This window comes from Prunus avium, chromosome 2 (genome assembly GCF_965620075.1).
Source record: "Prunus avium chromosome 2, drPruAviu1.hap1.1, whole genome shotgun sequence".
Taxonomy (NCBI): Eukaryota; Viridiplantae; Streptophyta; class Magnoliopsida; order Rosales; family Rosaceae; genus Prunus; species Prunus avium.
Genome location: NC_142285.1, coordinates 27256369 through 27397685, shown reverse-complemented (window position 1 = coordinate 27397685; position 141317 = coordinate 27256369). Strand labels below are relative to the sequence as shown.

The following is a 141317-nucleotide window of genomic DNA, read 5'->3' as shown; positions in this document are numbered from 1 at the left end:
CATGGCTTAATCATACTTTAGCTAGAATCAATCCATTAATCTAAATTGAACTTGGGAACTTATTTGCTTGAGTTACTTATTTCTTTCTTCCTTGTTTTATGTTCTTTGTTTTTGTTTCTATTTTGTGTAGGGAAACTAAATTGGATCATTCAATCACCAATCCCTGTGGAATCGACCTCGCACTTACATATGCTATACTACCAACGGTTCGTGCACTTGCGAGTATCACAAGTTGAGGATGCAGCTAAATCCATTTTAGTGGAGCTGTATCTACACAACAAGTTTTTGGCGCCGTTGCCGGGGATTGGCAACATAGTTTGGTTCTATTTCTTTTCCCTACTTGTTTTATTTTTATTTTTCATTTTCATGTTCTTCTAAACAATTTCAAGTTTTAAAGTTAATGATGTTAATGGACCAGTTGTGTTTGTAGTCCAACAGAAAAGGACAATTGCCCAACAAGCAAGAGAACTGGGTTTAAGTCCCAGCTTACACAACCCATTGATGCTTGTTGCTTTGAAGCATGGAATTGGATGTGTGTTGATATTCCTTTTCAATTTAGTTTTTATTTCCTAATCCTTTTAATTCCATTTCAAGTTTGTGTGTTTGTTTTAGAAATTTATGACAGGTTAATAAAGAGGGAGAAAGAAGGCAATTTCAAAGAATGGGGAGTGTGGAGCAGTGGGAGAAGTCGCGACCTCCAAATGCATCATGCTCGACCTAATCGCTTCAAGGGGGAGTATTCCAATCCTTTCTCTTTAGTTGTTTTGTTATTACTTCAGTAATTTTAATTTTCTATTTCTTTTATTAAAAAAAATTAAAAAAGATTTTTTATATTAGCTGACTCGTGGTAACTCCAGTGAGCGTCTCCGTCAATACAGTGTCTAGGAGTTCTTTAGGCGACACCTTCGGTGTCTAAGAAGTTTGGGTTTTAAGTGGGACCTTTGTGACCCCTCCAACCTTCCCGGATCCCCTGGCTGTGTTTTCTGAGGCCCTTAACTGGTCATCCATGAGTTGCTTGTATATTTGTGTGTTTTTTTTCAAAAAAACAAAACAAAACAAAACAAAAAAAAAAAAAATTAAAAAAAAAAAAAATTAAAAAATTAAAAAGTTTAAAAAAAAATTGAAATTTGAGTTTTTATTTAATTTTCCTTGTAAATTGCAATTTGGAACTTCTTTGTTGTTTTTTTTTTCTTTGTGTGGTTAGTTAGTTGTAAATAATAATAAATTAAAAAAAAAAAATCAATTTGGAAGTTCTTTGTTTTCTTTTATGTTCTTTTTTTTGTTTTGTTAGGTTAGTTTATTTATTTACATGGTGTGGTTAGTTAGTTTATTTCTGAGTGTTAAAAACACATTTTTATTTCATTTCAAACATTACAAACAAAGAAAAACAAAAGTAAAACAAACAAAAAACAAAAAAAACAAAAAAACAAAAAAAACATTCAAGTAAATTAAAAATAAAAACAACTTCTTCATCTTCATCTTCATCTTCATGGCATGCCTCTATTGTCTCTTACTTGCAGAATCTGCAGCAGCTCCACATGGTCCTCATTTTTTCTCTGCAGTGCTTCCACGTGCTGATTGGCACAGTAGAGCCGCTTCTGCAAGTCCGCCACCATAGCCTTCAAGGAAGTTATTTCCTCGCTCATCGCGGCACACTCCCGTGTTCTCGCCAGCAATCGCATACCCAAATTGGTAGCCGAGACCGCATGGAGAACAGTTAAATTATTGGACTCCTCCACCGCTGCTTTGTCAGACCTCTGTGCCACATGCAGATGATCTGTCGGTGTGAGCTTGCTGCCAATCATGCCTCCAAGCAGCGCTGCTCTGTTCGGCATTGCCTCAGAAAAGTTCGGTATTACCTCAGCAAAGTTTGAGGCCGTACTGTGATGATATGTGGAGTTTGGGAAGACATGGTTTTGAGGAGCCCTTATCTGCGCATTCGGTGGTGCAAGGGACAGTTCAAGGCTAAGATCATCAAGGTGAGTGCATGAGGATGCCATTGTTTTGTTTTTGGATTTTTTGATGTTTTCTCTAAATTTGCAGGAAGAAATGCGGGGTGCTCTTCTACTTCACCGAGATGAGTTTAAATAGACTTATGCAGATGAGGGAGCCGAAAGCACTTCGGATCTCGAGGGTGCTATCCTGTGCTCTTTTCTCTCGGATCCCTTCATTTCTGGCGCAAATTGCGAGCACGTTTTTTTTTAAAAGGGAGCATGTCTACACTTTCACTTACTTTTGCCTCCCTGTTTTCTGATGTTTTTGTTTTTGTTTTTTCAGTTTTTATTTTATTTTATTTTATTTTATTTTATTTTCAATTATTTTCTTCTTGTTTGACAGGTTTCTTAATAATGTAGTTGGAAGAAGAGACAAAATTAAAGATGCGTCTTGGACACCTGGTGCAAGAATCCCAACTCTTCTTTTAAATTCTTGTTTGAATTGCGTGTTTATTTCAGTTTATTTATTTATTTATTTATTTTGTTTTTTATTTAATTAGGTAGTATAATTTAAAACTCATAGGATATTCTTTGAAGGAGCTAAATTTTTGGTAACTCCAGTGAGCAACCGCAGTCTATACAGTGTCTAGGAGTTCTTTAAGGCGACACCTTCGGTGTCTAAGAAGTTAGGGTTTTAAGCGGGACCATTGTGACCCCTCCAACCTTCCCGGAACCCCTGGCTGTGTTTTCTGAGGCCCTTAACTGGTCATCCTTAAGTTTTTCTCTTAAAAGAAGAAGCAGTTATTTGTGTATTTACTTAACTAAAAATAAAAAATAAAAATAAAAAAAAATCTTGTTTGGGTCTTCGTGTTTTTGTTTGATTGTCGTTCTTTACATTTAGGGTCAATCGTTTCTTTGAGATAGCTAACATTTTTATTTCCCAATTAAAGAAAAAAAAACACACATACACTTTAAAATTAAATAATAAATAAAAACTGAAATCATTTCTTCTTGGCGCTCGGTGTCTCGACCATAGGAGCTTTGAGTTTGGCCCTCTGGCTGTCCTCTTCCGGGGCTTCACGCACAGCCTCTTGGGGCTCATCACTTGAGCTCCCAAAGATCGCAATCTTAGCTTGAGCGTAACTACTCTCGCGATCCGCTTGCTTGCGTTTACCCGGTCGGTCTAGGTCCTCCAGTTGCTTTCTCATGTCGCGAGAGTACAACTCTACCATCTTTGATAGATTTTTATTCTCGTCTCGCAATACTTCTAGCTGGTGTCGATTCACCTCCACAATCCTTGACCTCTCCCTTTTCAAGCTTTTTATAGCACTCTGACAATCTTCAACCAAACTTCGCTCCGCCGCCAACTGAGCTTTAAGCACCTCTACCTCATGGGACTTCGCAAGTAGGCGATGACCCAAACTTGCGACACATGCTGTACTCTGCACGCTCAGTGCCAGGGCATCACTCGTGACCCGGTTGTCATCCCTTGTCCCGAACACACGTATATCTTTGGGAGTCACTAAATTTCTGCAAACTCCAATGGCAACATCGTTGTCCAGGAGTATTGAGTCATTGACAGTCACAGGCCCCCGTGCGGAGGCAAAGTAGGGCATCCATACTGGTGCTACTGCTTGGCCTCGTGTCTGAGTCGGTGGAGCTAGGTTGAGATCTAACGAAAAGGGGTAGGAAGAAGCCATTTGATTTCTCACTTTTTTTTTCTTTTTCTTGCTTCTTTTCTCTTTTGTGTTTCTGAGTTTGTGTGTTTTTTGTTTTTTTGTTTTTTTCCCTTCTTTTTCCTTCTTATAGATGTAGTCTTTGACAAACAAACCCTAGCCGTTGCAGCGTCTAAGCGTTTTCTGAATATCCAGCGTTCCTCGAGTCCCACAACCTTCTCACTTTCCAACCGTTTCCAACACATTTGTCACGACTTGCTTTGTCTGAACGGACGCGTTCAGCAAAGTTGTCGCGCCTTTCCATGAGCCCGTAATTTTCGCTTGTGGATCTGCGGCGCCTCTATGCGTCGACACGTGGCTCCTGCTTTCTGCCCGTGACTATCCATGAAACGACATCAGGGACCACATTCCCTCTTTTTAGAAATCCCGCTTTGCGCTCATAATTCACGTTTTATCTTTTTAAGAAAAAAATTAAATTTAAACGTGTGGGCTTCAGATTTCATGTTGGGTCGGGTTTTACCGTTGTTGGGTTAATTTCATTTTGGGTTGGGCTTTCAATTGTTTGGGTTTCAGTTTGTGTAAGACTATCTGTTAGGGCTTATTGTTTTGAGTGTTTTACTGTTTCGTGTTTTTTTATTTATTTATTTTATTTTATTGTTTGTTTTGTAATTTTTATTTTGTAATTGTTTTATTTTATTTTTGTATGTTTTGTGATTTTTATTTTCTTTAATACCCTTCATTTGTTGTTATGACATTGGTTGTGGCTAATTTTTAAACATTGAGGACAATGTTCATTTCTAGGTTTGGGGGTATTGGAGTTTAGCAAGTAAATTTGGTTTTTCTTAAAATTAAAAAAAATAATAATTGAAAAGAAAAAAAAATTATTTATTTTTTTGCTTGTTTTTATTTTAAGTATTGTTTTGTTTTGTTTTTGTTTTGAGTCACTTTCCGAACACTTATGATGAGATAGTGATAAATGTTTGCATGACTTAAATAAAAATTGGATTTCATTTTATTTTAGTGTTTTTTTTTCTTTATTAAAAAATAAAAAAAAATTTGGCATTGTTCTAGCATGATATGTTTGAAACCTTCTTTACACTTGCCATTTGTTTCATAATTTTCCAATTAAAGGATTTGCATGACCCAAAGAATTGTATCAAGCACAAATTAGACTTATATAACCATATAAAGTGAGCTTTTGAGCCTTGTACTTCAATTCATGAGTGTTATATACATACTCTTATTTTCTTGTCATCAAAGTTGTTGTTTGATCTCATTATTTATTGATTTGGTTGAACACTTAAAAGTCATTCATTCTTATGCAATTTGACTTCACGACATTTAAGAAGTGATATTAAGGCCCTCTTTGGATCGTTTGTGCCTTTCAAGCTAACCTTATGCATGCTTAAGCATGATTTTCCATTGTTAACCATTTTGAGCCTACATGTAAACCTTTTCTTTCATTTAACCAATTATATTTCCTCGCCTTAGCCTGAAAAACAAATATTTACCTTTCTAAAGAACTCATGAGCTTTAATTGGGATGTGTTTTTCATACTAAGTTTGGGAATTTCGAAGAAAAAAAAAATCACACAATTGGTGAAAGAAAAGAGAAAAGTTGTGATTAAGTGGTGGTTGAATGAAATTTCATTTTTGGGCCTTCAAAATAAATTGGTGGTTGTTCAGGAAAGGAGTGAATCAATGTAAATGAAGGGTATAAGGAGTTTTGATCAGGTAAAAGAAAAAAATCTAATCGTGATGATTCGAAGTCTTGTAAACAATTATTTTATGCTCTTGCATTGCGAGTTCCTTGGACTTTGTATTATCCATACCTTTCATTTCTCACTCACCTTACACCCTTGGCCCCATTACAACCTATAATAAAGACCTAAATTGATCTTAAAATGTCATGTGGTTGAATTGCATTCATTTTTCTACTTTTAAGTGTTTGTCCTCCTTCTTGAGATCATATTAATGCAAGTTCTTCATCTTCCTATTTTTGAGTTAAGTACCTTATGATTTAACTCTAATCCCATGTCTATAACTGAGTGTTGCATTGTACCCCTCTTCTGAATGATTCATTTGTGAGAGGACAACTTTGGTGAGATTTGAAGTTGCATTTGTGCTTGGTATGATTTTTGAAATTGTGTGGAAACTAAGATTGGGGAATTTGTTGCATTTGGCTATCACACTACTACACTTTGAGCATATTATGTTTTGAACTTTGCCGCTTTGTGAATAATGTCTAAAATTGAGCTTTTATTGTCAAAACGTTTAAGTCATGTGCATGAGTCATTTCTCTTCACAAAATGTTCGGAAAGATTGTTTTGAGTTTTTATTTTGATTTTGTTTTTTTTTGTGTTTTGTGTTTTGTTTTTATTTTTATATTTGTTTTTGGTTTTGGTTTTGCTTAAGAACTAACAAATCTAATAAGTTTTCTAACCATTTTGTTTTGTAGAGTTAAAAAAACGTTTGTGGGTATCGTAACTGTTAAACCCTCAGGAGACACAACTCCTCCTACTAGGGATGCCTAGAGGTTTAAAGGCTTGTTGCATTCGCTCAATGCAATCGAGTTACCTACGAAAGTGGTCTAGTTAACTTCTTGTTTTGTTTTTAACTTTGTTTTGTGTTGTTTTGCTCGAGGACTAGCAAAATCTAGGTTTGGGGGTATTTGATCGGTTCATAATTGTATATCATTTTGTACCCTTCTAGCTTATGATTTGGTTATGTTTTTTAGTTAAACTTGTGCTTTTAATCCTTTTTGTGTTTATCTTTCAGTTCATTGAGCTTTAGGTAATAATGAGGGCTTTGGATAGTAAATGATGCAATCCATGCATGTTAGGGCCTAATTTGGATGAATGGATGAAGAGCTTAAAGACAAACTCAATTTTGGCTACAGTCCCCTGCCAGCCCAGTTTCGTAGGTCATATTGCAAGCTTTGTTTCAGCAACCTACATAGCTCGGATGAGGCCACATTATTCATGAATGTTGTTCCAATGGGTGTATACTATAACATATCCGAAATTCAGCCCCATTGGATAATTGTGGAGTCTGTTACCTAGCAAACACAGAGCCATGCTCAGGATGGATTTTATCAGCGCGCAAAATGAGTTAGCAATTTGTTTTGGCCTTAACTTCCTCCTCCGACCTTGGATTGGCCCAAATGATATATGGCTGGAAAGAAGACATTCTGAACTTCAAGTTCGAGTGCTTAAAGTCTTAATTTGCTTAAGGGAAGCCCAATTCGTAAGCCCTTGAAGTTGCTGGTCATGCTGACCTCAGGATGAGCTATTATTTCTGGTTGGAAGCTTGGTCATGGTGACATGAAGATGAGCTAGGGCTGCTGGTGGGATTTATTAGTGAAGTGCATCAACCATTTCAGATTTTATAATGGAAGTGTTGTATGCATTAGTGAAGTGCATCAACCATTTCAGATTTTATAAAACAAGTGTTGTATGCATTAGCCATACTTAATTCAGATTTTCAGCTTCCTTAGGCCTATATATAGTGAGGTTTCCCAAGCTTGTAAAAACACCCCAAGGGGGGGAGCTCTCAAGCACTTCTCTAGAGCTCCCTTCCCTTCTCTCCCTCAAATTCTCTTAGTTTCCCTTTGTAGTTCTCAATTGTTGTAATAAGATCATTCTATTAAATTTTCTTTGTACTAAATATCAAACACTTTTCCTTTCTCTTCTTCTAATTCTCTAAAGCTTTCAAACACATGTTCTTCCAAAATCCTCAAAGTTCTCAAACATCTCTCTACTTCCCTTCTCTTCCAAAAGTCTCCATGTCTCAAACACTTCACAAACACATTTCTCTTCCTTCCCTAAGTTCTCAAATTCTCCAAGTTCACAAACATCCTCCAAGTTCTCAACCACTCTCTTCCAAATTCTCAAAGTTCCTAAACACTCTCTTCCAAAATCCACAAAGCTCTCAAAACACATGTTCTTCCAAAATTCTCTAAAGTTCCCAAACACTTTCTTCTCCCTCCTCAAAGTTCTCAAACACTTCCTTTCTTCCTCAAAGTTCTCTTAGTTTCCTTAATGTTTTCTTAGTTGTAATTTATTTTTCTTTGTTATGTAAATTCTTTTCTTAAGTTTTCAAGTTGAATTAGTTTCCAAGTTTCAATTATGGTTTTTGTTCTTATTCATTATGCTTATAAGTTAATATGCTAGTTTGAATGATTGATCACCATTTAGGCTTGCATGTTAGCTATCTTGGTTTGAATTAAGAGTATACACCATGCTTTAATTCGAATTGAACTATGAATAGGAAGAGTATGTATGGACATTCGACAACAGGGATTAGATACATACTTGGTTGTTTAAAATGTTCTTCTATGCTTAATGGGTTCCTAATGCTTAATTTTAGGTTAGACAACAAATGATCAAATTAGGGAATTAGGAACACAAGGTTATGACCACACACCATGGCTTAATCATACTTTAGCTAGAATCAATCCATTAATCTAAATTGAACTTGGGAACTTATTTGCTTGAGTTACTTATTTCTTTCTTCCTTGTTTTATGTTCTTTGTTTTTGTTTCTATTTTGTGTAGGGAAACTAAATTGGATCATTCAATCACCAATCCCTGTGGAATGGACCTCGCACTTACATATGCTATACTACCAACGGTTCGTGCACTTGCGAGTATCACAAGTTGAGGATGCAGCTAAATCCATTTTGGTGGAGCTGTATCTACACAACAGCGCTCGAGCGGCAGAGGCATGTTGGCGCAGGCGCTCGAGCGGGCCTGCGGCGCTCGAGCGGATCGCGATTTCCTGTTTTAATACAGGTCGGTTTTTGGCCTATTTTTGGGAGGTTTTTTAGTTTCCTATTCCTTGTATGATTGTGCTAAAGGCCTATACATATAAATAGGTACTTTAGACTAGGGTTTAGTGAGAGGTTCAAGATATACAAACCTAGGGTGAGAGAAAAAGAGATCTAGAGAGAGAGAGATCAAAGGGAGTTCTTTATTGTAACCAAAGGGATTTTTCTCATACTAGTGAATTTTCTCAGGGATCACTGGAGAGGACGTAGGCACGACGCCGAACCTCTATAAATTCTTGTGTGTTCTTGTGTGTGTTTACTTTTGTGGTTTCGTGTGCGATTTATCTTTGCGTAGCTTGTGTTGTGATTGTTGCGTAGTCCATCAACGACAAGGTCTTGGAAGTGTTTTCGCACAACACATCAATCCAGCCATTTGCACTCCATTCCAGACTGAAGAAATCTCAGTTTTGCCTGTCCAACAAGCTTCTCCACGGCCAAAACAGATCAAAACGCTACCAATCTCAACATTGGTATCGATTTCCAGCTTAACCTCATCAGTTGAAGGTACTGACGTGCAATTCCAGTATAGGTACATTCAATCCAGCCAGACCCAGGGACCATAATTTAGGCAGAAATCGAAGTCCAATGTTATGTTTTCCTTGCAGACTTGGCAGCTTTCTTTAGTTTTAATGTTGTGCAATAGGTAGCTTTTATTTGAAACAGTTTGGTTTATTTTCAGCATTCATTTTGGCCAGAACTGCCAGTTTTTACTGAGATAAATTGTGAAGTCCTCACCAGTCTGAGGCAAGAAAAGAACTTACTTGGGAGATATTCCTCACCCAAATTCACAATCACTTGTTTAAAGTCAATAACTTGGGGAGTAAGTTATCCATTTTTCATTATTCTGTTAGGGTTTTAACTACTAACAGTGGCACGCTTTGTAACGACCCGGTCCTAAATTGGTAGTTAAATTTTAAATTATTCAAGAAAAGACAATTTTACCCTCGGGAATACTTTAATGATTTTAAAGTTGACTTTTTATTCGAGAAAGATTAAATAATTAAAATAAGAGGAAATAGATAATCAAATAAATGATTTTGAATTAATTAAGGTTTTTGGAAATTAAAATATTATTTAAATTTAGAAGGGGCAAAAAGGTCATTTTAAGTTCGGGAAGGAATTTGGGAATTTCGATTGTACCGGTGCGTAGAGCACGTCAAGATGAGTCCGTAGACACGTAGTGGGCTCAGATCGGAGTTATAACGAGGAAAGTACGATCTAAATACTCCGAGGGGTAAAATCGTAATTGAGGAAAATCAGATTTTAAAAATCTGATTCTCCTTCTCTCTCACCTCTCACGATCTCTCCCTTCCTCTCTCTGCAAAAACAGACCCCCCCCCCCCCTCTTTGTGATAGCAGCGACTTCTCTCCTCCACCGCCACCACCACACGCCGCCACTTGGGGCGGCACCGGTCCCAAAAGGACCACCACCCTTCCCTCTTCCAGTTCCGGCCCATCGCCGACCCGATCCGCCGTCGTGGTCGCCGGAAACAGCCACGAAACTGGCGGCTTTGGACAGATTTTTCGTGAACTTTGGGTCACTCGTTCTCCCTCAATTCTCCACCAAATCTGACGAGTGATGTATGGTTTTTGGACTACTTTTCGTGTTCTAGCTGCCTATGGGATAGGATTCCAGAAATTTTGAGAGTTTGTAGTCCGATTTGTGAATTTAAAATCTGCCGGTTTTCGAATTAAATTTCCGGCCACTTCCGGCCACTTTTTGGCCATAGCCCAAGAACAAAAGTGACTCCAAATTAGGGGTATTACCTAGGGTAGGAGTCTGGAGTTGAGATGTTGAATTTTTCCGGCGATGCGATATCGCTTTGGACACCCACGCGCTGCCAGCGCGTGTGGCGGCACGTGGGCACTGTAGCAGGGAGACATTTTTGCCCTAACGCGATCTCTTGGTTCTCACGAGCGCGTAGGAATTTGTGGATCTCAATTTGGATACTGTTTGAGTCTCGAACGGATATCGCCTATTACGCGTTATCCGGGTTCGACAGGTTTGGACCGTTGGATGGTCTTGAATTTATTATATGTTAACCTGGGCATCCTTAGGATTGTTTAGGATTCGACGGATCATAAAACGGAGTCCCGGATACTCCGGAAATGCCAACCCTAGGGCAAGGATTTCAGTAACCGTCCGATCGTGCAATCGCGAGCGATCCGGCCGTCCGATCTGGACCAAACTTGCAGGACGTGTGTCCGAAGCCTTGTAGGACACATAGGAACTTTTGGATCGAAGTTTGGAGGTCGTGGGCCCGTTTGACCAAATTTGGGTAGTTTGACTCTTGGTTGACCGAGAGTCTTCCGAGGTAGTTTTACCTTCCTAGGAAGATTATAGTAACCCTAGTGACAGGTCTTGAGTGTTGTGGAATTAGGTTGTTTATGTGGTTTAGAATGTAATTTTATTGTTTTTAATTGAGGAATTATCGGATGCTTTATTCTAATGGTTTATTGAAATATTTTATATATTTGATTATTGAATTTTAATATGTTATGAAGTATTGGTGATATAAATGTGGGTTTGATTTATTCGGGTGTTTTGAGTTTATATATAATAATTGAGAAAGTGTTATCGTTGTTGTTTATGTGTGGGGTACTTAGAATGTTAAATTTGAGTGTTATTAGCACTACCTTAGGTACCTCCCCGATTATGGATTTTATGTTTGGGAATTTATTTTGCCCAGGCCCGTCGGAGTTTGCCCAGGCCCTTCGGAGATTTATTGAGATTTATTTTGCCCAGGCCCGTCGGAGTTTGCCCAGGCCCTTCGGAGATTGATTTATTTTGCCCAGGCCCGTCGGAGTTTGCCCAGTCCCTTCGGAGATTGATTTATTTTGCCCAGCCCGTCGGAGTTTGCCCAGGCCCTTCGGAGATTGATTTATTTTGCCCAGGCCCGTCGGAGTTTGCCCAGGCCTTTCGGAGATTGATTTATTTTGCCCAGGCCCGTCGGAGTTTGTCCAGGCCCTTCGGAGATTGATTTATTTTGCCCAGGCCCGTCGGAGTTTGCCCAGGCCTTTCGGAGATTGATTTATTTTGCCCAGGCCCTTCGGAGATTGATTTATTTTGCCCAAGCCCGTCGGAGTTTGCCCAGGCCCTTCGGAGATTTATTTGAGATTTATTTTGCCCAAGCCCGTCGGAGTTTGTCCAGGCCCTTTGGATGTCTTCGTAATACGATGCCATGGAAAGGAAGTGATGATGTTTCAAAGTGTTTTTATCAGATTTAGAATTGTGATAGATCTGAAATGTATAGTTGGTTCTGTTGTAAATGATGGTTTATTATCGGAGTTGTGACCGTTGACATGAGAACTATGTGTGGCTTGATCCCTTGTCCAAGGGTACGTAGGCAGCCTGGGGTCTCACCAGGTGCAGCCGCGGAATATTATTGCGTTTAAAAGGTTGGATCGATTCTGTTTGTGTAATCGGATTTTTGATGTGGTTAATGGATTTGAATCGGGATTAATGGAATTTGGGAGTAATCGTATAATTGTTTGAGATCATGAATGGTTTGGTTTTGAATTATCTGAAGGCCGGAGGCCTATGTGATTGCATGTTGTTAACTTGTGCTTGCTGCCAGTTGGTGTTTTAAAATGTGTTTTATGCAGGTTGGAATTTTTGGGGAATGTTCAATTTACAGGGGAGACTCTGCCGAAATTTCGGCAGAAAGTCTCGTGCCCTTAATATTATTTTGGGAAAAGAGGTTATAGTTTCCGTAAGTGGGCCTGACATCGGGGTGATGTCGGGAATTCCACAGGATTCGTCTCGGGTTCCAAGAAATTCGGGGCGGGTCCTGTCACGCTTGCACACCAAAGAAAGTTGACTTGTTGTCCACTAATGGTTTTCAAGTCAATGAAGAATTTTACCCATCACAGGAACTACAGGATAACGGGTGAACAGGTTTTTTTGATAATTTTACTTCCTAGATAAAACCATTCTCTCATTCCAAGAATTGCATAATTGATCCGAGTCGTTCACATCGTCGAGAACAATAAGAAGTCTTTTGTTACATACAGCATGTTTGATCTTGATTATTCCTTCATCTATGTTGTCGATTTTCCTTTGCAAGCGAACAAAACCATAAGGCTGTTCTGCAGCTTCTCTAATATCTGCAAGAAAGCTGCTGACTTGAAATCTTCCAAAGTTGCGGTTATAAGCAGCTTTGGCAATGGTGGTCTTGCCAATTCCTCCCATCCCATATATCACAGCTACACCAACAGCATTTGATCCATCTTCTAACCACATGTTTATGCCTTGCGCGCGATCGTCTATTCCAACAACATAGGGAGCAACATCCAATACCTTCGGATCCAGCTTATTTCTAATCTCTTTAACAATGTCTTGGATAAACTGCGACTCATACCTATGAATTTTCGATCATATCAAAGTATAGAAAGAAAAATAAGATCATGCTGATAATATATCATTAGCTGAAATGAATATACGAAAGCCTCGTCCTAATGCAAATTGAGTATAGGATATTTAAAATATATACATATACATATATATATATATATATATATATTCTTCATAAAAGTGCTTCACTACCCTAAATATTCTTAATCTAGCCATTACTTTAAAACATGTCAAAATTAATGAAAAAGCTAATAGCTTCAAATTAGAGTAGTGAGAAACTTTTGGGAATAAATTTGACCTATCTTTTAAAGCCATCCCTGCCAGATTTGCAGCATCTTTAAGCGCTCTTCGCCATTCCTCCACCTTGTTCATCTCCTTCTTGAAGCGCTCTTCATGTCTAGAAAATGCTTCTGCAAAGCTCCCTCTCTGGTTCCTGACATGGGATGGATCCACATTATAGAAAACCGGTATAACATTATGGCCATCATCATGTTTTCTACGCTCCATTATCTTCACCAGTTCGTCCAAGCACCACCTTGAAGAAGCATAGTTTTGGGAGAAGACGATTATCGATACTTTCGACTCATTTATTGCTTTGTTCAACTCTGCTGCAATATCTGCTCCTCTCTCGATTTCATCATCTCTAAACGTGTGGATTCCTGCCAGCTCCAAGGCCCTATAAAGGTGATCAGTGAAGCCCTTGCGTGTATCTTTGCCTCTGAAACTCAAGAATGCGTGATAGCTACACCGGTAAGAGGAGGAAGAAGAAGCATCATGCAGCATGGGGTTTAACGCAGCAGCCATTGATGCAGCAATGAAGTAATGAAGATGATCAGCTTACAAAATTGTGAGGGAGGCAAGCTACTATGTGAAAATGGAGATGCCCCAAAACAGTATAGATAAGAAGAATGTGGGAATGAATGGACAGGAGAAAACTACGTAACATAATGAGGGTGCAAGAGTAAAATGAAACTTTCCAATCTTGCATTGTTTTCTCCAACATAATGATGGTGCTTCCTGTTCTCCTTGTAGGCTCCAGCAGCAGTACAAGGCATAACACTAGTAAATAGCTACATAGGTATCCTGAGGAATCAAACCCAAAAACACGTGGGAGAAAACCACAGGCCTGATCAGAGCGTCATGTCAAAAGCTACCACCCCTAGTTGACAGTGGGTCTACGCCTCATCATCATACATGGACATAAATGGCTTACCATAAGCAAACACAAGTACTCGTGGCACTGCAATTGAGTGGCTGCCATAAACAGAATCAGCTTCAAAGCATGCAATATATAGCGGCAACCTGCATAAGAAAAGAAATTTCATCTTAATAATCTCTGGCACATCAGGAGAAAATTCGCTACATGTAAATTCTTTCACATAATGTTTCTAACAAACTAAAACCCACACAACATAGAGAGGAGAGTTTTATATCAAAATTTATCACAAACTTATGCTGACCTATTACAATACGAATGCAAAATGAAAACTGGCCAATGGATTTTGATGGGTATATTTTATATTATATATTTAATCCCATTCTTAGTATATTTTGGTTAATATTTTGGAAGAATTTTGATACTTTGAATTATATTTCCAATATAGGACTTTCGACTTCCTCTGGAGCAAAACATAATCAAATAGACGAATTTTGGAGTAATTCCAGTTGGAGGACGTTCGTGAGTCACTTAGCTTGATCGTATCAAAATTTCAGATATTTCTACTAAGCGGTTATTTTCTGGCAATAAAATAAATGAGCAGTGCGCGGTGCTGGAATAGTAGGCCTTTATTGCGGTTTTGGAGCCCAAGATGACCTCAGATGGGTTCGTGGCCTTCTGGAAAAGTGTTTAGAACGTTTTTATCTTTAAAACAAGCTATCTTGGGCCAGATTTGGAGGAGATATGAGGCCAAAACGTGGCTGGGCAGATTGTGGGCAGATTCTCCTAATCCAATTTGGATTTTATATCATAGTATTATTTTATTTTAACCTAGTTTTCTTGTGGGGATTGGGCAGCTGGGTTTTATGAGGTATTTAAGTTCTTTTTCACAGCAATTTTTAGAACTTCTTTTTGGCTTTTGAACATGACATTGTGGAGAGCAATTGCTAGGGTTTTGGAGTTTTGCGACTTTAAGGTGTTTTCGTTCTTTTTCCATGATTTCAGTTATGAATATGCGTAACTAATTTTCTATTGCTAGGGCGAGGTCATAAGCCTTAGCATGAATATGTAATTTTATTAATTTGCTTATGAATGGATGCATGTTTGCTTTGAATTATTAATAACTGCAATTTAAACTATCTAATTGTTTTAATGCCTGATCACCATTAGGATCTTTAGAAAAGTAATTGGATGCAATTTTGGTCAGAAGGTTCCCTAAAATTGACGCTGGCTTCTTGTGATTAATAATTGTAAGTTCACTTAAGATGAATACCATGTCTTAAGGGTTGCATGGTTTTTCAAAGGGTTTTCACAAAACTTAATGAGTCTTTCATGTTCAGATTTGATCCGAACGTCCGGATGGGTTGCATGTTGTCACGACTTGATTCGAGAATAAAGAATATTCCCAAATCAGGATGCGTGAATTGAAAGAAATAAATAAAATGACTGAAAAAGTGGTTAAAATACATTACTGTTACATTTATAAAAAAAATTATAATAATCTTACAAGTTTACAAGATATAAATAAAAATTTATCACTCTAAACTAATCCAATTTCTCTAGTTTCGGCTTTGTCTTGCCCCTTAATTGATCTGAAAAAAACAAAATAGGTGAGGGATGAGCAAACCAACGCTCAGTGAGTAGTTTATGTAATATGTCAGTCAAGCAATGCCATTTTACACACTCCAGAAAAATATAGTAAAAAGATACACAATCCAAATCATATCACATCATTACTTCATATCTTGGTTATCCTTCACAAATTGTACCCAGTACGTGACCCCTATCGGCCTCACTGCCCTATGTCCTCGTCTGGTACATTTATCCTTTGGATACCCCGTCACTGAAGTTCTCATGTTCCATGAATAATACATACTTCACAAAAACTCCAAATAATATATATATTGCATAAATTAGACATGCTTGACTTGAAAGTAGAGAGAGGTTTGTAAATAGAATAAACCCATGATTTTCACATTTATCACAAAATAAAAACTTTTAGAACATATTACATAACCCACTCACCATAATAAGTATGAAATATTGCAAGACAAACACACATGTTCTTCATCTTGTTTCTTTTTATTCCTTTTCTCTCTCTCTCTCTCTCTCTCTCTCTCTCTCTCTCTCTCTCTCTCTCTCTAGCACTACTTCATGGTAGAAATCTATCTTAAAGGATTGGAATGAATGATTGAAGTAAGGAGGCATGATATTTATAGGAGAGGCTATGCATGCACCCAAATAATATTTATATAAACAATATTTTAAACCACCAAAAGATAAGTTATAAAATTAAGGGAATAATGTGACTCATCCCTCTTTGGCCAATAATATCACAACACCACCACCAAAAGATAAGATAGAAAGATGAGAGAATAATGTGAGTCATCAAGTTAGAAGAGAGTGTTGATACAATGAATGGGGAGGAAGAGAATAAGAAAGAATCTTAGGCTAGGTGACTCACCAACTTTAGACGAGGTGACTCACCTCCAATAGATGAACAACTCATCCCAATTTGGGATAAAAATCAGATTTTTTTGAAGAGAAAGTAAGAGAGAAAGGGGGAAGAATGGGAGGATGATGGTTTGATTAAAACCAATTCTAAGTCTCTACACATGGATAACAAGAATGGTGTCATCTTTCAACTAAAGGGATAATCTCATACTAGGCTTAAGATTTAATAACATATAAATCTTCACAATAAATATTTAAATAAGAAAATTTCATATTAATAAATAATAATAATTATTATATATTTACGGGTTCTCACACATGTTGGATATATGTTCTATGTTGGAGGTTCCAAGTAGAATATAAATGAGGAAAACCTAACTTTCAAAGCATATATGTGGAAATTCATAAGTAAATGATAGAATTGCATAGGATTGTGACGGTGATGGCTGAACCCTAGTTTTCTCTAAATTGTTAAGTTTAAAAGAAAAACGTTTTTTCTTCTTTGTTGTTAGTATTTCCCAACTTTCCGATTTCTTTTATTGTTAATTTAATCTTTTCAAATTCATAAATTTCAGATCTTCGATAAAATCTATTTTAATTATTAATTAAGAGTTAGTTTAATTACAAATTAGTCAAACAATCTTTGGGGACAACGACCTTGCATGAGCATTTATACAACAATTACCTTGTATTCTTGCAAGTATTTTCAGTGATTTTAACCCTGTTTGCGCAGGTACTAAAAATCCTATCAATATGCATTCTCGTTTCCTTAAAAATAAGTCAGAAGCCGATTAAACAGAATGTGTGTGATGTATCAGGATTCAGGAATCAGCCAATTCTGTGGGTGGAATTTTTTCTACATTCTAATGATAATTATTCCTTGCCGTGAGTTTAGAAAAGGCTTGTGAACAAGATGAAGATCAAAACTGAACCTGAGAAAAACAGAGACTTTCTCCTAGAAGCCGAGAACTATTTTTCAGCAGTAATTCTAATGGGGTGAATATCTGTATGCTTTGTTGTTGTGTGTCTCGGCTCTAGAAGGAGCCTCCTATTTATATGCATATCTCTAGGAGTTTTGCCCATCAAGAACCTCCTAGAGATAACCTTAATGCTTATAGGATTAGGTAATCTTAATCCTTATCAAAGTAGGAATCCTTAAGCCTGTGTATATCTAGAACACTTATTTTAGGCTGCCATATCTGATAGGAATAGACTTTCTGATAAACCATGAGTTCTTAGAAAACCTTATTCGATTAGAAGATCACTTCTGTGGTTTAAGACAGTAAACCATCTTACATTCTCCCACTTGATCAAATAATCGATCTAAGCTCATTGTCATCACTTAATGGCCATGTGAAAATCTACTCTTATCTTTATTCCTTTATCAAGCCACTGTCATGATTGATAGTTCACAAGGGACTGTCGAAGCTCCTCAGATATATAACATCTAAGACTTTTACAACCACACATATGAACTAGCAAAAACACATAAGGCTTCCAACTGGATTAAGATTGAAAACAGTTATGATTATACTGTCGAGTGTGATCAATCATAACTGGTTTAGCTCACTTTAATGACTGCCAAGGTCTTTAAAACAAAATCATTCAATGACTCATTCATAGATTCAAACTGTGAACAATTGCTAGCACAATTACAGTTTGGCTTTAATCTATTTGTCATTTAACGAAACAGTATATGCAAGTAATAGAAAACTTCAAAACATAACTGAATCAAAAGCTGTCTAGATAAACTAGTTAACAAAACCAAAATAAAACTGTAATCACTTTAACTCCCACTGACTCCCACTGACTTTAAGCATCAAAACTTATCAGCAACCCCATACTTGCAACGTGCCTATGAAAAACATGATTAGGCAAGCCTTTGTTTAAGGGATCTGCTATCATCAATTCTGTTCCTATATGATTTAAAGCAGTCTCACCATCTCGAATCTTTTCCTTGGCTGATAAGAACTTTAAATGTAGATGCCTCATACCAGATGACCTTTTATTCCCATTTGCAAAGTATACTGCTGCACTGTTATCGTTCCACAGTTGAATAGGCCTCTGTATTGACTCTACTATATTTAGCATTGACATAAAATTCTTGAGCCATATTGCCATGGAAGTGGCTTCATAAACTGCTAAGAACTCAGCTTGCATTGTAGAGGTTGAAACATATTGTTGTTTTACACTCTTCCATGCGACTGCACCTCCTGCAAAAAGAAAAACAACACCTGATGTGCATTTCTGAGTGTCCAAGCAGCCTGCAAAGTCAGCATCTGCATAACCTTCTAGTTTCAATTCTTCAACTCTTCTATAAATCAGTTTATACTCCTTAGTCCTCTGTAGGTACCTTAACACCTTTTTCCCTGCAACCCAATGTGCCTGGCCTGGATTGGACTGAAATCTGCCAAGAACACTGATACAAAATGCAAGGTCAGGTCGAGTACAAACCTGAGCATACATGAGGCTTCCTACCAATGAGGCATAAGGCTTGTCCTGCATCTCTATCTTTTCTTGTTCAGTCTTGGGAGACTGTTCAGTGCTAAGCTTGTCACCCTTTGAGAATGGAACATCACAACCCGTGCAATTTTCCATATTAAACCTCTTAAGTATCTTCTCAATATAAGCCTTCTGAGATAAACCTATCAACTTTCTGTCTCTATCTCTGCTAATTTCGATTCCCAGTACATAGTTGGCTTCTCCTAGATCACTCATATCAAAATGAGAAGACAACATTCTCTTGGTGTCATGTAACAAGGACAAATTACTGCTTGCTAAGAGAATGTCATCTACATATAAGAGTAGAATAATAAAATCCTTTCCATTGAACCTCATGTAAATGCATTCATCCACTGGATTATCAATGAAACCTTGAGATTTAATTACCTCATCAAATTTAAGATACCATTGTCTTGATGCTTGTTTTAAACCATAAATTGATTTCTGCAGTCTGCATACCAAATTCTCTCCCCCTTTTAAGATAAAACCATCCGGTTGTTTCATGTAGATCTCTTCAACTAAATTTCCATTTAGAAAGGCTGTCTTGACATCCATTTGATGCAAGTGTAGATCAAAGTGTGCAACCAAAGCCATAATGACTCTGAATGAGTCTTTTGTTGACACAGGAGAAAAAGTTTCATTATAATCCACTCCTTCTTGTTGTGTGAACCCTTTTGCCACTAATCTGGCTTTGTATCTGTCTATTTTCCCTTGTGCATTCCTCTTGGTTTTGTAGACCCACTTGCAGCCAATAGGTTTAGAACCTGGTGGTAATTCAACTAAACTCCATACACCATTCTTGCTCATCGATTCAAGTTCAGACTCCATGGCTGCAAACCAATGTTGATTTTCCTCACTTTCCATAGCTTGTTTATGAGTGGCAGGATCTTCTATGGTGTTAATGTCAAACTCAGACTCTTGCAAATAGACAAAATAGTCATTTGGTAGAGCTGGTCTTCTAGTTCTTTGGGATCTCCTTAATTCCATGGTCTGATGTTGTTCTGGCAGATTTAATTGCATTTCAACTTCTGCATTTTGGTGCGTTTCAGCTTCTAGATTTGGATGAATATTTATGTCTTCATGTGCAGGAGAGTTTTCTTTATTCAAGTTGTCGAAATTCAATATAGTCACTCCCTTTTCTTTATTTCCAGCTTCTGCAATTTCTTTGCTTTCTATAATTTCTTCAAACTCAAAATCTGCTGTATCTGTTTCTTCCTTTTCTTCTTCAATGAAAACAGCCCTTTGTGTCTCTACAAATCTGGTGTTGTGATTAGGACAATAAAATCTATAGCCTTTTGTCCTATCTGGATATCCCACAAAATAACAACTAATTGTCTTTGAGTCAAGCTTCTTTTGCATTGGATTGTATATTTTTGCTTCTGCTCTACATCCCCAAGTTCTCAAGTGATTGAAACTTGGTTTTCTATTGCACCAAATTTCAAAGGGGGTTCTGTCAACACTTTTAGTAGGTGATCTATTAAGCAAGTAATTTGCTGTCTTCAAAGCTTCTCCCCATAAAAATTTTGGTAGTGTTGTGCAACACATCATGCTTCTCACCATCTCTATCAAAGTTCTATTTCTTCTCTCTGAAACACCATTTTGCTGTGGTGTTCCAGGATTCGTGTACTGAGCCACAACACCTTCTTGTTGCAAGAACATGGCAAAAGGTCCTGGGTTTCTTCCTTTCTCATTGAATTTTCCATAAAACTCTCCACCTCTATCAGACCTCACTACCTTGATTTTCGAATCTAGTTGGTTCTCAACCTCTGCTTTGTAAATTTTAAACATGTCCAATGCCTTCGATTTTTCTGCTATTAGATACACATAACCATATCTGGAAAAATCATCAGTAAAGGTTATAAAATATCTGAAGCCATCATGAGTGTTGACTGGAAAAGGGCCACAGATATCAGTGTGTATCAACTCAAGTAATTTTTCACTTCTTACAGCTCCTTTCTTTCTGAGGTTTGTCATCTTCCCTTTTGCACATTCAATACATGTTTTATCCCTTTCATGGTGGTCAAGTGGTGGCAACATAGATTCCTTGCTTAAGATACTTATTCTTTCTTTTGAGATATGTCCTAGTCTCTTGTGCCAAAGAGTATATGATTCTGAATTGCTCAACTGTTTTGTGCTTATTACATTTAACATTTCAGTGCCTTGTTTTGGTAGTTTGCAATTCAATCGAAACATTCCATCAACAATCAAGCCATTACCAACAACTCTTTTATTTCTTGAAATGGAGAAACCAAAATCATCAAACTCAAATTGTAAGTTTGATTTTACAAGCCTACTAACTGATAAAAGGTTCCTTGTCATAGTAGGAACATAAACGACATCAACTAATTCCAAACAAAAACCAGATTGCAACTCTAGATTAACTAAACCAATAAAATCTACTTTAACTCTTTCTCCATTTCCCACGAACACCTTCAAGTCATCCTTGTTTGGCACTCTCTTTGTTTTGAACCCCTGCAAAGAATTTGTTACATGAACTGTTGCACCACTGTCTAACCACCATGTATTGGATAAAATTTCAAGTGAATTTGATTCATAAACCACAGAAACTGAGTTTTTCTTACCTTTAGCCTTTTGCTTGTCCAACCAACGTTTGTACCTTCTACAATCCCTCTTCATGTGACCAAACTTTTTGCAGAAAAAACATTTCAGACCTACTGGACCTGTCCCTTTGGTAGTTTCATCCTTCTTCTGTTTCTTGTCTGCATATTTGGATTTATATCCTTGCTTTGGCTTGCCTTTAAAATCCTGCACCAGATTCACATGTTCCTTTGCATTATCAATTCTAATGCTTTGCTCTTCCTGCACACATATTCCTATTAGATCAGCCACTGTCCATGTTTCCTTTTGAGCAATGTAAGTAGTTTTCAAATGCCTATAAACGCTAGGAAGAGAGTTAAGAGCAAAGTGCACCATCATGGCTTCATCTACTGTAACTTTCAGAGCTTTCAATTTGTTTCCAATGTCTACCATGTTCAGAATATGAGTCCTTATGCATCCTTCTCCATTATACTTCAAATCTGTGAGTTTGCTCATTAGTGTACCTATCTCAGCCTTTTTGGAGCCTTGGAAATTCTCTGCTATTGCCTCAATAAATGTCTTTGCATTTTCAGACTCTGTGATGCTGCCCCTTACCTCCTCTGAAATTGATCTCCTCATGATTAAGATTGCCATTTTGTTAGCCTTAGTCCATTTTGCAAACTTGGTCCTAGTTTCGACAGATGCATCAGCTGCTGGTGTGGCTGGTGCTTCCTCAGTTAGAACCATTTCATAGTCCAATAAGCCAAGAGCTATTTCTAGATCTTCTCTCCATTTCTTGTAGTTGGAGCCAGTGAGGGTCTGGATTGAATTGTGATTGACTGTACAGGTTTTAAAACATTAATACCTTAAATAATTTCCCCAAAACTTTAGTTTAAACATACTTAACTCACATCTTTGGATAGAAAGTGTAAGTACGTCCATTGACACTGAAATACAAACAGTTATATAATTCCTTGAACAAAAGCTGTCCACATCTTTGGATAGAGGAGAACTTCTGCTATTTTATAACTGTGCATATTCCATGTCGATCCATCACAGTCAAAGCTATATCAAAATGCTCCCATCTTTGGACGGAGAGCCTTTCAATAAGTTCTGAACTGTGATGCCAATTTGGATCAATGTCTTTGAATGCAATTATCATGGAATGATTGAGCCGCTTTAGCTTGCTCAATTATCCCATGGCAACTGCAAACTTGATCAAAAACTGTCAAGAACATGATAAAGTCAATTCTTTATACTGTTATTATGTTCTTGTCTATATAACTTGCAGCTTTCAGTTTAAAATTTTCATAGATTTCCTGTATCAGATTGGTTAGGTAAAACATGATATAACTAAAGCTCTGATACCACATGTAAGTCTAAATAGATATAACATGTAAAACACTAACCTGTATCAGTCATGTTGAACAAGATGAAGATCAAAACTGAACCTGAGAAAAACAGAGACTTTCTCCTAGAAGCCGAGAACTCTTTTTCAGCAGTAATTCTAATGGGGTGAATATCTGTATGCTTTGTTGTTGTGTGTCTCGGCTCTAGAAGGAGCCTCCTATTTATATGCATATCTCTAGGAGTTTTGCCCATCAAGAACCTCCTAGAGATAACCTTAATGCTTATAGGATTAGGTAATCTTAATCCTTATCAAAGTAGGAATCCTTAAGCCTGTGTATATCTAGAACACTTATTTTAGGCTGCCATATCTGATAGGAATAGACTTTCTGATAAACCATGAGTTCTTAGAAAACCTTATTCGATTAGAAGATCACTTCTGTGGTTTAAGACAGTAAACCATCTTACATACTCATTTATTTCCTATAACAATGAAAAGGAAGCAGGGAATGGGATTTACAGATGGGCTGGTGCATTAATAGATGCTGCAGAAACACAAATCACAAGTATACGTTATTAAAGGAAGAATGTAAGAACCATGGTTAAGCTTAGTTGGCTTTCGAGTTTCGACAATCAACATGCATAAGCCATAAGGAAATGAATTCAATGCTTGAAGTTGAACACTTACCTGCCTCTGAACCATGATACTCTGGAGGTACGTACGATGAAATATGGAAAGTAGCAATTTGAATGTAACCAAATGTTTAATATTAAAATGACAGAATGACTACAAGGGCTTGTGTATAACAGAGTCTATGCAAGAACAATTGTCATGCTTTTTCTGAGACTGTGAAGCTCCAAGCTCCAAGCTTTTGATGAGTGATTCAGTAAATACGACCCCATCAAAACTTCCAAGGCTTCAAAAACCGTACTTGACCCATCAAACTATTCTGTAAACTTCTGAGCTGGTTTTTGGCCAAATAAAATCCACAAAAACATCCAATGCAGCCACGGAGCTCGCTGGAAACCCGTCCTCCAACCTCTTCCCTATCTCCATGGCCTGTCTCTTCACCCCTTCATCACCCATCAACCTCTCTATCCCTTCCACTATGTCTGCTCTCTTAACCATTTCTGTAAAATCTTCACAAACTCCATAGCCAACCTTCAGATGCTTTGCCACCAACTTGGCATTGTAAAACTGGTCACCCCTAATGGGCCACCCCAAAATGGGCACCCCACGGCCAATGGCTTCCACAGTTGAATTCCACCCACAGTGTGATAAGAACGCACCTGTTGATTTATGGCTCAGTATCAACACTTGTGGTGCCCATCCACATATTATCAAACCCCTCTCACCCGCTTTGCTGTTCAACCCATCTGGGTAGTACCCGTCACCCGACCCGGATTGGATGACCCAGATGAACGGCCGGGTCGACTCCTCCAATGCACTGGCCAGATGGGGATACTCTTCTACTGTGGGACCCACTTCGCTGCCGAATGCCACGTATAACACGGACCCGCGGGGCTTTGAGTCCAGCCACCGTGCGACGTCGTCTTCGGTGTAGTTTGATTGCCGCCAGTGGTGTGGTTTCATCGGGCGCTCAAGGAGGAGCAGTGAATCCGACGGCTTCCAGTACGTTTCCGGCATGAGTGGGCCCACGCCCCATACTGGCATCCCCATCTGGGTTTTCATGTACTCGATGAACGGACGTTCCAGGAAGTCACACGTGTTGAACATCAGAGCAACGGAGCCTTCTAGCTCTGGGACCCACGGAGGCCGGTCTCCCGGTTTAGGCGGACCACCCCCTCCTCTTCCGCCGGGGGGCCAGTTCGCACCGCCACGTGGCGGACCGGCTGGCCTTCTTTTAATGTCGGAAATCGTGAGAGCCATGTGATCGGGTAGGCCGGGAATTAGGCGGAGCTCGTCGAGTCGGATGTCTCCGGCTCGAACCTTCCACGATTCCCACTCCATGGCAGCGGCGTACGCGCCGAATGTGAAGAATCCGATCACTGGGACGTGGAATTAGGCTTGATTTGTTGTAAAAGCCTATATGAGATTTGATTTCCATTTCACTTGAACTTTGTATGAGATTTCCATTTCTAGGTTGGTCTTTAATCAAGGCTCTTGAATCTTGATTGTTTATTTTGTTGAATTACACTTGATTTATGAAATTTTGCAGATTTTTTACGATATCAACATTGATACCGAATCATACCGGTCCCGTTTGGGTCTGATATGGTTTGAACGTGTTTTCAAAAACTCTCATCCCGTGTCATCCCATCCCGATTTTCCTATTCGGGATTAACACTAGAATGACCTCCATCCTGTGTCATCTTGTACCGTGCCCAGCCCTACATCTATCAATGCAGCATACACAACTAACATGATACATCGTTACAGATTCTTTAGCCCTGAAGGAAGTGCAACCGGCCCCCTACCGCCCGATTGACGATTTCTCAATGTTGATATAGTTTACGGTAGAAGTGGCAGTTCATGTTAATAAGTTGTGTTCATATCATTTCATGTTCCTATTTAATACTAGTCAACCCTAACCAAATCCATTTATCATCATCTTCATATTTGCCGGCGTATTTATATTTGTGTGAAGCATACCCGGAAGTTCACCATAAACCTGCTTCGCAGACTCAGATTCACAACTGAAACCTCCGTTGAACCTTGCAATCTTAGGAGGCAGAAAACTCTAGTAAATAGCTACATAGGCATCCTGAGGAATCAAACCCAATACCATGTAGGAGAAAACCACAGGCCTGACCAGCTCAACTATAGTCTTGTTGGTCAAAGCAAACCCGCTAATTTCATGTGTGTTCGAGTCTCGTTGTAGTGTATACATAAAAGTATACATACTAATCACTGAGATACACTTACACATTAAGAAGGAAAAACTGTATACCAATATCTCTAAATTTGAGAGAAACAGCTCAATGGAGAAGTTCCAACTTCTTACAAATAAGAGTATACCAATTATAAAGTTCCTAGATCACTGATCTCTTTATGGAGTTAAGCACTCACATAGTCTTAAATTGATACAAATACTAAACCATCATCTTTGGACTCTTAAACTGACAGGAAGCTTCTTCTTGTCTCAAATGTGCACGAGCTAGCTAAAGGTGAAGAAGGTAAACAGCTAACCCATAAGTTTCAAAACGATAAATTACAAAAGCCGAATTAGCCATCAAGACTACGTTTCTTACAATTCAACAAAATCACTTTTCTTCAACTTTACAGAAAATTCATGTTTCTTAACTTTACAGAATGGTTTTCAGCATAGGTTCTGCTCTGTAATATGCCCGCTTGGGGGTTGCGGGGGCGGGGGGAATGCAAGCATAGAGACTATGGGGATTAAAATAATATGGCCATTAAGTATTGCCATCCATAATAAACTCCTGCTCAACTTGAAATGCAAGAGAAGCCGCTGTCAAGTGTGAAACAAGGGAAGAAAGCTAAGTTAGCTACTAGTGATTTAGCTTATCAATGTCAGTTCTGCAAATATATTTGAAGTTTGTGACGGGGAACTAAAACTAATTTACGAAATCTGAACATAAAAAGCACAATATGCACACCAGTAAGACCCAAAGCTTCATGTGATTATAATTTGGATAGTTTGTTTGGCCACGCATAAGAGCAACAAATGCAAGACTATTGTAGTTATTGGGTGGCCCTTTTTATAAAACAAAAATTAGTGCTGGAAACTGGGGTTTGAATCATAAGTTTACAAAATATGAATGAATCACTCTGTTTCTTTTCCTTTCATAAGACTATCTTCTCATTCATGAACATCCTAGAGTACTCAACTTTTGAACCCCAAGATGGTGTTTTTAATTACTTACAAAGTTTTAAGGGAACTCCTACAATAATCCAACCACCCCAAATTATACAACCAATGTGCGCAACTATTTATCTATTAAAAAAAAAAAAGGATAGCCAGAACAACTTACAAATCACCAACGACCCCATCAAAACTTCCAAGGCTTCAAAAACCATACTGGACCCGTCAAACTATTCTGTAAACTTCTGAGCTGGTTTTTGGCCTAATAAAATCCACAAAAACATCCAATGCAGCCACGGAGCTCGCAGGAAACCCGTCCTCCAACCTCTTCCCTATCTCCATGGCCTGTCTCTTCACACCTTCATCACCCATCAACCTCTCTATCCCTTCCACTATGTCTTCTTTCTTAACCATTTCTGTAAAATCTTCACAAACTCCATAGCCAATCTTGAGATGCTTTGCCACCAACTTGGCATTGTAAAACTGGTCACCCCTAATGGGCCACCCCAAAATGGGCACCCCACGGCCAATGGCTTCCACGGTTGAATTCCACCCACAGTGTGATAAGAACCCACCTGTTGATTTATGGCTCAGTATCAACACTTGTGGTGCCCATCCACATATTATCAAACCCCTCTCACCCGCTTTGCTGTTCAACCCATCTGGGTAGTACCCGTCACCCGACCCGGATTGGATGACCCAGATGAACGGCCGGGTCGACTCCTCCAATGCACTGGCCAAATGGGGATACTCTTCTACTGTGGGACCCACTTCGCTGCCGAATGCCACGTATAACACGGACCCGCGGGGCTTTGAGTCCAGCCATCGTGCGACGTCGTCTTCGGTGTAGTTTGATTGCCGCCAGTGGTGTGGTTTCATCGGGCGCTCAGGGAGGAGCAGTGAATCCGACGGCTTCCAGTACGTTTCAGGCAAGAGTGGGCCCACGCCCCATACTGGCATCCCCATCTGGGTTTTCATGTACTCGATGAACGGACGTTCCAGGAAGTCACATGTGTTGAACATCAGAGCGACGGAGCCTTCTATCTCTGGGACCCACGGAGGCCGGACTCCCGGTTTAGGCGGACCACCCCCTCCTCTTCCGCCGGGGGGCCGGTTCGCACCGCCACGTGGGGGACCGGCTGGCCTTCTTTTAATGTCGGAAATCGTGAGAGCCATGTGATCGGGTAGGCCGGGAATTAGGCGGAGCTCGTCGGGTCGGATGTCTCCGGCTCGGACCTTCCACGAGCCCCACTCCATGGCGGCGGCGTACGCGCCGAATGTGAAGAATCCGATCACTGGGACGTGGAATTTCCAGAAGACCTCCTTGGTCCAGCCCATTTGAAAGTCTACGATGGCGCAGAGAGGGAGGGGCATATCGGGAATGTTGGAAAGGTCGGCGAGGTGGTCGTGGAGCTCTTGTGCTGCTTTGTGGCGGAGCGGGTCGGGACCGGGGCTGGGTGGGCCCGGGGAAGCTGTGAGATGGAGGATTTTGGCGAGCGGGTTTTGGCGGGTGAAAGAGGAGGAGGGGATGGCGCGAGAGGAAGGAACGACGAAGGTAGTTTGGTAATTTCGGGAGTTCAGGTGGTTGCAGAGCTGCGTGCAAGGCTGAAGATGGCCCTGCCCAGCTGCTGAAACCACAAAGATCTCACGGACATCGTTCGCCATGCTTGATTTTCAAATGTCTTGGGGTTAATTGACCGTTGAGGATGATGGGTTGGGTTTGTAAATTACAGGATCAGGAGACAGTGGACAGTTGAAGGCTTCAAGCTGAAAAATGTTTGACTTTTGAGTTGACTTGCATATTTAATACTTGGCTAGAGAAGCAGCAAAATATCAGGCATGAAAGCTTGAGCCTTTTCATAACTGAATGAACGAAAGCTCCTGCCTTTTTAACCTTTGGGCCTGCTACTATGGACACCCACGCACAAATTTAAGAATTTTAGTAAGACACCCACGCCTAGCAGGCCGGTGAGCCAACCCATGACGAGCAGCCTTTACTTCCCCCTTCTTCTTTTTGATCTTTCCTTTCTGTCACTCTCACCCTCACTCCCACAGTGCCACACTTCCGAGTTCGGCAATTCCAAAGGTATTTCTTGTTTTCTTGTTCAAAATTTCAACAGAATTCCTGAACAGAGGGTTGAGAAATTAAAAAAACTTGTTTGGATCAAACTTTGTGGTGGAAATAAGTTTAGATCGATATTTCCGTTTGAATCTGTTTTTTATTTTTTCAAATTGTTTGCACATATTTGTATTTTCTTTTCTGCTTAAGATGACATTGACAATGTAGCTCAGGATATTGTTAGATTTTGGATTGAAATATCAGATTTAATCATATTCACATTACGCAAATTACAAAAACGTCAATTTACTGTATGACGGGTAGGGAAGTGTGGCCTTCCTTGCACAATTTGATAGACATAGGCATTTATCCTGTTGTTATTTACAGTGGGTTTGGTTTTTATGTCCTTGAATACAAAATTTCTAAATGGTCCGGGGGAAAAAGGGAAGGTTCTAATTCCTCTAGCATGGTAGGATCGAGAGCCGAAACATGAATTTTCATAGACATGGGCTATAACTTTCTGTTTTTCATCTATTATGTGTGGGTGGGTTTGAAATGAATTTAAAAAATTGGATTTATATACACACGATTTCCATATGCTAATTGTAATGGGTTGCCCGGGACTCGAACCGAAGGACTTGTGTCTTAGTGAACTCAAGGAGAGGGTAGGCTAAGTTTTGTTGCAGTAGTATGGGGTTGTTTTCGCTAGGATGGGCGAGCTTCCTAAAAATTAGCACTCAATTTTTTATTTTTCATGATCCTGCACTGGCCCAGCCTAACTGAGCCCTGCTTCCACCCTTGGGTAGGATGATACTTAGCCATGGAAATCTTTTGTCAAGACATGGTACAGGTTGATCAAGGCTTTATAATGTTGTAAAATTGCACACCATGAAATCTTACTTGAAATCGACAGCATGGTTGAACCTCTTCCTTCCAAGATCGTAACAAAGAGTTTAGTATGAAACAAAATCAGAACTGACTTTTTTTATTCATTTAATCAATGAAGAACATATTACAGAATGACATGTATTTGTTGATCAACACCCTACTAAATGAACTAACTTTTTAAGCTAACCAACTAATCCCCATTCTAAACTAACTAATTAATCCCCATCTGATTACTAGGTGCTTAATACAACATGAATAGATAAATTCTTAATTTTATTGAGCAAATTGGTCTTTGTATTGTGCAAACTTAAAAAAGATTTCTACTTTATTGAAGGTTTATTGTTGGTTTCTTCCTGGCTGCTGCCCCCTTGTATGTTGAGGTGATTTTCTACTTTGTGCCTGAATAGACTATCAAGAGAAACCAGGATACATTGCTTGCACAGATTCTGTGAGCAACCCTATTTTCATTTCATTTAGAGTTCTGGAAGTAAGTGCTCGATTTATGGTTCCACTTATGCTTTATCTACATCCACATACCTGTATATTCATCAGTGCCTTATTTTCGCCTCTCGTCTTGCTACATTTGCAATTGTCCTTAGTGTGTAAAAGGGAGCTGATGACTCGTAAACTCACAGGGAATAGTTGTATACTTTGCATTTCACAGATTATTTTCCCTTCTATTCTTGAGAAAGAACAAATTATATTTTGTTTAGAGGTTTAGTCCAGGCAAACAAACAATCCTGGCTCCGCACCTGTCCAACTCTAATGGCATTTCACAGAACCCTAAGGTCCAAGTCGGGACCCAGTTCCTCAATCATCTTCCCTGCCTTCTGCATAGCTGCGATTGCGCTCCTCTTCTTCTTTGCCTCTCTCATTTCCACAAACCCTGTATCCTCCCCAAAAGCCATAGAAAGTGTGACCAAGTCCGAGAACAATGACCAGAATCGCCACGAAAAGTTCCTCTACTGGGGTAACAGAATTGATTGCCCTGGAAAGCACTGTGAATCCTGTGAAGGTCTGGGCCACCAGGAGTCCAGCCTCCGGTGTGCTCTTGAAGAGGCCATGTTCCTTAAGAGGTATTTCATGTCATGTTTTGGATTATTAGATTTCTTTTTGTTTTCTCCTTTTGTTTTTATTTCTGTTTTTAGAGTTTATGCTCTGTGTGGTTGCTGAGGAAAACCGAGAGTTGTGGAAATTTGGCTCTATTATGATAAGGATTAGTTTAATGGGTTATGAATAGGATTTGGCTTGAACCATTTGTCATATGTCTAGATTTGCTTCATAAAATTTGGAATAAGTTGATCATAGTTAGTACAGAGCTACTCACCCAATTTCCATGAACTTCGCCACCTGGTTCATATCTGTTGAGTACCTTTGTAATCTTGTGTAGTATTTTACTGCTGTTGTTTGCAGAACCTTTGTAATGCCTTCCAGAATGTGTATCAACCCAATACACAATAAGAAAGGGATCCTTCGCTGCTCAAATACTGCAAATTCAGAAGAAATGTAAGTTTTTTTTTTTGGTTTTGAACTTCTTTATTGGGTTTGAAGAGATTTTATTTTTTTAGGCCTGTGGAAGAATTCCACTGCTACTTTTTGCGAAAATGGCATTAATTCTTGTTTCAAGTTTGTAATCTCCTCAGAAATATAATATTGATACGTGATAGGTTTAGATGTGTACTTTCCCTCCATAGTGTTTGTAAATACATTTTTATTAACCACAGTACACAAAGCATACAATGTGAACTGGCTTCCTTTTACTTGTTAGGTGGGCAGCAAAGTCTTGTTCCATGGACTCTTTGTATGATATGGACCTCATATCGGACACTGTACCAGTAATTTTAGACAATTCAAAACTGTGGTATCAGGTGCTAACAACAACTATGAAGTTGGGAGCTAGAGGAGTTGCTCATGTGGAACAAGTTAGTCGGGTTGATCTCAAAGAGAACAGTCATTTCTCAAATCTTTTGCTGATAAACAGAACTGCAAGCCCTCTGTCATGGTAACTGTTTTTTTTTTTTTTCATTTATTGCTGGAAGCTTTAAGATTTTCTTGAGGGAACAAAACCTCTTCTTATTTGTTTGAATGATGCGGCTGTCACTTGAATTGAGATAAAAGTTGTGCTTGCATTTTGTTACTAAGAAAAGTTAAATGTGGTTTTTAGTTAATGCAAGACAGACCTTCAAATACAGTTTGCAGACTATTATTTCAATGCTTATAGATATTTTCTGAAACTATAAATGAACCTGTTGCAATGGCCCTGATAAGGATGTTTGATATTTTTTTTTTTATAAAAAATAATCACTTATATTTCTTGAAAGACTCCATTATTTGGATTGCATTTGTTCAGAAAACTAAAATATGTTTCATTTGGCTATGTTACGTGAGTATTACTTAAACTTCAATCTTGGTTGTTTGAGGAATTCATAATGATAGCCATTTAGGTTTATGGAGTGCAAGGATCGAAATGACCGTAGTGCTATACTTTTGCCATACTCCTTTCTCCCCTCAATGGCAGCAAAGAACTTAAGGAATGTAGCTGACAAGGTATGTATTATATGAATCCCATAAAGTTTTATTTCCATATTTGATACAATTACATTAAGCTTCCAAACAAATGCTCTTTTTTCTGTTTTCTTATTCTGCAACATGATTCTGAGTTATATTCATTGTAACTAGCTTCCAGTAATTGGGTACTGAATTTTTTCAGCCTGTCAATCAGCATTGTAACTAAAGTTGGAATTGTTGCTGGGAAACACATCAATATCTATCACTCTCTAGTCGCTTAAGTTTGTAGGTTCTGTTTAGAGTATGATTGTGAACTAGTATTCACAATTTATAGTGGCTACTTGTAAGATGTTTGATTGCTGCTTGAATTGTTGATTTATCTGACTACCTGTACCCACCAACTTGCATTGTGGAATTTTACCTCAACTTTAGCTGCTCTATTCATTTAGGTTAATCTTCGCCAGATATCGAGTATCTTATTTTGTAAGATTTTGGGAACTTGAAATGGATTAAGTTATAATTGATTACATTTTAAAGCAAATTGAATTTTGATGAATAATAATATCTTAGCACTCCTCTTTCTGTGCATGTTAGAAGGAAGGAAAAAACAAAGAATCTGTTTCAAGTATGGTTGTCGAATGATTCATAATATTAAAGACCACAGTAACTTATCAAGGATCACGGTAATACAATTAAGAGTTGGAAATTATTTCAAGTTTAGTAACACTGTATATCATATGATAATGATGGTAAATTTGAATGGTATGAGAGACACGCGTGTTTTGAGTAATTAGAGACCAGGATGCGCATAAGATAACCGCTAAATAGCTGAACAGGACATGTGATTTAACATGTAACCCACCCCCCCACCCCCTCTTTACAATCGCATAAAAAATAATTTACAGTATGTGTTGGTGGTGGTGGTGGTTGTGGTTGTGGTCAACATCATGGAATAGAATTATAAATAGCTAGGAGGCACAATATTCCTGATATATGGGTCTGCATTTTAATTCTTTATGATTCTATTTTGCTTAAGTTTGTAGTATGTAGTATATAATAAGTTCGTTATAGCAGTTTGATTTTGAAGAAAGAATTTTATCTTTGTATGTAACTGTTTCCGCAAAATTACCATAGGTCCTTCTGTTTCTGCATTGTGCCCTCAAATTATTTCCTGTACATGTCAGTGCCACTACAGACTTTGATCAAATTTCCACAGATTAAGGCACTCCTTGGTGATTATGATGCAATTCATGTTCGTCGTGGCGATAAAATTAAGACCAGGAAGGACAGGTTTGGTGTTAACAGGACCCTGCATCCTCATCTGGACAGGGATACACGCCCAGAGTTTATTCTCCACAGAATTGAAAAATGGGTCCCACCTGGACGAACTCTTTTTATTGCTTCAAATGAAAGGACGCCAGGATTTTTTTCGCCTCTCTCAGTCAGGTACATCCTTCTCATGTTCTCTGGACCATCTACTTTAAAGATGAAAATCTGTATGTTTACATGCTACAACCAACAATTTTCCGTGCATCTTTGTTAAAGGTTGCTCTCTCATTCTTTCATGTTTTTTTCTTCTAGCAAGTTACACTTTAACCTAATAATCCCTGAGGACTGCTTGGTTGGGTATGAAATTTAAGCTCAGGATTACCATTGGTAGAAAATGTCTAGGATAACATTGACAGAAAATGTGCATGATTCAAATTACTTATTATTTTTCTTTCACCTAAGAACTTTTCAGTTGGTTGATACTATAGTAGTCGGGACAAAAGATAAATTTTATGAGCTTAAATTATTTAATACTGGAGTTCTGAATATTGATGAGAGAATCTTTCACATGTCACTATGAGTGATTGTTGAACTACTGTAATATGCTCCTCCTGTTACTATTTCTTAACTGGGAGCTTCCAACACTGGTTCAAGTTTTACAATGGAAACTGAATTTTCATGTGTTTACATTTCTTTATTATGAAGGAGCAGAGGTATTATTTGTATGTTAATATATTTTCATGTCAAGTGGGGTAAACTGCTTTGTGAATTGACAGTCCTTATACCTGTGCATCAAAAGGGTCCTTTCTGGCTCTAAAGAACTGTTCTCGGGATTAAAGTTATCATACAACATCGCATCTGACCTTGATTCTTATTTCTGACCCCTATGTGCAGATACAAATTGGCTTACTCATCAAACTATAGCCACATTTTGGATCCCGTGATTGGAAATAACTACCAATTGTTCATGGTTGAAAGGCTAATCATGATGGGTGCTAAAAAATTCATTAGAACATTCAAAGAAGAGGATACATATCTCAGTCTTACCGATGACCCGAAGAAGAACTCCAAGTTATGGAAAATGCCAGTTTCTACCATGGATGAAGATGGCAAGCAAACACTTTGAGTGTTGTTCATTGTTGCATATAAGGGGTTTTGTTGTGTGTTCAAAATATTTATTTTCAGAAAGAAAGTCAACATGGTTAAGTTTTTTAATTACCTTTTCCCATTGGATCGGATTTCTGGAGTGTTGATTAGAGAAGTGATGTATATATGTTCCTTATGATTAGTGCAGTTATGTAGGTAGTGTATAACTTTTTAGGAGGAAGCAACAAGTCTTTTACTCCAAAGCGAGGCCTTTTTGTTCTCACTTCATGGCTATACCAATATCCTATAATTCAGAGATTAATTTTAGACACAATGAGTTTTGAAGCATTTCATTTTGCTCAAAACAGCCATGACAAGAAGCAAACAACCTTTTACTATTATCATTATTTCAGTCTGGTTCAAATATCAGTTGTGTTGTGGCTCCATCACCAACATTGGCGGCAAAGGCTGCCGTGGTTGTAGAAATTCTTATATACGGTAGTCTGGACCACGTGGCTATATGACTTGATCCCTCCCTTGTGTGTGTGCTGCCGGACTGCCACACAGAAGAATGACTTGTGGTTGGTGCTGGTTTTGTTTTGCAGCCCGTTGACTGTTAGAATTATCCTGTGACAAATCTGGTTTTAAACTATTGGAGCTTAGTTTCTCATGAAAGAGAGGTTAAGCCGAAGATTAATACCTGGAATGGAGAAATGACTGGGGTGGTTTAATATAGGGACTAAATCTGTCCAAGGCACTGGGGACTTTTGTACATGGAAAAAACTCTCCAAAGCTCAGGTCAATGTTAATCAAGAAGTCCTAGGATGTTTGCAATATGAAATTGGGGCTATAATTCTTTTCACAATGTATGGCCCAATAATTAAAGAACATAGAGTGTGTATTGGAGATTGGGCTTGGGGCCCGATAACTAAAGATAGAAGCGGCTTGACTATTAAATAGAAGGTAGCCTAAGTCCCACATCGATAATCCCCGCTATTTGCAAAACCTTTATATACAAACGTTGCGCAACTAAGCTTGTCCCTTCGGGGACATCCGATAAAATTGGAACGATACAGAGAAGATTAGCATGGCCCCTGCGCAAGGATGACACGCATAAATCGAGAAATGGTCCAAATTTTTTTGGCCTTTTTTGCGCTTGCTTTTCCAACGATCCCATCTTCAAGTTGCAGGTTCGAGTGAAAGTTTGAATTGAATCTACTTTTCTAGCTTTAGAAAAAGCATCAATGGCCAGTATTTGATGTTCAGTGACTGAGAGAGTCTTCAATATTTTTTTTCAATAATGAACTGCATGTCAAAAGCTCGCCTACCAGCTGTTTGATGAAATGACTCTGTTACTTTGGCCCTTATAAAATTGATCAAGTTTGCACTTCTTCAATGATGAACTCCTGTGGAATTGCTGGTGTTGCTTGCAATTCAATTCAATATCAGTTTTGCTTGGTTCAAAGTGTTGAGAGAGGCTCCATTCAACTTTGTTTCTTTTAGTTCAATAAAACCAATATACATGAACTCCACTCTCTAGTTTCCATCTTCAAATCACTTTTCTGTATTAAAACGATGCTTTTTTCCAAGTATTTGATTGTTTAGAGACTGAATGTTGAGTCTTTGGGGGTGATGAAATGCGTATGAAAAGTTCGCCTACAAACTTCAATGACTAAAGTATGGCCCTAATAAAATTTAAGAGTATTTCTTTCTTTCTTTCTTGCATGAATTATGGACTACAACTTGTATGTCTTGCAGAACTCAACTACACTGGGGCCACAATTCAGACATGAAGCTTTCCGTACATTGCGTAGAATCGGCTATCGTTTGTTTCCCTAGTTGCAGAAGATTATAGATCAGTTGCTGATATTGTAACTGGCTTTGACATTAAAACCATTAACTTGTGGAGCTTTTACACATTTTCTGTAAGATTTTTTGTCATCTACAAATACAATTCATGTTTTACATAATATCCTATACTTCGAAACCGTGTTATGATTACGAAAACGAGTGCATCCAGTACTGCCACATTACATGGATGGATCCCATGCAAGTCTCAAAGATGGAGTGGAGAAATTTTGTTTGAGCCCTTCCCAACCAGATAGCAGAATCACTCTTGTGGTTGGTATTGGTTTTGTTTTGCAGTTGTTTTAGGGTAAGGCAAACTAGATAATAAACTCGTTGACTGTTAGAATTATCCTGATGCAAATCGGGTTTTTAACTATTGGGCCCGATAACTAAAGGTAGAAGCGGCTTGACTATTAAATAGAAGGTAGCATAAGTCCCACATTGGTAATCTCTACTATTTTCGAAAACTTTATATACATACGTTGGGCAACTAAGCTTGTCCCCTCGGGGACATCCGATAAAATTGGAACGATACAGAGAAGATTAGCATGGCCCCTGCGCAAGGATGACACGCATAAATCGAGAAATGGTCCAAATTTTTTTGCCCTTTTTGCCATTTTTTTTCATGCCTTCTCCATGGTGTTCAATGTAGTTGCAGAGGGTTTATAAGCTACCGGAACAATGAGCATTTGCATTTATACTCTTCGATGGTTCGGCGGCTTAGTCTTTGATCTTCCAGGTGTGAGTATTAAGTTAGAATCCAATGAACATTTTCGAATAAAATGCATGTCAAAAGCTCACCGACTAGGTGTTTGATAAAATGCCTCTGTTACTATGACCCGTACAAAACTGTTAAGTATGTGCTTATCCTTACACTTTGGTATCTCCAATTTTGCTATATAATCGAGGCAATGTTAAAAATATTGGATGTAAAAACCCAAGAAGTTATGGAATGCAGCAGACAAGGTATATATTATATGAATTCCATTGAATTTTTACTTCCATATTTGCAAATTGCAAGCCAATTGAGTTACTAGATTCTGTTTGCGTCTGTATTTCTCTACGAAGTCACCCTAGGTTGTTCTGTTTCTCCTGGAATTGTTTCCTGTACTTGTTTGGTAAATGCTTCATAGAAGTTATTATAGACTTTAATTAGGACTTGTTTGGTGCCTTTCACTCAGTAACACTTTGCTAATAGAAACGCATAAAACATTTACTTGAGCATCTCCAAGAAAATACCAGAAGTGCTTCGATAACCCCCAAAAAAGAGAGAAGAAAAGCACTTTTATATAGTTCAACCAAACCATACACAATAAGAAGAAGTGTCTTTGGGATGATAAAAACTACTCTTAAACACACTGTCATTTAGATTTCTTATTTTACTAAGATCCATGATCCTCTCTCTTCCCCTCGTTTCCATTCATGAAATGGTCCCAAGCCATCTCATTTTGGTGCTTTTTTCAAAAGGTGATCCTCGCGGGTAGCCTTAAATTTGGCGATGAGTTTGTCTCTAGACGGCCAATTATCCTTGATTATAGGAGCATCTGCAAAAGTCAATTTCCATGCTGATAGCAGTGGAAACTCTTCTTCTGTCAACAATTTAATTCCGGCTACATCTTCAAACACACTACTCCCATAGAGTACAAGCCATCCAAGTGCAATATCTGCTAATCCAAGCTTCTCTCCCCCAAAGAATTTCTTTCCCTTTAGCTCTTCTTCCAAGTACTTCAAGTTCTCCTTGGCTTTTACAATAGCTTCCTCTTGCTCTTTCCCTTCATTGGTAAATGACTCCCAATATGATGGCAAAACCTTCATGGAAAATCACAAACCAAACCAAACAATCAAACAATGAAAAATATTTTATTCACTAACTTTCTTTTGAATTAGCTTCAAATGGGATGCCACATATATCATCTACATAATACACTTCCATTATATTTACTTTTATTTTTTGCCTAGAAAAACTTAGTCAAGTGTGTGAAACTTAATATGAAAATTTGCAGAGTAACTAGTACAAAATTATTGTGCCATATTGAAATTTTACAAGCATGGAAATATCTGATTATGAAAGAGTGGTTTTAGGTTACCTTCTCATCACCAAATTTGGCCCAAAAGCGTGCGGCGGCTCTCTCAAGAGGATCTTCAGGCAGCAAGGGGTTTTCCTTCCAAGTTTCATCAATGTATTCAAGAATTACAAGTGACTCAACAATTGGTTTTCCATTGTGCACAAGCACTGGAACCTTCTTATGAATAGGGTTATACTGAAGAAGCAAAGGGCTTTTGTTTGAAAGATCTTCATAGATTGTTTCATATGGGACACCTTTGAGTTCCAGTGCCCAAACTATTCTCAAAGGAAAAGGGCTTGACCATGTCCTAAAGAGCTTCACTTCTGCCATTTTTTCTGTTAATTTGAGCTATGATATCCTAGCCTTTTATGCTTGACTTTCACTATGGAATTTTGCGAAGGTCTCCTAGGCTTTCTTGTATTTATTGATGAAACCTTCTATTTTGGTAAATATGACTTGGTCCCGAGATGTTATGACTTGTATTATTGCATGTTAACTTCCTTTCTTGCTCTAGAAAGAAAAAAGACATGGGCTGCCCAGAAATCGCAATACAAGTCATCAAGTTATCATGAGATTCGAATGTGAGATTAGATGTCTACAACTACAAGTCAATGCCCTTTTTCACTGGACTAGACCCATTGACCATCACAATGCAAGTAGTTATGTTATTTGGCAACATTATGATTTTTAATTTTCTTTCAAAAGAATCAAAATTCTAATTAGTTTCATTTTATATTAATTTGATAGCACTTGAGTTGAGAGAAGAAAAAGTTTTAAGAAACCATCACCGTTGTGAAATTAGGAAAAATATAGGGAAAAAGTGTGTCTAAAGAAAAAGAAAGGGTTCTTGTATGAAATGAAATAATGAATGGGCTCTTTCTTGTGTAAGCGCTGATGTCATGTAACCGAAAGAGGCTTCTGTTTGTATTCTTCCCAGTCTGGACGTCTGTTATTGGTCCAAGTGGAGACTACGCACAGATGCGCTTTGGAAAATCAAACATCAAGTGAGACCCGATTTCTGCCTCAAAAAACAAATAAAATAATATAAATGAGAATAATAAAGAATCTAATCAATTGGCATGGGTGGTGGGGACTTTGGGTTCTGTTCCAAGTCAAGTTCATATAGGCAACAATTATTTTATATTTTTTCATTGTTTATATTAAATTTTGGTTTGAAAGGAAGGAAACCCGAATGTTGACAGCATGCCAAGGGATTGGAGATTTTTGTACCTTGAAAAATTATCCAAATCTGAGGTCAATGTTTATCAAGAAATCATAAGACGTTTAGAATGAGAAATTGTGAACCTTTTTACTCATAAGTTAAATGGGTTTGTAATTCAATCCACTTTGTGTTGGAGATTGGGCTTGGGGCCCGATAAAAGGCAGAAGCGGCTCGACTATTAAAAAGCAGGTTGCATAATAAGGCTTAGTTTGGTATTGCTGTGCTTTTAAAAAAAACTGCTTCTGCTGTGCTGTGAAAATAAACAGCTGTGAAGTGAAGCAGCAAAGTGTTTGGTAATCTAGATTTTTAAAAGTGCTATGAGTATAAAAAGCAGTGTCATAGTGTTTGGTAAACTTTTTTATAGAAGTGCTGTGAGAGTGTATAATGACAATAAAGGGCATGATGAAATTTTGTTCAAAACCTAAAATTACCATAAGAAATAAAAAATGTATAATTTTTCTCCTTTTTGTTTCTTCCTTTCTTCTTCCTTCTCAGGCCCCATTTCCTCTTTTTTTTTTTTTTTTTCTCTCTCCCTCTCTCCTTTCTCTTTTCTTCTTCCTTCACGGCCCCAATTTTTTTTTTCCTCTCCCTCTTCTCTCCTTTCTCCTTTCTTCTTCCTTCAAACCCCCCCCCCCACTTTTTTTTTCTTCCAGATCTCTGCAATCCTATCATTGGTTGATAAGGAATCAAATATGCAATAATTGGTTTTACCCCACTGATTCCCCAATCCTAAAAAAACCCCATCCCACGGTACCCACCTGTATCTCTCTCTCTCCATTGCCCCAAAACACCAAGAGAAAAAACCCAGATCAAGAATTTTAAGAACCAAAAACTCAACCCAAACCCAAATAAAAACTGTGTTGTCATCAAAGAAAACAACAAGAAGGAAATCAAATCCAAATGAAAATTTTGTTTTCCTGTGGTTTTGATTTGAGTTTCAACTTTCCCTTGATTTTGGTTTCCAAGAGAAGGTCAACGAATTGTTGATGGGTTCAAGAATCTATTTTTTGTGAAAATCATTGATGAAGGAGGGTAGATGCTAGTGTTGCTATCGATTTTGGTCCTCCACAATTAGCATACAGATGTTTGAAGATATATTTGGGGTTTGGATCTTTTGTGGTTGGAGTGGATATCACAGACTGGGGGGCTGGGGTTGAGTTTTTTTTAAGATGTGGTTTGAATTTTTGTGGCTGGAGTGGAGAGCTAGGGGCTGGGTTTTTTTTTTGGTCGGAGGGGAAGAAGATGAATCGAGTTGCAGACAGAAGTCGAGTTGCCAAAGAAAAGAAGAAGAATCGAGTTGCAGTACCTTAACGTAGAATAGAAAGTGAGGATAACATATGTCATTTGCTAAAATGAATGGGGGTATTATAGGTATTTTGAATGTTTCATTAATTGCTCCGCATGCTTCCATCCGCAGCAGTTTTGAGAAGCACCTCTTGAGCTGCTTCTGAAATCTGCTGTGAGTCACAGCAATTTTGAAAAAAAGCAGCCTTATCTTGATTTACCAAACACTTTTTCATTCAAAACTTAAAAAATAAGCTGCTTCTTTTAAAAGTTAAGCAACCCCAAACTAAGCCTAAGTCCCATATTGAAAAACACATTTATGCATGAAAGCTTTATATATGATCGTTTAACAATCAAGCTTGTCCCTTCGGGGACATCCGATAAAATTGGAACGATACAGAGAAGATTAGCATGGCCCCTGCGCAAGGATGACACGCATAAATCGAGAAATGGTCCAAATTTTTTTTGCACTTTTTGCGATTTTTTTTTCCTGCCTTTTCCATGGCGTTGAATGCAGTTGCAGAGGGTTTATAAGCTACCGGAACAATGCGCATTTGCACTTATAGGCTTCGACGGTACGTGGGTTTAATCGTTTATCTTCCATGTTAAAATCTTTCCTGCTAGGTGTTTGAAAAAATGCCTCTGTTACTATGACCTTTGTAATGGCTCTTTGGATGATCCCTTATGCTTGGTATCCCCACTTTTAATGTTCACAATATAAGATGTAAAAACCCAATATATGTTTCTTTCAGTTAAGTTCCGTGGGCATTCATTTAGAAGTTTCAATCTTGGTTGTTTGAGAAATTCGTAAATCATGACGGTAGCCATTTACATTTTGATATAGGATTGTAGACTGCAAGGATAGAAACAAATAGCAGAGCTACAATTTTACAATATTGTGGCTGCAAAGAAGTTATGGAATGAAGCAGCCATGGTATGTGTTATTTGAATCCCATGGAGTTTTTGCTTCCATATTTGCAATTACATGGTTGGGAATGCACATGATTATTTCTCCACACTCTGGCCATTTGAGTTAGTAGATTCTATTTGTGCCTGTTATTTCTTTACAAAGTCACCCTAGGTTGTCCTGTTTCTCCTTCCTGTACTTGTTTGGTAAATGCTTAATAGAAGTTAGAGGAATGCTATTCACAATCGCTCTAAAGCGATTCTCACGACACTTGCTAGACACGTGTACACGCGTTCCCAATGTATTCTCCTTTTTATTTTTTTATTCTTCTCTCTTTATTTCTCTCGGTTGCCTCGCGCTCTCTCTTATCTCTCTTCTTCTTCTCTCCGTCTCCCTCCCTCTCTTTCTTTTTTAAATTTTCTTTCTCTTTCTTCTTCTACTTCTATCTGTATCTCTCTCCCTCTCTTCTCTCCTCCTCTTGCTTCTTCTCCTTCTTAACAAAGGGGCTTAAGCCCAGAGAACAACTAAACACAAATCTTCCTCTTTATTTCCTTATCTCTTATCTCTCTGTTCTCTTTTTCTTCCGAATTCCCCCTTATTCTCTCTCCTCTTTTTTTTTTTTTCCTACTTTCTCTCCGCCAGTTTTCTTCTTTGGCCATATTCGCACTATCGGAAAAAAAATTGGGGGTTGTGAACCTTTCTGGGTTATGAAATTTTGGGGGTTTCTATAATCCCTCCCTCTCAAATCTCTGCCTCCAGTATTTGGCATCTGGCATTTAACCAAATTTACACACAGAGAGATACGGAGACTAAGAAGAAGAAGAAGAAGAATAAAAGAGAGACAAAAGTAGAAGAAGAAAGAGAAAGAAAATTAAAAAAAGAAAGAGAGGGAGGGAGACGGAGAGAAGAAGAAGAGAGATAAGAGAGAGCGCGAGGCAACCGAGAGAAAGAAAGAGAGAAGAATAAAAAAATAAAAAGGAGAATACATTGGGAACACGTGTACACGTGTCTAGCAAGTGTCGTGAGAATCGCTTTAGAGCGATTGTGAATAGCGTAAGTAGTAGAAACACATAAAACATTTACTTGATCATACACAAGAAAAGACCAGAAATGCTTCGATAACCTGAAAAGAGAGAGAAGAAAAACACTTTTATACACAATGAGAAGAAGTGTCTTTGGGATGATAAAAACTACTCTTAAACACACTGTCATTTAGATTTCTTATTTTATCAAGATCCTCTCTCTTCCCCTCGTTTCCATTCATGAAATGGTCACAAGCCATCTCATTTTGGTGCTTTTTTCAAAAGGTGATCCTCGCGGGTAGCCTGAAATTTGGCGACGAGTTTGTCTCTAGACGGCCAATTATCCTTGATTATAGGAGCATCTGCAAAAGTCAATTTCCATGCTGATAGCAGTGGAAACTCTTCTTCTGTCAACAATTTAATTCCGGCTACATCTTCAAACACACTACTCCCATAGAGTGCAAGCCATCCAAGTGCAATATCTGCTAATCCAAGCTTCTCTCCCCCAAAGAATTTCTTTCCCTTTAGCTCTTCTTCCAAGTACTTCAAGTTCTCCTTGGCTTTTACAATACCTTCCTCTTGCTCTTTCCCTTCACTGGTAAATGACTCCCAAATAGATGGCAAAACCTTCATGGAAAATCACAAACCAAACCAAACAATCAAACAATGAAAAATATTTTATTCACTAACTTTCTTTTGAATTAGCTTCAAATGGGATGCCACATATATCATCTACATAATACACTTCCATTATATTTACTTTTATTTTTGGCCTAGAAAAACTTAGTCAAGTGTGTGAAACTTAATATGAAAATTTGCAGAGTAACTAGTACAAAATTATTGTGCCATATTTAAATTTTACAAGCATGGAAATATCTGATTATGAAAGAGTGGTTTTAGGTTACCTTCTCATCACCAAATTTGGCCCAAAAGCGTGCGGCGGCTCTCTCAAGAGGATCTTCAGGCAGCAAGGGGTTTTCCTTCCAAGTTTCATCAATGTATTCAAGAATTACAAGTGACTCAACAATTGGTTTTCCATTGTGCACAAGCACTGGAACCTTCTTATGAATAGGGTTATACTGAAGAAGCAAAGGGCTTTTGTTTGAAAGATCTTCATAGATTGTTTCATATGGGACACCTTTGAGTTTCAGTGCCCAAACTATTCTTAAAGCAAAACGGCTTGACCATGTCCTAAAGAGCTTCACTTCTGCCATTTTTGCTGTTAATTTGAGCTATGATATCCTAGCCTTTTATACTTGACTTTCACTATGGAATTTTGCGAAGGCCTCCTAGGCTTTCTTGTATGTATTGATGAAACCTTCTATTTTGGTAAATATGACTTGGTCCCTAGATGTTATGACATGTATTATTGCATTCTTTCTTGCTCTGGAAAGAAAAAAGACATGGGCTGCCCAGAAATATTTTGCTCATCACAATGCAAGTTACCAAGTTATTATGGGGTTCAAACATGAGACTAGGTGTCTGCAAGTTGTTGGTCTTTTTTCTTGTTAGCTACTCTTTTAGCCGAATGTTGTGACTGGCGTGCTCGGAAGAGTGCAAACGCTGCTGGACCGACACCACTGCCCCGATTGTATCTTTCTGGCTCACGCAGAGGTGCTATCTCAATTTTCAACAAAATTGAAAGTTGAATCAGTTTGACAAAATTCAGTTTGGCCCCGCCATGGGCTCAACTTCCGGACTCCTCCCGATTCATGAATCTGCTTTATAGGCGTGCTACTGTTGGATATGAGACCAGTCCAACAGACCTGGTATGAGCAAGTGCGATGGGTGTTTTGTGAAGTTTGCGCCTTCTTTCTGGACCTCCGTTCAAGCCATTGTGCTCCAAGTGGGGTACTGGCCTGGATTGGTTCTTTTCTATGCCTCAGTTAAGAGGACTTTAATATTCTTTCTTTCGTGTATACGTCGGTCCTGGCTGGTGCGAGCGACACCTAACCAAGCAAGGGAAAAGGGCAGAGTTCTTGGTTAATAAACACCTCGCGCGGGTTAACAAACCTAAATATGAATTTGAGTATATAAAAAATATGTTAATTGTCCAAAAATTCGGGCCCAACAATTTGACTTTCGGGCCCAACAGGCTTATATCCCTTAAGCCTATTTGGCCTGATTTAGGCTAAAAACCTTTTATAATCCCACAACTTAAATAAAACAGAAGCGGGAAAACACTTAAATATCGCAGGTATGAAGAGAAACGCAGATACAAGCATAATAGAGTGCTTTAGAAACGAGTTCCATCCTTTTTATTTATTTAGCTCTTAAATCAACGATAGAGACAATAAAGATCCTTATTTATTGATTCCAGACTATGAAATACATTATCACGATGATCTAAGGTTATAGCCAGCTAGATTATACAAATTCAAACAGAACATTTAATAGTCATACCATGAGGATGGCAGAGAAATAAAAAGATAGACGCAGAAACCGTCTGGTTATCTGAGATCCGGGTGAGTTTGATTGAAAATATCTTGAGTGCTTTTTAGTGTTTTACAAGACGTTGCGTCTGGTTTTTGGAGAGAGAGTCCCCTTCTTTTGTGCTGGAAGCTCTCTATTTATAGATGCAGGGGAGATCTCACGTGATGATGACTGAGCAAGGATGTTTGGCTGTTGTCCAAAGTCAGCTTGCTGATTTGATGTTATGGAGTGGTCCATAGTGGGGGTGATTGGACTTTCTGATGAGAACCTTTATGTCTTCCAAGTAGATCCCTGGTCTGAAGCGTTTTTTTTGTACTTGAAGATCTAATATGCAAGTTGGCTTTTTCCTGGCTTGGTGACTTCCTTAGGCGGCTGGCTTTCTTGCTGGAAGAGGGAAAAGTCAGATTGTCATTAAATGTTGATGGTCTTTCTCCAACCTCGCGTGGGAATGGGGGAACAGTTACCGATTTTTTCACCTTCCAGCAGTCTAATCGCTCTGGGCCCTTTGATCTTGGGCTTTGGTTTTGGTCATGTCTTCTCTTGGGGTTTCTTTTAAACAGGAAGAGACCTCTTGAAAAATACAACTCACAGACAACTATTGGGCTTGGGCCCTTACCATACTCTTTTGAGGAAGGAACCACTTTTGGTTCATTGACCAAAATTGGGTACAAACACAAGTTAACGCCCTTTTTCATTGAGGTAAATCCGTTGGCCATTACAATGCAAGTAGTTGTGTTATTTGGCAACATTATGATTTTCAATTTTCTTTCCAAAGAATCAAAATTCTATTTAGTTTCATTTTATATAAATTTTATAGCACTTGAGAGAAGAAAAAATTTTAAGAAACCATCACCGTTGTGAAATTAGGAAAAATATGGGGAAAAAGTGTGTCTAGAGAAAAAGAAAGGGTTCTAGTATGAAATGAAATAATGAATGGGTTGTTGTGTAAGCTCTGATGTCATGTAACCAAAAGAGGCTTCTGTTTGTTTCTCTTCCCAGTCTGGACGTCTGTTTTTGGTCCAAGTGGAGACTACGCACAGATGCCCCTTGGAAAATCAAACATCAAGTGAGACCCGATTTCTGCCTCAAAAAACAAATAAAATAATATAAATGAGAATAATAAAGAATCTAATAAATTGGCATGGGTGGTGGGACTTTGGGCTCTGTTCCAAGTCAAGATCCCACACAATAAGTTGATAATGTTCTTCAGTTTTCAAAATTTGTTTTTCTGGAAAACAATAGTTGACAAGGCAACAATTATTTCATATTTTTTCATTGTTTATATTAAATTTTGGTTTGGAAAGGAAGGAAACCTGAGTGTTGACAGGGGAAGCGGCTTGACTATTAAAAAGGTTGCATAATAAGTCCCACATTGAAAAGCACCTCTATGCATAATAAGTTCCACTTTTACTATATAACCGAGTCAATGTTCACAATATAAGATGTAAAAACCCAATGCCTCTTTAGTAGAAACACATAAAACATTTACTTGATCATCTGCAAGAAAAGACCAGAAGTGCTTCGATAACCTGAAAAGAGAGAAGAAAAACACTTTTATATAGTTCAACCAAACCATACACAATGAGAAGAAGTGTCTTTGGCATGATAAAAATTACTCTTAAACACACTCTCATTTAGATTTCTTATTTTACTAAGATCCATGATCCTCTCTCTTCCCCTCGTTTCCATTCATGAAATGGTCACAAGCCATCTCATTTTGGTGCTTTTTTCAAAAGGTGATCCTCGCGGGTAGCCTGAAATTTGGCAATGAGTTTGTCTCTAGACGGCCAATTATCTTTGATTATAGGAGCATCTGCAAAAGTCAATTTCCATGCTGATAGCAGTTGAAACTCTTCTTCTGTTAACAATTTCATTCCGGCTACATCTTCAAATACACTGCTCCCATAGTATGCAAGCCATCCAAGTGCAATATCTGCTAATCCAAGCTTCTCTCCCCCAAAGAATTTCTTTCCCTTAAGCTCTTCTTCCAAGTACTTCAAGTTCTCCTTGGCTTTTACAATAGCTTCCTCTTGCTCTTTCCCTTCATTGGTAAATGACTCCCAAATAGATGGCAAAACCTTCATGGCAAATCACAAACCAAACCAAACAATCAAACAATGAAAAATATTTTATTCACTAACTTTCTTTTGAATATTTACTTTTATTTTTTGCCTAGAAAAACTTAGTCAAGTGTGTGAAACTTAATATGAAAATTTGCAGAGTAACTAGTACAAAATTATTGTGCCATATTTAAGTTTTACAAGCATGGAAATATCTGATTATGAAATAGTGGTTTTAGGTTACCTTCTCATCACCAAATTTGGCCCAAAAGCGGGCGGCGGCTCTCTCAAGAGGATCTTCAGGCAGCAAGGGGTTTTCCTTCCAAGTTTCATCAATGTATTCAAGAATTACAAGTGACTCAACAATAGGTTTTCCATTGTGCACAAGCACTGGAACCTTCTTATGAATAGGGTTATACTGAAGAAGCAAAGGGCTTTTGTTTGAAAGATCTTCATAGATTGTTTCATATGGGACACCTTTGAGTTTTAGTGCCCAAACTACTCTCAAAGCAAAAGGGCTTGACCATGTCCTGAAGAGCTTCACTTCTGCCATTTTTGCTGTTAATTTGAGCTATGATCTCCTAGCCTTTTATGCTTGACTTTCACTATGGAATTTTGCGAAGGTCTCCTAGGCTTTCTTGTATTTATTGATGAAACCTTCTATTTTGGTAAATATGACTTGGTCCCTAGATATTATGACATGTATTATTGCATGTTAACTTCTTTCTTGCTCTAGAAATAAAAAAGACACTAGCTGCCCAGAAATCACAATGCAAGTTACCAAGTCATCAAGGGGTTCGAACATGAGACTAGGTGTCTGTAAGTCAATGCCCTTTTCATTGGGCTAGATCCGTTGGCCATCACAATGCAAGTAGTTATGTTATTTGGCAACATTATGATTTTTAATTTTCTTTCAAAAGAATCAAAATTCTATTTAGTTTCATTTTATAAAAATTTGATAGCACTTGAGTTGAGAGAAGAATAAGTTTTAAGAAACCACCACCGTTGTGAAATTAGGAAAAATATGGGGAAAAAGTGTGTCTAGAGAAAAAGAAAGGGTTCTTGTGTAAGCCAAAGAGGCTCCTGTTTGTTCTCTTCCCAGTCTGGACGTCTGTTTTTGGTCCAAGTGGAGACTACGCACAGATGCGCTTTGGAAAATCAAACATCAAGTGAGGCTCGATTTCTGCCTCAAAAAACAAATAAAATAATATAAATGAGAATAATAAAGAATCTAATAAATTGACATGGGTGGTTGGGACTTTGGGCTCTGTTCCAAGTCAACTTCATGGAAAATTCTGTGGTGCGCTGGCTGTACCGGTACACACGGTGATCCAAGGGCTAATTTTGCATGTTAAAAATGGATGGCTGAGATTCAATGACTTAGTAACCTGTTGAGCCCTTTATTATTCAACATGTGCATCGCATGTGACTGTCAAAAAAGCAGGTTTAGAGGATGAAGACCACGCGCACTCTCCTATCTTGTTGCCCAAATTGAAAATCCTAACAGCCTCCACGAACTCCTCTCTAATTGCCCAAATCCAATCGTTTGCACCTCCAGGAAATCTTCTCTCTGCTTGCCCAATCTCTGTGCTTGCCGACGACGTCTTCTCTCTACTTCTCCAGGAACTGTTATATCTCACTTGCCCAAATCCATCCTAAGCGTGTCCAACGCTTGTCTGTGCTTGGTTTAGGGTTTAGGCAAGAAGCTAATGGTGATGGAATTGAGATCGTCCACGAGAAAACCCAAGCCGACCTTGGCGACTCTGCCTAAGTGACTTCCTCAACTCTCCTCTCAGCTTTCCCAAAACTGATGTGCAGATACCAATTTGACGATGGGTCCAACCTCCATTATGTAATGGTCACGAAATTGGAGGTATTTAATTTAGTTTGTTCTGTTGAAAATTTGGAAACATCAAGTAAGAGTTCAAACAACCCTCTTTTTCTAGTTTAGGAGTTGAATGTATTTTGGGTAATGAGTTAATGTAATTGCATGTATTTTGGTTACTTGCTTTTCTTCGTCTTTGTGCTATACATTCATTAGCTTCGTGTTTACACTCCGAAGAGTTTGCCAATAGTCGAGCAGTGTTTGCATTGCAAACATGCAATTGCATGATGGTGATGCAATGCAAGAGTGACTGTGCGCAAACGAAAATAAGAAAAATGGATCATATTTTATTGTACAGGCATAATTAGACATATTTTTTACTATAAATCGAAGGGAGCAATTATCCGAAATACAAAGCATGATAAACGGTAAAGGGCAATAATCCGAATATATTATATTACAAAAGGACCAATTATTCGAAAATACCTAGTAATAAAAATTGTCATGTAGTACGAATCACATTCAAAAATATCCCTAATTTCGTAAACCATAATGTGGTTAACCCTAATATTTAATAATAGTCATAAGGTCATAATGAAGTAGTTACTTGCTTTTCTTTGTCTTTGCACCATACATTCATTAGCTTTGCGTTTTTAAGCTATGTGGAGTTTGCTCACAGGCGGGTAGCGTTTGCATAACACACATGCAATTGCATTTTGATGATGCAATGCAAGAGTGACTGTGCGCAAAACGAAATAAAAATAATGGATCATATTTTATTGTACAGGCATAAGTAGACATATTTTGTACTTTCAATCGTAGGGCGCAATTATTCGAAATACATAGTATCACAAACGGGAAGGGGCAATAATGCGCACATATTACAAACAGTAGCATTTGCATAACACACATCCAAATTTTATTCGATGGGATGGCCCAAAAGACAATTAGGTTACAAAATTGAATTGGGTTTGGGCTTTAGGGTTAAAATTGAATTGGGTTCAGGGTTTAGGGTTTAGGGTTAAAAGTATGAGTCCGTCTATAGTGAGTGGGAAGTTATAAGGGGTGTGTTTGCGGGGTATCTAAGAGCCGTCGGATAAAATCCAACAGTGTAATTTAGTCCTCATTCAATGAAATTGAGTTCAATTTACTTGAGAAATTTCAGTCTTGAATCTGTTTATATTCGCAAGTGTGTGCAATAGAAACATAGGTTTTTTTTTCAAAGAACAATGGAAAATTACTTTTACTTATATTATACATTGAAGAGAGAACATTGTATACGTTGTGTATTTTGTCCCTGTATTCCCCCCTCCTCTTCTCTCTCTCTCTCTCTCTCTCTCTCTAAGATGGACTGTTGGAGTTTTTGTATTGTCACTGTATAGCCTCCTATTGCCCTAGTATTGTCATTATATAGCCTCCAATTGCCTTCGTATTGACATTGTATTGCGTTTGTATTGCCCTTAATTGCCTTTGTATTGCCCCCAATTGCCTTTGTAATTGAAGATAATGCCATAAGGAGTTTGTAACAATTTTCAATGTATTTTTCTGATTTTTAATTATTTATTTACAAATTAAAAAAAAACAACAAAAGAAGGATCAAAATGGACAGTGGTGCAATCACTGGAGGACAGTCGTCACACACACTGACTGCGCCCATTCAGCTTCCGCAATGTGTCACTCCAAACCATTTAATAATAATTTTCTGGGATTTAACTTACAAAATTCATAATAAATTAAATAAAAATCCAAAAACTTCACTGAAATTTGGTAGGAATTCCTTGTGACATTCTTTACGCCTCAAAACTTCAAAAATATAATTTTGACTTATAAAATTTGATGTATGTATAAACATGATATTACGGATAAATGAATTATAACTATTTTCAAATAGATCGGGATCGGGGAGAATTTCTGAAATGTAAAGTCAATATTATCTATATGTATTCGGAAATCATGTGAAAGGGATGTTACTATTTTAGTTTGGATCTAAGAAATTCGATGAATTACCCCTAAACGTTCACATCATAATAGTGCTGGTTGATGAGAGTTGCTTCGAAAACAAAAAAAATAAAGGAAAATAAAATATATTTTTGTTATTCTCCCAATTCCAATAAAATGCAACCAGGTCTAGTTATAGTATGAGTTGGCAATCAGAACTTATAGTGGGGTCTCGAAAAACAAGTAATTTCTACTAGGCCTTTATTCTATTTTTAGGTTCATTAGGGTTTTTTATTGGTTGGGACGTCCAGTTATTTTGGTAGGAATTTTGTATCTTTATTTCCTTCTCAGCAAATAATTTTTTTTCCACAAGGGATCAATGTCTTTCTATGGGATCGCAGGTCTTTTTATTAGCTCTTATTTGTGGTGTTTAATTTTGTGGAATATAGGTAGTGGTTAGAATCGATTCGATATAAAAGATGGCGTAGTGTGTATTTTTCGTTAGGGATTTCTTGAAAAAAAACCGTCGCATATTCCTCCGATTTCTTATGATAGACATTCAGTCCATCATAGAGGAAAAAATGGCAAAAAAGAAAGTATTAATTTCTCTTCTATATCTTGCATTTATATTTCTATTATTTCGTAGGAACTTCCAATTCAAGAGATAGCTGTCCATATATTAATAAGGGATGTATGGGTTCTTGAAGAATTTCATTATATCCCTTCTAAGATCATTAACTCTTATACATAGAAAATGAGACTCAATCTTTTTATTGCGAATTTATATATAAGCTATTTTCTTTCACTCATATAACTATTTGATTTAGTTCATCAACCCTATATAAGTCTAAAGTTGATCTGGAAATTTGACTTTTAATGATGAAAAATCTGAAGAACACCGTCGCAAAAAATGTTTAGCCACGAAAAATCTGATGAACATCCGTCGCTAAAACCTTTTGGTGACGAAAAATCTTCAAATTTCTGGGCAAATCAGCAGCCGGGTTTTTTGGGTTTTAGGTCCTTTTTTAGCTTCAAGTCATCCTAAAATATAATGTACGCCACTTGAGATCCCCAAACTTGGTCCAAATCATAATAATAATCATTCTAAACATGTCGGTGGCTTCAGATTGACCTGAAAAACAACAAAAAAGACATTAGGCAGAAAGTTTGATTTTGACCAAAATAAGAACCTACTTAGCTATGTTGCTATTTTCTGGCATTTAAATTCAACCAATGACCAAAAAAACTTCTGTAACATATCTGAAACGTGCTTTTGTAACAACCCCTTGTATTTTTCTCGTGCTTCTTTTTTAAATCATTGTAACATGATATTTAAATCACAATAAAATTTACATTTAAAACTAAAAATACTCAAAATGAACTAAGTTATCTAGCACTTAAAAGATCACAAGCAACACAATGTAAGAAAACCTTTCTTTTGTTCTCCACGATCTTGACCTTAAATACAAACAAAATAGAAAGAAAATAACTTTGTTAAAAGGCCTTGGGTTTTCATTTATGCAATGAAAAAAAGAGGCTTAATCAAATACACCAAAATTCTGACCAACAGAAGCTCTATATTTTGACTACCTAGTAAATTTTTGTTCACACAACAGATCCCCATCTTCCCTTTCAAGTTCTTAAAGTTGAGTTTAAACATATCAGCACCCTTCAAGTATTTGGAATTCAAGCAAACACATACCAACATAAAGGGTACATATATGATCTCTGGGTTTCTACATGGCATATCTTAAGAGACTAAAATGAGTGCTTCATACCAGGCACTAATGCTTGCAATACATGCTTCAGATAACCAACAAATTATTGAAACATCAACTTGCAAGTCCTGTGTGAAGTTCCCACCACAATTAAATCATACACAATCAGAGGCCTCATGGGTATTTATATATATATTTACAATCAGATCAAGAGGCACTATAACAACCCAGCAGAAACGCACAGTGGGAAAAGAAATACAAAATTTGAATAATTAATTTCTGGAATTGTTAAGTGAAAAAACTGAAACAACAATTCAAAATCACTAGTGATTAGCAATTTACAGCACCAAAAATCACCTCACTCACATCATATAAACATGATAACAAATCCAAGTTACTGAAAAGCAAACACTGTCATGCAATTGTGTCTAGCGACGAGAATCTGACTACTAATCCAAAGCCTAATACACCCTAAACCCCCTAAACACCACAACATCACATTGGTGACCTGGATTTGCACACAGTAGCTTAGTAATTGCATATACTGATATGCAATTGCAAGACACTACTTGCAAGTGCATCAGCCCTCCATTATAATATTGCACAAATAATGCACACAACCCACTCATGCATTTCAAATCCAAATCCAAATCTTAACTAATCCTAACATTACACTTTCGGAACACTTTACGTTTCATAACAAAATATTCAAAAACACTGTCAAATCTACCTACCTACCACGAAAACCCCTCACTTGCATAATTTAAAAACAAAACTATATACTGTAATTGCATTCAGTGACTTGGAGTTGCATACAAGCGATTAGTAATTGCATATAGACATATGCAATTGCATGACAGTATTTAAATTTGCATGAACATTACAACCAACAATGTAGGATACCCACTTCACGTCACCACACTTTCACAATCAGAAACCCACTTCATCTCATGAATGTCAACAACCTACTTCCCCTCTTGCCCCAAGTTATCACCACAAAATTTCAATTAACAATAACATAAAACAAAGTGTTAACTTACTTTCAAAATGAGCTAATACCAAATGCTTTCACAAGGGATCGATTGCAGATGAGAGGAGTGCCAACAACCCACCAATGACTGGAAAAACTCAATTCCAATTCCTATTATCAACCTGAAATGCTAACCCCTAAAATTATCACCAAAATCCAAGCCCTAAAATAAGGGGGTTTTGACAATGATGACAAAGAAGAGAGAGATGTTGCAGAGAGGAGGAAGACCACGAAGAGGATGACTTTGAAGACCACGAATAGGAGTTCAAGAAGAGGAGTTGAAGAAGATATTGAAGACCACAAAGAAATCAATTTGAAGTTCAACCAGATGTTGCAGAGAGGAGGAAGATCACAAAGAGGATGGCTTTGAAGTACACAAAGAGAAGTTGAAGAAGATGACTTTGAAGACCAAGAAAAAATTAGTTTGAACTTCAGCCAGATGAGCTTAGGGAAGAAGATGACGTTGATGCGCGTGAAATCTTTCACTTGTTGACCTGGTGCTCAGGTTTCCCTTGTTTTTAAAAACAAGCACAGTGACTGGCTGTACCGATACGCCCGATGCACCACAGAAGTACTCAAGTTCATATGGGCAACAATTATTTTATATTTTTTCATTGTTTATATTAAATTTTGGTTTGGAAAGGAAGGAAACCCGAGTGTTGACAGCATGCCAAGGGATTGGAGATTTTTGTACCTTGAAAAATTATGGGAAATTGACATAGATAATCACAAAAGATAAACGATAATCAAATATACTCACTTTATAAATTTCAATCAGAAATACTCACTTTGTAATATGAAAGTACCCAATTGCCCTTCATATAAATAAATATGTATTGACCCTTTATCGCCTCAAAAATTCATTTTCTGAAACCCAATTTCTCCCTACTCCTCTCCTCTCTCGTATTCTCCCAAATCTTGCCCAGGCATGACTTCATAGAAAATAGAGAGAGTAGCGACCACGACGACGACATCGATGGATTCTCCAAAGCCTGACTCGGACACTAACACTGAGCTCGAGATACTAATCCAAACCGTAATCCTAACCCTAATTCTTCAAACTCGTTAGTCCCCACCTCCTCCAATGGCCCTGATGTCTGCCTTCTTAAGTTTGCCGGAGACTCCGCTGGCGGGGCATTCATGGGCTCCATTTTTCGCTACGTCCTCTCTCTCTCTCTCTCTCTCTCTCTCTCTCTCTCTCTCTCTCTATATATATATATATATATATATATATATGTTATGCTTTAATTGCTTAATTGTGGTGTTTCTATATGGGAATTTGAGTGGTGCTGATATAGGATTTTGAGTGTTTGACAAAATATGATTTTAGTTAATAGTGTTTTGGGCTTTGCGAAAGGGAGTGAATTTTCTCTTTCTAACTAACGAGGTATTGGAGTTTTGGTGGGTTTTGTTTAGTGTTGCTAATGGTTGAGGTATGCTAGTCTTTTGTTATTTTCAATTCGTATCATGTAGGTTTCTGTTGAGTATTGATATAGTAATTCTTAATATGCTTTCAGATATGTTTTTTGCTGAAATTCTTTATATGAAGTGTATGAATTTTGAATTCAAATTTGTTAAATTTGCCTTATCAAAACCTAACATGGATGCAAATAGGTCTTGTTGTGATTGATTTTGTTATATATGTTTGTGAGTATTGTTTGTTGTGGGTTCCAAATTTTAAAAGTGCTATGATTTTGTTATATATATGTGTTTGTTTGGTTTTTGGAAATTTTGAGTTGGCTGCCTTGATTTAGTTTGATTGTGTTGGTTTTCTTTTGGTATGCAAGCATACTTGAAAATCTGTAACCTTTTTAGAAGCCTCCAACTTGGTCTCAGCCAGAGTGTACCTGGACACTGCGCATAAACCCATAAATAAGCATATATCTTGTAGATGACTACAAAGTCAGAGCCTTTTCTTATTTTTGTGGCATCAGATCAGCCTGTAAATGTTGTAGCACTAGAATATCAGATAATTCAATTCAATTGGAAGATTCTATCAGCCTTAAACATTAGTCTTGTGTTGATTTTTGTATGTTAATATAATTGAAAATTTGGAATTTGTGGGAATTGTTTTATTTTTTTGCTTGCTAAAACCCCTTACTGTGGTTAAGGCTGTCAGGTAGGCTATGTGTTGGGTCATTCAGGCTGAGTGTGTGGCTACAGTTGCAAGAGCCATATTTTTTTGGTGGAAGAAAGAAGGGTAGGGTTCTAGGAAGAGTAGAATGATATTTGAGAATGTAAAGGGTGAGGAGATAGATTATCTGTGGTAGATGGTTCGCTTTCGGGCATCTCTATGGACTTCAATCTCTTCAAATTTTTGGGATAATCTTTCTCTGCCATATTTTCATATTTGATGGTTCTTTGCTCCAATATCTTGTCCATTTTTTGTAATATTTATTTATCTTGAGATATTTGACAAATTTTTTTTTTAATGACAGTTGGACCTAGATTTTTGCCTTATGGAAGATTGTTGTCGTTGAGAGCCTTCATCAATTTGGCTTCTTTGTATTTTCACATAATTTCAAAAATTCAGTATGTGGGGTGTGCAGAAACTGTCTTTTACATGAAATCAGAAAACAATTAAATTCAAATGAGCCTTCTTTGTATGCGTTATCTAAGTTGTGGGTATTAGGATTCAATATGATGAGAATGAGTTGTGTAGCTTTTCTTTCTAGTCTCAGAATACAGCAAATGGGTCTATCCAATCTTTCTTGTACATAATTAGTAAGCCACCACATGACCCACCCAACTACAGAGATTGATCACCAATTGCAAGTAATTAATTGGGTTTCAATTGCTGGCATTCTTTATTTGTGAATATTGGTCCCTTTTCTGGAGAACTTTAATAGTTTTGTGTTGATTCTCACAATATCATGGGTCCAATGTTATATCATTTTACCGGGTATGTAAGTCTTAATTTGTGTCTTTGTGTCTTGATTCAAAATGCTATAAAATTATAATAAACTTTGGATATACTGGTTCTCAATGGACTTTGCTGAGTTGATTTTTGCAAAAACTGTTGTGAATAATGTCCTATTATAAATAATGAAATTTGCTGAGTTTTTGGTGAAGTTCCAAATTATAATGTCCAATTTCTAAATAATGATCAACTTTCCTTGATGAAGTTTCGAAATAATGTCCAATAATACTGTAGTTGGTCATTTCCTTGATAGATTATACACATCATACTTGATAGTAACTGATCTTTAGGAATTTTTATGCACTTACCATTTTCATTTTGTAGGTTATCTAGGTGAGCGTAGGGCTAAAGTTGCAGAGCTATCAAATTTGGTCATCTAGTAAGTGATTAATGTTTAGGATATTACGAATTCCCATAGTTTCATAGTCAACGATGACAATTGATACGGAAAACTATATTTTGATTCTCAATTTTCATTTGCTTGCATTGGTTTTATGGATGTGGCAAGTTAACTTCGTACGATATAGAAACCAAGGGGTGTACAATGCACATAGTATGAAGTTTGAATGGTTTGATTGTGTTTGCAATAGGAATGTCGAATGTAAGGGGGCATGAATGTCTTGTGAGAAGAAATGTAATTTATGTAGGAAGCTTTGGTCATACAATACCAAATGTTAGAAACTAAATGATTCCAATTACAAATGTGAGAGAGTCACAGACTTTAACTTAATGTTTATACTTACACTTTTCTCAATCTTGAGTTTTGTTGTCATACTTTGGTGGATAAAAAGCAATTGGGAATGTTGCAGAAACGGGGTGTGTGGAACTACACATGCGAGTGAATATCACCTTCATAACACAGCTCATCACTTGGAGGTTTGAGATTGGGCAAAAGCTACTGGTTTCTACACAGTTAGAAGATGGCTTTGAGAAATGAAGATGCGCAACCAGTTTTGTTCCAGCACATAATCATTGTTGTAATAGGAGTGGAATTGGATATTAGTTGTGCTTTGATGTGATCAGCTATTCCTTATTTATTAGTTGTGGTTTTATGAATTAGTAACCATGAAACTAGAGTGGATAGAGAAACTGTATATGTATATGTTTAGCTAATAAGTAGCCTAGCAATATAAACTCAAGTTTATGTATTGCATTGTTATTGCCCTTTATTGCTTTCTTATTGTGCCTCTATTGCTGTCTTAACTCTTTTTTCACCTCTGTCTGAACAATTATAAAGCTAAAGTTGGACTATCAGGTTTACGTATTGCCTTCTTGTTGCCCTTATATTGCCTCCCTATTGCTCTTCTATTGTTGTCTTGGCACCTTTTTTTCCCCTCTTTTTGCAATTATAGAGTTGAAATTGGACGCAGGTTTACGTATGGCCTTCTTATTGCCCTTTTATTGTGTTCTTATTGCTCATCTATTGTTGTCTTAGCACCTTGGTTTTCACCTCTGTCTTTGCAATTATAGAGTTAAAGTTGGACTATCATGTTTACGTATTGCCTTCTTATTGCCCCTTTATTGTGTTCCTATTGCTCCTCTATTACTATCTTAGCACCTTATTTTTCACCTCTGTCTTTGCAATTATAGAGTTGAAAGACTATCAAGTTTAAGTATTGCCTTCTTATTGCCTTCCTATTGTACCTCTATTGTTGTCTTAACTCTTTTTCACCACTGTCTTGACAATTATAAAGCTGAAGTTGGACTTCCAGGTTTACGTATTGCCTTCTTATTGCCCTTTTATTGTGTTCCTATCGCTGCTCTATTGCAGTCTTAGCACTTTTTTTTTTTTTTCTTCATGTCTGTGACAAACAAATTGTAGTTAGATTATGAATTCTTTGTATTGCCTCTTTATTCCACTGCCCTTGTATTGCACCACAATTCAATTTAAGTTTCTAGCCACCTACTTTACGTTTCTACACCAATCATGCACATAACATCATACATGCACATTCAATAAATGTTACAAATAGCTGTATCATGATCTATACAATTGGGTACCTATAAGGATACCTATTTCCAAAAACAAAAACAGCGACATGTCAGGAACACAAATTGTACATAAAGTTAGGTAGCAAAGATCCCTACTTAATGGAATGAGACATACAAACTAAACAATTGTAACATCTAAATGATCTTATTCTTGTTAGTGACGGGGATAGCTTCTTTGTATGTACTTCGATAGTGACCCTTCACACCGCATCTTGAGCATTTTCTTTCTCATGAGTCCTCTCCTTTAGAAGGTATTCTTTGTGTCTTACGATGGCCCGACATAACCTTTGAAATAGGAGGGAGGAGATTTACATTTTGGACATTTTCGGGAATAACCTATGTCCCTTGAGGTGGTACAGGATAAATGGATTCAGCATATGTAGCTGCCTATGTAGCTCGAGTGTAATACGAAGAGGCAAATGAGTATGGGTTCAATTTTAAGTGCCGACATACCGCAATAGCATGCTTGCACGGGAGTTGCTCTAAGTCAAACTTTCTACACGTACAACTATGGTTTTGCAAGTGCACGAGACCGTTCATATCACCATCAAGCACATTATACTCCACATTATTGATTTTAACCACATTCATACTTGAACCAGCGTCTAATCTCTTCCTCAACTTTTTTTCGCCTAAATCAGGGCACAACATAGATTTACATTTCATTGATAAATCTCGACGTTGATAAAACCAATTTTGAAGCATTTTCCTAATTTCTTCGATCAAATGTACCACCGGAAGCATCCTTGCAAAACTAAGAACTGAATTAATGGACTTTGCAATATTAGTTGTCATGACATTATATCATTGTCCGTCACAATGGGCTTGAGACCACTTATGGAGCCCTGCACGTACTAGGTAAGTTTGCACTCGCTCATTGTTTATCATGGAGAAATACCAATTGAACTCTGCTAGACGATAAGACTTGGCTGCCCGCACAAAAAACCCCAATATCGGATCCTGCTTCTTCAACTTAAATGAGGCTTTCATATTGCCCTTCAAGTGATAAAGCAAATACCATGTGCTTTCTCAGGAAAAACTCTTTTCAACCCATTTTCTATGCTAAGATTTCGATCAGATATGACAATGAGATTCGAGCAATCACCAATTGCACAATGTAGTTTTGTGAAAAACCACTCCTAAGCTGCATCTGTCTTCAAATCTCCAATCCCAAAGGCAAGAGGATATATATTACGATTTCCGTAAAATACGGTGGCAACAAACAAAACACCTTTGTACTTGCACTTCAAATGGGTAGCATCAACAGTAATCACAGGACGCATTGATGACTTAAATCCTCTTATGCATGCACCAATTGACATAAAAAAAAAATATAAAAAGTGGTTGGCTGCATCAGTCTCAATGTATGTCAAAGTTCCAGGATTTGTACGCTCCAATTCATAACAATAGGAAGGGAGAATAGCATATGACTCTTCTGCAGACCCTCTAATTATCTTTAAAGCTAACTCTCGGCTTCTCCAAGCTTTAGAGTAGCTTATGGTCACACCAAAATTTTGTCGCACATCTTCGATGATATCACCTGCAGTATAAATGGTGTGGGAATCCTTGAATCTGCGTTTCACAGAGTCGGACAACAATCCAGTACTAGCTTGACGATGGTGACTACTAAGATACCTTAGATCACATTCATGAAATGGATCGTATTTAACAACCCTAAACTCATGTAATCCAACTTTATATGCTCGAAGTCGCCAAGGGCAAGGAAGTTGCCAACAACGAACACACAATCTACGTTTCCCAGATTGGACTGTTCTAAATCGAAAGTGGCCTCTGACTGCTGCTAAACATAAGGTTTTTATAAGGGCAAGCTTATTTGGAAAAACTCGTCCAACCTTAAAATTTGCTCCCCAATTTATGCAAGAAAGACCTCCACCATAATCAATATCTTCCACACTCTTACCATGCACCAAATGAACCTGGCTTGTATGCATTTGAGTCCAACTTGATCGTTGCAGAGTTTCAGATTGCACTTGTGTAACCTGCACCGTGGAGGCTTGGAAATTGCTTTCTCGATGAGGATGCACGTTTGGCATAGAGTACGCTTCCTCTTCGTTGCTAGGTACACAAAAATCTGTGACTATGTTTTCAGCACATTCAAAATTAACATCTTCAACCCAATCTTTCCAATTAAAACCAGTTACACCATTTTCAGTTCTGCTATCCCCAATTACCTCATTCTATCTCTCACAACAACTGCAGGGGGAGCATTGCTACTCCCAATTCTTACAATGCCATTGCAGCCTTGAATACCATTTCCTTCTATAATTTTGAGGGTTGCTAATAAAGGGTTTACTTTAGAGGTCATAACATCCGTGTTGTACTTTAGAAAATATTGAACGTCATCATTGTCTTCAACCTTTAGGTGCTTATAGGCAGATGATGATAGAGGAACAGAAAACTTCAGTGTGACAATGTATTTGTTGCGATCTGCATTCGTGATCAATTATGCCTTTAGCCTTGCCACCTTCATAACTTTCAATGTTATCCTTGTGAACCCAGCCTCCGTTGTAGAATAACAATATTCCAACAGTATCCATTTCTGCAAATAACATCAATAAATCAATCTATTTGCATCCTCATCATAAGGTATACTCATTTCTTTACATTACCAAATTGGAAATCAAAACAGAAAACTATAGTTTTTAGCAAAACTAACCTAACCTAGAATGCCAATCAAATCCAATTCAAAGACTTAAAATTTCACACTTAAGCATCTAAATTGAGGGAAAAACTGACCTAACTAACCTATTTCTAGGCTAGACAAAATTAAGATTTGATTTTTATGTTTCGTGTTATTTTGGGCAAAATGCTTTATGGGTATTGAAGAAGGGGACAAATAGCTTAAAACTGAAAATTACAAACAAGGGTTGCATACCATCAAATTTATTGGCATATATATATTGGCAATTACAAAACAAAGCCACACACTGGTCTTGAAGCAACCTATAAAATTCTTCATCACCCTTACTAGTGCACTCTCAGGAGTGTTCAAAAAGCCAAAAGCAATGAAATTGATACATAACTATTGAACTTGTATGGTGTATAAAATGAGATATGAAACCTATTTCAAAATTGAAAACATAATGAACTACATAAAAAATTGTCCTTTTACTCTCATATTGCAAATTATTTGTTCGTGAAATATTTTCCAGAAACTTATTTCATTTCCTTTTAAACAAACAGGATTAGAAGCCAAACCCCTAAAATTCAAAATTGAAGCAAAAACTGGCCTAACTAACCTATTTCTATGCTAGAGAATCAAGATTTGATTTTTATTTTTTGTGTTATTTTGCAAAATGATTCCTGAGTATTGAAGAAGGGGAAAAATAGTTTGAACTCAAAATTACAAAAACAAAGTGACAAAGGATCAGAAGAGAGCACCTTGTGGCAATGGGTCTGGCGGGTTTCTGTTGTTGATGCGCCCTCTTCTATTCCTTTTGTTTCTCCTTTGTGTAGGCTTTTGAGGGGTGGGCGTGGTCTCCTCTTGAATTAAGGTGCTGGTCTCAGATGCTCTACGTGCGACAGAGGAGAGAAGAGCTAGAGAGTTGGGTTCAAATCAGAAATGAATTTTTGAGAGGAGATAAAAGGTAAATATTGAGTATTTATATGGAGGGTAACTTGGTACTTTCAGGTTAGAAAGTGAGTATTTGTGGTTAAGTTTTATAAAGTGATTATTTCTGATTAAGGTTTATCTTTAGTGACTATCTATGTCAATTTCCCAAAAATTATCCAAATCTGAGGTCAATGTTAATCAAGAAATCTTAAGATGTTTAGAATGAGAAACTGTGAACCTTTTTACTTATAACTTAAATGGGTTTGTAATTCAATCCACTGTGTGTTGGAGATTGGGCTTAGGGCCCGATAAATGTTAGGAGTGGCTCGACTATTAAAAAGGAGGTTGCAAAATAAGTCCCACATTGAAAAACACCTCTATGCATGAAAGCTTTATATATGATCGTTTAACAACAAAGCTTGTCCCTTCGGGGACATCCGATAAAATTGGAACGATACAGAGAAGATTAGCATGGCCCCTGCGCAAGGATGACACGCATAAATCGAGAAATGGTCCAAATTTTTTTGCACTTTTTGCGACATAATTTTTTTTCCTGCCTTCTGCATGGTGTTGAATGCAGAGGTTTTATAAGCTATCGGAACAATGAGCATTTGCATTCATAGGCTTCGACGGTTCGTGGGCTTAATTGTTGATCTTCCATGTCAAAATCTTGCCTGCTAGGTGTTGCGTAGATACAGCTGCACCAAAATGGATTCAGTTGCATCCTCAACTTGTGATACTCGCAAGTGCACGAACCGTTGGTAGTTTAGCGTATGTAAGTGCGAGGTCGATTCCACAGGGATTGGTGATTGAATGATCCAATTTAGTTTCCCTACACAAAATAGAAACAAAAACAAAGAACATAAAACAAGGAAGAAAGAAATAAGTAATTCAAGCAAATAAGTTCCCAAGTTCAATTAGATTAATGGATTGATTCTAGCTAAAGTATGATTAAGCCATGGTGTGTGGTCATAACCTTGTGTTCCTAATTCCCTAATTTGATCATTTGTTGTCTAACCTAAAATTAAGCATTAGGAACCCATTAAGCATAGAAGAACATTTTAAACAACCAAGCATGTATCTAATCCCTGTTGTCGAATGTCCATACATACTCTTCCTATTCATAGTTCAATTCGAATTAAAGCATGGTGTATACTCTTAATTCAAACCAAGATAGCTAACATGCAAGCCTAAATGGTGATCAATCATTCAAACTAGCATATTAACTTATAAGCATAATGAATAAGAACAAAAACCATAATTGAAACTTGGAAACTAATTAAACTTGAATACTTAAGAAAGAATGTACATTACAAGAAAAATAAATTACAACTAAGAAAACATTAAGGAAACTAAGAGAACTTTGAGGAAGAAAGGAAGTGTTTGAGAACTTTGAGGAGGGAGAAGAAAGTGTTTGGGAACTTTAGAGAATTTTGGAAGAACATGTGTTTGAGAGCTTTGAGGATTTTGGAAGGGAATGTGTTTAAGACATGGGGAATTTGGAAGAGAGTGTTTGAGAACTTGGAGGATTTGGAGAAGAAAGTAGAGAGGTGTTTTGAGAGCTTTGTGGATTTTGGAAGAGAGTGTTTAGGAACTTTGAGAATTTGGAAGAGAGTGGTTGAGAACTTTAGAGAATTTGATGAAGGAAATGGGAGAAGTGTTTGGGAAGTGTTTGGAGAAGAGAGTATTTGAAGAATTTAGAAGAAGAGAAAGGAAAAGTGTTTGATATTTAGTACAAAGAAAATTTAATAGAATGATCTTATTACAACAATTGAGAACTACAAAGGGAAACTAAGAGAATTTGAGGGAGAGAAGGGAAGGGAGCTCTAGAGAAGTGCTTGAGAGCTCCCCCCCTTGGGGTGTGTTTACAAGCTTAGAGAACTTCCCTATTTATAGGCCTAGGGGAAGTGAAAATCTGAATTCAATATGGCTAATGCATACAACACTTGTTTTATAAAATCTGAAATGGTTGATGCACTTGTATTAGAAAATCTAAATTGGGTGATGCACTTGTATTAGAAAATCTTGAATTGGTTGATGCACTTCACCAATAGATCCCACCAGCAGCCCTAGCTCATCTTCATATCACCATGACCAAGCTTCCAACCAGAAATGATAGCTCATACCTAGCTCACCATGACCAAGCATCCAACCAGCACATGCTGAGGTCAGCATGACCAGCAACTTCAAGGGCTTACAACTTGGGCTTCTCTTAATCAAATTAGGACTTTAAGCACTCAAAATTGAAGTTCAGAATGTCTTCTTTCCAGCCATATGTTATTTGGGCCAATCCAAGGTCGGAGGAAGAAGTTAAGGCCGAAACAAATTGCTAACTCAATTTCTGCGCTGATAAGATCCATCCTGAGCATGGTTCTGTGTTTGCTAGGTAACGGACTCCAAATTTATCCAATGGGGCTGAATTTTGGATATGTTATAGTACACACCAATTGGAACAACTTTCATGAAGAATGTGGCCTCATTCGAGCTATGTAGGTTGTTGAAACAATGCTTGCAATATGACCTACGGAACTGGACTGGCAGGGGGCTGTAGCCAAAATGAGTTTGTCTTTAAGCTCTTCATCCATTCATCCAAATTAGGCCTTAACATGCTTGAATTGCATGAATTATGCTCTCTAAAGCCATCATTATTACCTAAAGCTAAATGAACTGAAAGATAAACACAAAAAGGATTAAAAGCACAAGTTTAACTCAAAAACATAACCAAATCATAAGTTAAAAGGGTACAAAATGATATGTAATTTATGCACCGATCACTAGGTGTTTGATAAAAAGCCTCTGTTACTATGACCCTTATAAAATTGTTGAGTATGTACTTGTAATGCCTCTTTAGATGATCCCTTGCACTTTGGTATCTCCATTTTTACTATATAACCAAGTCAATGTTCACAATATAAGATGTAAAAACCCAAAATATATGTTTCTTTCAGTTAAGTTATGTGGGCATTCGTTTAGAAGTTTCAATCTTGGTTGTTTGAGAAATTCGTAAATCATGACGGTAGCCATTTACATTTTGATATAGGATTGTAGACTGCAAGGATAGAAACAAACAGCAGAGCTACAATTTTACAGTATTGTGGCTGCAAAGAAGTTATGGAATGAAGCAGCCAAGGTATGTGTTATTTGAATCCCATGGAGTTTTTGCTTCCATATTTGCAATTACATGGTTGGGAATGCACATGATTATTTCTCCACACTCTAGCCATTTGAGTTAGTAGATTCTGTTTGTGCCTCTTATTTTCTGTACAAAGTCACCCTAGGTTGTCCTGTTTCTCCTTCCTGTACTTGTTTGGTAAATGCTTAATAGAAGTCATTATAGACTTTAATTAGGAATTTGTTGGTCCTTTTTTCCGTCGAGTGCTCTTCTTGCCAGACACGAGGGTTGGCTTGCTCAGGAGAGCGGGGAGATCGCTGGACCGACACCAATGCCCCGATTGGATCTTCTTGGCTCACGGAGAAGGTTCTCTCAATCTTTCGACAAAATTGAAAGTTGAATCAGGTTGACATCAGGGTCGAACAGGCACCAAGTTGGACCTGACTCCTTGATTCCTTATGGCTCTGATCCGGTTATCTGCTTCATAGGCATGCCACTGTTGGGTTTGAAACCAGCCCAACAGATATGGTATGAGGGTGTGTGGTGAGGTGATTTTGTAAGGTTCGTGCCTCCTTTTTGGACTTCTGTTCAAGCCATTATGCTCCAAGGGGGGTACAGGCCTAGATTAGTTCTTTTCTATGCCTCAATCAAGAGGACTTCAATATTCTCTCATTTGTGTATGTCAGTCTTGGCCAGTACGAGCAATACCTGATCAAGTAAGGGGAAAAACCAAGTTTGCGGTTAATAAATACCCTATCCGGGTTTAAAAACCTAGTTTGAATTCAAACCGTCCTCGCTTTGGGCCAACAGTCGATTCGGGCCCAATGACGTAACTTTCGGGCTCGATCAGCTTGTCATCCTTTAGGTCAATGTAACCCTATTCCGGCCGAGACCTTCTTTTGGGTCCGAATAAGCTTAAAAATAATTTGCGGAGTCGCATAATTTAATTAAACATTTATCGCATGCACATATAAAGGTTATTGAATGATGAAAGTGTGATGAAATAGTTAAAACAAATTTTGCAATTCCTGCTTATCTGATTTTTAAACTTGACAGTAAGAGAAAAGCAAGGGTTCTTATTCTCATACATATATATTTGATTGGTTTAAACATAAAGTATAGAACGATGGAGGGTTGGAGATTTCTCTATCCAGTCAGATAAGTACATGAATTCAAACTGATTGTTTTTCAAAAGAATATCATACCATGAAGATGGCAGAGCAACAAAAAGATAAGTGCATGAGTGGCCAACTGGTTATCTGGAAATCAAGCAGGCTGAGTTGAAAAGATCTTGAGTTTTTCAAGTATTTTTTGAGACGTTACGTCTAGTTTGGAGAGAGAGTCCGCTTCTTCTGTGTTAGAGACTCTTTATTTATAGACACGGAGAGAGCTTCAAGTAATGATGACTGGAAGAGGATATTTGGTTGTTGCCCAAAGTCAACTGCTGGTTTGACGATCTGAACTAGTTCATAGTAGGGATGATGGAACGTTCCTGACAATAATTTCTGGTCCCTTGCGTCAATCTTCTGACTTGAGTCTTTTGTACTCGAGAATCCGGTAAGCGACGTGGTCCTTTTCTGGTTTTGGTGGCTCTTAGACAGCTTGCTTCCTTGTTGGGAGAGAAGGTGGTCAAGTCATCATTAATGGTGACAATCTCTTTTAGACCCTCATGTGGATCTATGTGTAACGGTTACCGATTCTTTTTTAACTTTAGCGTATCCTAAAGTTTTGGGCTTTTGTCCCTGGGCTTTTAGATTTAAATACGTCCCATGTTGACGACCCTTTAAGCAGAAAGAGAAGGGTCCCTTGGTTTTGAGAAAGATAAAATGGACTTGGGCCTAAAAAATATTCTTTTTGAAATGGTAAATCAGTTTTGGCCCATTTAGCAAAACTGGATACAAACATAATTTTTGGTACCTTTTCACTCAGTAACATTTATGCTAATAGCGTAAGTAGTAGAAACACATAAAACATTTACTTGATCATCTGCAAGAAAAGACCAGAAGTGCTTCGATAACCCGAAAGGAGAGAGAAGAAAAACACTTTTATATAGTTCAACCAAACCATACACAATAAGAAGAAGTGCCTTTGGCATGATTAAAAATATTCTTAAACACACTCTCATTTAGATTTCTTATTTGACTAAAATCCATGATCCTCTCTGTAATTCTTGATAGTAAGACCAGTATCTAACTCTTCCCCTCGTTTCCATTCATGAAATGGTCGCAAGCCGTCTCATTTTGGTGCTTTTTTCAAAAGGTGATCCTCGCGAATAGCCTGAAATTTGGCGACAAGTTTGTCTCTAGATGGCCAATTATCTTTGATTATAGGAGCATCTGCAAAAGTCAATTTCCATGCTGATAGCAATGGAAACTCTTCTTCTGTTAGCAATTTCATTCCGGTTGCGTCTTCAAACACACTACTCTCATAGTGTGCAAGCCATCCAAGTGCAATATCTAGGAATCCAAGCTTCTCTCCCCCAAAGAATTTCTTTCCCTTTAGCTCTTCTTCCAAGTACTTCAAGTTCTCCTTGGCTTTTACAATAGCTTCCTCTTGCTCTTTCCCTTCATTGATAAATGACTCCCAAATAGATGGCAAAACCTTCATGGCAAATCACAAACCAAAACAAACAATCAAACAATGAAAAATATTTTATTGACCAATTTTGAATTAGCTTCAAATGGGATGCCACGTATATCATCTACATAATACACTTATATTTACTTTTATTTTTTGCGTAGAAAAATTTAGTCAAATGTGTGAAACTTAATATGAAAATTTGCTGAGTATCTTGTACAAAATTATTGTGCCATATTTAAGTTTTACAAGCATGCAAATATCTGATTATGAAAGAATGGTTTTAGGTTACCTTGTCATCACCAAACTTGGCCCAAAAGCGTGCGGCGGCTCTCTCAAGAGGATCTTCAGGCAGCAAGGGTTTTTCCTTCCAAGTTTCATCGATGTATTCAAGAACTACAAATGACTCAACAATTGGTTTTCCGTTGTGCACAAGCACTGGAACCTTTTTATGAATAGGGTTATACTGAAGAAGCAAAGGGCTTTTGTTTGAAAGATCTTCATAGATTGTTTCATATGGGACACCTTTGAGTTTCAGTGCCCAAACTATTCTCAAAGCAAAAGGACTTGACCATGTCCTAAAGAGCTTCACTTCTGCCATTTTTGCTGTTAATTTGAGCTATGATCTGCTATCCTTTTATGCTTAACTTTCACCTAGGAATTTTGCCAAGGTGCCCTAAGCTTTCTTGTATTTCTTTATGAAACCTTCTATATTGGTAAGTATGACTTGGTCCCTAGAAATTATGACATGTTAACTTCTTGCTTGCTCTTGAAAGAAAAAAGACATGGGCTGCCCAGAAATATTTTGCTTTCAAGTATTTTTTTATAGTAGAAACGATAGTCTAAACTACAAGCGGGAGAGGAGTTTTCACACACACACTATCAAGGTGTCATGGAGGTTCAAACATAAGACCAGGTATCTGCAAAGCAAGCTCCTTTTTCATTGACTTAGACTCGTTGGTCATCACAGTACAGGTTTTAGTAGTGTTATTTTGCAACATTATGATTTTCAAGTTTCTTTCAAAAGAATCAAAATTCCATTAGTTTCATTTTATATAAATCCATTTATACCACTTGAGAGAAGAAATAGTTCAAGAAACCATCTCCGTTGTGAAATTAGGAAAAATATGGGGAAAAAGTGTGTGTAGAGAAAAAGAAAGGATTTTTGTTGTAAGCTCCGATGTCTTCACCAAAAGAGGCTTCTATTTGTTCTCTTCCCAGTCTGGACGTCTGTTTTTGGTCTATGTGCCGGCTATGTACAGATGCGCTTTGGAAAATTAAATATCAAGTGAGACTTGAGTTGAAAAGAAAAACAAAAAAACTCTATTATGATTTTTATTTTTATTTTTTTTATATACTAGTAGTGATTGTCTAAACTAAATGGAATGGTGGTTTCTCTCTCTCACACACAACAAAAATGCCATATCATGGGAATTCGAACCTGAAATTTTCCTCTACAAGTTAAGCCATTTTCTGCTAGGCCACATTGGCAAAAATGGATAATTAAATTTACACTTAACTTTCATAAAAATAACAAATCATACTAATGTTATACCTAAAATGATAAATTACTTAATGCTAGTTTAGGGGTCTTTTTGTTCCAGCAAGCTGATGAATGGCTCGGGCTGCCGTAAAGAAAAGATAGATAAAGTTGCTCATGTGTCTGAGTTCGAGAACTAGGCCCTAAGAGTGTTTTGAAAGATTCGTGTGGCCTTAGAAAACACTATGGATCCTTTTCACCAACAAACCAGACAATTGTAACAGATCAGTAGTATGACTTAGCTTGAGAAGCCTGTGGCATGGGAGCTAAGCCTTCACGAGTTTAGCAATTGAGAGAAAGAGCTTGAATTTCTTACGGAAAGGAAGGTTCAGAGTAGGTGAGAAAGAGAGCTAGGGGGATTTTGATTAAGGAAGATAGAGAGAGATAGAATAGAGAATGGGGTGTCTTGAGTAAATTTTCAGTTGCTTGACAAAAGCTTGGTCACACTCTAGATGGTGTGTTTTTTGGGTAGAATGAGCCTCCTTTTATAGGCGCTGGAACCCTCAATTTTATAAAGTCTCCCTCCTCCTTTTCCTTCACTTTCTTCCATTCAATCTTATTTGGTGAAACTTTCCCAGCCTGAGCCCATAAGCACAAAGCTTTGTGGGGTTCCAAGATCCTCACGCAGCTGGACTTCTTTATGTGGTTGAGGCGCCACCCACTTTTCTCTCTGGTTTTCCTATTAGAGCTTGCAGAAGAAAGAAACAAGGGTAGGGACGTTAGTCTAATGGGTATTCCTCTTGCGCATATGAATTTCCTTTGGTTTTTGCAATGGCTTGCCATTTGACTTGATTCTGAGGCTTTTGACGATGCTAGATACAATGTTAGATAATTTATAAGACGCGGAGCTGGGCTTTTTCTAAGGTATTTAGTCATTCGCATTTTATTTCCAGCGGTCAGCTAAGTCTTCATGATTTCGTTAAGCTGCTGGAAGTAGCTTATTTCCTTTATTTTTTGACGAGGTGCTGGATGTCTTAGCTGTTATGGGTTTTTTCTAAGTGTCATAGTTCACTGGATATTTTCCTAAGGTATTGGGCCACTTTTCTCTCTTTCTTGCTTACCCATATGTTTGGGCTTAAGAAATGGGCTTGAGTTTCGGTGCTCCCAAGTAGCCCAAAACTTTTATCCCTTGAATCCTCAATGGGCCTCATGAGTACTCGCAACCATCCATACCACAACCTTCTCAGCAAGCCCCAGGCATTCGCGTTGATATTTTGTTTTGTTTGTGGAAAGTTGAAGGGTTCTTCCAATATAGAACCTTACAACTAGTATATTCTATATATATATTACCCACATACTTTTTAAACATTTACTTAAAACTTAAATTTAAGTCAATGGGGTTTAGTCCAGTGAAATAGAGCATTCACTTGTAGACAAGAGGATGTCTCACGTTTGAATCCCCACGACATCTTGATAGTGTGTGTCAAAGAAATCTCCCTCCCTTGTAATTTAAAATAAGTTGCCCATGTAATTTACAATATATGCCATCTACCTTCATATTTATTTTCAAGCATGTTATTAACTAGAGAAAAACTTTCCTATACCTAGGATACCATTGTGACACTATCCCAAGCCTATCACGTATTGCCATGTTATTAATCATAATTAATACTCCCTATTAATAGCATATATCAATCACCTCATTTCTTTTGGTTGGCACTTCCTCTAACACATCGCCAATTTCTAAAAACATTTAAACAAAAAAAAAAAATCCCTAAATTACATACCCAATAAATAATGTACCTATAAAAAAAATATAAATATATAACTAAACCCTATACATTATTTACCTAAATAAGTTTCCAAATTAATTCATACGTCCATTAGAACCATTTGGTGATCTTTCTACTTGAAGTAGAGGTACATCAAAAAGGTAACTATCTGTTTGTTGGGTACGGGGTTTTCTTTGACAAATTCAAGGTACAAAGTTGAAATAGGTATTTAATTACCAGGTATTTACGAACATAAAACAATGGTGTGAGTGAGAGGACCTAAGTCAACAAACAATACTGCGTGGACTAGAGCCACATTGGGTTTACGTTTTCGGACTTGGTGCAAATTAACTATTATACTTCCATACCAATTGCTGGAGGAGTTTCAGCCTTAATTTGCGACATGACTGAAACTCTCCCAAGTCTTTCCAATCAGCAATCCTTAATTTCTTTTGTTTTTTTGTTTTGGTCTGAATGCAATCCTTAATTCTTTACATATTTGTTTGCATCCAAACAACTTGCGCAGGAAAATGAGCTGGCTTGGCACTGCATACTGGATACTGGACATCGATGTCTATGTAGGCATAAGGTAGGTAGAGACAGAATAGTAAGTCATGTAGGCATTGACGGCACTGGATACCCGATGTCTCTATGGCGGAGGTATAATTGGAGCAAATCATAATCTATGAAAAGAGTCTTAGCTCAGCATGGCCTGGCCAGTTTGGAAATGCTTTTACATAATCAAAAGCGTTTTTGCATTGTTTGACATTAAAAAAATTAAAGTGCTAATGGCCTATAAAAGTAGTTCCAATCCAATTACTTTTTTGAACCAGAAAGCACTTGAATTTTTAATAAAATTTACATATGCTTCTAAATAAAAACATTTATCATCAGAAGTGATTCCTAAACAAATATTATCTACCGTTTGTGTTTGTTCCTATCCTATATATCGTTCTCTTAAGAGGAAACTCGTAATAATGGAAGTATCAACACTTTACATACCAACTGATGTGGGGATACTTTATTTTTTCTTTTATGTGCACTCACTTTTAATCTTATTTATTCACTGCAAATGAAGTTACCAGCTTTAAGGAGTAATAAAAGTATCTAGCATAATTGGAAAAGTTATTTTCTACTTATTAATGTTAGCTCACCATAAGGATGCGTAAAAATCAGAAACAAGCAACTGCCTCGTTTGAAATAATGTAGTGACCGGAATCATATAGAGCGGCAACGTTGATGTTTGGAGTGAATTTATTAAATTGTACAATAATCCAAAATATCGTGTCTTACAATGTCATGTTTTGGCTCATCATTTGATACAGGAGGAAGAGGAACCAAGTACTGCAAGACAGGAAAGTAAAAGGAGAAGAAGAAGTCGTGAGAAAAGCATTAATGTGTGCAGGCAACTAGTCGGTTTTCACCAAGAGCAGCGACATGAGGTTTTATTCCAATCGGCCAGTCGTCGCGTGAACAGTTTTACACAATTTTGGCGTTTTTGGTATGTTTTGACTTGGTTTCCTATTATTTTGGGGGTTTCTAGCCTAGTTTAATGGATTTTTGGTTTCCTATTCGTAGTTAACTTGTAATCCAACTCCTATGAATTATAAATAGGACTTTTAGGGCTTAAAACGCAAGATAATTCAAGAGGGTGAATTCTAGGGTGTTTACAAAGGCATAAAGGGTTCTTGATTGTAACCAAAGTTTTCTTACATACTAGTGAATTTTTCGAGTGGATCACCAAAATGATGTAGGCATGAGGCCGAACTTCAATAAATCTGTGTGATCTTGTGTGTGTTTGCTTACTCTCTTCGGTGTGTGCTGATCGGTTCATAATTGTATATCATTTTGTACCCTTCTAGCTTATGATTTGGTTATGTTATTGAGTTAAGCTTGTGCTTTTAATTCATTTTCTATTTTGATAAGTCCATAATTTCATACACTTGCATGCCTTCTTTACTTAGTGATTTTGCTTAGTTTCTCTTTATTTTGAGTCACTTACCTATGTTTGTGTGTTTTGTAGGTTAAGATAGCAAGAGATAACATTTGATGCAATCCATGCATGTTAAGGGCTGATTGGCATATGAGGAATATGAGCTTAAAGACAAACACATTTTGGCTACAACCCCTTTCCAGCCCAATTTCGTAGGTCAACTTCTTGGCCTTGGATCAGCATGCTATGGGGCTCGAATGAGGTGAAGATCTTCATAAAACTTGTTCCAATGGGTGTCTACTACAACATATACAAATTTCAGCCCAATTGGATATTTGTGGAGTGCTCAGCCCGTCCAACACCCAACCTTGCTCAGCAGGATTTGCAGCTGCCAGCTTTGAGCCTTGTCTCCTCCTTTAAGCCATGTGCCTCACCCATGCTGCAACTGACTTTGGATCCAACATAATGAGTGAAGTGGGGAGGCATTCCAGCTATGAAATTCTAAAGGAGCAAGTTGGTACATGCTGGAGTTATTATAGAGAAAGCATGTGCATGCATGTAAAGCAAAGAAATGAAATGAAGTCAATTCCAGTCTCTGTTCGGCTGCCAACTTGCAAGGCCCAAAACGCACACTTCTACTGCTCCGATGGGAATACTTTCTTCATAGACGTTGTTCCAATGGGTGTCTAGTATAACATATCCAAATTTGAGCACCATTGGATACGTTTTGAAACCTCTGGCCTTCCTACACCAAGACTGGTTCAGAAAACTCGTTTTTCAGCAACCAAAAGGCAACCACATGGGTTGGCAACCAAAAGGCAACCACATGGGTTGGCAGCAAAGGCAGCCACAACTGATCACCTTTGAACCCATGTGAAGATGCTTGAGGTGCAGCAAAAGATGAAGGATGGTGTGGGAGTTCATCATGATGTTCCTCCCTCTTAGCCCTATAAATAGAGAAGCCTTCAAGCTTCAAAACACACCCCAAGGGGGGGAGCTCTCAAACACTTCTCTAGAGCTCCCTTCCCTTCTCTCCCTCAAATTCTCTTAGTTTCCTTTCAAGTTGTCAATTGTTGTAACAAAATGAGTTTACTAAATTTTCCTTCAAGTTTTCTTAGTTCTACTTTACTTTTATTTGTAATGTACATTCTTTCTTAAGTATTCAAGTTTAATTAGTTTCCAAGTTTCAATTATGGTTTTTGTTCTTATTCATTATGCTTATAAGTTAATATGTTAGTTTGAATGATTGATCACCATTTAGGCTTGCATGTTAGCTATCTTGGTTTGAATTAAGAGTAGACACCATGCTTTAATTCGAATTGAACTATGAATAGGAAGAGTATGTATGGACATTCGACAACAGGGATTAGATACATGCTTGGTTGTTTAAATTGTTCTTCTATGCTTAATGGGTTCCTAATGCTTAATTTTAGGTTAGACAACAAATGATCAAATTAGGGAATTAGGAACACAAGGTTTTGACCAAACACCATGGCTTAATCATACTTTAGCTAGAATCAATCCGTTAATCTAATTGAACTTGGGAACTTATCTACTTGAGTTATTTTCTTTTCTTTCTTTCTTGTTTTATTTATTTTCTTTCTTGTTATTCTGTTTTGTGTAGGAAAACTGAATTGGATTATTCAATCACCAATCCCTGTGGAATCGACCTCGCACTTACATATCTTATACTACCGAACGGCTCGTGCACTTGCGAGTATCACAAGTTGAAGATGCAGCTGAATCCATTTTGGTGCAGTTGAATCGACGCAACATGTGCGTGTGTGCTTTATTCTCAAGGGGTTTGTGTGTGTGCGCCCTCGCATTGTCCATTAACGACAAGGTCTTGAATTGTTTACGCACAACATATAATTCCTTGTAAAGCGGTGAAACTCTATAGTAAAAAATGTATATGGCATTATTTAACATAAAATTTTAAAAATGTACTGTGGTACAAAAACCCTTAGATTTTTTTGTTAAAAAAAAATATGTGAATATGCTTCTTCAAATAAAAGTACTTTTGACAAAAGTCCGCCAACAATATACTTCCTATAGAAATCTTTTCAAACAATAAAGTGACATGGATTTCTGATAAAAGAAAGAAAAAGGTGTGACATGGGTCAGTCAAAGCTCCAACGAAAATAAGTCTTAATTCTAGCCCGTAAGGGTCAAAATAAACAAGGCTCAAGTCTACAAGTAGTCACCCATGTTATTAGTTCTTGCTTGTCAATTTCATCAAATACAACAACTATATAAAACATTAAATCATATTAGGTTGTTGATTTAAAAATGTATGTACGGGAAAATTTCAAAAACTGTACCATATGTTTCCTATATACACCAATTTTTGAATACCAACTTATGTGTCAAATTAGGAGGAGTTATTGAAGGTTGAGTAGAGATAGTGGAGAGTGTAGAGAATTTGGAAGCTATGCATATTTTCTGATTTCAACTTACATACATTCTATTACACATCAAAGCATATATACATGTAATAACCCTAAAACATTCCATGAAACATTCCATGAAACATTCCCTAAAACATTCCCCCTAAGACAAGGATTACATTGCTCAAGAAAAGTATTCCCTAAAACAAGGAAAGGTGGTAGACAAGGAAAAGTAAACATGCCTAACTATGTCTTGCCTAACTATGACTTGCCTAACTTAACTAACATTGTCAACACTCCCCCTCTAGTTGGTGCATAGATGTCACCAATGCCCAACTTGATCAGTGAGTTGTGGAATACTCTGCTAGAAACTGCTTTTGTCAATATATCGGCCAGTTGATCTTCGGACTTGACAAACGGAAGTTGGATTTCTTTGTTGTCAAGTTTCTGTCTAATGAAGTGTCGATCCACTTCAACATGTTTAGTGCGATCATGTTGAACTGGATTGTGTGCAATGGATATTGCAGCCTTGTTATCACACTGTAGATGCATTCCTAATGTAGGTGCATATCCAATTTCTGTAAGCAATTTCCTCAACCAAAGGAGTTCGCAAATTCCTTTGGTCATTCCTCTGAATTCGGCTTCTGCACTAGACAAAGCAACGACATTCTGTTTCTTGCTCCTCCAAGTAACCAAGTTACCTCCTACAAATGTGAAGTACCCTGATGTTGATCGTTTATCAGTAACATTTCCTGCCCAATCTGCATCTGTATAGCCACTGATATTCAGATGACCATTTTTGGTGAACAGAAGTCCTTTTCCTGGTGCTGACTTCAAATATTTCAAAATCCGAAAAACCGCATCCATATGATCTTCACTTGGACAATGCATAAACTGGCTAGCAACACTTACAGCATACGCGATGTCGGGTCGGGTATGGGACAGGTAGATCAATCGTCCCACTAATCTTTGATATCGTTCCTTGTTAGTGGGTGCTTGATTGGGATATTCCCCAATGTGGTGATTCTGAACAATTGGAGTGTCCACAGGTTTGCAATCTAACATTCCTGTTTCGGCCAATAAATCTAGAACATACTTCCTTTGTGAGAGAAATATGCCTTGCTTTGATCGAGCAACTTCAATCCCCAAGAAGTACTTGAGGCCACCAAGATTCTTAATTTCAAACTCTTTTGCCAAACATTTTTGCAGTCGAGAAATTTCCTGCGTATCATTTCCAGTAATAATCATATCATCGACATAAATGATTAGAGCAGTTACCTTTCCTCCCTTGTGCTTTAAGAACAGAGTATGATCAGAATTACTCTGCTTAAAACCATAATTCCTCATTGCCAATGTAAAACGCCCAAACCATGCCCGGGGAGACTGCTTCAATCCATATAATGCCTTGCGTAATCTACATACCACATTAGCATGAGTGGATGTAACATATCCATGTGGGATATCCATGTAGACTTCTTCTGTGAGTTCTCCATGGAGAAAGGCATTCTTGACATCAAATTGGTGGAGAGGCCAATCAAGATTTGCTGCAATAGACAATAGCACTCGAACGGTGTTAAGCTTTGCAACAGGGGCAAAGGTTTCGTCGTAGTCAATACCATATGTTTGTGTGTATCCCTTTGCCACAAGCCGTGCTTTGTAACGTTCAATTGACCCATCAGCCTTATATTTCAAAGTATAAACCCATCTGCATCCGACAGTCCTCTTACCTTGAGGTAAAGTCTCCAGTGTCCATGTGTGATTTTTCTCCAGAGCATGCATCTCTTCCGTCATTGCTTGAAACCATTTTGGATCCTTCAAGGCCTCACTCACTTTGGTTGGAATATGAATTGCAGATAACTGGTGTACAAAGCCTTGGAGGGGTGCAGATAACTTTTCAGCAGAAACATAATTTGCAATGGGATACTTGGATGCCTTGCCGTTATCCGGCGAATACCGAATTGGTGGTTTTCCACGATTCTGTCTAACAGGTAATTGATATCGAACAATTTCATCAACTAAAGCAGTAGATGTAATAGAATCACTTACCTCAGGAGTATTCTCAGGAGATTGATCAGAGGGTACTGAGATGTGAGGGGGGTCTTCATCAGTCTCGTTGGCAAAATAGGAAGAAATATCATGTTCTTGGCGGGCTGGCGACCGGTCGCTGAGTTCCTGGCGACCGGTCGCTTTTGGCAGAGTTGAAATTTCAGCTTCAGGACTTGATGGCGACCGGTCGCTGGGATCCTGGCGACCGGTCGCTTTTGGCAGAGTTGAAATTTCAGCTTCAGTACGTGATGGCGACCGGTCGCTGGGCTCCTGGCGACCGGTCGCTTTTGGCAGAGTTGAATTTTCAGCTTCAGTACGTGATGGCGACCGGTCGCTGGGCTCCTGGAGACCGGTCGCTTTTGGCAGATTCCGAAACTCAACTTTATTGCTTTGGTTTGTTGTGCTCCAATCTTCAGGTCCTTGAATTTCCAAAGCCTCCTTGTTCATCGGATCATGAAAGAACATCTCAGACTCCATAAAGGTGACATCCAAAGTGACATACATACGACGGCTGGAGGGGTGATAACACCGATATCCTTTCTGATGAGCGGCATAGCCTACGAAAACACATCTAAGAGCACATGGATCAAGTTTGCCACGTTGATTCTTATGGAGGTGGACGAATGCCACACAACCAAAGACTCGGGGCGGAAGCATCTGAACGGAGGGCAAGGGCCCTTGTTGGGCAAGCGCTTATAATGGAGTCCGGAAGTCTAAAACTTTGGATGGCATTCGGTTGATGAGGTAGACTGCGGTAACTATAGCATCATCCCAATGGTGGCGAAGAACATGAGCTCCAATCAAAAGGGCTCGTGCTGTTTCAAGGAGGTGTCGGTTTTTTCGTTCCGCAACACCATTCTGTTGGGGAGTTTGAGGATAAGTGGTTTCATGGATGATGCCATGCATTTGGAAGTAGTTCTGGAAATCATGGTTGATATATTCACCTCCATTGTCAGAACGAAGGACTTGAATCTTGGTAGAGAATTGAGTTTCAATTTGCTTGTGAAATGACTGAAATATAGGGAATACATCAGTTTTATTTTTCATCATGAAGAGCCAAGTCATGCGGGTACAATCATCCACAAAAATGATAAACCATCGGAAGCCCGAAGTTGTAGAGATAGGCGAAGGACCCCAAACATCAGAGTGTATCAAAGCAAATGGAGTAACACTTTTATTTGTACTTAATGGATAAGAGGCTCTGTGACTCTTGGCTAATATACACGTATCACATTGGAAATCAGTAGTACATGAACTTGAAAACAAATCTGGAAATAGATGTCTCATATAGCCAAAAGACGGATGCCCCAAACGTCGGTGCCATAGCCAAAGTTGTCGATCCTTCCAAGTTGATGAGTGCTTCACACTATGTGCCTTTCCCATACTGAAATCATCCACATAGTACAACCCCCCTCTCTTAGTACCACGACCAATGATCTCCTTGGTGAGAATATCCTGAAATAAACAGAAGTTGGGATACATGAGTACACAACAATTTAGTTGCTCAGTAGCTTGGCCAATAGACATCAATTTATTAGACAATGATGGAACAAGTAAAGTATTTTGAAGAGAAAGGGATGGAGAGAGGCCAATAGTTCCAGCACCGATTACAGGAGAGGTAACACCATTTGCGTTGGCAATACTTGTTCGTTGTGGTGTGGTTGTACTTAGAAAATCGGTTGGATCAAACGTCATATGATCTGTGGCTCCTGAATCAATAATCCAACCTGTGGAGTCACTTGTATATGAAGTATGAAATACATATCCACAGTTACCTGAGTCACTGAAAGATGACCCGTTCTTTTCTAGTGCTGAGGTAGACTCTTCATGAGGAATTAACGTTATCGGAGGATCCGTGGTGACAAGGGCAGCACGACCCGTTCCTCCAGCAGCAAGTTTACGAGCCTTAAGACCCTCCCACCACTCAGGATAGCCATGTAATTTAAAACAGGTTTCTCGAGTGTGCTTTGGATTCCCACAGTGAGTGCAACCATTTCCATCTATGGGAGCCTTGGGTCGAGAAGGTGGAGTAGTCTTGTTGGCAGCGGTCTGTGGCTGGAGTGGAGTGGTTGGACTTGGGCGAGAGGGTCGGTATGTTCCTTTTACTGCCAGCCCTACTCCGGTTGGTGTTGGAGCTCCTAACATCACAGCTTGTCGGATATCTTCTCTTCGAACATGAGCATAGGCTTGCTCCACTGTAGGAAATGGGCTCATTTGGAGCACATCACTTCGGGCTTTGTCAAGTCGATCATCCAAACCATCCAAGAAGATATAAACTCGATCTTCTTGGATGATATCATAGTATTTTTTGATATCCAACTCACACTTCATCTCATTTGGACGACGAAAATCGATTTCTCGCCATAAGCCTTGGAGATCATTGTAGTAAGTTTCAATCGAGCCTCCCCCTTGTCGCATACGGGAGATTCTCCTCTTAAGATCATACACCTGGGAGGTGTCAGTGCCATCAAAGTAAGTTGTGGCTATTGCATCCCATACTCCTTTGGCCGTCGGGAATCTAATGAAGTTGCCAATCAACCTTGGCTCCATGGAGTTGATTAGCCACCCTTTCACAATTGCATTTTCTGTCCGCCATCGGTTGAATGTAGAGTCTGTCGGAGAAGGAGCTGGGAATTCACCAGTGAGATATCCCAGCTTGTCTTTGCCAGCAACATACATTTCAATAACTTGAGACCATAAGGCATAGTTGGAGCCATCCAATTTAATGCCAATTTGTGCAGAAGAGGTTTCATAGGAAATCGTCGGAGTCGGGGTCGTAGTTGATGTTGATGATTGTGTCTTCATCAACTCAGCCATTTGAGCAGCAAATTCTGTGAAGGTAGGTTGATAAGGAGTAGCCGGATCGGTGGTACTACTTTCAGTGGGAAAGAAATCGTTTTCTCCCATGATAGCAGCAACAATTCGAGACTAGAGTCAGCAAGATCGCTGCTCTGATACCATGTCAAATTAGGAGGAGTTATTGAAGGTTGAGTAGAGATAGTGGAGAGTGTAGAGAATTTGGAAGCTATGCATATTTTCTGATTTCAACTTACATACATTCTATTACACATCAAAGCATATATACATGTAATAACCCTAAAACATTCCATGAAACATTCCCTAAAACATTCCCCCTAAGACAAGGATTACATTGCTCAAGAAAAGTATTCCCTAAAACAAGGAAAGGTGGTAGACAAGGAAAAGTAAACATGCCTAACTATGTCTTGCCTAACTATGACTTGCCTAACTTAACTAACATTGTCAACATTATGCAGTAGTGTTTTATTTATCGCATTATATATTACACATTAATCTAATGCACTACAAGTGCTCTTATAATATTGTTTGTTGTTTAGAATATATCTTGCACTACACGTGATATTAATTCAAAATTTTATTTTATTCATGATGTAGTTGGATATAGATATATTTGCTAGCTCCTGCCTAGCAGATACAGGCATTTTCACAGCCAATCATTAATGATAATACACTCACTTAGATATGGATTCTATAGCCTATATAAATATATATATATATATACATATAGGTTATGCAGTTGGATAGCAAGCGTCCTGAGCAAGGCCACAGACACCTCCTGGGGCACCAGCATCCCTAAGAATTTTCATATAGCCATTTTCACCCCAGCTTTCACCCCATTGATTCTTGAGTAACCAATACTTAGTGCCGTCCTCAGTCGTCCCGAACCCAACTGCAGTAACAGCATGGTCCAGCCTCGTCCCACAATCAGTGGGCGAGAAGACACCACTTTGGTAATACCTAAACTCCTCCCCGGAAGCAACGATGGCTATTGAGACTGGCTGCATGGACACAGCCTTGAGTAGGTCTTCTTCACTATTGGCAGGCACCTTTTCATAACCAGTGATCTGGACAGCAGGCTGATTAGCGGCACATGTTCCCTCCATAGCTTGGTATGGGTAGTTTTCTTCGCTGGCAATTCCTCCGTTTTGTTGGATGTATTCAAAGCTAGGAGGCATGGAACCACCATCGCAGCCATTGTTGCCATTGTCGCTGGTACAGTCCAGAAGTTGTTGCTCGGACAGTGAGATCAGTTTCCCACGTTTGATTTGGATAATCCCTTCCACTGCTGCCACTGCAGAAAATGCCCAGCAACAGCCTACATATATAATACAAAAACAAAAACATCAATACTTAGTTAAGAATATGGATGAGTTAAGAAGGTAATTAATATAAGGAAGGTGGATCTCTTAATTACCACAGCTTCCTTGATTCTTTATGGGGGTGACAGCTCCTTTCTCCCTCCAGTCAATGCTAGGCGGAACATCAGTCGGGCTGAGGTCTTTGTACCTGAAGGATATGTTTGCGGATGAGGTGAATTCAGTGGCCCTTTTGTATCCGGTACGCTGCCGGAGGAATTCTTCATCGCTCAAATCAGAATGTTCATTCAGTCCTAACTTGTAAGTCTTGCTCCCTTCAGCGTTGAACTTCTCCACAAACTGCACGTTGTTCTTGAATATGGCGAAACGCCTTTCCTTCTCTGCATTGTCCGCATAAACACGGCCATACTTTGTCATCCATTGATCATGTTTTGCAGCAATGGAAGCTTCGGACAGTGTGCGGGATGTGGCTTGAGATGCCAAAGTCCCCAAGACGATGAATATGGCAACGACCACAAGGTTTTTCTCAAAAGCCATTGTTCGCAAAGTGATATTGGCTTAGGTTTTAAGTAGGGATATTGGAAAGCTAGCTGTGAAGAAGCAAAGCATACTATCGTGGGTTTATATAGAAGATGGTCAGCGTGTTTGCATGTGAACACAGTGTTCATGTTATTAGCAGAATTGGGAAGGCCGCGAAATTTCCAGGCACATACGTAGCAGGATACTATAATTAAGTTGATATTTTGTTTTGTTTGTGGAAAATTGAACGGTTCTTCCAATATAGAAACTTCCAACTACTATATTCTAGACATATACACACATACTTTTCCACCTTTACTTGAAACTCAAATTTAAGCCAACAAGTCTAACCCAATGGAAACTGACCTTCACTTGTAGACAAGCAAACGTCTCAGGTTTGAATCCCCATGACATCTTGATTGTGTGTGAGTGAGAAATCCCCCCCTCTTAAGATAGATTTATCATACCCTAAATTACATATCCAATAAATAATGTACCTATAAAAAAATTTAAATCTATATCTAAACCCTATACATTATTTACAACAACAAAAAAAGAAAAAAAATCAGTTACTTTTGAAATTGAAATTTCTATACATTTTTCAAAAATGAAAATTAGGTAAATGAAAATTTATATAAAATATAGATACATTATTTACAAAATTATAAAAAAAAATATAGGTACTACTTACAAAAAAAAAAAAATGAAGGTTGTTTTTTGCCAAAAAATAGGTGCGTTGTGTAATTGAAATTTTTGCACATTTTTCATAAATTCAAAATAGGAACATTATTTAGAAAACAATAGGTTCATTATTTAGCAACAAAAAAAAGGTACATTATGTAGACCAAAAAAAAAAGTTTCATTATTTAGCAAAAAAATAAGTTCATTATTTGGCAGGGGTTCGAAACCTGTTGGAAGCACTTTGTAGCTAGGGACAAGCCGAACCCTCAGCAGGGATTAATCTCACCTTTCGAGTGTGAGGACACCTCATGGTATTTACAAAAAAAAATAATAGGTACATTATACTAGGTAAATTGTTATTCATAAAACAAACAATAAACCGATTATCAAATTATTTTTAATAAAACAAGTAATATGTACATTATATTTTTTCAACATAATTAGAATGTACACTATTATTCATAAAACACTAATAAAATAGATTACTAACCATGTATAAAAAGGAAAATAACATAAAAAATTTATATTAAATAAACCAACTAGGTAGTACAATTTTTTTTGGTGCCAAAAACTAGCTAGTACGTTAATCACCTATAGATTACTAATTTATCTTTAAATTCAAATAAGTTTCGAAATTAATTCCTACGTCTATCACAATTCAATTAAAAATTATTTCCATATTGATTTCTATATTAATATACAAAATTCAATAATGGCTTAGTTAAGGGTATTTTTGAAATATGAACCATAAATGAGATTTTAAGTTTGATTAGGTAACTTGTAGAGTTGGATCCTAGTCATCGGGTTTTACTGAGAAAAATTGGGTTTTATTTATAGGAAAATAAGGTAATGGGCTACAGGTAAGAAAAAATTAAGTCGAAGAGGAAAAGCCAAATTTATAAGACTGTGCCATGTGAGAGTTGCTGACCCCCAAACTTGATGTCGTTGGCGATGCTTTTCCAGAGACCGTCGCCACACCACAAGATGAGAGACCGACTTCTACTGACACGCCAAGAAATCGGTACGATGTGGTGCGGTTTTCGCAAGCATCGATGCCAGAGGACTAAGGCAGACATGTTGGGGGCTCCACGACCATTTCGTGGCTTGAAGTATGGCGAGGAAGAAGAAAGAGATGGGGGAGAGAGAGAAGAAACTGACTGCTAGGAGAAAAGAAAAAAAAAAGTAGTGGTGCTCGAAAAAGAGGGAAACCCTAATTTTCTTTTAATATTTTTAAATTCTTTTAGAAAGTCATAGGTTGAGATATTTAGTCATATACCCATTCTTAGCACTAATGATATAGATAAACCATACACCATTTAATTTCTATAAACAAACCCAAAAAACCTCCAAAAAATAACAACTGGCCCTATTGAATTTAATTTTAATTATTAAATTACTTTGATGACCTATTGAGTGTTTTGGGGTTGGGCTTGTTTTAAGAAATCGATGGCAGTTTTCTAATTATAAGAAGTTAAAAGCCTCTTTGTTTGTAAATGGGCTTTGGGTGTGTTTTTAAAGTCTATTTCATATAGGGTTTTTTTATAATTTGGGCCCCTATATTGGGTATAATAGTGAATCTCCCAAATTATAAATACTATGATTATACCATATTACACAAGAGGAAGAATCAGCCTAGTGGTATTTGGTCTTTGTTCTAACATGCAGGTTAGGGTTTGAGTTTCCATCAGCGCACCAAAAGTTTGCATTATTAGGCAATTGCATGGTGGCTTTCCGGTTTGGATTTTTGTCGGCTTGGGAGAATTTAAATTGGTTCATGATCAGTTCAGTCGGTTTTCCCATCGATTTCATTGGTATTAATTAAAAAATCAGACCAACCACCAGAGCTGATCGGGTTCGACTGGTTTGGTTGGGTTTTTTGTGTAAATCATGACATGGAATTGTAGACTAAATGTGCATGCATGAGATACACGTTGGTGGATGTTCAATTGGTAGCTTGCTTTGTGCATTCACAATGCCTGTGGAAGTTGGTCCCTCCCATGTGGAGGATTATTTGTTTGTCAACATCTTTGGAATGATGTGGAGCCATTTTGACCGAGTGGTTAGGCTGGTTTTGAACTCTCTCACGCTTACACAACTCGGAGTGGAACTCTCTAATTTCATTGGTTTCATTACTCTATTTTATATAGTTTATTCAAACAAAAATAAGGAGATGAATTGTAGTTGAGGAAACATGACTTTGAAGGGGTTGAGCTAAATATACTAATATATTATATTATTTATTGGTGGTTGAGTTTGTAAATTCCCATTCTGGTACTACTAACCTATCCTAACACAACACCAATTGCTGGAGGAGTTTCAGCCTTAATTTGCTACATGACTGAAACTCTCACAAGTCTTTCCAGCAGTCTGCAATATCCTTAATTCTCTGCCGTGCTCGTGTGGAATTGTGGATTGATGTTGGTCTTAAAATTTTGAAAATCGAACCAGAATAATCCAATCCTTGACGTGAATTTGATGTTCAAGTAAGGATGCCAATTAATATACTGTGTAACTCAGGTTTGCAAGACTAGCAGTGGGTGCAGGAAAGCTTCCAACGTTGCCTTCATTCCAAACGGTGTACGTAGAGACTTAAAAGGGATTATGTTGTGTGTATTTGTGGTTAAGTAAACTTTTGATGTCTACCCTGCCAAATGGGGAAAAAGAACAGAGAAAAAAGAGGCTTGATTTGTCATACTTTTCCACTGAGCGAGACCAATGGATTCTTGAGGTCGTCATTGTAGATCCTATAATCAATGGCGGACCTATTAAAGCGCAAGAAGGTGTAGTGCACCTCCTCTTGTTGGAAAAACCATTGTAGGTGCTTCAAATTGCCCCTTTTAAGTAAATGTCTTTGTTCTTTTACTTTCATTTATTTTTATTACTTAATTTACTTAAGTTTACAATGTAAATAAGGAAGTAACCCCTATTTGGATTCAAATAAAAATACTAGAAAATCAAATTCCCACCAAATCAAAATATGAAAAATTGGTTTTAGTGCAAAATACGATTTAAGCTAAAAATAATGGCTCATTAAGTCAATATATACTTCATAATAAAATCTCATAAAATCAAGTTTTCTTATTTGATATGTAAGGAATAAAAGCCGCTGAAAATTATCTTGAGAAAATTATTATTTCGAAAAACCATTTTTCATACTTAGTCAATATTTTTATATAAAACAATTTTTCATGTATGATATGAATGCATAAAGGGACCTAAGGTCAATCTAAGTAAAAAGCCTTAGATGTTCAATCCACAAATATTTTTTAGCCTTTCAAAATTGCTCCTCCGCTAAAAAATTCCTGAGTCCGTCAGCGCCTGTAATGCATCATAGTTAGTGCGTAATGAGATTTTAGGTAGCTTGGTTGGGACTCTAGTCTCAATCACCAAACATACATACAATCATGTAATGCTTTTTAAACGTTGTATCTAATTCAACAATAATAATGTTATAAAACTTCATTAAATCCCAGGTGTTTTTTTGTTTCCTAGGTATTTATCTCCCTACATTAATTTGCTGGCATCCACAACTTGCGCAGGAAAATGAGCTGGCTGGTATAATTGGAGGCATAATTGGCGCAAATCACCATTCACCCGATGTCTATGGAGGTAGAATTGAAGTAAATCATAACGTATGAAAAGAGTCTTAGCTAAGCATGGCCAGTTTGGAAATGCTTTTAGATAATCAAACAAAAACGCGTTTTAGCATTGTTTGACATGAAAAAAATTAAAGTGCTAATGGCCTATAAAAGTAGTTCCAATTACTTTTTTCAACCATAAAGATAAAGCATTTTTCAAATAAAATTAAGTGACCAGAGTTGTAAGGCTCAAAATCAACAAGGCCCGCGTCTACAAGTACTGACCATATTATTAGTTCTTGAGTTTCAATTACACGAAACAATTAAATTAACCCATTACTTTTTGCGTTGTTAAAGCAAAAATGTATGCGCACCAAAAAAATCTTATTATTAATTAAATTTCTCGAGGTGATCATCAAAGAGGATGTATGCCCAAAATCTTAGCGTGCTTTGTACAACACTACTCAATGGTGGAACTGAATATGGGAGAACAGCACCTTTATTATACCACTACCAAGTTTAGATTACAATGCATTACTCAAGCTGCTCAATACATATACAGCCATATGAAAAGGGAGGGTTATACAACTGGATAGGAAGCATACATGGCAATGCCACAAAGACCTTCTGGAAAACCAACATCTTTGCGCAATCTCATGTAGCCACCCTGTTCGGTTCATTTTTACACATGATTTTTCATGTTATTCACCCATTATTTTGAGTTAGTTCTTGACATTTTATAGCTTTTTACTTCCTTTTTGTGTTTTCATAGGTTTTACCTTAGTTAGAATGAAAATGAGCTAAAAGTGCATTATTGATTATATATTCTGATTTTTGTTCATTTTCGTAGGTCAACTTCGTGGCCTTGGATTGGCAAGCTCCGGTGCTTGGATGAGGTGATGATCTTCATGAAACTTGTTCCAATGGATGTTGACTACAATATATCCAAATTTGAGCTCCATTGGACAAGTGTAGCCTATCCAACTGATCTAACAATTGATGCTGGCTCTGGAAATCTGTTTTGGGCCAGTTTTACTTTCACTTGGTGCTACCTCATTTCTACTTGTTTCCATGCCTTTTGGTAACAAGAAATCACTTTGGTTGAGTGGGATTTTCTGAGACATAGAGCATATTTACAATGACAAAACTTCATCATTGACAAGGACAAGGGGTGAAGGCTTTGGAAAAAAAATGAGTTTTATATTAAAAGGGAAAGCTGGAAAGTGAGCTGGAAATGATGGGCAAAGGCAAAGGGATTGCAATCTGTTTTGGTTCAGCTTTTGAACGTGGGATTCATCCTTGGTGAGATATTGAGCAGGTTTTGGGAGCAAAAGAGCTAGAGAGCTAGAGGAGGAAGAAGGGAGAAGACTTCCACCATTGAAGACTTCAAGCTTTCATCATTTCCAAATCTGTAAACTCTTTCTAGTTATATTTCGAACTTGTGTTTGAAATGATTATGAGGAACTAAACTCCATAGCTAGGGCTTAGGTTGAAGCCCTAAACATGATTACTCTATTGTTTTGATGCTTGAGTTATGAATTTCTAGATATTGTTGATGAATTCCAATTCACCAAATTAATCTATCCTTGATGTGTGTTTTTCCTTGGTTGGCCATTTTTGAAAGCATGTTTCTTGAGATTGTTGGGATTATGTGTACCTTCATGTTATCCTAAGCAATAAATGGATGAAGTAAGAATCATCCATGTGAATTGGTTTCTTGAATACCAAATATAAACACCATGCTATTAGGATTCTTGTGATGTTCATATTCTCTTTGAACTTAATGGGTTTTCTTTGTAATTGAATCGAAGTACGAACCATACCTAGGTTCGGTTATGGGGAGGGCACAAGTATTGTAGCACGAACCATGCACTTTACGTATATTAGAGAGAATTAATGCGTCTTGAGCCACGACCCATGGTCTTAATTGCGAACATCTTCATCAACGCGTTTAGAGTTCATCACTTGAGTATCCATGAACATATGTAGAATTGTTTAGGGTGGATTCCGAAACCCTAGTGTTTGTTACTTACTACTTTCACATTTTGATAACTCAGCTCTGCCATTCTCATTTAAATTCAAAGTCCATTTACTTTCATGCAATAGAAATAGGTCAGTTGAACCAAACAAACCCCCCCCCCCCCAAAATGTGTGTGTGAGTTGTGTGTTTGACACGTTGTGTGTCTTATTTACTGAATTTTGTTTGTTTCCATAATTGTTTTTTACTTTTGGTCCACGTTGTGCTCTTCCATTTTCTGTGCTGAATCCAACCGTATAAAGAACATGAAATTTGGATAAACGGTTGGAAAGTTATAGGTCAAAAACTGGACAGAGGTCGAAATTGAAAAACAGAGAGAACGAATCTGCCCAAAAACGACCGGTCGCTTTTGCCTTGCAACCGGTCGCGAGTCACGCAAAAATCAAGTTTCGAATCTGTGCAAAAACGACCGGTCGCACTGTTCACGGCACTGTTCACCACTGTTCACAGGTGATACAGTGGTGATAAAATGGTGATAGAAACTGCTGTTTGTGTTTTTCTTTAGTTTTTTTGTTTTGTTTCTCTTCTTTTACCTTCCTTATTTCATTTTTAGTTCCCAATTTGTATTGTATTTGTGTGTTGTGTAAAATTAGTGTTCTTTATGTACTCAAATTAGAACTTATAGGAAGCCGACAAGTTCTTCGTGGGATCGACCCCGTACTTACATAATCTATACCTCAATAGATTCGTGCACTTGCGGGTATTTTTAATTGGTTGTTTGCACATTAATTTGTGTCCTATTATGAACACAACACACCCTCACCCCAGTTCGCTCCCCATGAATTCTTGACCCACCAATACTTAATGCAGTCTTCATTTTCGCCAAAGCCAACGACTGTAACACCATGGTCAAGTGATCCCACAACCTCCAGAAAAGACCCCACTGGAGTAATGTCGGAATGTCATTCCTCTGCCTTCAACCGTAGCTGTGATCGATTGCATCGAAACAGTCTTCTGCAGTGCCTCCTCGCTGTCAGATGGCACAGATTCGTAGCCCGCAATACAGGTAGCAATGTTATTTGTCTTCTCAATGTCACGTGTTTCATTCTTTCCTATGAATTGGTAACTTGTTTCACTGGTGATACAGTTTGTTTGTATGTAATCGAAGGCATCGAGCACATTACCATTTTGCAACCTTGGTTGACGCCATTTTTGGAACAGTCCACTAGTTGTTGCTCAGTGAGATCAAGCTACCAGTTTTGATTTGTGTAATTCCCACCACAGCTGCCACTGCTGTAAATGTCCAGCAACTTCCTATATAAATTATCACAAAATAATGTTCATGTGCATGTTATATAACTAATTAGTTTTGGTAGGGAGCTTTGAGTTTTGGTGCTCATCTTACCACATACACCTTGGAATTTTATGGGGGTGACAGCTCCTTCGTTCCTCCAGTCAATGGTTGGTGGAACATCAGTCAGGTTTTCGTTCCAGAAAAAACTATTTTTGAATGAGCTTGTGGGTTTGTTGTAATACTTGATAAGCTATAAAATCAAATATAACCTTGATTCTCAGCTGCCATTGTCTAGAATAGTCTCAAGAACTAGAAAGATCTTCTCCAAGAAACGAACATTGTATGCTTATTCTGATGGGGTATGTTGATGCTCAAAATGGTTCGGCCAAGATTGAGTCCAACTTAGTGATGAGGTGTGATGGATGATGGGTGAAGGTGAGGACCTTCAGCATGTGTGTGATGGATGATGGGTGAAGGTGAGGACCTTCAACATGTGTGTGAAGATTTGGGCAAACGATAAATATACAGAAGACGAGATATACGTGGTTCACCCGAATGATGGGCTACGTCCACAGAGAAGATGTTCTCATTATGATAATGTTTGTTTACATTTGTACAATGGGATTAGACCCAAAGATAAATGGAAGAAGGTCTAGGGCCTAAGGTACAAAGCTAGGATTCCGAAGCCTAGGGGTCAAATCCCAAGATCCGGAGACCCAGGACCTGAAGGCCAGACCAGCAGGTGAGTCCTGAAGAGGAAGCCCTTTTCTAAGGGGAGAGTAGTCTTCTTTTATAGATGAGGGGGAGTCTCCATCTCTTGTAGTTTTCCGATGTGGGACTCCTGGTTGCTCGGTTAGTCATGGTACCAATAGTAGTCCCCCAAGTTCGCAAGTAAGAAGATACTTCTTGCTTGGGGATTTGTAATTTTAAGTGCACTGGTAGAGCAACACCGTAGTTCGTCTTCCAAGTCGTATAGTGCACTATCCCCAGTCCCCCAAGTCCCCGAGTAAGAAGGACATTGGAGGGAGAGAAGTTGCAACAAAAAACCCGCGCGGGTTGAACCTTCGGCATGTGCTTTGGGGCTGGGCCTCTAAAGCTTTGGCAAGATCCTGAAGCTAGGCCTTTGAATCTTCGGCAGGACCTTGGGCTAGGCCTCGAAGGATTTGGTAAGATCCTGGGAACTAGGCCTTTGAAGCTTCGATTGGGATCCTCCTTACCTTCAGCATAGGCCTTGCCTTTCGGCAAGGCAAGTTCGAAAATATTTATTTTTTATATTTTTTTTGTGACCCCTAAATCCCTTCCCTTTCCTTCTGCATTTTTTTTTTTTTGGGCTAGACCTTCGGCAGGTGTCAAAAATTTGGATGAGAGCTTGTAAAACACACGACACAACCCTTGCCGTTCGGCAAGGGGTCAAAAGCTTTGGTTTGGGGCCTTGGGCTTCAGCAAGAGAAGATTTTAAGGCCTTTAGAAGAAAATTGGGTTTGGCTTGATTCAAGATTCTGCAAGAAGGAATTTCGTGAGCCTATTGATGACGACCCGGGTCTTGCCGTTTGGCATAGAGGTTGGGGCGTGGCTTGGGCTCGACTTTTGGCAAGGGCTGGGCCACAATGGCTTCGGCCAGGGGATAATTTTTTAAGTGAGCCATTTAGGACTTCGAATAGTTCTTCCCATTCGGCAAGTGACCATGGGGGAGTTTTGGGTGTGTCTCGAGCTGCGGTAAGAGGCTGGGCCATTGGGGTTGTGTCACCCCCCAAACTCGAGGGTCGGTGGAAATCTTGCACCTAGTGCGTGAGTAAAATAAAATAAAAAGAAGCCGAAACATAAAATAAACTTTTCTTATAAAAATAGCTCCCAAAATCTTACAACTTTACATGAAATAAATAAAGCTCTATCACTCTCATCTAATTCAGCCTCAACTGGTTTAGTCATTGTCTTGCCCACTAATTCATCTGAAAAATTAAACAGGGTGAGAGGTGAGCAACCACCGCTCAGTGAGTAGATTATGTAATATGCCAGTCAAACAATGCCGTTTTACACACCCTAGAAAATACCATGAAAAGATACACCAATCCATATCATATCACATCATCCCTTCATATCTCGGTTATCCTTCATAGCATGTAACCAACCACGTGACCCCTATTGGCCTCATTGCCCTATGTTCCCGTGTGGTACATCTATCCCTCGGACACTCTAACATTGAAGTTCTCATGTTCCGTGAATAATACATACTTCATATTCCAATCAATATATATATAGTGTGAAAGATTGCACCAAATTAGACATGCTTGACTTGAAATAGAGAGATATTTGTAAATAGAACAAATCCAAGATAATTCATGGTTTTCATATTTTATCACAAAATAAGAACTTTTAGAACACATTACATAAACCACTCACCTCGCTAATGAGAACCCTTTAAATAAATTGGCAAGACAACCCATCTACCTATCTCCTCCAATAATTTCCTCACTATTTTCTCTCCCTCTACGTTTTTCTCTCTTTGCATGAACTTTCATGCAAGGTTAAGTGATTTCAAAAACAAAGGAAATGTCCTATTTATATAGGGAAATAAGTCGGCAACAAAACACTTCCTATTGGATGGGTTAATGGCGGTTGATATAAACTTACTTTCCAAGTCATAGTTATTAATGTAGTTGCAAATAAGGAAGAATGTCTTTGTGACTCTTCCAATAACTCTAATCCTATTCTTATCTTCTTGGTGAGTTGGCTAGCCTTGCTACTTAACAGGTTTTTACTTTGACATGTATTAACAAGAACTGTTTTAAAACATATACATATATATATATATATATATATATATATATATATATATATAAAACAACATATATATAAGTTATAAATTAAATATGTAACAAAATATTTAATTTCCTGAAATATAATATATATATATATATATATATATATTTATTTATTTAAAAATACGGGGTTTCACAGGTTGGGCCTTTGAGGGGTCGTATGTTGGGCTTGGGGCCTTTGGCAAGTTTTGGCAGATTTGTTGAGAGCTGAGCCTAGAGTGCTTCGACAAGCTCTAGGAGGGAGGAAACTTGCAACAAAAACTCAAGTGGTTTGTAAGTTCTCAGTTTGTTATGCAAGGGTACCAAAGGGCATGAAGGGCCGGGGGTGCTGAAGGTGAGGAAGGTTGAAAAAAAAATTTAAAATAAAAAATAAAAAATTCCAACTTCTCTTCCTCCAATGTCCTTCTTACTCGGGGACTTGGGGGACTTGAGATAGTGCACTATATGACTTGGAAGAAGAACTATGGTGTTGCTCGGCCATTGCACTTAAAGTTACAAATCCTCAAGCAAGAAGTACCTTCTTACTCGCGAACTTAGGGGACTACTGTTGGTACCGTGACTAATCGAGCAACCAGGAGTCCCACATCGGAAAACTACAAGAGATGGAGACTCCCCCTCACCTATAAAAGAAGACTACTCTCCCCTTAGAAAATGGCTCTCTCTTGAGGACTCTCCTGCTAGTTTGGCCTTCGGGCCCTAGGTCTCCGGATCTTAGGACTTGACCCCTGGGCTTCAGATTCCTAGCTTTGTACCTTAGGCCCTAGGCCTTCTTCCATTTATCTTTGGGTCTAATCCCCTTGAACAAATGTAAACAAACATTGTTATAATGAGAACATCTTCTTCGTGGATGTAGCCCATCATTCGAGTGAACCACGTATATCTTGTCTTCTGTATATTTATCGTTTGCCCAAATCTTCACACACATGTTGAAGGTCCTCACCTTCACCCATCATCCATCACACCTCATCACTAAGTTGGACTCAATCCTGGCCGAACCATTTTGAGCATCAACATGGTGAATATCTGATAGCTAAAGCGTGTGTTGTTGCTTCTTGAGGGAGCTTTCTATTTATATGCATATATCTCTTAGAGTTTTGGCCATCAAGGAACTCTAGGAGATGTCCTTAATGCAGTAGATGTTGGAGTCTCAATCCTAATCATATACGGACCCAGGATTTCAAAATGGCGTGGGCTAAATTTACCTTACATTACTATTGAAAACTCAACGGTACGAGTAAATTTCATTGATAAAAAAAAAATACAAAGGGGGACATAATGAGCCCTAAAATTTCATTGATACTTCATAAACCCTAAATTATCCCAAAAATTTCAAAAGAAAAGAAGATGAAGAATGGAACATTACCTTAGTTTGCTTTAATTAAGTATGAGGATGTGCATAATTTTCTTTTTTGTCGAAGAGCAGGAGTTAGGTGCTACCAGATGGTCTGCTACTGCGCAAGAGATAGAGGGAATTTTTTATTTTTTATTTTTTTGGGTAAAGAAGAGAGGGAATGTCTCTGCCTAGTGTAGTGATTTTGGAATAGATGTGCACAGTAGCGGGATAAGTTAATAACTGTGGGGTTTAGTTCTTTTTATTTATTTGTTGGTCAGCCTAGTCCTTAGTGTGATTAGTTAATAATATTTTATTTGGATGATCAGCTTAGTCCTAGTAGGATTAGTTAATAATATTTTATTTGGGTGACCTAGACTAGAGTATTAATTTAATCTTAAAAAAAAAAAAAAAACAAGTTGCCTGGACTTTAGCCCAGGTTAGCATGCTAGTGGGTACGTCCCTGATCCTAATAGAGTTAGGAATCCCAAAGGCTTTAGATTTCTGTTTAACATATTATCTAAAATTGATGGTTGAGTAAGTCTTTGAGTTCTTGATTAACTTGGAGTCCTAGCAATCCCTCAGTGATTAGAAGATCACTTTAATGAGTCAAAGATGTATTACCATCTTACATTCTCCCACTTGATCAATAATCGCTTGAGACTCAAAGTTAACCTCTTAATGGCCATGTAGAACTCGTCACTTCTCTATTCCAAAATCAAGCCGTTGTCATTATCAAAGTTTCACCTGGAACTATCGAAGTTCATTGGATATATAACACCCAAGACTTTTACAATCACACATATGAACCTTTGAAAACACATAAGGCTTCCAACTGAATTGAGATCGAGAAACTGTTGTGATTGAACTGTAAGAATGTTAGAAAATCACAACTGTTCTTTGCTCAGCCTTACAAGACTACCAAGGTCTTTTAGCAAACGATACTTGATTAACTCATTCATGGATGCAAACTACAAAAACCAAAAGCTAGCACGCTTGCATTTTGAACTTTAAACCATTTGTTAAAAAACATAACGACAATATGTGAAGAATGAAAACTCCATACTTATATTATCAAACTATCATACAAATTAAAATAACAAAAAAAAATGTAAACTATAAACTCTAGCTCCTACTGACTCCCACTGACTTTAAGCATCAAAATTCACTAACAGACCCATGCTATTAACATGCCTATGAAATACATGGTTAGGCAGAGCTTTATTTAGAGGGTCTGCAATCATAAGGTCTGTACCAATATGATTCAAAGTTGTTTGACCATCTCGGATCTTTTCCTTGGCTGATAGAAACTTCAACTGCAGATGCCTCATTCCTGATGACCTTTTATTTCTTTTTGAAAAAAATATTGCTGCACTATTGTCATTCCACAACTGTTTAGGTCTCTGCACAGAATCTACAACTTTCAACATAGACATGAAGTTCTTAAGCCACATTGCCATAGAGATGGCTTCATAAATTGCCAAAAATTCTGCTTGCATGGTTGAAGTCGACACATATTGCTGCTTAACACTTTTCCAAGCTACTGCTCTTCCTACAAACATAAACACTACTCCTGATGTGCACTTTTTCGTATCCAAACAACCAACAAAATCAGCATCTCCATATCCTTCCAGTCGCAAATCATCCACTCTTCTATAAACCAGTTTGTATTCCTTAGTTCTCTGCAAATATCTTAACACCTTCTTACCTGCAACCCAATGAGCTTGTCCTGGATTTGATTGAAACCTTCCAAGAACACTACTACAGAAAGCAAGGTCAGGTCTGGTAGAAACTTGTGCATACATTAAGCTTCCTACTAATGATGCATAAGGTTTATCCCTCATCTCATGCTTCTCTTGCTCAATCTTAGGGGACTGATCACTGCTCAGTTTGTCACCCTTTGACATGGGCACATCATAACCTGTGCAATTGTCCATGTTGAATCCCTTGAGTATTCTTTCAACATAGCCTTTCTGAGATAAACCAAGTAACTTTCTTTCTCTATCCCTTTTAATTTTGATTCCCAAAACATAGTTGGCTTCTCCTAGATCACTCATGTCAAAATGATTAGACAACATCCTCTTGGTGTCATGAAGTAGAGACAAATTACTACTTGCCAAAAGAATGGCATCAACGTATAAAAGCATGAATAAGAAGTCTGTTCCATTAAACTTCATATAAATGCATTCATCCAATGGATCATCAACAAAACCTTGAGATTTCACTACTTCATCAAATTTCAAATACCACTGCCTTGAGGCTTGTTTTAAACCATAGATAGATTTCTGCAGTTTGCAGACTAGATCTTCTTCCCCTTTTAAAACAAAACCATCTTGTTGCTTCATGTAGATCTCCTCATTCAGGTTCCCATTTTAAAAAAGTTGTCTTAACATCCATTCGATGAAGGTGTAGATCAGGTGTGCTACCAAAGCCATTATCACCCTAAATGAATCCTTGGTAGAAAAAGGAGAAAAGGTTTCATTGTAGTCTACCCCTTCCTGTTGAGTGTAGCCTTTTGCCACTAGTCTGGCTTTGTATCTGTCAATTTTCCCTTGTGGACTTTTCTTTGTTTTGTAAACCCACTTGCAGCCTATAGGTTTACAACTCTGTGGCAGCTTGACAAGTTTCCAAACTCCATTCTTGCTCATTGAATCGAGTTCAAATTCCATAGCTGCCATCCAATATTCACATATGTCACTTTCCACAGCTTGTTTGAAAGTTACAGGATCCTCCAAGTGGTTGATATCTTGTTTAGCTTCTTGCAAATAAACGTGATAGTCATTTGATAAAGTTGGCCTTCTAGGTCTTTGAGACCTTCTTCGTTCTTGGTTATGAGGTTGTGCCACTTGTGTCTCGGCTTCTACATTTATTTCCTGATATCATGGTGGTTATCTTCATGAATGGGTGTGACTGCTTTGTTAACAAATGGGATTATTGTAGTCACCCTTCCTTGTTTTTCTTTTACTACAAGTTCCTGATGCTCTAATATTTCATCAAACTCAAATTCGACACTTTCATTTTCTGTATTCTCCTCCTTAATGAAGATTGCCCTTTGTGTCTCTACAAACCTTGTATTATGCTTTGGACAGTAAAATCTGTAGCCTTTTGTTCTGTCTGGAGACCCCACAAAATAACAACTAACTGTCTTTGAGTCAACCTTCTTTTGCTTTGGATTATAGAGTTTTGCTTCTACTCTACATCCCCAAGTTCTCAAGTGATTAAAACTTGGTTTTCTGTTGCACCAGATTTCATAGGGAGTTCTATCAACACTTTTAGTAGGTGTTCTATTAAGCAAATAATTTGCTGTCTTCAAAGCTTCTCCCCATAAGAAGTTTGGTAATGCTGTGCAACACATCATGCTTCTCACCATCTCTATCAAAGTTCTGTTTCTTCTCTCTGAAACACCATTTTGCTGTGGTGTTCCAGGATTCATGTACTGAGCCACAATGCCTTCTTGTTGCAAGAAAATGGCAAAAGGTTCTGGATTTCTTCCTTTCTCAGTGAATTTTCAATAGAACTCTCCACCTCTATCAGACCTCACTACCTTTATCTTCGAATCTAATTGCTTTTCCACTTTAGCTTTGTAAATTTTAAACATGTCTAAGGCTTTTGATTTTTCTGTTATCAAATACACATATCCATACCTTGAGAAATCATCTGTGAAAGTTATAAAATATTTATAACCATCATGTGTATCGATTGGAAAAGGTCCACAGATATTTGTATGTATAATCGCTAGCAATTTTTCACTCCTTATTGCTCCTTGTTCTCAAGTTTGTCATTTTTCCTTTTGCACATTCAATATAGACTTTATCTTTATCACGGTGATTAAGTGGTGGTAGCATAGATTCTTTGCTTAAGAGGTTCATCCTTTCTTTTGAGATATGTCCAAGTCTTCTATGCCAAAGTGTATATGATTCTTTTGTTCTTAACTGCTTTGTACTTATCACATTTAATCTTGCAGTGCTTTGTTTTGGAGAATTGCAGTTTAGACGATACATTCTATCAACAATAATGTCATTGCCAACAAAACTTTTATTTCTGAAAAAGGAGAATCCAAACTTGTCAAACTTGAACTATAAGTTTGATTGAACAAGTTTACTAACTAATAAAAGGTTCCTTGTCATAGAAGGAACATAAACTATGTCTACTAAATCCAAAACAAAACCAGAATCCAAAACAAGACTAGCTAAACCAATAAATTCTACTTTGACTCTTTCTCCATTTCCCACGAACACCTTCAAGTCATCCCTGCTTGGCACCCTCTTGCTTTTGAACCCCTACAAAGAATTAGTCACATGAATTGTTGCACCACTGTCTAACCACCATGAATCAGATAAAACTTCAACTATGTTATATTCATAAACTATTGAAACCAAATTCTTCTTACCTTTTCCCTTCTGTTTTTCTAGCCAACGTTTATACCTTATGCAGTCTCTCTTCATATGTCCAAATTTTCTAGAAGAAACACTTGAGGCCTACTAGATTCAGTCCTTTTGAATCTTCTTCCTTCTTATTTTTCTTGCCTGCAGTTTTGTACTTAACAATCTCCTTGACTTTTGGTTTGGCTTCATGTACAAAATTGACATGTTCCTTAGCTTTCTCCTTTCTTATATTTTGCTCTTCTTGCACACAGATACTTATGAGGTCTGTTATTGTCGAGATTTCCTTTTGAGCGACATATTTGCTTTTGAGATGTCTAAAAACATTTGGCAGAGAATTAATAGCAAAGTGTACCATCATTGTCTCGTCTACATTGACATTGAGTGCCTTCAGTTTGTTCCCAATCTCTAGCATATTGAGTATGTGAGTACTAACACAACCCTCTCCATTGTACTTGACATCAGTGAGTTGCCCCAGCAATGTACCTATCTCAGCCTTCTTTGATTCCTGGAAAAACTCCCCAATTGACTTAAGAAAATCTTTTGCGTTTTCAGATGCTGTTATGCTCCCTTTAACAGATGGAGAAATCGACCTCTTCATAATCAAGATAGCCATCTTATTTGCCTTGATCCATTTGGCATACTTAGTCTTAACTTCTGCAGATGCATTTGCAGCAGGAACAGCAGGAGCATCTTCTTCCAAAGTCATTTCATAGTCGAGCAATCCTAAAGCAATTTCCAAGTCCTCTCTCCATTTCTTATAGTTTTAGCCAATGAGAGTCTCAATCAAGTTGTGGTTAACTGAAAATATATCAACATGCATACTGAAAACTTTAGCCCCAAAACTTTAAATTTAATATGTTCGATCCTCGCCTTTAGGCAGAGACTCAATCATATTTATCAACCACTGAGGTATATGAAGAAGTACAAACTTCTTTTGAACAAAACCTTCCTTATCTTTGGATAAGAAAATTTTCATACTAAGCTTCATATCCCATGTTGTTCTGCCACAAGTAATTACATAAAGATTTACTCACATCTTTGGACAGAGAGCTATTTCCCCATGTAATTTCTTGCAGCACAATCTTGATCGTGAACTTTGAATGTAAGGATCTTGTAGTTTATTGAGTTTGCTTTGGCTTACTCAATATACTGTAAGAGAACGATCAATGCTTTCTCTTGTCATGACAAAGTGATAATCTTTATACTGTTATCATGCTAAGCTTTCTGAAAACTGTTTTGAAACTTGACAGTTTTGTAGAACTTGATTTTCTTGATAAAAATTGGTTAGGTAAGAGATAATATAACTTAAGCTTTGATACCGCATGTAATACTTGATAAGCTATAAAATCAAATATACTAACCTTGATTCTCAGCTGCCATTGTCCAGAATAGTCGCAAGTACTAGAAGGATCTTCTCCAAGAAACCAACACTGTATGCTTATTCTGATGGGGTGAATATCTAATAGCTAAAGCGTGTGTTGTTGCTTCTGGAGGGAGCTCTCTATTTATATGCATATATCTCTTAGAGTTTTGCCCATCAAGGAACTCTAGGAGATGTCCTTAATGCAGTAGATGTTGGAGTCTATCCTAATAGAGTTAGGAATCCCAAAGGCTTTAGATTTCTGTTTAACATATTATCTAAAACTGCTGGTCGAGTAAGTCTTTGAGTTCTTGATTAACTTGGAGTCCTAGCAATCCCTCAGTGATTAGAAGGTCAAAGATGTATTACCATCTTACATTTGTATCCAGTATGAAACATGGTGAATTCTTCATCTGAAAGGTCTGAGAATTCGTTGAGGCCTAACTTGTAAGTTTGATTCGCTTCCTTGTTAAACTTTTTGATGAATTCCACATTTTCCTTGAATATCTTGAAATGCCTTTCCTTTTCTGCATATGTGTGCATAAACGCACCCATACTGAGCCATCCATAGCTCATATTTCATTGCCATTAAGCTTCAGCCAACGTGGTGGATGCGGCTTTTGATGCCCAAGTCCCCGAAACCACTATGAACATGGAAAAATCATGAATTTCCATTCAACTGTAAAAGTCATTGTTATTAGCTGATTGATGATCACTAGGTGTGAAGAAGCAAGATCAAAATTTCCATATATATAGATGATGAGCATCTTTGTTCTTCACTGTTAAGGAATATCTTTGGATATATGTGGAAAGGAACCTGCATATTGAAAAAAACCAATAAAAAGTTCAGTCAAATTGACTCATTTTCTGCTTCACTGTGATGAAATGAAATACATTTTCAGTATTAGGCCATTAGAACTCGATTAATTCTAGAGTTTGTCATACCTAGCTAGCATATAGGATGCATACACATACTTACTTATCACTCTTTTTTTGTAAAAAGAAAAAGTGCATCAAATTCACTTTAAGCAATTAAGCTAACAGACATATATAGATAAGCATAAACCAATATAGTCTAATTAGCAAGTGAGCAGGATATGACAAGGTCTGCAAGCAAATCAAATACAGGAAAGAATACAATGAGCCAATTTCATTGTCCTTTCCATTCTTTGTGGTTTAACTCTTAGCACTCACATATCAACCATATACATACTATGTGGTTTACACCAGGGATCTTGTTGGCCATATATATATGATGGTAGCTCACATATCAATATCTCTGCAAATTCTCATGTGGCTAGCCAGCCTGTGTTTTAGATTCTTTAAAATAAATTAAAAGAAGAAGCAAGGCACAATTTCACCAGTACCGATCTATTTAGTAGTTCGAGTGTACTAATGTATTGCCTAAAAATTCATGAAAAAAAGTTCCGTCATTGATTCCAAAACCTACATACTAAGAAATTACATGATCAATAAGAACACAAGATGAAGATTGAATATTTCCTAATAATTGCTATAGAAATTCAAGCAGTAGGATAAGAAGCTTTCATGGCAATGCCACAAAGGCCTTGCCTAGTATGCACATCTCTTTGAATTCTTACATATCCACCCTCACCCCACTCTGCACCCCATGAGTTTTTGACTAACCAATACTTGGTACCATCAGCAGCTGTCCCATACCCAACTACAGTGACACCATGGTTCAAATGAGTTCCACAATCTCCTGTGAGAATCCCATGTGAGTAAAACTGGAATTCGTATCCACCGGCGTCAATTGCAACAGAAACAGGTTGATTGGCCATGGCCTTCAACAAAGCCAACTCGTTGGCTGGTACATCTTCATAACCTGTGATCTTTGCTACATGATATGCTACCTTGTTCTTGTTGCAAAGTCCATCAACTCCTCTATAAGGGTAGTTTGCTTCAGCTGCCAGGCCTTTGTTGCGCATTACAAACTTAAAGGCATCATCCATGAGACCACCCTCACAGCCTTGGTTCTCACCCTGAGTGTCACAATCCACTAGCTCTTGCTCCGAAAGAGACACGAGCTTCCCACTTTTCAGCTTTGTAGTGCCTTCTGTGGCTGCCACTGCAGAAAATGCCCAACAGCATCCTATATACCATATCACAATACAAGCCCGAGTTAGAAAAGATTAATGTGAACCGCAGAGTTGAAAACAAAAATTATGATGAGGGTATTAGTGATTTTGGCTAATTACCACATTCACCCTGGTCCTTGATGGGGGTGACAGCTCCCTTTTTTCTCCAATCCATGCTGGATGGGATTGCAGTCACGTTCTCATATCTAAAAGGTGTCTTAGATGACATGGGATTGAGGGATGTTCTGTATCGGTTGCGAAACGCTTGGAATTCTTCATTACTCTGGTCTGCAAATCTATTGATGTTTAGCTTGTAAGGCTGATTGCTAGCATAGTTGAAGGACTCTATGAACTCCACATTGTCCTTGAATATCTGGAAACGCTTTTCCCTCTCTTCATCGTCCTTGTAGATGCGTCCGTATCGAGCCATCCACTGCTCATGTCTATCTAACATGGAAGTATGAGCATCAAGCAATGTGCGGCAGTTGGCTTGGGAAGCCCACACCCCCAAGACTAAAAGTGTCAGTAGAATAGACGATGACTTTTTTAAGTGTGAAAGCCATTATTTACTGGTTGAGGATTTGTGTGAAATGAATTTTGTTTATGCTTATGCTTATAGAAACAATCATGTAGTACCTAGCAGGCACACATTTTATCCCTCAAGAGATCTAAGTATATATAGAAGATCTCGGGATCTCGATTTGGCAATCTATGGTGGCTTTGGCAACCAGGTTGCACTCCGGATATGTTGCCATGTTAGCGAGCAAAGTTTTCTTCTGAGGTTGATTAGGACTGAAGATAATTATCTACTAGTACTGTTTCACTATACTGAGATAGTCTTGGAAGTAGTTAGTCTAAGCATAAATGTTTCGTTTTGGTTGCTGAACATGAAATCTAATGTGTGTTTGTACATCTTGCATCCCTTTTTCTCCGTACCCTTTACATGGAAATGACCAAAAATAATAATAATAAGCCAATTAGGCAATTTATGTCCCTTGAAAAGCTTAAATAAACTTGGTGCTATCCATTATTTGTTCAAAGAATTGCATGGCTCTACATACATCAATGACATTACACTTGGGCCTTAACTAACGGACAGCCGTATTAAACACAATTCACTCCTACGAAAATCAACACTTGTTTAATTATGAAATGACAACTAGGTTTTGGAGAATTGTCTACGGATTAATTTCTCATTTTTTTTTACACACACAAAAAAAAAAAAGAACGAGCACATAAAGAAATATTCAAATTGCTAACCCTCGTACATGGGCCTTAACAAACAACGGTATTGACGTACAAAAGACATGTATATATATATATATATATATATATATATATATATATATATATATATATATACACTAATCATTGAATACATAATCAAGTTCCATGCCCAAAAATGCAGTGACACTGACACTGACATTTCAATATTAATTTTTTTTAAAGGTCACGACTATCTAAGTCAATTCTGTACATAACTGGAAAGCACCTTGTGAGAGGTGTCACCGTCTCTAATTCTAAGTGGGCATATAAACTTGCTGCAATTCAATTGAATTAGGGTTTCAACCTTCAAATAACACCAACAACCTCCCATCTACATCCTTGAACTGAAGATCACCTCACAGTCAAAATATGCCAGAAAGTGTTCTTGAAATCAAACATAGTCAAATTTTAACATTAGTCACGTCATTGCAGCAAAATCTCTGGAAACATGAACTAGTGTACTTGATATGGAGAGCTGCTGTAAAAAGATTGATTTGCTGTTGAACTTGTACCTCATGATGAAAATTACCATGCTTGCTCCTTTTTTCACTGTCATTAGACTACCGCCGTAAGATTTGTACTCGTGTATCTGCCTATCATGTCAACAAGGGCTTGTATTAACGACTTCGGGTCAAATACTACACCAGCTTTTGGATCATGTATAGAATCAACAACGATCTGCAGAAAGTCTCTCTCGTCAGAGCTTTAATATCCAGGCAACAAAAGGAAAGAAAGATATTTGTGGCCATCAAGCACACTAAAAACAGGAAATTGATAGGACAATGCACTCAACTTAGCCATTATGATGACATGACTCTAGAAGCATTATATTTTATAAAAAGCAAATTGAGTTCTAAAAAGCAAAGTAAGACTAGATTAAAATTTGTGAGACATATCAATGAGGAAGCCTCCGATGTTTAGGTTAGACTTAAGATGATGTGAGGTCTTTGGATATTTATATTGTTTCAAGTAGTCTTGGATGTTCTCAATTGTTGGTGCCACGTGGTGTAAGCTTAGAGGCTGAGTTGAACTCAGACGTGGTTTGGCTCCCATGATCTTCTTCGGATGCTGCTTTCGTGGCCCAAGTTTCACCCATTCAAGCAAAGGAGAAATGCTCTAGCTGAAACGGTGTCGTTCACTCCTAATTAATGTGTAATTAGTTGTGTAAAATCTGTGTAAAATCTGTGTCCCCACAAATGTCCCCCATCTCTTCTATTTTGGCGTAGCTCTATCATGAGTTTGGGTTGCGATAAGTGGAGAATGCAACTATTGAGAATGTGTTGTCAAGTCCAACAATGCGGAGTCGTATTCAACAATTTCAAGATTTTCACTCCAGCTAATAAGAACTTAGGTCAATGGGGTCATAATGAAAAAGTATATTTAGTCTAAGACCGGTGGTCACATATTTGAAATCTTTAAGCACTAGCAGTGTGTGCGAGTAAATCCCCTTCCCCTTCCTAGCTTTGACTCAAAAAATAAGAAGAACCGAGGATAATAAAGAGCCTCAAATCTTAATAGATAACCATTAACAAATGTTACACCAAATTCAGCTAATATATCTCTCAACAAAATAAGAGACCCAGGAGTGGGGGAGTGAAATGAACAACATGAGTTTTGTTTTATTAAATTAGATTTAGGTGATTAGTTGCACATTTTACCATAGTAATTTATTGAGAACTTTAATTTTATTGCTCACATTCATTGATATGATTGAAAATTTCTTGTATGAGTAAAAGAGCAAACCTTTTCTCGTGAATCATTTGCTGGGCAACTACACAACATGCTAAGAATTGAAAATGATATGATGAGAGCAAATCTTATCTCCTACACCATTATTTGATCCAACGGTTGATATGAATCCTATTTGATTTGAATATGAATCTTTTTTATTGAAATCTTTTTTAAATATATTAGCCCTTTTTATTTCATTTTTATGGGCTCTCTAAACAAAAATCAAAATAAAAAGGGCTAACACAAAATAAAATTAGCACATAAAAAAGTTTAGAGAGCCCCATTAGAGCAAAGATACTTTGTTCTTGGAGTATAAAAGGGTGTCTAAAAATAATGGATATAGACCAGAAATAGAGACCACCGTGGTGAATTGCTATTAGAAATGTCCTTCTAAAGGTCATGTGTTCGAATTTTCCTCTAAAAAATAAAGTGATATTTAGTTATATATCCATTTTTAGAGCACTAATGATATAGATAAATCATACACCATTTAATTTCTATAAACAAACCCATAAAAAACTCAAAAAATAACAATTGACCCTATTGAATTTAATTTTGATTATTAAATTACTTTGATGCCCTATTGAGTGTTTTGGTTTTTTTTATTATGAGGTTTTGGAGTTGAGCTTGTTTTAAGAAATCGATTACAGTTTTGTAATTTATAAAAAATTAAAAGCCTTTTTGTTATCTTATAAATGAGCTTTGAGTGTGTTTCTAAAATTCATTTCATATAGAGTCTCTTTTTATATTATAATTTGGGTTCCTATATTGAGTATAATAATGCATAGAAAATAAATAACAAACAATCTCTTGACGGTTGCCGTAGAGGATCTTTTCTTTATGCGTACGTGGCCTGAAAAAGTCAATTCAATGCTCCGATACCAAAGGATCTTTTCTTCCTTTATCATCCAAAGGAAGCTGCAAAAGGCCTCTCTGTCTACTAGCTCACTACTTCGCCATGGGACAGGTGCTGGACAGATTACAAGGTACCACTTCAAAGCTTTCATCGATTTTGATGTAAAAACAAAAGAAAGAAACAAGCTTTAAAAGATAAATGTTTGTAATTCTTTCGATCCCAATAGTGTTTCTTTCCCAGTTCTGAATCTTTAGTTTTGTAGATCATAAAGAACCCACTAATTTTTCTACTGCGCTTTCGCTTTCTTTCTTCTTCTTTTTTTCTTCCTTTTCTTAATTTTTCATTTTAGTTTGGATGGGTTTGTGTTGCTCTTCCATCCTTCCGCACTTGTGGGATTTGCAAATGATGTTGAATCACAGAGTCATGCATTAGCTTTTATGGGTTCTAAGGCCAACTCACTCCAACACAAACCTACTGGTCCTCTGTTTTGAGTGATGGGTTTCCTCAGATGCATTAGAAAGTTTGCTTTTGGACATCAAATTTATGCCCATGTTTTCATATCTTTTTTGTTGTACTGAATTTTAGATGTGATGGTCAAGATGATACCTTTGGCCATCCATCAAAGAAATTTGTAGATATTCATCCTAACAGACAGTCTGACATGTTTCATTACTGGACATGAATCAGAACCCTTAATTATGTTTTCATTGTATCTGATAGTTTTCCACCTTGCAGGTAAGCAATGGAGGCGAAAGCAAATACAAAAGATTACAAACAAGGTGTTTGATCATTTTAAAAATGAGTCAGGAAGGGCTAACTTGACATTTGAAGATCTGTACATTGGTGTACTACTTGTGTACAAGTGAGAAGCTTTTCTTACTAATTTTTTTTCCAAATGTTTAGCTGATTAAAAAATCATTCTGCTGGTGTCCACATTATTCTAATTGAGGTATTTTTTTTCTTTCTTAATCTTCTTGTTCTAGTGATATCAATAAGCGTTTACCTGGCCCACATTTTGATCCACCCTCCAAAGACCGTGTCAAAGCTTTGCTTCAGGTACTCTAATCATTGATGAATGTTGACCCATTTTGTTCCTACTGCTTCATAGGTTTTTGAGTGGCTGCTGAATTTAAACTGCTTAAACATAGAGGATGAGTTAAAATCTAGGGAGTACCTAAACGTGCATCAGTTTTCTATTATAAGGATTTTTTGTTGTTACAAAACAAACTGATGAAATGAAATTTGTTAGTATCAAACCATTTACGCATAAGATAATTTCCTTTGAAAATATCAATGGTATACGTCCCATTTGGTAGGAAATTTCATATAAATTGTTAAGTCAAAGTAATGAATTCCTGACTTAATTTTCAGGTGCCGCCTTTCTTGCATCCTCCATAAGCTTCAATCACATTATTTTATGTTTCTTGATTTTTAGGTGTTACTGCAAAAGTCAAGTCGTAGAACCAAGTTTTCGCTTACTAAGATTTGTGATCCATTTATAGTTTTGGATTATGGAAAGCTAGTTATCTGCACATATGCTTGCAACTTTTTCAATTTAATAGAGCACAACTGCTAGTTATTACTCTCACAAGATTTTATATTTCAACTTTAAACTAAAGTCAGTTAGACCCATAAAATTCTTATTTATCAAGATGAACTGAAACACCTTTAAGTTGCTGTTTGCGACCTTTATGCTTTCTGTTTAACATTAATTTTTCATGGTCTGAAGGAAACAACCCTTTGTCTTTCTTTATTTGGTCCGGTTTAGCATGATTTGACATAGTACCAGTTTGTTTGAGGGTTGGGTTGCAATAGAAGAGGTTCTATAGACATGACCGATGAGTTCTGCTTTAAGTTTATTTGTCTGCTGATTACCTAATTTAAAATTACTCATTTTGACTGAAAAAATTCATCATCGTAAGTCACCTATACTTGTTTCAATAGGTTTATTGGTTGAGGCATTAATGGAAGTCTAGCCTGGCTAGTTCTCTATAGAGACATGCTTTTTCTCTTAAATTGATTGTACTGTCTTCTTGTATGTACAATTGCCTTAGAGAAAGGTGATTGGTGTTTGTGATGTAGATGTTGGGTTGGAAGTTATAAATTTTATGAGTTGGGTATCATCCTCTGTCTCTCTGACTGACTAAAAGGGAACCAAGTTCTTGAGTTCCCTAATTTGGGAAATTTCATTAGAAAAATAGGTGGTGTTTGGACATTGATGAGAAATGGGTTGTTCAACTGTTTGATATTTGGCATTTGAATGACAAGTTGATTGCATAATCTGGATAGATAACTGTGATGGCCTGCAATTTTTAATAGAAATCCATCATATCATCCTAGTCTTTATGTGAAATTATGCATCAATGTCAGGAACAGTATCTTGAAGAAATGACTTTCTATGTTTAATAACCTTTTGTTTCTGCAGTTTGTTATGCAAGGGAAAATTGTCGTCATTGTTTGCTAGTAAAAATTCATGTTGAGAGTTTGTCTAAGGTGTCTCTTTTCAGGAAACCTAAAGAAAACGTAACAGAGATTCTGAGCCTGTTATTCTTTTTTAGACAATGTTGAACCCAATGAATTTTGTAGTGGGTTTAGTTATGCATTGCATAGAAGTACATAGAAGACTACAATACTATTGTCAACAGTAAAAAGTCGTGTGTTGGGAAAAGAGGCCAGTAGCTGTTCTTTTTTCTTTTCCAGCTTACTTCCACGTGAAAGAGTACAACATGGTTATCTCAAATTTAATGAGAAGAAAAAGGAAATTCAATGATATTTACATCTCCTTGCTGAGATCTTGTTAAGTGCAGTTTTGATATTGTTACAGCTCCATGTCCCAAAGTCAGTGTCAAACTGATAACTAACATCTTAGAGGAAAAAAAAAGGGGGGGATGTGAGGGGGAATTCCTTGGCTGAGCCGTTTCTTTGGGCTCGACATTTTGCATCTATTGTAAAGTCCTTTATGGACTTTGATACTTAGTGTCTTGGGTGTTCTAGGGGTGCTTGGTTGTAGATGTAGGCTCTTTGTTAACAAATACTTATACTCTCAATACATGGTTGGATCTTGTTGAATATTTAGGAGATTTGTTTATTTGGCATTTGAATGCCGAGCTGATTCCATAATCTTGGTAACCATGACCATGGATAAATCATAACATCTGTTCTATCTTTTTTTTCTTGAGGATTCTCTTTCAGTAACTTGTAGAGCTTTAAAACTTGTTATCCTATTAAGCTATAGTTCGTACTGAGCAGAACCACATAGAAGATTTTTCACTCAGTGTATTTGCAGGAAAACGATATCAATCTCGATGGAGAAATTGACCGTGAAGAGTTCACGAAGTTCATCAAGCAGCTGACAGCCGACACATTCATTGTAGTCAGTCAGGGACTGATCCTGACATTGGTTGCAGCACCAACAATTGCAATGGCAACGAAGAGGGCTACGGAGGGTGTACCAGGCATTGGGAAGGTGGTGCAGAGGTTACCCAATTCAGTTTATGCATCCCTTCTGACTCTTGCTGTTGTGTTGTTTCAGCAAGCGAGCCAAGAGTTGTAAGGGTTGCAAGTTTGTTCTAGGCTCAATCTCTTAAATCCATGTTCTATTTAGGAAGACTTTATATAGACGTTGTGGGTTAAAAAAGTTTGTCTCGTCAGTCGGGTCGTTATGTGGGCATGCTTTTTGTTTTTTGTTTTTTGTTTTTTTACCTTGTATGAAATGGTTTGTATAGAAATAAAGCAAGAATCCATTCATGCAAACTCAGTTTGAACTTGATGTCAGTTTTCAAATCTCAATATAAATATAGAAAACTTGGATTTCATTGAGCTGAAAATCGAAATGTATTTTTTATTATTAACCGCTAGTGCACAAAAGTCTCAAATACGTGCAGAAGTGTAGTAATCTGTGTCCTGAGAAGCCAAACTGAGCACGTATTAAATCTCCTCACTTTGCTTGCAAGAAAAGGAAACCGAGAGATCCCACTGTCACGATATGAGGATGTGAATGCAGATTCATATTCCGAGATTGTTCTTAAGATAGAAGGCTCGCTAGCAACTGAGTCAGATGATCCAACGGCAGAGCTGTGTCCGAGTCTCTAGGATTCCTCAAGTTTCCTAGGAAGTAACAAGAAATATCACGAAACAATGTGAGGTGGCAAGTACCAAGTACTCGGTGAGCAAGAAGTAAGAAAAACAATTTTGTTAGGGCCGAATAGTAACAGAGACATTTTATCAGACATCTGGTAGGCGAACTTTCTATATGCATTCAATCCAGCACTTGTGAACAACTAATGGAAGACCAGTCACTAAACAATCAATAATCAAACACTAAATTCAAACTTGGACTCACACCAGGAAGATTAAAGACTCATTCAGATATTGGAAAAAAAAAAAAAAAAAAAAAAAAAAAAAAAAAGAAAAAAAAGGGAGAAAAAATCGAAAATCAAGCAAAAAGTGCAAAAAAAATTTGGACCATTTCTCGATTTATGCGTGTCATCCTTGCGCAGGGGCCATGCTAATCTTCTCTGTATCGTTCCAATTTTATCGGATGTCCCCGAAGGGACAAGCCTTGTTGTTAAACGACCATATATAAAGCTTTGAGGAATAGAAAGATTTTTCAATGTGGGACTCGTGGTATCTTTTTAATAGCCAAGCTTGCTTCCCCACCCTTAGTTATCGGACCCCAAGCCCAATCTCCAACACACAGTCACGTTCTTTGATTATTGTGCCTTTCTTTGTGGATTGAATTATAAACCCACTTAATTCATGAGTAAAAAGGGTTCACAATATTTCATTCCAAACATCTTAGAATTTCTTGATTAACATTGATCTGAGATTTGGAGAATTTTTTTCAAGGCATTGTACAGATGTAGTCCCATGTAACGTGTCAGTACTTGATGCACTCGTATTCGTAATCATAACACGGTTTCAAAGTATAGGATATTAAGTAAAACATGGATTGTAGATGATAAAAAATCATACAGAAAATGTGTAAAAGCTCCACAAGTTAATGATGTTAATGTCAAAACCAGTTGCAATATCAGCTACTGAACTGATCTATAATCTTCTGCAACTAGGGAAACAAACGCGCAAAAAAGGCAAAAAAAATTTGGACCATTTCTCGATTTATGCGTGTCATCCTTGCGCAGGGGCCATGCTAATCTTCTCTGTATCGTTCCAATTTTATCGGATGTCCCCGAAGGGACGAGCTTTGTTGTTAAACGACCATATATAAAGCTTTCATGCATAGAGGAGTTTTCCAATGTGGGATTCACGATGTGACGTATCCCATGTCTAACAAGCTCTAACGTCCTTTATTACTTGGGCCTTTCTTTGCTGATTTAATCCACTAAAAGCCCAGAAACGACGACCCCATTTGCCATTAACAGAGCAGTTAAGCCACCAAAATAATTTTCATTCCAAATATTCAATAAACAAGTTCCACATAAAATAAATTTAATTTAATTTTAAAAAAAATTTCTTGAAACAAGTTAGAGAGGATAAAAACTTCAGTTTCGAGTTTTTCAAAAATTGAAAGACCATTTGTGATAAAAACTCTCTAAAATCATGAATTTAGGATCAAAAAAATTTGTATATAAGTCCGCATGTTAATATTGACTCTCTCAGTTGTCATGGTTCTCCAATATTTGTTCGTTTATTAATAAGATAATTACACTGTTACTCTTGAATAAGATAGTTTATTAAACTTCCATGTTTAGATTTAATTTCAATTTTGGTCCCTTGTTGGAAACTTGGGTACGTTTATACATACATTGCATGTACATGTATGTACTTACGTGTATAATCATAATAATGTACCAAATTTTTTTTTTAATCCAAAAATGAGTACCTAATTTGGCATCGAAAGCATAGTCAACATATTCGTTTGGGTGTGGATTTGGGTGGATGTGGTTGGGGTGTGCCTCAGAGATGAGGATCGAGGATAGTTGGGGCGATCGGGGAGGGTACGGAATGCTTAGGGAGACAACCAAGGAGGGCAGGAGGGAGAGATGTATATTTATAACCTCATAACCCCTATACTTCAAATGGTATTTGTACAAAATTCTGAAACATAATGCTTCTGTCTAAAAGTCTCTACATGTATTGTTCACAAAATTATGTCCACGGTAGAAGCCCATTTTGGAAATAAGAAAATGGGTGAGACAAGAATCCCCACGACCTCCCAACCAACAGGAATCTGCAACAATAAGCGGTTCACTCACTGAATCCTGTTTCACAACACCAATTAAAGTATCAAATCCACTATCAATAATTGTCCCAAAAACATTACCCAAAAAAAGTCTTAAACAGGCTGTCCATGCCAAAAAGGCCAATCTGACAAAAACCTTGGCACAACAAACCTTCATGGTAAATCTTATTTGTAAAGCTCAAAGGAGTTTATTCTCTTCACTCTTATCACAAATAGCCTGAAGATTCACCCATATATTCTGATCATTTAAGACACCGAAAAGTCTGAAGATGCAAAGAAAAACTGAAATTTCCCTCTTTTATTTTTTATATATTAACTATGGTATCCGGCAATTTTATTTATTTCTTATTGGTATGTACAACACCCTCATGCATTCTTTCAAGTTTTATGTAATAAAGACAAATGAAAACAGTTAATCGTGAATAGACCTCAAGTCATATCAGCTATATACAAAATGGCTAGTTTAGGATCATGTTTACTTAATTTGGAAAGCAAGAACCATTGCGAAGATGAGAATAACCAAGTAGTTTGAAAAACTTAGATATCATTTGATTGGTAGTTAGCCAGTATGTCTCTCCATAGGGCCTTACTTGGGAAGTTGTTATAGAGCTTTCCATTAGCTGTTATAGGAAGCATGGGTTACACGAAAATGGATGGAATTCTAGTGAGGGGTTTGAGTTGCTGTCCTTTGAAAGACATTTCCAAGGTTATGGTACTTTTCTCCTTGCCATGAGCTTGTAGTGGGTAGTGGAGAAGTGGAGAAGTGGAGAAAGGATTAGATTTTGGATGAGTGTTGGGTTGGAAAAAATTGCCTTTGTGCAGATTGTCCACTTTTCATAATGTTCCCATTGCTAGATTTTAAGTCAATTCTTTTCGTTCTTTGAGTTGATAGATATGTTGGCTTCCAAAGAAACTTAACTGACCCTGAAATTGTGGAGGTCACTTCTGTCTTTGTTAGAGATTCTTCAATAATCTCCTTCTAGGTCTTGGTTGTTTTGGAGGTGGACTTTTGATGATTCTGGGGTTTGTTTCATGTAAACCAAATTTTGTAGTCCTACCTGGCTATCCATCTCTTCCAATTTTCCAACTTTTTTCTGTGACTTTGAAGGCTAAGGCATCTCCTAAAGTAACAATTCTTACTTTGACAGTTGCTCATAGTAAGGCTATGTACGCTTAATGGATCATTCCCTTTTTGGATATACATAGTATGGGATTTAACTAAGTTGATTCTTCGGAAATCTTGCTCCGTAGTGGTGCATAATATGTAAAGAGGGTGAAAGTGTGGGTCATTTATTTATTTATTACTCTATAGTATCACAGTTGTTGAGGTTGTTTAGGGAAGTCAAACTGAGTGGGGTAATTCCAGGGAGGGATGAAGATTTAGGGGGAAAAGTCAAAATTTGGTTCACTTTGGGTTTCTGTGTCTTATGAGTTTTGGAACATTCAGTTTTCTTCTCTTAATGCAGCTGTTTTCTGACAGTCTAATATGTGTATTGGTTTACATTAGTTACAAGGTAGAGTATTATCAGCTTTGTTGTTTTGTCTTCACTACAAACAAAGGGTGTACTTTATTGTGTTTTTAATAAATCTATAAAAATAAATAAACATAAAAAAAAAGACTAGAGTTGAGAGTTAATGCTGCTTTATTAAAAAGATAAAGACTACTTTGTAACACCAATACAATGACAAATGATTTAGCATTATCTCCAATATAACTCCTTAGATCCCTTAGTCAGTGAAAGGTAATTGGATGTAAGTAATGGATGAGAGGAAAAAAAAAAGCATCGACAAGCATATAGCAAACAGATGCAGAAGTCAATGAAAGGTAACAGAAAAGAAAGTCTGCTTTGTTGGCAGGATCACAGTAAGCACTCAAGCGTATCTGGTGCCAGTTGAAATATAATGATGGTAAAAGTATCACATATCTTTGCCATTGAAATACATCACTTGGGTAAGACTTATATCTAGTGGATGTATGTGCCTATTAATACAAGGGTTTTTACCTTAAAAGGCTGTAGGACTACCATCATCGTAAGCCAAGTCATATCAAGAAGAATTCAGCTTTCCTAGGCTTGCTTTAGCCAAATCAATTTGTTCTGCACAATACAAACAGTGAACAAGGAAAATTGCATCAATTCAGCTATTTATACCCAGAGACAAATACCAAAGATTTGATGCAAAACTTGTTACTTTGTTCAGATGTCGTTGCTTTCTGGATTGTTGTACGGAAAAACAAGTTCCCATTCTTCTGATAGACAGCCTGTGATCAAGAAGGAGCTGTATTTACATCGGTGTAGATTAACAAAGCACTCCAACAAAATAAGCTGATGAGAAGGGCAATTGGGCTTCTACTTGTAAAGAAAACGATAAAAAAAAATAAAAAAGACCACGGAAGAGAACTAATACTTGGAACATTGAAACGATGAAATGAAAACAATTTGAGCTTGCTGGCTTTCTAGAATTTAGAGTTAAAATTCAAAAGATAATGACAACACTGTAGACAAAATGTATTAGTTTAATGACTATTACTATTATTGTTATATTTACCTAGAATTTGCCATGAACAGAATCATACAACTTTGAAATGTGTAAAACAAAATTTGTGGAACTAACAAACATTTACTCTCAAAGAAAAGAAATTCTTAGCATTGATAATAGGCAGGGCAGAGTGGTTAACAAAAGTGTATTCCATATCAAATTTGCAACAATTACATAAACAATGCTAGAGATAAACCAAATGATCATCTTATTACTCCAATGCACAAACAAACAACTAAAAACTGAAAATAGATTTCAAATAGACTGGATGCTAAGGAAAACATGAATTTCTCAACTGAACCATGTAAACCTAAACCATCTAGGCTTATGGGAAGAACCCAAACAACCAAATTACCACAACCAACTTCACTTTTTGTTTCAAAACGAAGAACCCAATTCAGAAAATTCTACACGAACACGATTCAAGTACTCTTCAACTCAATTGAATGCAACAAAATGAAATATAACTCTTTGGTTTTTGTTTTGACATAAATAAAATATACCCGAGACGGTGAAAGAGCATTGAGCTCTGCAATTGCAACCTCGTGGCTCCGTATCTGCTTCATGAGACCGAGTTTGGGGTCTTCTGCAGCGGCACTACCGGTGTTTGCCTTAAACGATGACGTAGGAAGGCCTGCCATCTTTCAGTCTCTTTCGGTTTTATTTAGTCTTCACAGTCACTGGTTAGTCCTCAAAACTTGACGCTTCTATTTTATCACCTGGAAAAGAAAAATATATTGTGGAAAATTTAGCAATGCTACTCTCAATTGGTCGTGTTAATATCTTGAAAAAGCAAATTCATTTTCTCCTTTTCATTTTATAAAAATGTTCTTGAACAATTCAAAAGAACAATAGCTTACCATTCAATGATTGCCCAAGTTATGAACTTTTTTTTTTTGTGGGAATCAAGTTTCATTAATAGAAAGCTAATGACACGCAACAACAAACCAGGAAAAAAAAGAAAGAAACAAAGAAACAAAGAAAGTTAATGACAATTACATCACAGAGAAACTTAAAAAATTGAATTCTAACAAATGCAACCGAAAAAGCCCACTAAAATAATAAAACTCAAAATAAGTCAGAGTCCAAATTGGGGAAATACAATTTTGCCTCTGCACACATTTAGTACGTGCAATTAAATTGACAAGATTGGCAGAGATTTATATCCGGGATAGCCAGACCGATATCCATGTGGGAAACCTTCAAGCACGACAAAAAAAAAATGCAGCCAGAAATGATAAAAAAAACTTCAAAGTTCAGACAGTCTTGGTGATTGAATACTGGAGATTCAATTATGAAAATCCCGCACCTCCAAATTACAGATATGATATTATGTAGCGCAACAAAATCTTGTAAATGTCAGAAATTTCATTTCTTACCAAAATGAAAACATTACACAACTAAGCAAAGGCATAGGAGATTGCACCAAATGATGCAAACCCAGAAGGAAAATGGTATCAAATTAAAATGCATACCCAGAAGGTGAGGGTATCAGAAAAAATAATACTTCTCTCAGCATCAAATGGCCAAGACTAATTCCAAAACTTTACTGCCCACATCCAACTACATTTGGAACAAAAAAGCCATGAAACAAACAACACCAAAAATGATTATGGAAAAAATGAACTTCTGTTTAACCAGACTTCTTACATCAATGAAACTTCTGTTTTTTTCCAGGCAAAATAGCTTTTCGTATAAAATAAAAAACATCATTGTGTTGACATCAAACCCTAAGAGAGATTTGTCATTGAAAAAAAAAAAGCTTGATGAAGAGCGATTAGTCCATGGATACCAATCAATCAAACATCAAAACCCCACAAACTAGAAAGCAATACATCAACAAACCAAACTTACACCTAACATTGGTGACACAAACAGATCAGTGAAAGCATAAAAACCAAGTTATTTCACAAAAGCAAAGGCAGAAAATTTATTTCCGAAAACGAAATCCATCAAGCACACACCTTTAATTTGAAGCCTCTTCCACTGTCACTGACCAAATGGGTTTGCTTAGATTTGTTCAGGGACTCAATATTGACACCAGTTAAGAAATAAATGACCCAAAGAATTGATCTTTCACCGACCGAACCTCCTTAAACAAAGCACCAGCTAAAACGGGAAGGGCTCTGCCCAAAAGAAGAAGATTTCCTTCAAATGGTAGACAACCATGAAATGGGCTACTCTAGATTTGGCCGGCAACCATGCTTCAGCTCAGCAAACCCAATTAGAAAGAAAGAGATTTTATAGAGAGAAGTGACTTCCGTTTCATTTTCTTTTTTTGATAACACAGGGGGGAAAACCCCGTTTCTTTTTCGATGTAACAAAAACGACAGGCAGGTAGTGAAGTGCGAAGGCGTTTTTTCTACAGGGTCTGCGTCTCTCTGTTTGTGAGAGAGAGAGAGAGAGAGAGAGAGAGAGAGAGAGGCGCGTGAGAGACTTTGAGTTTTGTTTTTGTGCACACAACAAGATTGACCAATGAGGGTTTGTCAGAGTGGAAGAGGCTCTGGTTGCTTAAGTAAGAGGTCTCGGGTTCGAGTCTTTGTGGATGCAGAAAACTTTTTTGGGAGAGGTCCCCGCATATGCGCTCGACAGTACCTCAGAGGATTAGGCCTGGGCCATCTCTGGGGATACCTTAGGAAATCAAAAAAATTGACAAGATTGAGAGATATGACCTAATTTGAGATTGAAATGACGATGACTAAAATTGATTTCGAGCGAAACCTTAGTGACCAAAATTGTAATTAACCCAAAACATAAAGCCCACATAAAGACAAAAGGCCTCAAAACAGCAAATACCCATAATAGACAAAAGCCCACAAAATACAACACACCAAATTGAGTCAACAACAACCAAAGAGAAACCGGTAACCAACGAAAAATGGTGGTGGGCAAGGCACCAGGCTACAACAAGTACAACAAGCAACGCTACCATAATCTATTTGCACTTTAAGGGCATCTCAAAGTCCATAAGTGCCATTGAGGGAAACCGATGGGAGAGACATCTATGGATTCAAAGAGACGATAAGAGTGGTTGAGACCCGATGATGACATGCAACCTTCGGCGATGAGGAGAGAAAAAGCATAGCAAATACTTGTAAACACACCACCCGAAGAAAAAACTAATAATTTCCCCAAAAAAAGAAAAAACCAAGTTAACAGAAAAAAATAAATTAGAAAACGACTCTTCAAAAACAGAGCAGCACCCCAAAATGTGGAAGAGAAAGAAAAGGAAAGAGAAGCTGGAGGAAATAGGGAGGGACTAGGGCAAAAGAAAAAAAACACATGCCTGGCTCACCAAAGTGAGAGCAACAACCCTAAAGGGTGAAGGACTTGTCTTATTATAATTTGTTCATTAAACGGAAAAAAAAAAAAATCAATGTGTATTAGCTACTAATTTATTTTCTACCATTTTAATGATCTTGAACAATTTAAAGAAGAATAGTTAACAATTTTGCGCGTCAACTACCGTTGTTTTTAGCATACAAAAAAAACATTGTTATCTCATTAAGTGTGTCTATTCCTTAGCTCTTTTTCCCCTAAAAATAAACTTCTCTTTTTTTTTGGTTGGAAATCTTTTTTGTTTCATTTTATTGGATCATATAATATAATTACTATAACTATTATCACGTCTATGTTTGTCTTTTTCGTTATCACTCTCATTATTTTCATCTTTTTCATCTTACTCGTTTTCATATTGAAGATCATAAACATCCAACCAATACATCATGAACAAAAGAAAGTTGGACTATATTTGCATAATTTTGTTCATATACGATAAATGAACATATTGTAAATAAATAATCAAATTCAAATCTTAACTCAATATAAACAAAGTTTAACTTCATTCAGGCCGGAAATTTACAAGTACATACTCAAAATCATGGAAAACCTACAATTTACCAACTCTGTTAGCAAGATTGTCAAGAAAGTCGTTATTTGCCCACGTGGTGCCTACGTTTACAATTTTTAGAGGGCATTTTTGGCATCTCACTACAAGCTCATGTTTTTAGAATTTTCACGCCCATAACATTACATGTGGCACCCAAAACCAACCATAATTCCTAATTCCCAAATCCCAAATCAACATATTCTTAGACCTTAAGCCCTAAATCGACAAAAGTCGCGCCCTATGTTCCAAATTGCAGAGAGCGAAGACGACAATGTCTGCAAATTTGAAGTAGGCCCGTCTATTTGTCGTTGCCGCAATCAATGTTGTCTCACAACGTTGTGGACGACGACAAACCCGGGACAAGATTTTAGGGCTGCATCAATTATGAGATAATAAGAGGTTGTTCATTCTTTGAATGGTATGATCCACATGTATGCGAAAGGTCGAAGATTGTGATACGTGGGCTATTCAAAAGATTAAATAAAGAGGAAGAGGAAAATTAAAAATTGAAAATGGAGATTAGAGCTGCCTCGAAAGCATAAAGGAGTCTACAAGCAAGTCTACTAGGTTCGTGAATTATTGTGATTGTATTTTTGGGAATGCAAGTATTGGAATAGAGAGAGATTGGATCATCCAAGAATGTGAAACTAGCACTTTAATTTTAGGGATTGAATTTCAGGAGGTTTGGGTGATGTGTTTTGTGGCATTGATGGAGTCTTTTGGAGAATCAAATTGGTTTATATAGTCTGACTAGTCTATTTATATGAAAGTGATTTGTGTAATTTGAACTGTCAATTTGTATGAAAGTGGTTTATGTATGAAATGTTAGCCAATTTCCAAATGTGTAGACTGATTTTGCATTTTTGGCTCAAGTTGTATACATACTCATCCATTTCCAAATATGTAATTCACAAGACATAAATCCATTTCCACAATATCCTAATGGACATACACCTAAAAAAAACGCATATTAGCCAACTTTTGATATTAAATGGACATACACCTCACACACACCGACACAAATGGACCATCAATATCACGTTCTCACAAACCCAACCCAATGAAAAACTACTTCAATATATAAACTCTACTTCAATATATAAAATCAACTACAATTCAAAGCAAATAAAAAGTTACAACAACTAAATCACGGTCCTGTTTGGTTCATGGGAAAGGAGGCTTGGAGATGGGAAATCAAATACTTTCCCATGTTCGGTAAGTCCAAGCATGGGAAATGGTTGCCTGGCATATGGGAAAGTAGGGGGGAAAGTGAAGCCCTCCTCTCAACTTGGGTTTTGTTTTCCCTCCTCATGTGAAATCTCCCGGTTACTTTCCCGACATTACCAAATGTAGGAAATGAATTTTTCATTTCCCATCCCTTGGGAAATTACATAGGAAATTATTTCCCCTCAAATCCGTTCCGTGAACCAAACGGGGCCTAAGCATCTCGAATGAAACCAAAAAGCAAGAAAATAAACGGGGTTGTAGTGTAAAGCTAAGGAAATTACTTTAATGAGGAGCATGACTCCCACAACGATGAACACACAAAGCCATCTCAACGGACAATCCACACTTGATTTCCTCCTTTGTGGTCTTTGATGGATGTGATGTGGAGAATAGGTTTCAATTTGGGGATTAAGTTTTGTTTTGGGGATTAAGTTTTCGATTTTGGTTCATTTGTTTGGTTTGCAATTTGGGAATAAAACTTCGATTTGGGGATTAGTTTCCGATTAGGGTTGGTTTTTGAAAAATTGAGAGCCACGTGTAATATAGTGGGAGGGACAATTCTCCAAACATGAGCCCCCAATAAGATGCCAAAAATGCCCTCTAAAAATTGTACACATAGGCAAATAACGACTTTCCTGACGATCTCGCTAATGGAGTGGGTAAATTGTAGGGTTTCTGCGACTTTGTATGTATGTGTTAATTCTCCCAAAAATAGGTATGAACTTGAAAATGACCCTATAGGTTGGGGGGGGGTTTCTTTTGTAAAAAAATGAATTACTTAATTAACTAGTGCCTTTCTTATTGTGGTACAAAAACGTTATTGACAACAAATGTTTTTAACTTGCGTATAAACCATTGGACTGTATTGATGTCGTGCAATTAGTAGGTTCATTCATAAATGATTCTGGGTTAGCAATGTATTGTAACTTAACCAAGTTGAAGGAAGTCTTTAATATCGAGATGAATTAAATCGGTTGTGTATTTATGAGGTACTATGACGTTTTCATATTCAAAATCGCATGGGCCCTTAACAAAAACCTTAAAAATAAACAAATACTTAAAACTTTCTCCATCCAAGAGTTCTTTCCATTTCCCAGAGAAAATAAAAACTAATTCGGTACTACAAAGCACTGTGGCCGCACTCAACATGTATGCATTATTGGTCACTTTGCTTTTGGTGAGTCCATCCGGAATGATTTTTTCATGTTTTGGAATTCCAACCTTAGAGGCATTAAATTCAAAGACCTTGGATGAATATAAAAAACATATCTCCATTAAGTGCATTCGGGAAGTTGGTGCAAGTATTTTCGAAGGCAAGGCTAGTGTAACTGATGCTTGTTGTCATGATCTTGCATTTGTAGGCAAAACTTGCCATGATATTTTCTTCAACTTTGCTCTTGCGCCTAAACCCAATGTCGACAAATTTAGAGCCTTGGGGAAGAGCGAACAAGTTTGGAGTCCATGTGTTGCAATTACAGTTTCTCCTACATCTTCTATCACAATTCCAACCTTAGAGGTATTAAATTTGAAGATCTTGTATGAATGTATAAAACATATCTCCATTAAGTGCGCTCGGGAAGTTGGTGCAAGTATTTTCGAAGGCAGGGCTAGTGTAACTAATGCTTGTTGCCATGATCTTGTGTCTGTAGGCAAAACATGTCATGATCGATTCTTCAATTATGTTCTTGCGTCTAAACCCAATGTTGCCAAATTTAGCGCTTTGGTAAAGAGTGCACAAGTTTGGAGTCGATGTGTTGCAACTTGCAATTACAGTTTCCCCTAACTCTTCTGTCACTTAACTGGAGAACAAAATTGATCATAAATTGATGTAAGACAAGATATGGGTCATTTATGGTGGGAAATATTAATTAAAATAAAGTGGCTCAAAGTTGGAAGGAAATCGTGCAAGAGAGGAAAATTCTGGTTAAGCATCAATTATGGCACTTGGAAAAGAAGGAAGGTGTATCGTTGGGATTTTCAGGTTGCTTGATTTCTTGAGAAGATTTATATTATATTTATATTTTTTAGAATAAGTTATCAATCAAGATATTATTTTCCTGATATGATTTTAATTAGTTTTCTTATTAGTTAAGTTTTAGGAATATTCTGGAACCTAGGGTTCCCTATGGTTTTAGGATTTTTTTGGTTTTCTAATTAAGCCTACTCATGGCATTGTATTAATTAGTTTTATCATATTATTAATCAAATTTATAGATTTTATCTATTTTCTAGTGGATTTCAGTCGCTAATGAATTTCAGTTTATCTTTTCGAGTTTAGACATTTGTCGATCCGTAAACCCATACTTCCGTGCTACATCATAAATTATGTATGAGAGTGTAACATTTTAACTTAATTAATGTTGATTGAAGGGGAAAAAGAAGAGAAAAGATATTTCAATATGTGCATTTGCTATTAGTTTAATTTCTACCGTTACTTAGTGATCTTAAACAATTTAAAAGAAGAATAGTTAACAATTTTGCATTTCAACCAATTCCTCCATACCGTTGTTTTGACTATTAAAAATTGAGAGATTAACTAAAAAAATAGAGTTTTTAAGTGTGTTTATTCTTTAGCCGTTTTTTTTTCCTCAAAATAAACTTAGTCTTAAATCTTTTTTGTTTAATTTTATTGGATCATATAGTATAATTACTTCACTATTATCATGTCTATGTTTGTCATTTCCGTCCTCACCCTCATTATTTTCATCTTTTTCAACTTACTCGTTTTTACATTGAAGATTAGAAACACCCAATCAATTACTCGTCTTCAAAAACGTTTTCAAATTCATACAATTGCTCTCTTGGTGGTTAGTTATGCCAATTATTTTGTCAAATTGGGTGTCGTTTGCATCCATTTAATTTGGGGTTACACGACTATCACCAAAACCCAAAATTGGGGTCAATGCCTCTAAAATTTAGTCATGTATGTTGCACGTGATGGTAACTAATGAAAAATTGTGACAGATTCAACGTTGATCGTTTAGGGTAGCTGTTGGGTTTTCGCTAGTGTTGTCACATAGACAATTTTGAAACACATTCGAGATTTTCTTAGGAATAATGAGGACCCAAATTAAAACGCGGGGTGCAAGGTAACTCAAACGAATGCCGGGTTCAAACATAAAAACTCTTCGGAGGATTACCTTGACGCTTTAATTTATCGTTTTTGTTTTATAGTAACTTCAAAGAACATCAATGATCTTTCATAACTCAAACTAAATGACATATCAGCTACTAAAGGATCCATGAACCAACCTATCTGAACTGGAACCACAAAGATATCCACTCAAAATGAAAATTGCTTCAACAAACGAACAATTAACTAAATCAAAACACCCATAAAAAAATTTACATTACAAACCATTTCACTCCGGAAGAAGTCAAACACAACATGTAGTCCATATTTTACAATGCTCCCTTCCAATGCACTTAGCCTGCAAGTGTCTGTTCCAATCCTGTGTGAACACCAAAAGAAATGAGAGCATTAGAGAGAGCTTTTAGTTGGCTTAAAATCATGGAAGACGACGACGATGGATAGAGGAGAGAGTTGATAAACGTGTCTTAAATAATCAGATAAACTTATACAGGAGCCCTTAATTGTAGCTTTACCTGATTTCTTCATACTGCCAATTTTGGGTCCACTGTTCCTGCTGCATTGCCTTCTCCTGTAAGAACGTGGTCTGGATCCTGGAAAAGAAATTCACTTACTGGTTAAACCAAAAAGCAAAAGAGGGGTAAAATTAGGTCAGTGTGAAAATTACCTCCATTCCCCATTTGATGTAATCTGGGGACTCACAGGCCTTATATTCCTCAACCAGACTCTCAAGTATCTCTCTTGATTCGTCAAATTCCGAAAGGTCATTCTCCTGTCCACGTTTTATGTCATACTTATATGAGACACAAAAATTACAAACATCCCATAAAGTTGGAATACTCTAAAAGATTTCTCATCCATCACCAAGATGCTAACTGATTAAAACGAAAAGAAGGAAAAACAGGAGGCAAAAAGAAAGGCATGCTTCTTCGTTAATTAGTTAACTACATGGAATATGCATATGGCAACTGAAGCATATCAATTTGCACTCATTAAGTCAAAAACTTCTCGCCAAGCATTTTAATTGTTATTTTTTATTTTTAAAAAAATCCAAGACTGCATAGTGGCATCAAGAAATTGAGAAACCACATCTCAAGAAATACTAACAGTTGTAGGGATGGTAACTTACAGCAAACATTGGGAACTTCCGATAGTTGTCAAGAAAGGCTTGCTTCTTTCTTAACATCATATACTGGCTCAAACACTTACTGAAAAGGTGGCGAATACTAGTATGGCTTGCCAGCATAAGACCACTGACCTAAAAAGAAGCAACATACACAGATTCATTATTATAAAATAGGGTGTTATTTTAACTAAAAACATAAATCCGCAAAATTTTGCTCAAATTAACTTTCAAGTGCAAGTATAACAATGAAAGAGAGTTGACAGTGCAGACTTTCTACACTTGATTATCAAAATAAAAATCTGACAAAAGAGAGAATCTCAGATAAGAATTGGATCCCTACCCTATGGGCCGTTTGCACATATGGAGACTTTCTAGACAAAGCAACCTACACAGAAAAGCAGAAAGTAAAAGATCAAATATCCAGATAGCGTCCAAAAAATTAGATTGATCACAAATTTACTTTCTTGTATTGTGTTAAAACACCTGAATGCTTGCAGGGCCCCATTCAATAAAGTTAACGAGCTTTCTTTCACGTATCCTCTGCAAACTTTCATGAACCTGATTACATAGAAAAAGGCACAATAAACCACTGTAAAAACAAAAGAAAATAGTAGAAGAGGAACTAAGGTGCTTAACATTCTACAACAAAGAAATTCTGGGTCACATTTCCACAAAAATTCAAGACATTACTATTATAATAAGAGAATCTAGCAAACACTTAGCAGCTATATAGGATAATTGACACAATTTCATTTCAATATTTTCATCAATATAGATTTTGCTGGTTTGCAAAAACTGTAGGATTGCAATGCAAGTTACAATAATATTATTATTACAACCTGAGTAGGGTCAACTTCTCCTTGAATGATGTTTAATATTGAGATGTACTTCGCTTGACTAGCTTCTTTTGTTCGAGCATATGAGGAAACCATTATATTTTTTGTCTGCAAAATGAGAAAATGTTAGGGAATTGTTTAATTTTGCTTTGTAGAAGATTTATAAAAAAAAAAAAGGTAATCAAAGCTTTGTACCTGCAGAAGTCTTCTCATAACATCAAGTACAGTGGTTTTGCGAATCACATTGGCCTACCAAGAGGAGATATACATGAATCAAAAAGCTAAAATTATAGTTTAGAAGCATAAAATGAACATGTAATGTTTGCAACAATATTAGATGCCAAATCAATTCCCCTCTATTTAGACACTTGCTCAAGGCATGTGCCTTCACACACATAAGTTATCAACTGACACGCATGAGTGAATCATACCTGTCGCTCAACTGTGAGGGGTGTATACCCTGTCATTAGAAAATGGCATCTTGGTGTTGGAATTAAAGATGCAAGAAGACCAACCAAATCATTGTTCATGTACCCTGGATATCTCAGAGTGGTTGTGCTGGCAGACATTACAGTAGAAACCAAAGAATTTGTTTGAGCAAAGGTTGGATTTGTTAAATGAAGACGCTCAACAGCAATTCTATTCAAGGCGGTGTTATCAAGGACCACAACACAATCAGCATTAAGCGTTAGTCGTTTAAGCGTCAAAAGTGAGTTATAGGGCTGAACCACCACATCACTTGTTTCCATCTGGTTAGGAAATACACTGTATGTCTGAACCAGTTTTTTGCTGTATCGATCATTCAAAGTCTCCAACAGATAGGAACCCATGCCTGCATCATATGTTGTGAATATACTCAAAATATATTCAAGCAATAAAGTCCTTAAAGTACTTAAGAAGTCATAAAGAAGGGAACTTGTGTTATACTACAAAGCACACCACAGCCATTGAAGCTAGATTTTGCCTCAAATTTGACAAAATTTTGCCATTGAAGCACACCACATCATATGTAGTAGCTAATTCCCTATATGAATTATCACACTTCCAAATGAAGGTGGCTTTATATAGCACCGGCATAAATTATATGCTATCTAAAGTTAAAAAGATTGAAATGTTATATTTTACTTGTTTAACCCAGCATTGTAGTCAATAGGAAGTATTTTGACCAATCCAACCAGAAAAAGAGAGAAGAAAGTATTTGGACCAAATTCGTTATTTACAAGATGATTGGAAAATATAAAAATATAAACACTAAACAGAAGAAAAGAAACCTGAGCCTGTTCCTCCAGCAATAGAATGGCACAGAACAAATCCTTCAAGACTATCACTCCCATCAGCTTCTCTATCAATCATGTCCATTATGGCCTCTTCAACACCCTTTCCCTGAACAGAATTTACAACAACCCCATTTCACTTACATGGAAACTAAGCACAAAGCTTTGATATCATAAAATTAACAGTATCTACAGAGATTGTCTCTAAACACCTGACTACATACAAACCTGATCATATCCACTGGCCCAATTATTTCCTGCTCCACCTCCATGATCTGCAACAAAGATGTTTTCATGATTATAGAGATTTCGATATTCACTGTTTTGAATACCGTTAATTACTCTAGGCTCCAGATCGATCAGCAAAGCTCGCGGTATGTAGTGCTGATCATCAGCTTGATAGAAAAACACATCTTTCCGGTCACCACCCTGTAGATCAATCAAAAGATAATTACACATATGTCAAGAGCAGGACTGAAGAATAACTATTTTCAATATATACTTCTTGATCAGCACTTGATAATATTGCTATGTTGCCTACTGCCTGATGACCCTTACAACCACAATTCAGATAAATAATGCACAGCTCCTGATTGATTTCCTCAATTGAACCCAAAATTTTTAATTGTAATTGTTTATTATACTACCTGAGAACAAAATTCATCAATTGGGCGACTTTAAATTCATTAATTCGTCAATTCATAGCAGAACAAAATCATACTTAAACTAAGCCTAGCACGCTACTCGGCTCCATTTCCCCAACTTCAATTCCATTTCCTTTCCCAGACAAGAATTTTCTCAGTAACCAAACATAGAGACAAGCTCTTAAGTGAGTGAAGAACCACCTGAGTGGCAAAGTCCTCGAGAATTCCATCTTTGCTGATTCCATGCTCGAGGCAGAGCTGCTTCCAGAACTCCATGCCGATCTGGTTCCCGCATTGTCCGACCTGCAATGTGATTATCTCTCTCGGCATTTTCCCGCAGTTTCTCCGAAAAAAACCTAGGGTTTGTTTGGACCGATGGAAAACGAAAACGCAAAAAAGAAAAAGAAGAAAATGTGCGGAATACACAACGGCTGTAGTCTGAAGAATGCTAATGCGCGCTTTCGGTCCGGCCGGTTATTTCGCCGAAACCTGCCACAAAACCGAAGCCGCGACCATTAATTGTGAAGAGATGAAGATGGACAGATTGAAAGATTTAGAGAGTGAGAGAGAGATGTAACTCGAAATTGGGTGAAATTGGCGACTGGCAGAGTGGAAGAATGGCAGAGGAAGGAGGCAGAGAGGGAGTAGAGCTGAACTGAGACTGAATTTTTTTAAACACAATTTGTACCAGGGCTTCCCGGTTTGATTTCCCACTGGACTGGTTCGATAATTTTTTATTTATTTTAAATTTATCAACCTGGTCCAAGATTTCTGACAAAAAGAAAAACCTGGTCCAAGATTTTTAAAACCAAACCCATTTTTAACCAATTTAATATGGTTTCAGTCCGGCTTTCGGCCAAAATTACACTATATTTGATTTTGGCTAGTTGGTTAAGACAGTGTGCTCGCCTCACTTTGTAAATTCGACATCTCTCCCTATACATTAGAGTAGTTTAGAATATCGCCATTGTCAAAACAAAAATAATAAAAATTGAATCTAATTGGACCATGGTTTCGATTCAATTGATGTCTAGATTTTGGGTAGGATTGTCCACGCTAGGGCTGCTTATGTACGAATAGTTGGGTACACATGTTCTGAGCTTCATATCAAATGAGATACTTGTTGAATTTAGGATTCTTTGTTGGATAATAAAGGGATATCTTACCAACTTAGAACAAAATAGAGCATAATAATAATAATGATAATAATAATAAGGTTAAATTAAATTATATGTTTGCCTTGGGATAGGGGATCGTCATATGATTGAACGACCCGTATTTATTGGGTCACTAATTCTGTTTAGTAACGGAATTGATTTAACTTTCTGTTATGAGCATTTTAACTGAGGATAACCTTGTTGGGCTTATCATCTGTTTTCTCTGCTGTTGGGCTTTGTAAGGTGTGTAAGCCCAATCACGTGGGTGATGAGTGTAAACGGCGTTATACACAATTAGACTAAGAAATTGTGCTTTGCCGGCGTGTAGGCCCAATCACGTTGGTGACATGCATAAAATGACTGTTTTCCCCTTAGATTTGACGAAAAATATAACAAATTATGACGTTGGATCAACAGTGTGAGATAAAGTGAAGTTGAGAACTAATATTCGAGTTGGAGGACCAAAATCTAAATCGGTTATAAGTTCAAGGATCATTGCTCAAAAGGGGCTAAACTTGAAATGACCATTATACCCCTAAATTTAATAGATGATGTAATGAAGGACCAACAGTCCTAACGAAAGTGGAATTGAGGGACTACAATAGCCATGTTTAAAGTTCAAGGACCAAAAATGCGAATCGAGCACAAGTTCAAGTACTATTGCTCCTAAAAACCCTTACATTTATTTTTATTTTTTATTGGCTTTTTATCACAAATGACCCTTGACGTTTACGAAATTATCACGAATGCTCCTTGAGGTTTTTTTGTGACACTAATAGTCTTTAACGTTTGAGCTTTTTATCACAAATGGTCCCTACCGTTAGAAATTCTGTTAAGTGTCTTATGTGGAAGATAAGTGGAGCCCACATGTCCAATCACATCATGACATGTGGATTAAATAAATAAATAAAGATTTTTTTTTATTTTATGAAAATCCATTAAAAAAACATTTAGCCTCTCTCTCTCTCTCTCTCTCTCTCTCTCTCTCTCTCTCTCTCTCTCTACGGCTCTGCCCTCTCTCCACCCTGTGGATTCCAATTTACATCTGTTGGCATTGATTTTGGTGTGCTCATGTCCATTTGAACACAAGACTTTGATTCCAAAAGCTCCCCGACAACAGCATGGTTCTCTCTCTGAAGAATTATGCAAGGGAATTTAGTTTCAACGTTAAAACTATAGGCTTTACTTTATGTACGTAAATAAAAACCTAAAAACTAGAAATAAGAACACATTAACAATCAGAAAGTAACTCACACCAAATCCGAACAACAGCATCTAAAATTGAATCAAGAAGTTCTTTAGCCGTGGCCTGTGCTTTCCCCGCCGGAGCCATCTTTGTATGGTTGTATATAGGGTGGGCATAGGGTGGTTGGGTTGTAGAGGCAAGAAAAAAAACAGAGGGAGAGAGAGAGAGAGAGAGAGAGAGAGAGAGAGAGAGAGAGAGAGAGAGAGAGAGAGAGAGAGAGAGAGAGAGAGAGAGAGAGAGAGAGAGAGAGAGTGAGGCTAAATGTTTTTTAATGAATTTTTATCAACAAAAAAAATATTTATTTATTTAATCCACATGTCATGATGTGATTGGACATGTGGGCTCCACTTATCTTCCACATTAGACACTTAACAGAATTTCTAACGGCATGGACCATTTGTGATAAAAAGCCCAAACGTTAAGGACTATTAGTGTCACAAAAAAACCTCAAGGACCATTCGTGATAATTTCGTAAACGTCAAGGACCATTTGTGATAAAAAGCCTTTTTTATTTATCTCACACCTATGATTTTATATGAAAATTAAGTTGAGGTGCAAGCCTTAGCTACAAACACCATATATATGTTATGGCTATTAATATAGAATAATTATAGTCATAAATTTCGCAGCAATTTTTTTATTATAGAGAAAGGCGATAAATTACATTCATCCAAGCAAATTTTTTAGATTACCACGTAGACTCAAATTAGTTCTCTCTCCAAAGAATGAGAAAGCTCCATTAATTACATCTCCCATGTTTTGCTTGATTAAGCTGGGTACAAGCAATGACCAAAACTCCACCTCACATCACCTCAAGTGTTAGAAGTTAAATAAAAACGCGAGAAATACATGCAGTAAATAACTTGTACTTTAATGACTGGTAAATTAAAAAAAATAAGGAAAAATGATTAATCAAAAGTACAATCAACCCAAGCCCTTTCTTATCTAATGATCCTAAGAGGGTATCGTCAGCCTCCCATTGCTTGCGTTCAATTGTGTGAGATTTACCTCTTGAGGAAGAAGATGATACTCGATGCCAAGGTTTTGGAAAATCTTCTTCAATTCAAACACAAGTTCTGATCTTCGAGCACTCTTTTCTCCATAGTTTTGATGGTTCATGGTGTGTTGAACACATAGCGTCATTTTCATCTTGTCCACATTCTCAATCTCCTTCACTGTCACCGAGTGTTTTGGGTTCCAATACTTTGGCTTACTCTCAATGTATCTGCATGCACACATTCCATGCAACATTTTTACATTTAATCGTTTGGGAAAGTTTCAGTAGGAAGCACTTATGTTCATAAGCAATTTTTTAGAAGTACTTCTAGTAGAATAACGTCAAAATTTCTATTAAATATCCAAATGCTTCTCCATAAAGGACAAAAACACTTTTTAAGTTTTTCTACTAAACGCTATCAGAAGCGTTTTTGGTTGTCAGTAAGAGCTTTTAGTCTTTTCAGAAGCACTTCGAAACATACCTTACTTTATTAGTAGTAAATTTTATTTAAATATTCCAAGGTTATGTCGAGCCATTTAACAAGTGAATTATATATAATATGGAAGGTAGATGAGGAGATATGTTACTTACGATTGTATAGACTTCTTGAGTGCAGAAACATCATCGACTGGAGTAGAGACATCAATGGTGAAATCGACAGTGTCAGCCATGTCTGGACTTCTTCTGAAATTACTGATAGGCTTTGTAAGTAGCACAGAATTAGGGTAGTATATTTTCTCATTGTCGTATCGTAAGAAAACTGTTGATAAAATGTTCATCTCTTCTACAATCATCTGCAACATATAAATATAAGAACATTAGTTTCATCAGAAAGCAGCAAACAAACAATCGTCTAATGTAGTATTGTTAGGGTCACTTTCAACAAATGATTTGACAAAACTTTTTTGTCTCAAACAATAAAATGTGACACAATTTTTCTTTTATCCAAATACATTTAGGCTCACTTATTTGGGGCATTTAGATTTTATTTTGATAAAATAGTTTTTTTTAATCTAACATCATGGTTTATTTTAAAAAATCGTATTATTTAAGGATAATGATCTAGTTTTTTATTTATCATTTTTATAGAGTAAAATACGAAACGTATACAGTGAGACATATTAGACGGTTTAGATCATTGAAATGAAATTGGTAGTGGATATCCTATAAGGTGTTCCTTAATTGAAATGAAATTGGTAGTGGATATCCTATAAGGTGTTCCTTAATCGATGTGGAGTACTGTATATATAGTGGACATCATTGGTAAAGAAAATAATTGAGTATGTAATGTATCTGACCTGCACACCCTCGACCACACAACGATCACCGACATCAAATGGGTGCATCACGAACACAAAAATGATGGACTCGAAGATAGTTTTGCACATGTTTTGGAACATGAAGCCCACAAGCAGCAGTTGAGAGGTCACCACAAAGATCACCTTGGTTGTGGCCAAACCCATCACCAAAAGGCTCACCACACTTATGATCACAATCACGATTCCACTTGCCAACTTGTGGAGTTGATGCACTGCAGTCTTGGTATCATTCAAGGAGTGAGCCAATGCTTTGCGCTCAAAATAGGCATGCACCTTTGAAACCATCAAACATAGTGTGTCAAAAGATGATCGATGAATTAAGACATGCAAATTAAAGGGCCAAATACTAAATATGATGCAAATTATGTTCTACAAAAGGTGTTCTTGAGAGACGAACTCATAATTTCAAAATGGGGTGGACTAACCTTATGTAAAGGGGATTGACAATGGATCGTGTCGTGTCAGGATCATATACTGAGTTATGTTATGAAATATTCTTTCGGCCCATTAATTAAACTTTGCATAAGTTTGATCATATTATAGGATTGATGTTGTATCCACACAAAAAAGAAAAAGAGAAAAAAAGGATAGATGTTGTGACTCACCACCCAGTTTCTGAAGGAAGATTTTGTAATTCTTCCAGTTTCAATTGCTCCTTCGAAGAGAGGAAATGTGGTGTGAATTGCATCACTCCTCAAGAACCGTAGTAAATCTTCCTCCTCTATATATCTGTAACAAGGATACAGAAGAAAACTTGAGAATGGTATCGTTGAAGCCTGATAGGTCCCAGCTCTAATTGCTACCATGCACAATATAATATAAACAAAACTTCCAATTGCATGTACCCAAAAAAGAATACAAGTTATAATTTGAATCATTTGATGTATGTCGATAGTTATATGCTGAAAAACCAAAAACTACAAATATAAAAGTCACCACTAGTACCATTGCAACCCTAAACCCTAAGCCCGAGGGCAATGACGCCAGTGCTGACATCATTAATGTAAAAAAAATTGAAAAAAAATCTGAAAAATTCCAAAATATTTAGAAATATTTTTTATACATACCTAGCAATTTTTATTATTATTAATCTCATACATACCATAGCAAGAGGTGAAAAAGCGAAATAAAAAAGAGTAGGGCAATCACTATTCATGTGAATAGTGTCTGCCTGCCCTTGCCTTTTGCAATGATACCATTGTGGAAGTGCTCTTACATCTTACAAACCTTTTTCTCCATCCAAAACCACCAACCACCCTTGGGCCATCCTTAAAGCACTTTTCAAATAGCATTTTATGTTTCATATGGTATTGCAATACAATAAACAACAATATTCCAAAATTTCATTGATAAAAATGCTATACGTCCCAAAATTTAATTGCTTTTCCCTAAGGATGGAAGTGAACGCATATATGATGAAAGCGTTGCGAAACAAAATATATATGTGTGCAGTGACAGATCCACAGTGGGACAAAGAGCGTCACTTGACCTCTCGAAAACAAAGTTGCTCTAGGATACTTTCTTCATTTACTTAAAACCTTATGTAGTAAACCATACGTTTATCAATTGCATCATTGAACATGAGGACAAAAAGGAAAGAAAAGGTAATTAAAATAACAATTTACTTAGTATACACAAGAGAGTTTGCTAATTTTTATCAGATATATATATATATATATATATATATATATATATATATATATATATGTTTGTTTTAGGTCACAAAAATTTCAAGAAATGAAAGAAAAAGAGTATTTTACCCTCAATCTTCATGTGTGCTATTATATAGGGTGGGCAGGTGGTCCAGGCCGGTAGTGTCAGTGTGAGGGGGGTTTGGTTTCGTGCCAAGAAAATTACGTACGGCACAAACAAAATACAAATGGCCATAATCATAAAAGCACTATCTTCATCGTGGTCATGCTCATGGGCACATATACGTACTTTGGAATGATTGAATATATGCAGATGCAAGGACCGCCGTTGGTAATTATACTGAATCTTATGAAATACAGTGAGTGCCCTCTTATGTGTACCACTACATCCTGCAATCCCTTTTTATTTATATATTATTATTATTATTATTATATATTTTTTAAAATGAATTTTAACCATAATTGTTGATGAATTAAATATGTAAAGAAGCTCGAAATTAGGAGGCACTAAGATTGCTCAATATCATTACTCCTATTATAGTATTAATGTACTCATTAAGCATGTCTTAGGTATTGTTTTTGGCATATATGATATATCATATGCTACGTTTGACACAAAAACAAGAATTCATTTAATTTCTTTCTCATGTTGGAAGAGATCCTAAATTCGGATATTACTCGTTTCTTATCGATATAAACAGATGATCTAACATAAACACCTTGTAACTCAACTAGTTAAAGACACCCAATATCACTCGTATAGAATAAAACATGGTAATCATATGGTAGCTAGGAAGTATAAAAAAATTATTCTTTCTTTTGTTTTGGCCATAGTAACATATATTATTAATTATTGGGTGTGTTGGTAGATGACACTACTGATGCACCCACACCTGTCAGGCATGGAGTAGGAGTAAAAATTAAACGGGTCGAGGGTTCAAATTTGAAAATATAGTCCATGATATTAATCATGACAACTACTCATGGTAAGAATTTTTTAAAAAAAAAAAGTAATTCAGAAAAGAAAAAGTAAGAATGGAACCGACTTTTAGGATGCTAATGTATGATGAACCATCAGTGCACTTACTAACTTAATTAACATAAATTAATAGAAGGTTGGCATCATGATGATGCATACAGTATGGTTTTGTGAAAGCGATAGAAATTAATAAAAAAAAGTAGTGAAAGTGAGAAAAACTTACTTGGCACCAGGCTTGGCAACATTCTTGAATATCCTTTGAGCACTATTCCTGGCCTCCCATTCGCTTGTGATCTCCGACTCTGCATTTCCAAAATCATCTATGGTTCTTGAAATCGTCGACAGCCCCGAAGACCTCACATAGTTTACAAGCTTCTTCACGCTCCATGCCGTTGCCCTACTCGTCATGCTCAACCTTCTAAGCTTCTTCATGTCAATCCTCCTCGACTCGTAACCTTGCCTATTAGACCTCGACACGGCCTGAGACTTGTCCCTCAACCTCGCAGGCAATGACTTCGACGCCTGGAAAGGGCGTCGTGGAAGCTCCTCCCTCTCGTCCTCGTCTAGAGGTGGCCCGGAGAGGGCTTCCAAAATGTAGTGGTGGAAAACGCTCTCTTTCATGCGGTCAAAGAATGTAGATACATGAAATGAGGAGGCTAAGACTTTAACAAACAAGATCTTTAGCAACCATATTGTGGCTCCAATTAGCACAGCTATTAGAGCACGAAACACTTTCTTGAGGACCTTGCTGTGCTTGTGAACATCGGGGAACATGATCATCCAAGCAGCTAAAACTAGGCCTAACCAAGCACAGTTTTGGAAACTCCTCCTCAAACCAAACACAAAGTATAGTACCTTTTCTTTAAGCATGAAGTTTCTCTCTATAAGAAATACAAGAAACCCAACAACCCAACCAGAGACTAGGCGCCCACAAAACATAACCATGACCATTAGACACCATTTCCATATCTCCAAACCCCACTTCAATTTGTTTATGAGGAAATCTAGGGTTAGGGAGCATACCAAGCAAGTCATGATTATGAGAAACAAAGTCCATTCAATAACAGCTCGCTTGTTTATCTTTCTCTTCCTTTTCTTTCGGTGCTTTCCGTGTTTTCCATCTTCTTCGTCATCTTCTTCATTTTCGTACCAGTCTTCATCGTCATCGTCGTCTGTAGATGAGTTGTTGTTTTCATAAGGGTTTAAGGGTTGGAGTTCTTCGGATTCGAGAATCGTTCTTGGTGGCAAAGGTTGCTTAATCTCCTCGAACCGTGAGCGGGGCTTGGAGAAGTTTAGGCGTCTAAGAGTTTTCGTTCTTGATTGTGAGAGTGTAGTATTAGGATCTGCTTGGGGTGATTGTTTGAGTTTGGGGTTTGGTTGGTCTATGGTGACTACCACATGGTCTGTGTTGCCCTTCTGGACCTCCATGGCTTCCCTTCTACTCTCAAAGAAGCCAAAAAGAATGGAAGCATCTGAGGGGGAGAGAGAAAAATGAGCCAGGTTTGCCTCTCTAGGGGAACATATAGTATTATTTATTTAATTAAGAAGGGAGGAAACCATCAAGGATCCAACGAAGATTTTGCCCTCTCTCTCACTCTCTCTCTCTCTCTCCACATGTCCTATTCAACTTTAAGATTGGGATTCTCACGTTTTAGTTATGTGTCCTTACTTTACGTTCGTGGTGATGAGTTTTTCATGATTGTGATGTGTATAATACTATAAGTAAGCTATAAGTAATTGTCGTGAAACAAATTAATGTTAGGAAAGCTAAAGACACTAATTATGATGAGTCAAAATAATGAGGCAGTAGGGGCACCGCCCCTATAGAGGATGAATTGGGTTGCACAATCTAAAAGCAACAATCAAGTATTCGTGGTTGAATGTGACATGAAGAGGTTTAAAAGATTGTAACAAATGCCAAATATCTTCAACTGTAAATGGCATGATCCATGGAAGATGGATTCTTTTGGCTAAGAACCCATTACATTCTTAATAGTACTTTGGTCATTGTTTTTCTTTTTTTAGTGGTTTGAACAATTAAATGATTGTTGTTCGACGGGAAAAAAGACAGAAACATATCTTTCGCAGGTTGGAAATGCTTTTTGACATTCGACACCTCCAATATTAACCAGACAAAAAAGAAGGAGACGCGTTAGCGTCCACTGCCCACAACACTTTTTCACAATGGGCTGGAAAAACCAACACTAGAAAGTTCCCTAAGAGCACTTTCACCCCATTGTGCCCCATGGCAAAGAGCAAGGCAAGTATTAGTAATGCCTTTGAGTACCATCCTTAGGGAGGTCAGGGGTTTGAGTCTTGTAAAGAACCTCCTAGACTATTCACGTGATTAGTGACTGACCTAGTAATTTTTTGATGCATTCCCACCCATTGTCACAGCAATCACTATTTATATGAGATATGAGGGGAGGAATTTGTATGAATTTTGGTGTGGGAAGTGAAGAACATGGCTAGGTATTTATAGAAAAAAATTCTGAATTTTTTAAATAATTTTTTTGGTATTTAAATTGGCCAATGATGTCACACTCATGTCAGCATGCCCAGGCAAGTCTTGCCTTCGGGTTTGCCCAGTTTCGTAGGCCAACTGTTGCCATGACAACTTTTCCTTTGTGGAGGTCTTTTTGGAGCCTAGACCCCCTTTTGCTATGAAAAAAAGGGATAGGTGGAAGTGCAAGGACAAATGCGGGAAATGCTTTCTTTTAAGGTCATTAAAATTAGATACCCTATTGTTCCTGCTCATGTCAAAGTCGCTGTCTGATCGAGCGTGATGGGTTTTAAAGTGGTTCGTCTGTTATGTCGAAGTCATTGCCTTGATGTTGCTGAGTGCGCCTGGCTGATCAGTTTCATGTATTTTGTTTCAATGTCGTCCAAAGTGTACTATAATATAATTGCTAGAGTAGCTCACGGGCTTGCTCAATTTCCTTACACTTAGTTCGTATTGGAAAAAGGTTGAGAAAATCTTTTTCATTGTTGTCCGGCTCGTTCTTCTCTTAATCTGGATCAGGTATGAAATGCTTTAGAGCAGTGGTGTGTGGCAGCTAGTGAAGGGACCTCTCTAGTTATAGATACGCATTCCTCAACTGTCTTCCCCATCAAGAAATGTACATGAAGTAACAATAATATAGGTAAAAGGATTGCAAGTCCTAATCCACCTATAATCCACCTATGAATTATGCTGAAACACCATTTATTCAAAGACGACAAGTCTGGCTGCAGTTGAGCTCTAATTGACACCGAGCTCTCAATTGGTCGAATAATCATTAAGAACTTGTGGAGCTCAACTCTACCATATTCCTAAACAAGCCACTGTCAATACATGAAGAGAAATATCGAACTATCAGGACAACTCAAGTGTACAATACTTAAAAGCCCTTATAACCACACACATATTTACCTCAAAACCACATAAGCAGGGGCGGGGGCGGAGTTATATAGAATTGTAAGATTGGGGGGCCGAGGTAGAAAACACAAGTATATCAAATACATGTAAGTGTGTTCAAAACACATGTTTGAATTAAAATTTTCAAAGTTAGTCATGTCTAATTATTTTTAAAGGGACCATTAATTTAAATTACAAGTTATCTATTAGTAAGTTGTATATATTACATTATATAATATATGAGAGACGGTAATTGTTGCTTAGAACATCATAATTATCATGACAAGACGGTAATTGTTGGTTAAATTTTTTAAGACAATGACACCTTATTTGGGAACAACTTTTAAGATTCCTATGTTGCTTTGCGATGATTTGTAACATATCATATTTGTATTCTCAACATCCACCATAGTAGTGGCCTTTATGAGTATTTTGGTGTTTGAAGAAAAGGTACGTAGTGGTGCCCATTAAAATAAACAAAGGCAGGACTTGGGGCATAACTTCCTCAGATAGGCCCATATTCTAAGAAAGAATTGTAGGAAAATTAAGTGATATGCTATAATAATAATATTACAAAAGTACAGTAGACAAACATATATCTATATGAAATTAAAGAGTAAGTTTTTATAGGAACCTCAATTGAGTTGAGGTAGTGTTGGACACTCTGGTGCATATGGTTCATATGATATAAGGTCTCCTCTCTTTGGGAGAAAAAAGCACTGGCAGGAATAATAATTCTTAGAGACTATATGGTTCATATGATGTACTAGTCTTTTGGTTGACAATTGGTTTTTTTATTTTTTTTCTTTAGAATTAAAAAAGGTAATGGGTAGTTGTGTTTCATAAAAATAGGACTCATTAGTTATTATTTGATTTTTTTAATTATTTTTTTTATTAAATATGAAAAAGTAGAATTTACCATATTATTCTTATTTAAATAATAAATTCAATTCTTAATGTTTGCATTAACCAAGGGCATTTTCTGGTATTTTGAATGTTTCACAATTCTCTGCCTTTTGCTTTGTATTTACTGGCCCACCAATTGGTTTTTTTATTTAAAATTTTAATTTTATTTTAGAATTTAAAAAAATAATGGGTAGTTGTGTTCCAAAAAAATAGAACTCATTATCTGATTTTGCTTTTAATTTTATTTATTTATTAAATATTAAAAAGTAGAATTTACCATATTATCCTCATTTAATTAATAATTTTAATTCTTAATGTTTATATTAACAAATGGTAGTTTCTAGTATTTTGAATGTTTTACCATTCTCTGCCTTTTGTTTATATATATAGAAGATAAATGCATATAATAAATTGTATGAATTGACTGCAAAAGGACTAAAAGCTCATTCCAAAGAAGTGTGTCCTAATCTGGGTTGCAGACAGAGAAAATTCTAATATACTTCGAAGTATCAATACATCAAAGTTTTCAACGGTTAGACTTTAATGTTTTAATCCTGTGGTTGGGAATCAATGACCTGGAAACTTCGTAAGGCTGTTATGAACTTGTGAATATTAATCATGTGAGAGAGAGGCAAGGTCTAGAAGAAAAAAAACGAGGCGTGCACCATTTGGATCTCCTCCTTCGTCTGGGTCTCATTCATCTCCTCATAAACCCTAAACTAAATTTATCGACGATGTGAACGAAGAAGACGTTTTGAGACATTCAACCGCTTTCAAGTTTGGACATTTTCTGAATGTTTGCCAAGGGTAGAAGCGGTGACGTACTGACTTCGAAGGATGAAGGCGCCATACTGGAGTTTGAAGGATGGAGGCATCGAACCATTCGGAAGTAAGAGGTACAAATTGTAAGCATATCGTGTTATGAGTTATGTAATTGCATTGTACACCCCATGTGCAATAGCAGCATGACCTCATGCAATTACATGTTTAGATTACCCAATAGTTTGTTGACGCTATGAAATTGCTTCTTTGCATTTGTAATGTTAGGACATATTGTATAATTGTAGTTAGTAGATGAGTTATGGAATGCACTGGTGAGATGGTGAGGGGCTTAGAGGCATCAAATCTTGCTTCCATTAATAAAGGATATCTTGGTGGTTGTGAAGTGTCAAGTCACGATGCACAGGTAGTGGACAGTGGAAAAATGTCAACCGAACAATCGATAAGTCAAAGTAGACAGTATAATGGGCTTAATTGGAAGCAATTGAGGAAAAAAGATGTTATAGGGTTAGAGTTTAAAACGTTAGAGTTAGCAGAGGAATATTACTTAAGTTATGCAAAGGCTATTGGATTCAACGTAAAGAAAGATACATTGATTTATAATTAGGAAGGAAAATTAACAAGGAGACAATGGTGTTGCTCAAAGGCAGGTGTGAAAGTACAATGATCGACCAAATAGGGTGCAATCACCTAGGTGGTTGATAAGAGAGAATTATCTGTCTTTTTTGGCGGTGAATTATGACAAGAAACGTTAGGTTTACATCGTAAAAACCTTTGGACCAGATCACAGTCATGAATTAGCTACGCCATGCGAATTGCCTTATCTTCGATCGAATTGGGATGCTGGGAAGTCAGATTTAGCCCAAGCAATGGCAATGCGTAGAGTTTTGGTGTGACATGTCATACTTATGAGTATATAGTAGACCAAGCAGGCGGGTATTTGAACGTGGGCTTCCAAATAAAGGATCTATATAATTAGTTGGATGCATCACATAGGGGAAATCTTGTTGGACGACGACACTGACACTGCACTCGCCTACATGAAAGCAAAAGGGTCAGTGGATCCTGAACTTTTTTGTAAGTTCAGTGTGGATGAGGAGAATAGGCTTGCTAACTTGTTTTGGAAAGACTCCACTTTTCGATTATGTTGCCTTTGGAGACATCCTCATATTCAATAGCACATACAAAACCAATAAGTACGACAAGCATCTAGTGTTGTTTTTTAGTTCTAACAACCACTGAGCGAGTGTAATATTTGCTTGTGTTCTATTGCTTGACGAGACATTTGAAACGTACAAGTGGTTGTTAGAGTCATTCATACCTTTCATGAAAGGCAAGAAGTCTATATCAATTCAATACTAACGGATGGGGATGAGGCGAGGTGCAAAGCAATTGAGTATGTGTTGCCCATGTGTAATCATAGGTTGTGTGCATGACACGTGGCAATGAATGCATAAAATAACTTAAAGGATGAAGAATTGGTATGCGCATTTTAGCATGTCTTTAGGAACCAATTGCACTCAATGAGTTTGAAAGGAAATGAGAGTTTTTGAATGAAAAAGTTACTACACAAACAAAAGGAATGGCTTGAAATGATGTATGCAAAACGAGATGCGTAGGTGGAATCACGCCTTAGGCCCAAGTTTTTCAATGGCATGTGCAACGTGTGGAGTGTATGAACAAGTTTGTGAAAGATTACTTGAGGAAATGAGTTAATTTGTTTAAATGTATTCGGGCAATTGATAGGACCATGACACGTATGAGGAATACTATGGCGAATGATGCTTTCGACGCAAAATAGTCAAATAAAGTGCTTTACAATGATATTGAAAATTCTTGAGCAACATATTTTCCAAATTTAAACTCATAGGTGATTTTTATTGGTACGTAACAAGATCAATGCTTCAGCAACGCTCATCCATGAAAAAATAATTCATAATTTTGGAAGACAGTTGTATATTTTATTGAAATACGGTGAACCGCAAAGTAACTGGAGTTGTGTGTACCATGGTGGGGAAGATGTTCGAATAGAATGCAACTGTTACAAATATGAAAACGAAGGTATCCCATGTTGCCATTTGTTTTATGTGATGAAGTGGGAGCATGTTATAGAAATTCCCTCGTCACTCATAATGAAGTGATGGACAAAGAGTGTCAAAATGGACATTGGATATGCATTTATGTCAGAAAGTGGTAGCAAGGAGGTTGTAGAAACCGTGAGATACATAAGTTTAATTTGTATGGACAACAAAGTGTGTTTGTATGCATCGAAGAGTAGAGATGGGTATGGATTTTGAAGAATGAACTCATTCGATTGGAGGGAATATTAGAAGATTTATGGTAGAAAGAAGATGAGACGAGCCTTCAATTGGGTAGTCATGGGCAATTTCCTACAAATATTGTGAAAGATCCAACCTTAGCAGGCACAAAAGGCACCCAAGTACGAGCCAATAGAACATTCAAGCAATGAAAATGCATGTTGTGCCGCGGAAAT

At 37.3% G+C, this 141317-nt stretch overlaps 13 protein-coding genes, 2 long non-coding RNA genes, 6 other non-coding genes and 2 pseudogenes across 28 annotated transcripts; 7 read left to right on the top strand and 16 right to left on the bottom strand.

Moving 5' to 3' along the window:
- Positions 1 to 12349: 12349 nt before the first annotated feature.
- On the bottom strand, positions 12350 to 13594 carry LOC148296767 (toll/interleukin-1 receptor-like protein pseudogene; annotated as a pseudogene).
- A 10133-nt stretch (positions 13595 to 23727) lies between these two features.
- Positions 23728 to 25329, bottom strand: LOC110769423 (scopoletin glucosyltransferase-like). The gene has a single exon (XM_088248622.1). The coding sequence runs from the start codon at positions 24757 to 24759 to the stop codon at positions 23728 to 23730; it is 1032 nt and encodes a 343-aa protein (XP_088104748.1). The 5' UTR covers positions 24760 to 25329.
- A 522-nt stretch (positions 25330 to 25851) lies between these two features.
- Positions 25852 to 28240, bottom strand: LOC110769428 (UDP-glycosyltransferase 89A2-like). The gene is made up of 2 exons (XM_088249188.1): positions 26745 to 28240; positions 25852 to 26221 (listed from the first exon to the last, which is right to left on the bottom strand). Exon 1 carries the CDS (start codon positions 28238 to 28240, stop codon positions 26801 to 26803), a length of 1440 nt encoding a protein of 479 aa, XP_088105314.1. The 3' UTR covers positions 25852 to 26221; positions 26745 to 26800.
- A 169-nt stretch (positions 28241 to 28409) lies between these two features.
- LOC110769429 (uncharacterized) lies at positions 28410 to 34719 on the top strand. 6 transcript variants are annotated; one of them, XM_088249189.1, is made up of 8 exons: positions 28410 to 28661; positions 29857 to 29902; positions 30236 to 30598; positions 30936 to 31028; positions 31291 to 31524; positions 31967 to 32069; positions 33247 to 33476; positions 34194 to 34719. In XM_088249189.1, exons 1-8 carry the CDS (start codon positions 28556 to 28558, stop codon positions 34423 to 34425), a joined length of 1407 nt encoding a protein of 468 aa, XP_088105315.1. In that variant the 5' UTR covers positions 28410 to 28555; the 3' UTR covers positions 34426 to 34719. The 6 variants fall into 6 exon arrangements, with proteins under 6 accessions (XP_088105315.1, XP_088105318.1, XP_088105317.1 ...); XM_088249192.1 differs by having other exon boundaries at positions 28558 to 28661; positions 29857 to 30009; XM_088249191.1 differs by having other exon boundaries at positions 28558 to 28661; positions 29857 to 30009; positions 30187 to 30598.
- Positions 34720 to 35422: 703 nt separating this feature from the next.
- LOC148296766 (U6 spliceosomal RNA) lies at positions 35423 to 35525 on the top strand. The gene has a single exon (XR_015834166.1). It is a non-coding gene; the product is annotated as a U6 spliceosomal RNA (small nuclear RNA).
- Positions 35526 to 36731: 1206 nt separating this feature from the next.
- On the top strand, positions 36732 to 36834 carry LOC148296765 (U6 spliceosomal RNA). Its single transcript, XR_015834177.1, has one exon. It is a non-coding gene; the product is annotated as a U6 spliceosomal RNA (small nuclear RNA).
- Positions 36835 to 37469: 635 nt separating this feature from the next.
- On the bottom strand, positions 37470 to 38653 carry LOC110769424 (putative glutathione S-transferase). Its single transcript, XM_021973391.2, has 2 exons — positions 38321 to 38653; positions 37470 to 38042 (listed from the first exon to the last, which is right to left on the bottom strand). The coding sequence occupies exons 1-2, from the start codon at positions 38627 to 38629 to the stop codon at positions 37677 to 37679; spliced, it is 675 nt and encodes a 224-aa protein (XP_021829083.1). The 5' UTR covers positions 38630 to 38653; the 3' UTR covers positions 37470 to 37676.
- A 2513-nt stretch (positions 38654 to 41166) lies between these two features.
- LOC148296764 (U6 spliceosomal RNA) lies at positions 41167 to 41269 on the top strand. Its single transcript, XR_015834155.1, has one exon. It is a non-coding gene; the product is annotated as a U6 spliceosomal RNA (small nuclear RNA).
- Positions 41270 to 42936: 1667 nt separating this feature from the next.
- On the bottom strand, positions 42937 to 43960 carry LOC110769426 (putative glutathione S-transferase). Its single transcript, XM_021973394.2, has 2 exons — positions 43640 to 43960; positions 42937 to 43361 (listed from the first exon to the last, which is right to left on the bottom strand). Exons 1-2 carry the CDS (start codon positions 43946 to 43948, stop codon positions 42996 to 42998), a joined length of 675 nt encoding a protein of 224 aa, XP_021829086.2. The 5' UTR covers positions 43949 to 43960; the 3' UTR covers positions 42937 to 42995.
- A 2746-nt stretch (positions 43961 to 46706) lies between these two features.
- Positions 46707 to 47819, bottom strand: LOC110769425 (putative glutathione S-transferase). The gene is made up of 2 exons (XM_021973393.2): positions 47472 to 47819; positions 46707 to 47245 (listed from the first exon to the last, which is right to left on the bottom strand). Exons 1-2 carry the CDS (start codon positions 47778 to 47780, stop codon positions 46880 to 46882), a joined length of 675 nt encoding a protein of 224 aa, XP_021829085.2. The 5' UTR covers positions 47781 to 47819; the 3' UTR covers positions 46707 to 46879.
- A 6791-nt stretch (positions 47820 to 54610) lies between these two features.
- On the top strand, positions 54611 to 57825 carry LOC110764003 (uncharacterized). Its single transcript, XR_002527834.2, has 2 exons — positions 54611 to 57037; positions 57468 to 57825. It is a non-coding gene; the product is annotated as an uncharacterized LOC110764003 (long non-coding RNA).
- A 4820-nt stretch (positions 57826 to 62645) lies between these two features.
- On the top strand, positions 62646 to 62748 carry LOC148296763 (U6 spliceosomal RNA). The gene has a single exon (XR_015834278.1). It is a non-coding gene; the product is annotated as a U6 spliceosomal RNA (small nuclear RNA).
- A 4553-nt stretch (positions 62749 to 67301) lies between these two features.
- On the bottom strand, positions 67302 to 68514 carry LOC110769427 (putative glutathione S-transferase). Its single transcript, XM_021973395.2, has 2 exons — positions 68206 to 68514; positions 67302 to 67937 (listed from the first exon to the last, which is right to left on the bottom strand). The coding sequence occupies exons 1-2, from the start codon at positions 68512 to 68514 to the stop codon at positions 67572 to 67574; spliced, it is 675 nt and encodes a 224-aa protein (XP_021829087.2). The 3' UTR covers positions 67302 to 67571.
- A 12430-nt stretch (positions 68515 to 80944) lies between these two features.
- LOC110770833 (senescence-specific cysteine protease SAG12-like) lies at positions 80945 to 82242 on the bottom strand. Its single transcript, XM_021975057.2, has 2 exons — positions 81766 to 82242; positions 80945 to 81666 (listed from the first exon to the last, which is right to left on the bottom strand). Exons 1-2 carry the CDS (start codon positions 82202 to 82204, stop codon positions 81080 to 81082), a joined length of 1026 nt encoding a protein of 341 aa, XP_021830749.2. The 5' UTR covers positions 82205 to 82242; the 3' UTR covers positions 80945 to 81079.
- Positions 82243 to 98324: 16082 nt separating this feature from the next.
- LOC148296762 (uncharacterized) lies at positions 98325 to 99145 on the bottom strand (annotated as a pseudogene).
- A 1989-nt stretch (positions 99146 to 101134) lies between these two features.
- LOC110745249 (senescence-specific cysteine protease SAG39-like) lies at positions 101135 to 102263 on the bottom strand (the record flags this gene model as incomplete). Its single annotated transcript, XM_021945334.2, has 2 exons — positions 101135 to 101724; positions 101831 to 102263. Coding segments are annotated over 2 exons (1023 nt in total), but the record flags the coding sequence as incomplete, so codon positions are not given.
- A 3273-nt stretch (positions 102264 to 105536) lies between these two features.
- LOC110745254 (Calcium-binding EF hand family protein) lies at positions 105537 to 109378 on the top strand. Of its 3 annotated transcripts, none has more exons than XM_021945341.2 (4): positions 105537 to 105693; positions 106299 to 106425; positions 106547 to 106619; positions 108850 to 109378. In XM_021945341.2, the coding sequence occupies exons 1-4, from the start codon at positions 105666 to 105668 to the stop codon at positions 109114 to 109116; spliced, it is 495 nt and encodes a 164-aa protein (XP_021801033.1). In that variant the 5' UTR covers positions 105537 to 105665; the 3' UTR covers positions 109117 to 109378. The 3 variants fall into 3 exon arrangements, with proteins under 3 accessions (XP_021801033.1, XP_088105647.1, XP_088105646.1); XM_088249521.1 differs by lacking the exon at positions 108850 to 109378 and adding an exon at positions 106935 to 108843; XM_088249520.1 differs by lacking the exon at positions 105537 to 105693 and having other exon boundaries at positions 106247 to 106425.
- LOC148296760 (uncharacterized) lies at positions 108744 to 110203 on the bottom strand. Its single transcript, XR_015834065.1, has 2 exons — positions 110029 to 110203; positions 108744 to 109670 (listed from the first exon to the last, which is right to left on the bottom strand). It is a non-coding gene; the product is annotated as an uncharacterized LOC148296760 (long non-coding RNA).
- Positions 110017 to 110119, bottom strand: LOC148296761 (U6 spliceosomal RNA). Its single transcript, XR_015834267.1, has one exon. It is a non-coding gene; the product is annotated as a U6 spliceosomal RNA (small nuclear RNA).
- A 455-nt stretch (positions 110204 to 110658) lies between the features above and the next one.
- LOC148296759 (U6 spliceosomal RNA) lies at positions 110659 to 110761 on the bottom strand. Its single transcript, XR_015834257.1, has one exon. It is a non-coding gene; the product is annotated as a U6 spliceosomal RNA (small nuclear RNA).
- An 809-nt stretch (positions 110762 to 111570) lies between these two features.
- LOC110745256 (Prefoldin chaperone subunit family protein) lies at positions 111571 to 116742 on the bottom strand. The gene is made up of 5 exons (XM_088249629.1): positions 116268 to 116742; positions 114807 to 115022; positions 113956 to 114025; positions 113769 to 113861; positions 111571 to 111784 (listed from the first exon to the last, which is right to left on the bottom strand). The coding sequence occupies exons 2-4, from the start codon at positions 114942 to 114944 to the stop codon at positions 113812 to 113814; spliced, it is 258 nt and encodes an 85-aa protein (XP_088105755.1). The 5' UTR covers positions 114945 to 115022; positions 116268 to 116742; the 3' UTR covers positions 111571 to 111784; positions 113769 to 113811.
- A 5787-nt stretch (positions 116743 to 122529) lies between these two features.
- LOC110745253 (tubulin gamma-1 chain) lies at positions 122530 to 127148 on the bottom strand. Its single transcript, XM_021945337.2, has 12 exons — positions 126592 to 127148; positions 125975 to 126175; positions 125744 to 125855; positions 124904 to 125304; positions 124668 to 124721; positions 124476 to 124580; positions 124120 to 124194; positions 123977 to 124021; positions 123640 to 123768; positions 123178 to 123282; positions 123026 to 123103; positions 122530 to 122871 (listed from the first exon to the last, which is right to left on the bottom strand). Exons 1-11 carry the CDS (start codon positions 126718 to 126720, stop codon positions 123035 to 123037), a joined length of 1425 nt encoding a protein of 474 aa, XP_021801029.1. The 5' UTR covers positions 126721 to 127148; the 3' UTR covers positions 122530 to 122871; positions 123026 to 123034.
- A 2310-nt stretch (positions 127149 to 129458) lies between these two features.
- On the bottom strand, positions 129459 to 135235 carry LOC110745252 (mechanosensitive ion channel protein 10-like). The gene is made up of 5 exons (XM_021945336.2): positions 133964 to 135235; positions 131715 to 131838; positions 131089 to 131382; positions 130382 to 130584; positions 129459 to 130018 (listed from the first exon to the last, which is right to left on the bottom strand). The coding sequence occupies exons 1-5, from the start codon at positions 135166 to 135168 to the stop codon at positions 129748 to 129750; spliced, it is 2097 nt and encodes a 698-aa protein (XP_021801028.2). The 5' UTR covers positions 135169 to 135235; the 3' UTR covers positions 129459 to 129747.
- Between the last annotated feature and the right edge of the window lie 6082 nt (positions 135236 to 141317).

Coding starts and splice junctions, on each gene's coding strand:
- LOC110745254 (XM_088249520.1), top strand. CDS start 106,262: ATGTTTTCATTGTATCTGATAGTTTTCCACCTTGCAGGTAAGCAATGG. Junction 106,426..106,546: donor GGTGTACTACTTGTGTACAA/GTGAGAAGCTTT, acceptor TTCTTGTTCTAG/TGATATCAATAAGCGTTTAC. Junction 106,620..108,849: donor GTGTCAAAGCTTTGCTTCAG/GTACTCTAATCA, acceptor GTGTATTTGCAG/GAAAACGATATCAATCTCGA.
- LOC110769427 (XM_021973395.2), bottom strand. CDS start 68,514: ATGGCAGAAGTGAAGCTCTTTAGGACATGGTCAAGTCCTTTTGCTTTG. Junction 67,938..68,205: donor CCAAGTTTGGTGATGACAAG/GTAACCTAAAAC, acceptor TTTGCCATGAAG/GTTTTGCCATCTATTTGGGA.
- LOC110769423 (XM_088248622.1), bottom strand. CDS start 24,759: ATGGAGTGGGAATCGTGGAAGGTTCGAGCCGGAGACATCCGACTCGAC.
- LOC110769426 (XM_021973394.2), bottom strand. CDS start 43,948: ATGGCAGAAGTGAAGCTCTTTAGGACATGGTCAAGCCGTTTTGCTTTA. Junction 43,362..43,639: donor CCAAATTTGGTGATGAGAAG/GTAACCTAAAAC, acceptor TTTTCCATGAAG/GTTTTGCCATCTATTTGGGA.
- LOC110769425 (XM_021973393.2), bottom strand. CDS start 47,780: ATGGCAGAAGTGAAGCTCTTCAGGACATGGTCAAGCCCTTTTGCTTTG. Junction 47,246..47,471: donor CCAAATTTGGTGATGAGAAG/GTAACCTAAAAC, acceptor TTTGCCATGAAG/GTTTTGCCATCTATTTGGGA.
- LOC110769428 (XM_088249188.1), bottom strand. CDS start 28,240: ATGGCGAACGATGTCCGTGAGATCTTTGTGGTTTCAGCAGCTGGGCAG.
- LOC110770833 (XM_021975057.2), bottom strand. CDS start 82,204: ATGGCTTTTGAGAAAAACCTTGTGGTCGTTGCCATATTCATCGTCTTG. Junction 81,667..81,765: donor AAAGAATCAAGGAAGCTGTG/GTAATTAAGAGA, acceptor TTATATATGTAG/GCTGTTGCTGGGCATTTTCT.
- LOC110745256 (XM_088249629.1), bottom strand. CDS start 114,944: ATGGCAGGCCTTCCTACGTCATCGTTTAAGGCAAACACCGGTAGTGCC. Junction 114,026..114,806: donor ATGCTCTTTCACCGTCTCGG/GTATATTTTATT, acceptor TCTTGATCACAG/GCTGTCTATCAGAAGAATGG. Junction 113,862..113,955: donor AGCAACGACATCTGAACAAA/GTAACAAGTTTT, acceptor TGTATTGTGCAG/AACAAATTGATTTGGCTAAA.
- LOC110769424 (XM_021973391.2), bottom strand. CDS start 38,629: ATGGCAGAAGTGAAGCTCTTTAGGACATGGTCAAGCCCTTTTCCTTTG. Junction 38,043..38,320: donor CCAAATTTGGTGATGAGAAG/GTAACCTAAAAC, acceptor TTTTCCATGAAG/GTTTTGCCATCATATTGGGA.
- LOC110745253 (XM_021945337.2), bottom strand. CDS start 126,720: ATGCCGAGAGAGATAATCACATTGCAGGTCGGACAATGCGGGAACCAG. Junction 123,769..123,976: donor ATGTGCAAACGGCCCATAGG/GTAGGGATCCAA, acceptor GCTTCTTTTTAG/GTCAGTGGTCTTATGCTGGC. Junction 123,283..123,639: donor GGAAGTTCCCAATGTTTGCT/GTAAGTTACCAT, acceptor AAACGTGGACAG/GAGAATGACCTTTCGGAATT.
- LOC110769429 (XM_088249189.1), top strand. CDS start 28,556: ATGACGAGCAGCCTTTACTTCCCCCTTCTTCTTTTTGATCTTTCCTTT. Junction 30,599..30,935: donor GAGGCCATGTTCCTTAAGAG/GTATTTCATGTC, acceptor TGTTGTTTGCAG/AACCTTTGTAATGCCTTCCA. Junction 32,070..33,246: donor TAAGGAATGTAGCTGACAAG/GTATGTATTATA, acceptor AAATTTCCACAG/ATTAAGGCACTCCTTGGTGA.
- LOC110745252 (XM_021945336.2), bottom strand. CDS start 135,168: ATGGAGGTCCAGAAGGGCAACACAGACCATGTGGTAGTCACCATAGAC. Junction 130,585..131,088: donor GTGTGGTCGAGGGTGTGCAG/GTCAGATACATT, acceptor TATATGTTGCAG/ATGATTGTAGAAGAGATGAA. Junction 130,019..130,381: donor CTCAAGAAGTCTATACAATC/GTAAGTAACATA, acceptor GTGTGCATGCAG/ATACATTGAGAGTAAGCCAA.